At 43.0% G+C, this 144,179-nt stretch overlaps 3 protein-coding genes across 3 annotated transcripts; all 3 read right to left on the bottom strand.

Moving 5' to 3' along the window:
• Positions 1–44,978: 44,978 nt before the first annotated feature.
• On the bottom strand, positions 44,979–66,798 carry LOC148514809 (uncharacterized). Its single transcript, XM_088480935.1, has 2 exons — positions 66,754–66,798; positions 44,979–47,136 (listed from the first exon to the last, which is right to left on the bottom strand). Exon 2 carries the CDS (start codon positions 46,744–46,746, stop codon positions 45,898–45,900), a length of 849 nt encoding a protein of 282 aa, XP_088337061.1. The 5' UTR covers positions 46,747–47,136; positions 66,754–66,798; the 3' UTR covers positions 44,979–45,897.
• A 2,739-nt stretch (positions 66,799–69,537) lies between these two features.
• On the bottom strand, positions 69,538–83,168 carry LOC148514808 (uncharacterized). Its single transcript, XM_088480950.1, has 10 exons — positions 83,138–83,168; positions 79,846–79,914; positions 79,517–79,546; positions 78,173–78,214; positions 77,994–78,038; positions 77,296–77,358; positions 76,990–77,052; positions 76,784–76,837; positions 72,684–72,730; positions 69,538–70,881 (listed from the first exon to the last, which is right to left on the bottom strand). The coding sequence occupies exons 1-10, from the start codon at positions 83,166–83,168 to the stop codon at positions 70,840–70,842; spliced, it is 486 nt and encodes a 161-aa protein (XP_088337076.1). The 3' UTR covers positions 69,538–70,839.
• Positions 83,169–85,111: 1,943 nt separating this feature from the next.
• LOC148514807 (C-type lectin domain family 2 member A-like) lies at positions 85,112–141,359 on the bottom strand. Its single transcript, XM_088480926.1, has 7 exons — positions 141,151–141,359; positions 117,555–117,602; positions 114,419–114,514; positions 111,531–111,590; positions 109,168–109,340; positions 97,820–97,929; positions 85,112–86,102 (listed from the first exon to the last, which is right to left on the bottom strand). The coding sequence occupies exons 1-7, from the start codon at positions 141,167–141,169 to the stop codon at positions 85,943–85,945; spliced, it is 666 nt and encodes a 221-aa protein (XP_088337052.1). The 5' UTR covers positions 141,170–141,359; the 3' UTR covers positions 85,112–85,942.
• Between the last annotated feature and the right edge of the window lie 2,820 nt (positions 141,360–144,179).

Genomic DNA, 144,179 nt, shown 5'->3' with positions numbered 1-144,179 from the left:
AAGCACAGCTGAAATCAGTCTCTATAATATTATACATTTAAAGCTATGAAAAACTTAAAGGCACACACCATCTTGTGACAAGATGGAGTCTTATGTGGATAGCTTAATAACAGATTTATCAATACATAGGCCCCATAATCAGCAAGTCCTGTTCAGCATTAGAAACAAAAAAAGCTTTTGTCCGCCGATGGTATTCTTGTAATTTAGAGAACAGAAACGCATTTCAGCCACTGCTGTGGCCTTTTTCACCAGCTTTTTAACCAGCTTGAAAAAGACCACAGCAGTGGCTGGAACACGGCATTTTTCTCCAAATTACAAGACTACCACTGGCGAACAATAGCTTTCTTTGTTTCTAAGGCTGATTGGGAGTTGCTGATTATATCCCTAAGACTGCCTGTGAGTTTTGAGAAATATGTCCTTCCTTTAAAGTGATTCCAACTGAGGGGAGACAGGAGGGATGTGTGGCCATCGGCTCCCATACAACACACATGGTACCGGCTCAGTGTAAAGGAACTCAGAGCTCCCAACTAGCTGCAGATGGAGCCTGTAAAACCAAGTGCAGTTTGGCGTAGCATGGATTGTTCCCAGACTTCCTGCTCTCCTGCCTCATCCAATATTACATCCTGTTACTGCAGTCTTTTACAGAGCTGGAATCTGAGCAAGGGAGAGAAAACACCTCTAATCAAAGAGGACATGGGGGCTTAAGCCGGGTATCCACTAACTGACTAGTGAAAGACTGAACAATAACGATATCGTTATCATTCAGTCGTTCACTACACTGCAGGGTGCCCACACTGAACGATATGTCATTCAGTGCAAGCACCCTCCCTCATCCCCGAATGATATCATCAGGTTGACCAGCATGTTCGGGCGATGAGCTATATCGTCAATGACCAGCGTGAATGCACATCGCTGGTTGTTGACGATATTTCAGTGCACGATTAATGGCTTACTGAACGATAGCGCTGTCGTTATCGTTCAGTTGTCCATTAGTATCTCCTACATATACAAATATATAAAAAAGGAAATGCAAAGTAGTAGCCAAGACTGCTGGTAAATACAAGTGCAGTAATTGTTTTTTCAGCATATTAAAATCCTATTTCAGTCTGCTAGATTAGACTATCCTTAAAGCTCTAATTAATATGTCCTTTATAGTGCTTATCCAGCCATTGAAAGTGTAAAGTCTTCATTATTGATAGTGCTCTCAAATTACAGGACTTTGGATAAGATGGGTACACACTGACAGATACATTGGCTGCACAGCCGATGGACAGATATTTCTGCAGACATATCTGTCCGTCGCCAGGTGTGTATGGACAGCCGGCAGACCGGCAGCCAAGAGGAGGGGGGGTACGCCCCCAACCCACCCACAGCCGATGGGTCCCGCCCCCCGGGCGCCAGGACCCAAGGGCACAAGCAGATGATGACCGTTCAGTGTGTATGAACGACCATTATCTGCAGATATATCTGTCAGGTGTGCACCCACCATTATTTATCAAGACAATTTACTTGATAATATACAGTATGCAGTGATATATTGTCTGTTATGGACAGCTAGAAGTATGATTTATGCTATTTATTACCATGTTGTTTGCTGTGAACAGTCAGAAGCACAATAAAACTATGAGTATATTACTTTGTATCTAAGTGATAGTTGGTAAAGACTCTATACTATTAATATAATTTTAAAGGTTGAACTCATATGACATTAGGATACTGTTATATATCTATAGATAAATGTATAGATGTGTATGTTTTATGATCGAGTGATTTAAGAAATATAAAAAGTTATTTTTATCACACCAGCGCAGTAATTTATTTTATTTAGTTTGGATGGATTTCGACCGCTTAGGTCCTGAAATGTAAATGAGTATGTGAGTCCATAGTGTGTCTCAGTATTATATCACAATACAATGTTGCCTTTTGGTGTTTTTTCCAGATTTGCAATCAAGAATGTGTCAGGAAATTCTAATGAATCCGAATATGTTTACCTGAGTTATCATAAGGATGTTAAAAGTGGGAAAGATGAACATAAAAAGAAATTTATTTGTACAAAAAGAAGCTGACTTTGAAAAGATGAGTAAGGATGGCTGATATGTTCCACTGTCCACAGGATTCCATGAGCTACATGAGATAACTGTCCTCCTCTTGTGACGAAACTAGTGGACTTTGCACTAAGAATGGTTTATGATCAGAGAACTTCGTACCCTTTTATTTTCCCCAGATCCCCAAGGTCAGAAAGATGAGGGTCCCTGCCATGTAAAACCAAGCTCAGTTTGATGTAGCATATATTGTCCCCAGACTTCCTGCTCTCCTGCCTCATCCAATATTACATCCAGTTACTGCAGTCACTGTACCTTTAACTGGTCGTCATCCAGTACATAACATCTACCAACACCAGGGAATGAGTTGGTGTTTGCTCAGCCCCTCCGGGTGCATCTATCCTAGGTACAGTTTACACTACACTTCCATCCCAGCTTACACTTGTGGAAGGTGCCACCAGACTTGCTCATCAAGGGCCTCCTGGAATGAAATATCGATGTCAGTCTGCAAGAATGGATTTACCCGGAGTTTCAAACTAGTGTTACATCTGGAGATGACTGGATACCTGGTGATCTGCATTTTCCATCCTGATTAGACTCTGAACTGTTGCTGATGGGAAATCTCATTTCTTTACCATGTCACAGGCAGACTGTCTTTAGCTGTGCCCCTGGCTGAACCTGGGCCAGTTCCTCGACCACTGGATGGTGTATTGTTATATTCCTGGTTTTGTTCCATCCCTGAATATCTGCTATTCTGTCGAGAAATGCTGGTGCCGCTCCTAGATTCCAGTGTGGCGCACCTCACATATTACAGGAGAGATTCCGCTATAACAGCTGGATTCTATATCAGTCACAAACTCCCCCCCTCCCCCCAACACACCTCTCGCTATATTTCTTGCCTACTGTACTTTATCTTTCATTTTTATTTCTCTCTTCTCATCTCCACCTTGTATTCCTCTGGTTTGCTGACCTGGTAGTGTGCTAAGGGGGTAGGTGGAGGTACTTGTAATTGTTTATCTTCAGGGTTTTAGGTATACCATAGTTGGTCCAAGTACAGTATACATGGTGGGCAAGGCTTCTTGAATTTGATGTTGCATAGTTTAAGAGGTTGAGGGCCATATTCAGGTAGGAGTGAAAAGATGTTTTTGCCCATTTTTTGGAGATAATTTTGGCTGAAAATGTATCTCCGTATTCAATTCCAGTTAGTTTTCGCCTAAGCAAAAAGTCAATGCACTGAAATAGGCTAAACTTTCTCTCCACAGAATAGCAGGAGAAAAAAAGTGCAAAATCTATATTTTAGGGTGCAGATATTGAGACACTACCCAGAACCCTTTCAAAACCCCCCTCCCCCAACCCCCAAAAGACAATTCACCCAAAAAAAGAAAGAAAAATCCTGGAACACCCCAAAAAACACCTTAGAAATTTAGGGCAAAAATGAAAAAAGTGAGGGTACAACTTCAAAAACTAGTAAAATAAGCTTCTGGGGGTGCTCTAAGAAGGGGCCAAGTGTTTGGGGGATTGCAGGTGCTTGCATGACGGAGGAATTTCACTTTTTCTAAAACATCACTTTACAGCCATAAATATGTGCTGGTACCCATTTTCAAGCACCCCAAATATTATGGGACTATTTATTTTCCCCAAAAAACACTGCTTCATGCCATTCTTCCACACTTTTACCTAGACACTAATAGCAAGCAATTACCACCACTTAAGTACCCTAACTAGTTCAATTAGGGCAAATGCTAAACTACCATAATTATTTCCAAAGTCAGCCCATCTTTTTCTGGGGTACAGAGTGATTCCCCCAATTCAACCTGCAGTTTTCGCCTGGTTCACATTCGTCGGGCCCCGTTTTCGCCTGTATGGTAATTGAATAAGGAGTAAATCGGAAGGGCGCACAAAATGTTTTCGCCTCCAAAACAGGAGAAGGCGGCGAAAAGTTGGGTAGGCGGAATTTTTTCGCCGAGGCCAAACTAATTGAATACGGCCCTTAGTGCGGTTTTTTAGAAGTGATATGTATCACAAAGATTTTGGGTTGATGGTTTGCAAGAAAACTGTCCAGCCTGTTCTGTCTTCCTAGAGCTGACATGGATTAAAGCCAACTGTAACTTAACCCTGAGGCATTTTGTTTATACATAATACAAATCTACACTGATGTGAGGATGTAACTAAAGCTAATATCCTGTTTGTTATGTGACATGCAGCCAATTATATTTATAATACATTATACTTAATTATTTATGCTGGCAAAAGTGGCTACTTCCAGACAGGAGGTGCAGAGATAGTGCCACCGAGATTCACAGCAAATTGCGTTTAATTGAAGAAGATCTCGGGATATGAGAGGGTTGTCTATTCTCCGATGATAATTCCCTGGAATCCGGGAAGCTTGGCAAATCTGTAATGTACAGTTACATGGCTAAGTGGTGCAGAGCCAGATATCACGCCGAGGGGGCGGGGCCATCAACACCAGGAAAAGGCGCACTGCTCAGAGTATCCTTACAACACTCCGGGCGGCTAAACAGAATGCAGACATACTTGCCGAATTTTGGAAAAGCATTTCAGGGAGATTGTGACGCAAACACCTATGAGCGCGGCTGTAAAGTGGGCATGTACTGCTACATCTGAGAGGCGTATCATATAATTGATTTACAGTTACATTTTTTTCTTCCTGTTGATGAAAACACACTGATATTTTCAGACAATGCATGTAGCCATAGGTATCATCATGCTTTATACCCAATGCAGGGACATGATACTAATGATCCCACTTGAATGTTTATATCTGTTTTTTTTTCTATACTGTAGCAATCTCTTAACAGGGGTAAGGTGCAATCAGGGAGATTGCTGGACTCTTGGGAGTCAGAGAGATTGGTACTATTTCAGGGAGTCTCCCTGACAGTCAGGGCTGCCAAGAGCCACATCGGGCCTGGGTGAAAGGGGTGTGACCTAATAGCAGGAGGCGTGGCCACATCCCATTAACAAAGAAAAGGAAAAATACTGTTGCAGCGTCCGCACTGGGGAGGGGGGCGCTGTGAGCCCCCTCAACCCAGCACATATCCAGGGGGGCGTAATCAGGATGATCTGCAGCAGCAAGCAGATTCCCTTTGCAGCCAAGCACACAGCAGTGTATGCTTGGCTGCTCAGCTGACAGGGAGAAGGGAGGAGCAGCATCAGACCCTGGCCCCTCTAGCAAACCTGGGCCCGGGTAACTAGTACCAGCTCCCCCCCCCCACACCTCTCAGTGCCCCTGCTGATAGGGAAAGTTGGCAAGTATCACTGCAGGTTGCGTGCACAGAGCATCTTTTGGACATTCAGGGGTATATTTACTAAAGTGCAGGTTTTTAGAAGTGGAGTTATTGTCCATAGCAACCAATCAGATTCTACTTATCATTTATCTAGCACCTTCTAGAAGATAATTGCTACAATCTGATTGGTTGCTATGAGCACACTTCTACAAACCCGCACTTTAGTGTGGCACTGGTTGCAGGGTGCCTTTCTAGACTTTGCATGTTGATTTAGTACATCTGACAAACAACACAATGGTAAAATATATATATTTTTTTAGGAATACCTTATTGCAGCGTTTTTCAACCACTGAGCGGTTGTCAAGTGTGCTGCGAGGTCAGTGCTGACTTTACTTGTACTGCTGGACCGGGCAGTGCTGAGCTCTTCAGAGAGGCTTAGGTGCGCCCGGGCCATGACCTGTGGAGACCAGGGCCGCCAAAAGCCGTGTGGGGCCCAGGTGACAGGGGGCATAGCCTAATCGCGGGTGGCGTTGCCATGCCCCCTTAGAAAAAAAGAAGACAATTTTTTTGCAGTGCCGCGAACCCTGTGCGCTGGGGAAAGGGGAAGCGATGTGTGCCCCTCAGCCCGGTGTACAGCCAATGGGGGGTGCGATCAGCATGATCACTCCCCCATAGGCATAGGAGACTGCTCCGGCATCCGCGAGCAGTCTCCTAGTGCAGCCCAGCACACAGCAGCATGTGCTGGGCTGCTGTGATGCAAGAGGGAGTGGGAACGTTGCCGGGCCCCTCCAGCAAGCCCGGGCCCGGGTAATTAGTACCCGCCTCCCTGGTGGAGATATATTGCGATGACAAAGGTCAATCCAACCCCCTGCGCATAACCGGCTTGGGTAGAACCAGTTCCCCCTAAATGGCCCAGTACTGGTCCCTCCATGAGATGGTGACCTGGTCCCCCCTTTAAGGTAGTGACCGACTCGCCGTTCCCATAGCAGAAACGCTAATCAAGCCCTGTTGTGCAAAATTTTAGCTGCCGAGGAGCACAGCCTTCCGCCTATTGTTCCTCCCATTTTGGAAGTAAACATAGATGACATTCCAACGATTAAATAAACACATTAAAACGTATATCAAACTCTGTCGGGTGGGTGTGTGGGATCACAAACTAGAAAGAGGCAAATCCCTCCTCTACCAGCCAATATATACCACCTAACATACCCCGCCTACTAAGAACTATCTATTGGCTAAACTACTCCCTGACAACTCAGCAAACCAATCTACAACTAAAACACATCAACCAATCTCTATCCGTTTTGCTCCCATAAAAACCTAGTGGTTATATTCTCTCCAGCTTATGCAAGCAGTCAAGTGTATTAAGTCACCTATAGGTTTTATTATTCACACTTCACTTACTTGAGTAAATAGAACAATGACACAGACACGCCTAACTGTTTATTAATCAATATTCACCCTTTTAAACCAGATAAAATAATGACACAGACAACTGAATAAGTTTGCAATAAGGGAGGTCTCAGCCAAATTTATTAATCAAATTGAATTAATTGAATTATTGATTATTGATTAGCAATGGTGGTGAAAGGCAATGCCCTCAGAAATCCAACCCCCTGCGCATAACCGGCTTGGGTAGAACCAATTCCCCTAAATGGCCCAGTACTGGTCCCTCCATGAGATGGTGACCTGGTCCCCCCCTTTAAGGTAGTGACCGACTCGCCGTTCCCATAGGGGAAATGCTAATCAAACCCTGTTGTGCAAAATTTTAGCTGCCGAGGAGCACAGCCTTCCGCCACGTACGGGTCAAAGACCAAGTACCGCCACCAGAGCTAGCATAACCCCTCCGCCTAACGAAATGAGGTAAGAGCCATGACGAAGAGCTCAAGACCTTTGCCAGTTAAATGCACGCCATCTGGCAAATAAAGTTCCACCTCCTCAAAACAAATACGAGGGTGCTTAATAACACGCCCATCTATACTCAACACAAATCGAGAAACCGCTGCATTAAGCTTGCTTCTGACCCCGTCCAGAGCGGCTCCACCCTGCTCACCTCTCCAAAACCTACGTGGTATCATCTCTGACCAGACCAACAAGACTTGTGGCCAACGATCTGCAATGACCTGAAAATCTCCCGATAGCATTTATTAATTCAATGCCCTTACAGGTTCCTAGGTCATTCCCCCCTAAATGGATCACTAAACAATCTGGGGTCCCCCACTTCTGCTCAGACTGCCACAGTAGATCCAACAAAGCCTTCCACCGCATACCTCTCAGCCCAATCCATCGAGCCTCAAACGGCACTCGAGCGGCCAAAATATGCCTGCTGGCCCAAAAAATATAAGAGTGGCCAATAAACCACACCCGACAAGATCCCCCAAGAACACCTGCAAAAGAAGTATCTAAACATTAGTACTGCGTAAGGAAGCAAACATAACTGTCCAAGGAAGGGGTAACAGGCTGTTTGGGTGACCCAAATGAAGCTGAAAAACACAAAACCTCTTATTTAATTGTGAGGGCAAAATTGAAAAGCACTTCACTCCCCCGTGTTATATACGGCAGGAAGCTTAAGGCGTTGGGTTTCCCAAAAAGCAACTCGCAGGGAGCACTAGGTGCCATGCAACTCCCCTCCCCTAATATATGCCTTATAAGCAGACGATCGCCAATTACCTAATCGTTTAATCTCCACAATAGAAGCTCCAGAAACTGCTGCAAATGTCGCTGCCCCTATACGAAAAGAATGTGTCCCATATAGCTCTAGCAGAAATCCAGTGCAACCAAACATTTCCTAAAAACGCTAGTAAATTGGAAACGAGATAAAGGGGACAGATCTTCATGAACCAACCATTGCACACCCCCTTCTGGACATTGCAACATGAAATTCCTTGCTAAGGTCACTGGACAAATACTGGGATCCTGATATGAAGGGACGGAGATCCTGCAACCCCTCCCCAATTGGTCAGTCTTTGACTTATGAATTTTAACCATAACCAGATCGGACTGTTCGATAACATTTGCGACAAGTAGGCCGGAATCTGTAGATCCCTTACTGGATGCCGCGAGCTCACCCACCCTGAGCGCCCCGAAAAATGCCACAGAAAGAGCTAAACTAAATAAAACCACCTCATAAGACCCAAAAGCAATACCTGACACTGCCATGACTAAATTTTTCAGTAAATTGATGTCTATTGGCCTACGCAAATCACCACCTTGAACCTGCTCCCTTGCCCATCCCCTCATAGCTTTACTAAGAATGAAAGATTTAGTAGGATCACTAAACCCTGAAATCCTAGAAAAATAAGACATCTCTGCCAATGATGTTGACATAGCAGCTCTGGAACGGCCCATCTCATGCCAATCCCACACGAACTCCAACATTAAATCCTGCAACGGCTTACCCCCTTTTGAAGCCAAAAACGCCTGCCAATCCCTCCAAGCCGCAGAATAGAACCTCATTGTACTTGGAGACAAAGCCTTCATCGCTAGTTCTTCCATACCGGCCTGATAACCTGCCAGATATGATCAGGGCAGGTTAAGCCAACTTCCCTAGCCAAAGGCGCTAGAGATCTAAACCTAGGCCAATGAAAACAGGACAGCGCATCTGCTATACCGTTATCAACCCCGGGCACATGCCGAGCCGTGAACTCTATATTCCCTTTTAAGCAAAGCAATACCAAAAGCCTCAATAAATGCAAAGCAGGAGCGCATTCTGTTCTTTGGTTATTGATGGCCTGTACAACGCCCAAATTATTACACAAGAAAACAATACACCGATTACTGAGCCTTGAATTCCAAAGCTCGAACGCCACCACAATCGGAAAAAGTTCCAAAAGTAACATGTTGGCAGTCAAACCTTCAGTTCTCCAAGCGTCAGGCCAAGCCACCGCACACCAATCCCCACCTAGGTAAGCCCCAAAACCTACTGAGCCTGAAGCATCAGTATATAACTGAAGATCGCCATTAGCAACCAATTGAGGCAGCCAAATACGCACCCCATTGAAGGTCTGCAAAAAGGATAACCAAACTCGGAAATCCTCTTTCAACTCCACTGACAAATGTAGCCCTCTCCAACCTACGGCAAAAAACTCTCCCCATTGGTATAACCCTGCAAGCAAAATTCAATAAACCTAACATTGACTGCACTTGTTTCAGAGAAACCTTTTTAGAGGAGACAAAAAACACCAACAACTGCTGTAATCGGCACACTTTATCCTCCGGCAACCTACAAAGACCCAAAACCGTGTCAATCTCGATACCTAAGTAGGATAACCGAGTAGCCGGCCACTCTGTTTTTTCCTTAGCTATGGGAATCCCCATAACCGAAAAAAGTGCTCTAACTGAAAAAAGAAGGTCGCTACAGACTGCGGAATCAGCCGGCGCTACCAAAAAAAAATCATCTAAATAGTGAGCTATGCCCGATTGCCACGTGCCCGCTTGAATGAACTATTGTAAAAACGAAAAAGGAACAAGTTTATGGAACAACCCATCGGCAGACACTTATCCAAGTAATATTGGCCACCTACTTTAAAGCCCAAGTAACGATAAGAATCAGTATGAAGGGGAAGCAGATGAAAGGCTGATTCCACATCCACCTTGGCCATTAACGCCCCCCCCTCCCAAATTCCTGTACAATACTCAGCGCGTCCTCGAAGGATTGATAACTGATGGAACAATCTGCAGGATTGAGCGCGTCGCTTACCGATCCCCCTTACGGGTAAGACAGGTGCTGTATTAACCGGAACTTACCCGGGTCCTTTTTCGGTACCAACCCCAATGGTGACACACACAGACCGTCAAGAGGTGGGAACTGGAAAGGACCCACCATGCGCCCCAACTCTATTTCTTTATTAATTTTAGCCAACACCTCCTCCGGAAAGTCCCTTGCCGATTTAAGATTACCCCTGGCAATAACTATAACTGGTCGAACCAGAGGTAACCGAAAACCCTGTAAAAAACCCTGCAACATAAAGGCCGCCTCGCCCTTCAGAGGATAGCGTCCTAACCAACTCTCCAAAACAGCCCTATTAACAGGAGATCTAGCTATGTTTACCAGATCCTTTTTGCTCTTCTCGACCCGCTGCCTGACCGCTGGGACGACTACAATCTTTGGCAGGATAGCCTCCCCCACATGACATGCAGACATGCTTGTATTTACAACTGGACCCCCTATGACACTGGGCATTGTTGAAGGCGTAACAACGTCCCCTAGCGGGCCCATTAAAGCCCGGCCTGGCCTGAAAGGGCTGCTTACGATTAACTGACCCTTCAGCGACACCCTTCCCTTGCTGAGTAACTTCTAGCCCCACCTCCACATCTTTAAAACCTAAAGATAACAATTTCTGCCCATCTTATTTCTTCCTATACACCTCGTCGTACTGCTGCCACACATTAGCCCTAGCTGATATATACATGCCATGAATCATATGCATTTACTTATATATGTTCCCATTCTCCCCAGGGCAGGTTTCCGCATAACAAGCTGAAAACACTTACATGCCTGACAACCAATTGGCATAACTCCTCCTATTCTCCTCCGCTACTGGTCCATTGGACTTAGCCACATCTAAGGCCTTTTTTGTGTAATGCGTTATGGCAAATAAATCTACGAATTTACCCTTTTTTCACCAACTTTAGACCTTACGCCGCGCAATATAGCTGTATTTGCACAATGTACCATATCCCCCGCAGCATTAGGTAAAGAGCTACTCTTCTCTCTAATCGATTTCTCCCGGCTTTTACCTTTCCCTCTAATCTTTTCCTCTAATCTGCTGAGCAAAATAACGCATAACGCTTCCGAGGTTTCCCTGAAGAGCTGGACGAATCGGTAGAATCACCAGGGAGCGGGCATTATAAAACTAGGCATAGGCGATGCCGCCCCTGCAGGAATCACCGTACGCCACCCATCCCCACTCCGCGCCGAAGAACTGTGCGGATGAAGACCCAGCGGGGAAGGTGACAGCCGCATGCTCAGGCCCTGAAGCGGAGACGCTACGGACAAATCCCTGTGGAGGGCGAAACCCCAGCTTCTGGAGTCCTGGGGGGTCTAAAATGGTGGCTGTGTACACAGGGGCAGGAGAAACACTGGCACCCTGGCTCCTGGGAAAATCTAAAATGGCGGCTGCGAGCACAGGGGTGGGGCTGGGCGCCGGAGCCGAGACTGATCTGCTGAGCGGGGATGACACACGCGAAGCAGGGCCAGGCGTGCCCGCGACGCTAGGCCTGAAAAGTGGAAGATGAGGGGGCTGGTCCCGCTGCAGACCTGGCGCCACTCACGACGCGCTGGGCTGGCGCGGGAGCACGAGTGGGGACAAAACAGGGGCCGTGGCGCACAGGAGCAGCCGCCACTGTTGAAAGTGGGTGAGAAGCCTACATGAGGTGGAGGGGCAGGGGGCATTGCGGCGCGGGCGAGGCATAGTGGCGGGATTGGTGAGCCTGAAGTAGCAGGGCAAATGCACGAACTGTGTGACCGGTGAATGGGGGGGGGGTGCAAGGGGTGAAAGAAACAGTGATAACGGGGAATATGAGCAATATACTAAAGAGGGAATCAGAGAGATGAGACAATGTAGTTGTTGAAAAATTCAGTGATACACTGGGCCTGATTCAGAGCCGCTCGTAAGCGGGCGCTCATTCGCTCTGAGCGATGTTCGCACATCTGTGTATGCGTATGGGTCATAATGCGCATGCGCCAACCAGTCAGCTTGGTCGGAAATCGTGTGCTCGCAAAATAGCGAGTGCCTGCTAATTTGAGTGACAGAATGAGGCGTTTGTGGGTGGTAACAGGGGAAGGTGTTTGAAAACGGGGAGTGGTGATCCGAACGGTCAAAATGGCGTTTAATGGGTGTGCATAATTAACAAAGCAGCGTCATCGGCCACATCACTTGGTTGTCTCTTAGCCTGAACTGTTCGCATGATTGCGATAGGAAAATCCAACCACAAGCACTGCGAGCAGTTCAGACGCCTTTCGATGTACTCGATTAATCTAATAAATAGCGGAGATGACGTATGATGCGAACGGCCAGGGGGCGTCTTTACAAAATAGCGAGCGCATATTTCTCTCGCTCAGACATAGAGGCGTCAACAGACCGCAAAGAGCGAGCACTCTATTTAAATATCCGGCCTCTTTTTCTGAACGAGCGAGCGCAAATAGCGTCCGGCTCTGAATCAGGCCCTGAGTACTTAGCCAGCCTTGGATCACAAACGGGAAAGAGGCAGATCCCTCCTCTACCAGCCAATATATACCACCTAACATACCCCGCCTACTAAGAACTATCTATTGGCTAAACTACTCCCTGACAACACAGCAAACCAATCTACAACTAAAACACATCAACCAATCTCCATCCGTTTTGCTCCCATAAAAACCTGGTGCTTATATTCTCTCCAGCTTATGCAAGCAGTCGAGTGTATTTCACACAAATGTGTATTTTCTTCCTGGCAGAAATTTTTTTAAAAATATATGAACGACAATCACTGGATTGGACTATATTGGGATGATACTAATCATGGCTGGACTTGATAATGATAATCAGGGGTACTATGGCCCTCATTGAGACCAGCTTGCAAGCGCTGAGCGCTCGCAAGCGGGTCGATGTTTAGGGCCTACGCATGCTCTGGAGCTCGCTACCAACGGGGCGGCTGTCGATGTTGATCGACAGCTCGCCCCGTTTGGTGGGCGGGCCGGGGGGATGGCCGACCAAGCGGAGGCGTTCCTTTAGGAACACATGCCATTTGTGGGCGGCCGCACTGACATCAGCAGTGATGTCAATGGGGACCTTCCTGCTCAATCAGAGCAGGAAGCTCCCTGGGGCTTGCGGTTGCCGAGACCAAACCTTAGGGTCTCGTCGCAAGCCCTGATGGTCGCGATGGTCATGACCAGGGCCGCCATCAGGGGGGGACTGCCGGGACAGGAGTCCTGGGCCCGGACCCTGTCAGCACGAGAGAGAGCCCGCGCGGCTCCTACCCAGTGCCGCCTGCTCCTACCACCAGTGCATAGCACGCACTACCCCCCAGTAGTTAAAACTGTAGTGTGGGGTGCTGCTACCGCCTGCCTGCCCACACTACTCGTTTGCCAGCACTTGCTCCAACTCCAACCTGTGAGCCCCCTGCGCTGCACCAATTAAATTCCCCTCTCTGTTCAGTCTGATCAAAATGGGGGCGGAGCCAATGTAGTAAACCCTGCCCCCGTACGTCCGCGATTCGCGTCATCCCGGAGGGGGCGGAGCCTAATGAGGCAAGGTGCCCGCCCCCATTATCAAGCTACTGTTGCTTCAGAAGTGTAAGTTAACAGTATGTATGTGTTTTAGCATGTGTATGTATGTATCTGTATGTTTTTGTGTGTATGTGCTAGTGTGTATATATGTATGTGTCTGTATGTGTTAGTGTGTATGTGCTAGTGTGTACATATGTGTTGGTGTGTATGTATGTTAGTGTATATATATGTGTATGCATGTTAGTGTATATGTGTTGGTGTGTATGTATCTGCTAGTGTGTATATATATATGTGTATGTATGTTAGTGCATATGTGTGAATATTGTATATGTGTATAAACAGTATGTATTTGCCTGTATGTGTTAGTGTGTATGTGCTAGTGTGTACATATGTGTTGGTGTGTATGTATGTTAGTGTGCATATATGTGTATGTATGTTATTGTGTATATACGTGTATGTATGTTATTGTGTATATATTAGGGGTGTGCACCGGCCACTTTTCGTGTTTTATGTTTTGGTTTTGGATCTGGATCTTTCTTCGTGTTTTGGATCTGGATTGGTTTTGCCAAAACCACCCTTCCATGTTTTGGGTTCTGGGTTTTGTGTTTTGGATCAGTATTTTTTTTTTTAAAAAGCATAAAAACAGCTAAAATCACAGAATTTGTGGGTTTTTCTGCTCCTATGCTATTATTAACCTCAATAACCTTCATTTCCACTCATTTCCGGTCTATTCTGAACACCTCACACCTCACAATATTGTTTTTGCACCGAGGTAGCTGGATGACTATGCTAAGCGACACGAGTGGGCGGCACAAACACGTGGCCCATCTAGGAGTGACACTGCAGTGGCAGACAGGATGGCAGTTTGAAAAACTAGGCCCCAAACAGTACATAATGCAAAGAAAAAAAAGAGGTGCAAGATGGAATTGTCCTTGGGCCCTCCCACCCACCCTTATGTTGTATAAATAGGACATGCACACTTAACAAACCAATCATTTCAGCACCAGGGTCTGCCACATGACTGTGGCTGAAATGATTGGTTCGTTTGGGCCCCCACAAAACAAGCTGGCAATTAATGTGTCCCTGCACAAACTGGCTCTACGGAGGCAAGATGTCATCCTCATCCTCCTCATCCACCGATTCCTTGGATAAAACAGGAAAAAGGGATTTAGGTGTCCCTGGACTGCTTACGGTCTTAGCCAAAGTTTCTGAACTTGACAGTAACTTTTTATGAACGCGCTGCAGGTGCCGTATAAGGGAGGATGTTCCTAGGTGGTTAACGTCCCTACCCCTACTTATTTCACCTTTACATATGGTACATATGGCAAGACAGTTGTTGTCCGGATTTGGATAGAAATATTGCCAGACCAAAGAGGTGGAATGTTTGGTCTTCTGCCCAGGCATGACCGTGATGGGCTTTTTCATCCCACGGACAACAACTGTCTCCCCCGGAGCCTGATTTAAACAAACCACATCACCATCAGAATCCTCCTCGCCAACTTCCTCCTCAGAGCCAGCTACACCAGTATCCTCATCCTGTTGTACTTCAACAGTGACATCTTCAATTTGCATATCAGCAAGTGGACTGTGGGTGCTCCTTTCAGCACTTGCAGGGGGCGTGCAAATGGTGGAAAGAGCCACCTCTTCCCGTCCAGTGCTGGGAAGGTCAGGCATCGCAACCGCCACCACACTTTGACTCTCCTTGGGGATTTGTGATATCTTCTTAGAACGCACAGTTCTTCACTGTGCTTTTGCCAGCTTAACTCGTTTGATTTTTTTAGCGGGAGGAGGGCTTCCATCGTCATGTGAAGCTGAACCACTAGTCATGAACATAGGGAAAGACCTTAGCCGTTCCTTGCCACTCCGTGTCGTAAATGGCTTATTGGCAAGTTTACGTTTCTCTTCAGATGATTTAAATGTTTTTTTCAAGGTCATTTTCCTGAACTTTGTCATTTGGGATTCTATGTGCCCTCTACTATGACATTGGGCATCGGCCTTGGCAGACGACGTTGATGGCATGTTATCATCTATGTCATGACTAATGGCAGCAGCTTCAGCACTAGGAGGAAGTGGTTCTTGATCTTTCCCTATTTTATTTTTATCGGAGAAAGTTTGGTCCTCCATTTATGTTATATTGATATATACGTGCGGCTAAGGCGCCCACAAACACAGAAAATAATTTTTTATTTTTGTTGGAGACTAGTGCACTTTGTGGGTTACACCACCCTTTAAGAAATGAGCCAGCCAGCCCTTTACTTATGGGACACAGGCGCATGCTTGGCACTACTTTCTTGATGCACGTGCGGCTACTGCGCACACAATTCACAAACACAGAAAATATTTTTTTATTTGGTTTGGACTGGAGTGTACTTTGGGGGTTACAGCACCCTTTAACGGTCAAGCCAGGCGGCCCTTTACTTATGACACAGGCGCACGCTTGGCACTACTTTGTTGATGCACGTGCGGCTACTGCGTACACAATTCACAAATACAGAAAAAAAAAATTTATTTGGTTTGGAGTGTACTTTGGGGGTTACAGCACCCTTTAACGGTCAAGCCAGCCGGCCCTTTACTTATGACACAGGCGCACGCTTGGCACTACTTTGTTGATGCACGTGCGGCTACTGCACACACAATTCACAAATACAGAAAATATTTTTTTATTTGGTTTGGAGTGTACTTTGGGGGTTACAGCACCCTTTAACGGTCAAGACAGCCCGCCCTTTACTTATGACACAGGCGCACGCTTGGCACTACTTTGATGATGCACGTGCGGCTACTGCGCACACAATTCACAAACACAGAAAATATTTTTTTATTTGGTTTGGAGTGTACTTTGGGGGTTACAGCACCCTTTAATGGTCAAGCCAGCCGGCCCTTTACTTATGACACAGGTGCACGCTTGGCACTACTTTGTTGATGCACATGCGGCTACTGCGCACACAATTCACAAACACTGAAAAAAAAAAAATTATTTGGTTTGGAGTGTACTTTGGGGGTTACAGCACCCTTTAACGGTCATGCCAGCCGGCCCTTTACTTATGACACAGGCGCACGCTTGGCACTACTTTGTTGATGCACGTGCGGCTACTGCGCACACAATTCACAAACACAGAAAAAATATTTTTTTTTTAGCACTTGGGGGTAGCACCCCTGACAGACAGAGCACCCCTGATGGACAGAGCACCCCCTGGACAACACTACAGCACCCCTTTAGGACTGGGACACTGCACAGGACTTTGGAGTGGACACAGCCCCTATGGACAACTGACTGCACAACACAGTCCAGCCAGCCCCTATGGACTTTGAAGTAGTGGACACAGCCCCTATTAACAACAGCAGCACAGCACAACACAGCCAGCCCCTATGGACTTTGAAGTAGTGGACACAGCCCCTATGGACAACAGCAGCACAGCGCAGCACAGCACAACACTACTCTGCACTACACTACACTACACAGCCCAGCCAGCCCTAACTCCCACCCTCCATCTTCACTGTCCACAGCCGAGTGAGAAAATGGCGCCGACGCGGGTACCTTATATAGGATCCAAAACCCGCGAGACTCGGAAGGCGGGATGATGACGTTTTGCCTCGATTTCAGAATCCGAGTCAGGCGGGAAAAGTCGAGCCTGACTCGGATCGGACTCGGATCGGGGGGGCTCGGGGGGGTTCGGATTTCAGAAATCCGAACCCGCTCACCCCTAGTATATATGTGTTGGTGTGTATGTATGTTAGTGTCTATATATGTGTATGTATGTGTGTACATATGTGTTGGTGTGTATGTATATTAGTGTGTATATATGTGAATGTATGTTATTGTGTATATATGTGTATGCATGTTAGTGTATATATGTGTTGGTGTGTATGTATGTTAGTGTGTATATATGTGAATGTGTGTACATATGTGTTGGTGTGTATGCATGTTAGTGTATATGTATGTGTTGGTGTGTATGTATCTGTATGTATGATAGTGCATATGTATGTGGTAGTGTGTGAATACTGTATATGTGTTAGTGTGTGTACACTGTATATGTTAGTCAGTTTATATGTGTATCGATGTGTTAATGTGTGTGGATATTTTTGTTATATATAATATATACATGTTTACTATATACTTTATATATAAACTATAAATGTGTGTGTGTATTTATATATATATATATATATATATATTAGTACCCCTCCCAGAAATCCATAGTTTGCCCCTGCTCTTGTTCAATATACTTTTTTCTCCTTTGGAGTCGGCTCGCAAAACTTCATGACACCATGCTGCTGGAAGAGAGAGGTTAGAGGAGCCGCGGCGCGTGAGGAGCAGCGCCAGCCAGACCTGAAGATGAAGCCAGAAGAAAGGAGCATTCTTCAAGGCGTTAAGGTAAGTCATGATTTATGAGATGTAGCGGGGGAAGGGGGAGCGGCGGAAGAGGGGGCCCAGGGGCCCTGCCTATTTTGGCAGTCCCGGGCCCCACAATTTCTGATGGCAGCCCTGGTCATGACCATTGCGACCATCAACCTGGACAGTCGCTATAGCTGTGGGTGGTAACCCACAGCTTAGCTAGCGACCAGGAGGCCGCACTTAAAAACACAAGTGGCCACCCACATTCAGAGTGAGTGCTTGCTTCTTGCGAGCGCCTCTGAATGAGGGCCTATTTCCCTAGCAGCTTAGCTTCACTAACAATGTTACTGTCTATACTGTACTGTGAGGTTTCCAGTAGCAGAGACTAAACATAGTAGTTATATCATACTTCCCTACTTTCCCATAATCTCATGAATTTGTGGAAGAGTCTCCCAGTCCATAGGTAAGTGGACAAGTCTCCCGCATCCTGGTGCTTTCCGGGTACAGTGGACGGGATGCCAGATGATGCTATTCAGTGTGAATCACGTTATCACAGTCCTGCCCCCTTGAAGTTTACCCAAAATTTGCATCAAACCACCACGATGTACTAAGCCTTGGAGAGAGATAAAGCGAACAGAGATAAAGTACCAACCAATCAGCTCCTGTCACTTTACAGGCTATGTTTGAAAAATGAGAGTTAGGAGCTGGTTAGTTGGTACTTTATCCGTCCACTTTATCGCTCGCCAAAGCTTAGTACATAGACTTCTGACTTGTCAATGTCAGCAAATTTGAATTATGTGGCTATAACAAGTAGAAAGGGTTGCAGCACTGGGTGGGATGAGACTTTACATTTCTGAGACAGGGCAGAGCTGCTGTAATTGTACTTGATGGCCCGATGTGCTTCGATGTTACTGCAAACTTGCTGACAATCAGCTCCAGCCTTCCGGGAGGGAGCTGATTGTCAGCTAACAGCGGGGGGGGGGCAGTCATTGGGGGCGGAGCCAGGGGCGGGCCAGCCAGAAGGTGGTACATTCGGGGTGGAGCCAGGGGCGGAGCCGCATGATCGCGTCATCGTGGCTCCGCCCCTCTTCACAATGCCGTTATTTTCAGCAGTGTGAAGCAGGGGGCGGGGCCGCGATGACGCGATTCAGCGCGAATTGCGTCACCGGCTCCCCCGATGCGGGGGTTTCTAATCTTTTCAGGTGGGAGGACGGGTGGGTCGGAGGCTTCCGGGAGGCTTGCCTGCCTTTCCGGGAGGCCGGGAGCGGCACCCGAAAATCGGGTGGCTCCCGGCCAAATCGGGAGGGTAGGCAAGCCTGTGTTACTGATGTGTATGCAGGACTGTCAGGCATTAGGATGTGAAAAAGCGATAGTGGGTGTCTCTATGCTGGCTGAGCTGTGGCTGATGTTACTGATGTATACACAGGACTGTGAGGTATTACGGATGTGAGATAGCAGTGGTGGGTGTGTATTCTGGCTGAGCTGTGGCTGATGTTACTGATGTATACACAGCACTGCAAGATATTACGGATGTGAGAAAGCAGTAGTCGGTGTCTCTATGCTAGCTGAGCTGTGGCTGATGTTACAGATGTGTACTCAGGACTGCGAGGTATTAGGATGTGAGAAAGCGGTAGTCGGTGTCTCTATGCTGGCTGTGCTGTGGCTGATGTTACAGATGTATACACAGGACTGTGAGATATTACGGATGTGAGAAAGCAGTAGTGGGTGTCTCTATGCTGGCTGAGCTGTGGCTGATGTTACTGATGTATACACAGGACTGTGAGATATTACGGATGTGATATAATAGTAGTGGGTGTCTCTATGCTGGCTGAGCTGTGGCTGATGTTACTGATGTGTATGCAGGACTGCGAGGTATTACGGATGTGAGAAAGCGATAGTGGGTGTCTCTATGCTGGCTGAGCTGTGGCTGATGTTACTGATGTATACACAGGACTGTGAGGTATTACGGATGTGAGATAGCAGTGGTGGGTGTGTATTCTGGCTGAGCTGTGGCTGATGTTACAGATGTATACACAGCACTGCAAGATATTACGGATGTGAGAAAGCGGTAGTCGGTGTCTCTATGCTGGCTGAGCTGTGGCTGATGTTACTGATGTATACACAGCACTGCAAGATATTACGGATGTGAGAAAGCAGTAGTCGGTGTCTCTATGCTAGCTGAGCTGTGGCTGATGTTACAGATGTGTACTCAGGACTGCGAGGTATTAGGATGTGAGAAAGCGGTAGTCGGTGTCTCTATGCTGGCTGTGCTGTGGCTGATGTTACAGATGTATACACAGGACTGTGAGATATTACGGATGTGAGAAAGCGGTAGTCGGTGTCTCTATGCTAGCTGAGCTGTGGCTGATGTTACAGATGTGTACTCAGGACTGCGAGGTATTAGGATGTGAGAAAGCGGTAGTCGGTGTCTCTATGCTGGCTGAGCTGTGGCTGATGTTACTGATGTATACACAGGACTGTGAGATATTACGGATGTGATATAATAGTAGTGGGTGTCTCTATGCTGGCTGAGCTGTGGCTGATGTTACTGATGTGTATGCAGGACTGCGAGGTATTACGGATGTGAGAAAGCAGTAGTGGGTGTGTATGCAGGACTGTGAGATATTACGGATGTGAGATAGCAGTAGTGGGTGTGTATGCTGGCTGAGCTGTGGCTGATGTTACTGATGTATACACAGGACTGTGAGATATTACAGATGTGATATAGTAGTAGTGGGTGTCTCTATGCTGGCTGAGGTGTGGCTGAGGTTAGTGATGTGTATGCAGGGGTTCAAGGTATTACGGATGTGAGAAAGCTGTAGTGGGCGTCTCTATGCTGGCTGAGTGGTTGCAAACATTAGCATATTTTTGTGGCAGAATTGCATGCGATTATGCAGCCACGAACGCAATAACGATCGGTGCTGAATCAGGCCCATTGGACTCCATCATCAGTGCATGCTGCCATATTATGGTCACTGGGAATAATTCATTTTAAACTCAATATAATCCCTAAATATTCATACTTGTTCAGAACCAGTTAAAACTTTAGTGCAAAACGTGGAATTGCAGTTTGCATAGATACAAACCCATCACTGTTACATACTATAATAGGCCTTTAACATTGAGAAACCGTGGGGCTCATTACCCAGTACTGTAGCTGCATCTTTGGATGCAGCTACTGCGCTAAAATATGGTAATAGCGCAGGAGGCGTCTTGTGTAAGTAGAGACCACCTGCCAACTGATGTGATCTACAGATGTGTCCAAGGACGCAGCATCGGATTACTCTGTGTGACCATCCATCATCTGGGTGACCTTCATGTCATTAAGGATGGCCAATGATATTTTCAACGCAGCTGAAGCCAGTGAAGCTGCATGTAAGGACGCAGCACATGTGCAGATCTTCAAACATCGGAGTGGTGCGCAAACCATCGGGACTATGAATCAGGCCCTACATGATCCCTAAATCAGGGGTTTTCAACTCCAGTCCTCAAGGACTGTGATCAGCTCATGTTCTGTGGATTTCTTTAAAATCTTTTTTTGCTGGGTCAGTAATTATCCCATCTGTTTTCACATATAGAAATCCTGAAATATGGCCTGTTGGCATGTACTGCATGTGAGGAGTGGAGTTGAGAACCCCTGCCCTAGACACTTATAGCATAGTACTGTGGTAAGCATGTTCCTGTGACAAAACACTTCAGATGATTTGTACTAGTGCATTGTGCATAGCACTTTGTGGCATTGGAAAGTGAAAATAGTATATGCACTATGCATAGCAGGGCAGTGGCGTCCCACCCCGCATTGTCACCGGGTGCAGAAAGGGGCGATATGTGCGCGGCACAACCGTGCTCCGCTGAAAAGGGGGTGTGGCCTTGTGGGACAGGGCGTGGCCTTGCAGCCGGAATCCCGGTGGTCCCGTTCTTGTTATTGGAGGGGGGTTGCAGGAGGTGCCTTGTTGCAGTGCCGGCTCCCTTACAATGTCAGGAGCTGAGTGCTGCACTTAATGCTACAGTGCAGCACTTGGCTCCTGTCACTGAAGGGGAGTCTACACCTTGGTATCACCCCTCGTCGGGTAACACCCAGGTGCGGACCGCACTCCACTTGTGACGGCACTGTAGCAGGGTGTAAGTTACAGACAAAATAAATAGTGCGTGGGAGGCCAGGAAATTATAAGGTTTCTGTAACATTAAATTGTAACTATAGAATGATATCATTTAGCCCCATAGTTGCATGACAGAGCTCCACAATGCCCCATTTAACCTCTTTGTACCTGATTCTGAGTAGCGAGCAGCTCCGTGTCCCGATGCATCTAGTTAAGTTTAGCATAGTGCGCAGCCACCGTAGCGGACGTGCGCATCATTGTATATCTCCTGCCATTCTGAGTTGGATGGATTTCAAAAACCACAAGAAAAACCTCATCGCCTGTTTTGCACAATCAGTAACCAATGTATGTTTATTTCACACCTGCAGCAGATTTATCAATTGTCAACCTCTAGAAATAAACTAAACTAAATAAAATAAATTACTGTGCTGATGTGATAAAAATAACACTCATATTGTATGTATAAAAAATATTTTTATATTTATTAAATGACTCGATCATAAAACATACACATATAGAAATACATTAAACAGTACTATATCCTAACTTCACATGAGTTCAATCTTTAAAATGATAAATTATATCAATAGTATAGTATAGTATCAGAACTTTCAATTAGATACAAAGTAATATACTCATAATCTAATTATGTTACATTGTATTATTGTGCTTCTGACTGTTCACAGCAAACAACATGGTAATAAAATGCATAACTTATACTTATAGCTGTTCACAACACACAATATATCAATTCATATCAAGGACGTGTTTCTCAAAACTCACAGGCAGTCTTAGGGATATTGGGGCCTATGTATCAAAGCTTGCCGAGAGATAAAATTGTGAGAGAAACGTATTAACCAATCAGCTTCTACCTGTCATTTTTCAAACACAGCCTATAAAATGTAAGTTAGAAGCTGATTGGTTGGTGATTTATATCTCACAATTTTACCTCTCATCAAGCTTTGATACTGATAGATGCTAATGAATCTTCTGTAATTAATCACCAGCCCAAGCTCATTAGTGTATGTCAGGCCCTTGCATTACTGAGATCTCAGGAGACGGAATCAACACAAACATCAGTCTTGGTTTCAAGATGCCTTCTGGCTATATTTGCATGTCGTACAATAATATAAAGCACAGCGTTCTTACTTTTGCAACATATGAAAATATTCACATTATATCTCACTACAGCAGTCATTGTTAGCATTCATTACATTATTATCTGTACACTTTGGAGTGAACTGTTAGAGCGAAAGGAAGGCAAGCACACATACAGTACATATATATATATATACAGTACAGCAGGCTAATCTCCCTATAAGACCCATATCTTATTAAGCAGCTGTAAAGTACTCAAGGATCAGTCTAAACTGTCCTATAACCTTTGCTTTAAATTGCAGTTCATTAGAAATCATCTTAAGTACATCAAATATTTTAATTTGCAACACTAACAAGCAATTTGGCTAAAACCTCTATATAGTGAACATACTATACACTTAGTCTAGATATTGCTACTGCTTCATCTCTGGATATACCACTATATATGCAGTTACTCAGTTTAATACTTGTAATAAAAACTCAAAGTTTTAAAATTAAAATAAATCTTATAACAAAGTAAAGCAAAATATACTTTTCCACAAGCCTTTGTCTGGCTTGGGGCCTAGGTACATGTATCTATTCATAATATCAAATTACTCCAACTCCCCTCAGAAGAAGACTTTGCAATCGGAGGCATATATTCAGGTGTCCGTCCCATGAATTTTCACTGAAATAAATGTTCTCATCAGGATTTGAAATAAACTTTAAAATCTGGGCTCAATAACCTTCCTGGTATATTTCCAAATTATCATCTAATCTCCTGGTTGTAAACAGTGGATACCTGTATCAAGATAAAGGACTGGAATAGAAGAAAACACCTAACTATGTAGTTTAGTCAATTGTCTCTATAAGATTAATACATAATACATCATATCTGCAGTTGACCTTAATCATGATTTTCTTAACACACTGGAGAAAATAATTTCCTTAATTACCTTGGCCATTGTCTTTGTATCTGCCCTCCAATACGCCTACCCTCCTGGCTAGTGACTGATGAGGCTCGTACAAGAGGATATCACATTCAGAACATTTGGGCAGTAGTATAAAATCAATTTGTATCATCTGTAAGGAACACAGAGTCTGGGGTGTACTTTTCAAAGGGGTTGGGACAGTCTTATCCGGATTGTCCAATGCACATATTAGGCATCCTGTTATAAAGGCCTGTGCTGTCTGTGCAAAACCCAGAGCTATCCAGTTACGGTTGGTGATAGCCACCATTGTATCCTTCCCCAAGTGCATCTCACCATATATTATCTGGGTCATAACTGGTTAAAGCGTTTTTGGTAGTCATAAAAGTTGACTTTCCCCCCACTCACCATTTATCTTTAGCTCCTAGCTTTGCTTTTCTCAGCCTCTGGAGCTTGTACCTGGAACTTTGTGAGGGTACTTAAGTCAATCTTGGGGGCGGGATCTACCACATAAGAGATGCCCTTGGGAGTAGTGACTTATGGCAGCAACACATGCGGCTTGTCTACCAGTCTATTGCCTTCAGCTTCGGGTGTAGTCTCTCAAGTGTACCCTCATTTTTATCACTACAAGCCTTTGGGATAACTGGAATGCAGTAGACAGTGCTCTGACGTAGCCAATATATCTTGTGTATGGAACTCCATCTTCAAAAGAAACATTTGAAATGTTAAATAAGTACAATGATTCCTGCTTCATTAGTTCAACACAGTCATGATCAGGAAAATAAAAAGTTTGTATATTTTCAGTGTCCTCCTTGATACTGTCACTATTTACTTGTATATTATCACTATACTCTCCCATCTTTTGAAACCTGTGAAAGCAGGATTCAACCAATGTACCTTTAAGAGTGACATAACTTGTACAACAAAGCTACTTTGTATTTCGTAAGTCTAACAATAGATAAATGCTTTCTTTAAGCTCTACTCAGGATTTTATAACTTCATATGATTGTTCAAGGACCCACTGAGCATGTGAGTTAGACTCATGACAAAACAGTGTAAACGGTTTACTGTAATCTGTTAAAACCAATGCTGATGCATTAATAATATTTAGTTTTACAACATGATAAACTTCAATTTATTCATATGATAATGTAAGGGGATTCTGTTGTATCAATCCCTTATTTGCATTATACAAAAGTTACAATTTATTTACATACAGTATTCATTCCCTACAATATGTAAATAAGCTCAAAAAGGCTTTAGGCTGTTTGGACATCTGCTTTCTGAATCATCACACTAAGCTAAAACTTACAAAGAAAGACAGTGTGATATACGATGTCCTAAAAAATAAATTTGTTGAATGATTGTAAATTATCTTTAAATACTTTATAATTTTGTTTTACTTGTACAGAATACTAAGTAATACTATTGTTTCATGCAAACAATTTTGCTCTGAATCAACACTAAATTGTCCACATATCGTATAATGATTATGGTTGCACTGGCAAACAGCCAATCTTTTAACATTAGAACTTGCTGCACACCGTTGTGGCAGTTTAGACTAAACATACTGCTTCTTTTGTTAGGGACTAAAAAGCAGTAAAGGTGGGTGGTATGCCATTGAACAAGGTGTACACTCAGGCTCCTGCCACCAGCGCCTGGAACCACTCTGCTGCATATGCGTCGACTAGCTGTGGCCACACCACCTGTTTGGTGTCAGCTGTTCCCACCTGATTCCTCGCAATGGAGCAGGCTCTGCATGGTAGCTTGGCAGACCTGTAACCTTCTACCTATTTTTTTACTTGATTTGATCTAAAAGGGTATTGTTTAACTGGCCACACATGTTAGCTTTAAGTTTAATTTAAATGGGCAGTAGCCTCATATCTCTTTTACCCTGTGCCCATAATATATCAGGGACTTTGGCGAACATCTAATTTCAGTATAGACTTTCAGTGTTAACAACATTAATGAGCTAAAGTCACTTCCCCATCTTTGTATGTTATTGTAGCATTTAATGCTGACCATAAATCTGCCTCTAAAAGATTAGGTAGGCAGTCATCTGAGACTATTACACCATTATTTACAATAATCTGCAATGGATTTGTATTTTGTAAATACTGTATTTGACCATCCAGGCCAGTGGCTGGGACTACAGAGGAGGACAAACGTTCTGGTGAGATCATTTGAACTGAATAACATCTTTAGCAGCCCCAGATGGATACAATACATTGCAGGACTCTTTGACTTGTCATATTGAGAGGTAGATGATTCTGAGGGCTATCTTCCTATACTTGTCTATGTTATTAATGTTACCTTCACAATAATTGTTACATTTCAACACTTGTAAACACTTCAATGCTACAATCCAACTTACTCACTGTGGGTAACATACATGTAAATAACAATAGCTTAATAAATCCTTGTACAGGATTAAGGAAGAAGTGGACAGCATTACTTACACTGTCCCCGTAATACTATAACCATACAACACTCATACATATTTATGTAGTATCACTAAAACAAAGGTCAATAGCAAAAAATATAAACACTTTTGCAACAAAACAAAGGCTCATACCAAAAGTAAAAACAATTGTGATTTGCTCGCTGGCCTGTGGAATGTCACTCCTCTCTTTACGGAGAAAAATATCAGTAAGACAAAACTCAGCATACACGGAGATTTTTCACTGAGCCTTTTGTGAACAATTATGTCATACTTTCAAATTTTTGAATATCTCACTAACATCACATTTAAATGGCATTGAACATACATCTTAATTTATGTATTGTGGCCGGAGGGTGACCACACGTGATTAAAATGGCTGCCACAGCACTGAAGATATTAACCCTCATGCCGCGGCATCATTTTTGAAAGGACCTTTAGGAGCAGGGCGCCATGTACTGCGAATGTACAGTATATGTAATGTGTTTGAACATGTCGTATTCAATGTGCTGTGCGCAGTTGTGGAAATTTACTTTTTAAATGTTTAGACTATGCACTTATAAGGAATGTATAAGTTATTTTGTATTAGAGGGCTGTAACATTTAAAAGTCAAATGGTTTTCTCACCTCCTAGTGATATGTTAATTATCCTGATGTAGGGGCCAAACCTTCGTTTAGCACTTTCATTGAGATGCAATGCAGAGGTCTCTGGTGTGTCTCTATGTACAATACCCCTGCAAGTTTGGTAAAAACTATTTGTTTGTGTTTAGGAGCTTCCATTTTGTGTAAGAACTTAGAAGGTGTTAAGACTCCGAAAGCCAAAACTGTTTTAGTCATAGACATGTGAAAAGACGAATGCAATAGAAATTTGCATTATATTTACCTTTTCAGAAACAGTATATGCTAACTCAGTTTGTGTTTAGGAAAATAAATGTTTTTGGGTGGTATCAAGGAAATTGATTTAGTCTATGTAAGACGTATTTATTTATGTTTTGTGAGATAGCCTGATTGGCTAGGAAGAACCCAGGGAAGACTTACCACCTCCTGTGGTAATGTGTATTGGAGTGGCATAAAAGAAGGCTTCGTGCCTGGTAAAATTGTACATCTGTGAAAATCCTTTGTGGAGAAGAACTGCTGTTTTATTTCTGTATGATATTCCCCTTCAGGCGGAATGGACGAGTCTTCTTTAAGACTTTGAGCAATAAACACCATTGCCTTTACTTTGACTACATCTGTACCCTGCGACCAACAGAATTGCACCAAACGCTATTTTGTTCTCCTACTTTTCTGGGTTGGGCCGTCTGAAGTTCAAGCCCTCTGCCAAGCTACCGTGCAGAGCCTGCTCCATTGCAAGGGATCAGGTGGGAACAGCTGACACCAAACAGGAGGTGTGACCGCAGCTAGTCGATGCATATGCAGCAGAGTGGTTCCAGGCGCTGGCGGTAGGAGCCTGAGTGTACCTAAGAAGTGGTTCCAAACACTGATGGTAGAGTTTGGTGGTGGCAGCATCGTTACGCCCACGGTGCAGTGGGTGGAGTCAGTGACAGATGGTCACTGAGGGTAAGCGGGAATCCCTGATACCTCAAGGTCAAGTGGGGATCGAAGACCCAACCTGTGATTGGGAGTCCAGGCTGGAAGCCAATCGGTCACATGTATCTTCTATGTTAACTACTTCTTAAGCTCACTAATTTTCATTTATGGATTTCAACATTTTGTTTACTTTTTTACAAATCATCAGATATTTTCATCACACAATCACTTGTTTGGTCAAACATATTTTCTGTAGTTTGAATACATTGCTTAATCTCAGTGTGAAGTTCTATCTGTATAACTTCACATACTTCAATACTATTTCAAACTTATTAATTTCTGCACTGGCTGCTGTGTGTAAATCAGCACGTGACATCTCAACTTCTTGTGAACACTCACTCCCCCTCCCTTCAGAATTTCTTAAAGGGAGATTGTCAGATCTCAGACACACAATAGCAAAACTCAATAGCAAAACTTCAACATCTGATGCAAAATCAATTTCTTTTAAAAAAAAAAACCTCAACCATTACATTGTATGGGCGTCCCCAAACACGTAGGATTAAACTGAAATATTTTAACACATATCTGAAATCTACCTTTTTGCAATTTTTACATGCACTTATCTTTACATTTAAAATCATAAACAATTTAGCACTTACCACAATTTAATCGAGGATGTTCACATTTCTATGTATTTTTCTTATTCTTATTCTAATTTCTGGTATCTTTTCTGGGTTCAGTATATGATACCTTCAGTTTACAACCTCTACAATTTATAGCACCACAATTCCAAATCATCACATGCTTCACAGTCTATATTGGGACATTGCTACTTAATTTTAGCAATATTCTTTACTGAACAATTTGGACCTACTGTCCTTACAGATGTTTCTTCAAAATAATCCTTAAAGTACATAAAACTGAATTCTTATTCCCTTTCTTGTGACTCTGTCTAACAAGATCTGTTTTAACACTTTTAGCTAATTTAAAGTTTGCCTTCAAGTTTGTTACTCTTTATGCAGGGGCCATATGACTTACGTATCTGTTGTAATTTTAATTGGATCAAATATGCCATTTCCATTCCTTCTGCCACCCCAGGACCTAACTGTACATATAATATCCATGGGGATCTGACAGCTGGACAGATTTTTGCTCTCCGCATTACCCATATCTGTGGGCTTCCTAAACCCAATTCTGTAGTTTTTACCAAACCCTGTTCTGCGGGTTTCACCAAACCCTGTTTTGCGGGTTTCACCAAACTCCGCTCTGTGTGGGTTTACTAAACCCTGCTCCCTTCTGTTACTAAAGTGGGTCTCCTTAGTAGTCCTGGGCACACTATGACCGTACCTTTGGGATATAGATTGATTGGTAAAGTTGTTATAAACAAATCCCATTACTATAGTCTGAAGATAATCTCCATCAATATGGCAACCTACCAACAAACAAAATCTACTTCTATGTATGTTCACTCTGTAAATATAAAGATCACAGGATGTATCAAGGGACAATACTTATGCTAATCAGGGAAACAAATGATCAAACTGTTAAACACAATAACACATTTGTTCATATTCAAATCTATAAGGATTATAATCTGTATTAATTTTTAAAGATTCATTGGACATGTAATTTCATAAAATAAAGCCCAAAACTTAAAAAAAAACAAAAAAAACCCAAGAATCTGAGATACCAGATATCCGTATCTGAAACCCTAAGCAGACACGGGAATTCCCCAAAACAGTGCAGTCCAAGTTGAGTAGAAAACTACTGATCCCGGGATGAAAGTTAGAATCCACTGTTCTGGTCACTCCCGATGTGTCTGCCCACGGATCAGGGATAGAAATCTCGGTACGGGAACCTCCAAGTGATAGATCCTAATCAATCTTCTGTAATTAATCACCAGCCCAAGCTCATTAGTGTATGTCAGACCCTTGCATTACTGAGATCTCAGGAGATGGAAAAAACACAAACATCAGTCTTGGTTTCAAGATTCCCTCTGGCTATATTTGCATGTCGTACAATAATATAAAGCACAGCGTTCTTATTTTTGCAACATATGAAAATATTCACATTATATCTCACTACAGCAGTCATTGTTAGCATTCATTACATTATTATCTGTACACCTGGGAGCGAACTGTTAGCAAGAAAGGGAGGTGAGCACACATAGGCTGACAAACATCTGCACATTTCAAGGTTCTCTAAAACTCAAAGCACAGCTGAAATCAGTCTCTATAATATTATACATTTAAAGCTATGAATAACTTAAAGGCACACACCATCTTGTGACAAGATGGAGTCTTATGTGGATAGCTTAATAACAGATTTATCAATACATAGGCCCCATAATCAGCAAGTCCTGTTCAGCCTTAGAAACAAAGAAAGCTGGTATATACAAGTGCAGTAATTGTTTTTTTTAGTATATTAAAATCCCAGTCTGCTACATTGGACTATCCTTAAAGCTCTAATTACACTCTCAAGGGCTGGATAAGCACTATAAAGGACAAATTAAAATCTTCATTTTTGAAAGTGCTCTCAAATTACAGGACTAAGATGGGTACACACTGACAGATACATTGGCCGATCAATATATCTGCTGCCCGTCGGCCAGTGTGTACCCGCGATATGTAGGTGAACGTGAGCGTTCACCGACATATCGCATTGGCTGTGCTGCACAGCCGATGGACAGATATGTCTGCAGTCCGCCCGCACACACACAGCGGCAGCCGCGAGGATGGGAGTGGGTCAGACCCCCGACCCGCCCACCGACCGATGGGTCCCAGCCGCCGGGACCCAAGGGCACAAGCAGATGATAGCCGTTCAGTGTGTATGAACGACCATCATCTGCAGATATATCTGTCAGGTGTGTACCCACCATTTATCAAGACAATTTACTGATTATGCTCTTGATAATATACAGTATGCAGAGATATATTGTTTGTTATGAACAGCTAGAAGTATAACTTATGCTTTTTTTTACCATGTTGTTTGCTGTGAACAGTCCAAAGCACAATAATACAATGTACTAGAATTAGATTATGAGTATATTACTTTGTATCTAATTGATAGTTGGTACTGATTCTATACTACTGATATAATTTTAAAGGTTGAATTCATATGAAGTTAGGATACTGTTTACAGTACTGTTTAATGTATAGATGTGTATGTTTTATGATCGAGTGATTTAAGAAATATAAAAAGTTATTTTTATCACACCAGCGCTGTAATTTATTTTATTTAGTTTGGATGGATTTCGACAGCTTAGGTCCTGAAATGTAAGTGAGTATGAGAGTCCATAGTCTGTCTCAGTAATGTCTATTCTTACCATTCTATCAACTTATATAATTATTGTGGATGCTAATATCACTAATCTGCATTACACAACTGTCTATTCTGAGCAGCATGAAAGTGTGATGCATTATATCACAATACAATGTTGCCTTTTGTTTTTTTTTCCAGATTTGAAATCAAGAACGTGTCAGGAAATTCTAATGAATCCGAATATGTTTACCTGAGTCATCATAAGGATGTTATAAGTGGGAAAGACAAATATAAGAAGAAATATATTTGTACAAAAGTACCTGACATTTGAAAAGATGAGTGAGGATGGCTGATATGTTCCACTGTCCACAGGATTCCATGAGCTACATGAGATAGCCGTCCTCCTCTTGTGACGAAACTAGTGGACTTTGTACAAAGAATGGTTTATGATCAGAGAACTTCGTACCCTTTTATTTTCCCCAGAGCCCCAAGGTTAGAATGATGAGGGTCCCTGCCATGTAACCCCAAGCGCAGTTTGATGTAGCATAAATTGTCCCCAGACTTCCTGCTCTCCTGCCTCATCCAATATTACATCCTGTTACTGCAGTCACTGTACCTTTAACTGGTCGTCATCCAGTACATATAATCTACCAACACCAGGGAATGAGTTGGTGTTTGCTCAGCCCCTCCGGGTGCATCTATCCTAGGTACAGTCTACACTACACTTCCATCCCAGCTTACACTTGTGGAAGGTGCCACCAGACTTGCTCATCAAGGGCCTCCTGGAATGAAATATCGATGTCAGTCTGCAAGAATGGATTTACCCGGAGTTTCAAACTAGTGTTACATCTGGAGATGACTGGATACCTGGTGATCTGCATTTTCCATCCATGTTGTTCCTGATTAGACTCTGAGCCGTTGCTGATGGGAAATCTCATTTCTTTACCATGGCACAGGCAGACTGTCTTTAGCTGTGCCCCTGGCTGAACCTGGGCCAGTTCCTCGACCACTGGATGGTGTTTTATTATATTCCAGTTTTTGTTCCATCCCTTAATATCTGCTATTCTGTCAAGAAATGCTGGTGCCGGTCCTAGATTCCAGTGTGGTGCACCTCACATATTACAGGAAAGATTCTGCTATAACACCTGGATTCTTTATCAGTCACAAACTCCCCCCTCCCCCCAGCACACACCTCTCGCTATATTTCTTGCCTACTGTACTTTATCTTTAATTTTTATTTCTTTCTTCTCATCTCCACCTTGTATTCCTCAGGTTTGCTGACCTGGTAGTGTGCTAAAGGGGTAGGTGGAGGTACTAGTAATTGTTTACCTACATGGTTTTAGGTATACCATAGTTGGTCCAAGTACAGTATACATGGTGGGCAAGGTTTCTTGAATTTGATCTTGCATAGTTCAAGAGGTTGAGGGCCATATTCAATTAGGAGTGAAAATAAATTTTTGCTAGTTTTTTGGAGATAATTTCTCCTGAAAATTTATCTCTGTATTCAATTCCAGTTAGTTTACGCCTAAGCGAAAAGTCAATGCACTGAAATAGGCTAAGCTTTTTCTCAACAGAATAGCAGGAGAAAAAAAGTGAAAAATCTATATTTTAGGGTGCAGATGTTGAAACACTACCCAGAACCCTTTCTACACCCCCTCTCCCCAAAGGACAATTTACCCAAAAAAAGAAAAAAAATCCCGTAACACCCCAAAAAACGCCTTAGAAATTTAGGGTGAAAATGAAAAAAGTGGGGGGACAACTTCAAAAACTAGTAAAATAAGCTTCTGGGGTGCTCTAAGAAGGGGTCAAGTGTTTTTGGGATTGTAGGTGCTTATATGACGGAGGAATTTCACTTTTCTAAAACTTCACTTTACAGACATAAAAATATGCTAGTAACCATTTTTAATACCCCAAATTTGATGGAACTACTTATTTTCCCCAAAATACACTGCTTTATGCCATTCTTCCACACTTTTACCTACACACTAATAGCAAGCAATTACCACCACTTAAGTACCCTAACTAGTTCAATTAGGGCTAATACTAAACTACCATAATGATTTCCAAAGTCAGCCTACAGAGTGATTCCCAAAATTCAGCCTGCACTTTTCGCCTGGTTCACATTCGTCGGGTCCTGTTTTCACCTGTTTGGTAATTGATTATGGAGTAAATCGGGAGCACGCACAAAAAGTTTTCGCCTCCAAAACAGGCGAATGTGGTGAAATGTCGGGTAGGCGGAACTTTTTCGCCGAGGTGAAACTATTTGAATACGCCCCTTGGTGCGGGTTTTTAGAAGTGGAAATGTTGCCCATAGCATCCAATCAGATTCTAGCTATTATCTTTTAGAAGGTGCTAGATAAAGCAATATTCAAATGAAATAAAATTGAAGTTTTAATTGCGCAAAAAACATCTGCTGCTTCTTATGCTCGTCGAACAAGTGTAACACCACAGCACTTGAATACTGGTAAACAAATAAAGAGATTGACAACTGATTAGATGCGCTCTGTTGTAAAAAATTGGTACTATATGTACCTATTAACCTTACAAGAAGACACCCCTGGTCACAGGGAAACTCCAGTATTGATTATAACGGAAATATTACTTTAATAAACAGTCATGGTACAGGGAAAATATAACATAAAACACAAAAATAGGACCAAGAGAATCAGATAGCTCATACCATTAATGGCCTGTGGTGTGTACAACAGATGGTTTAGAGTCGCCTCACATCCGGATAGCAAGTGAATTGGCTACAAACCACACGGCTTGCCTGGTTAGTAATGAGTCCTTGGTAAACCTGATTCCGTCCAGCAACTCCAGTTATGGTACCCCAAACAACACATTTCGGATAAGATAAATCCTTCTTCAAGCATGGTTACCTTATGTATGACAAGGCCTGTGTTTATTGGCCTTACACAGGAATTTAAAACCTCATGTTCCTCCTGTTTATTCCTGCCATTTGTCCTTCACCACCCAACCGGAAATGGTCACAGCGGAAGTTATATTTGCATTCCACAAGGAGGAGACATGTCGCAATGACTCTCCAAAACCGGAAGTTCCTCAAACAGCGGGAAATGATGTCTTACTGTCTTCTTTGTGCTGAGAGTGGTTTGGCATGATAAATGGGTAACTCCACCCTCCTTTTTCTTCTAGCACTGTACTATGTATTCCCGTGCAGTTTTACCCTACCTATAGGAGGGTGAAGTTTAGATTGAACTCAGGCTTAATTCCAGGTTATTGTGAACAGGAAACATAAAATCAACAAATAGAATAATTAATAAAAAGATATATATGACTTGATTGTCTATATAAATATAGCATAAAAAACCCTCATTAAGAAACATAATTATTAAGTTAAAAACTCAATCTTAAAAATTAATTACAATTTGATTAAAATTTGGATTAAAATTTTTATAACAATAAAATAAATATATTAGGTACAAAACATTTATGAAGTGCTTAGTCTTAATTAATCAAGAAACCATTTCAGCGCAAAATCTGAATTTAATCCTTTCGGGATTAGAGTATCAAGGGTATAGATCCATTTCATTTCTTGTTGAGATCATTTTTAGTCTACCTTATTATATCTCCAATTTTCTTTGATTTGATCTATCCCAATACTTCTTTTTAAATGCGTTTCAGATTTATTATAAACATTTTTAAAATGCTCAGATAGGGGATGTGTGGCCAATCCTTTGCTGATGTTATAGATATGTTCAAAGATTCGGGTTTTAAGATTCCTTGATGTCTTACCTAAATATATATTAGGCAACACATACACTCCAATAAATATATGACATTTCTAGAATGACATGTTATGAAGCTGTTGATTTGGTATTTATTGGGATTTGTTCCTATCTGGAAATGGGTGGTTTTCCTTTCATTATTCCAATTATTTGTTGATCTGCACATAAGGCATGATCCGTATCTATGGAAACCCTTTGTACAGTTGCTGATTGGTTTTGTTTCAACTAGTGCACTTTTAACTAAATGATTTTTTAGATTTTGGGATTTTTGTAAATAAAAACAGGTTTGTCTGGTAAGTGTTGTCATAAGACTGAATCTCCTTTGAGAACTCTCCAGTTCTTGGATATACTCTTCTCCATTTGTCTATAATTTGAACCGTATTCACTTATAAAAGCCCATTCAAATCTTGAGTTGTTATATATTTTTCTCTTTTTCTTTGAGTAGTTGATCTCTCTCTGTCTCATCTATTTTCTCTTTAGCTTTTGTCAAAACAGATTTCGAGTACCCTTTTGAATTGAACCGGGATTCTAATGTTTTAATTTCTTCAACCAGTATTGCTTTTTCCTTGCAGTGCCTTTTAGACATTTATACTGACCCAATGGAATGCTTTCTAGCCACCTATTGTGGTGTTCACTTGTTACCTCTATGTATGAGTTGGAGTCAGTTTCTTTTCTGAACATCTTCGTGCACAATTTATTATCTTTTATATAAATATTATGATCTAAAAATGATATGGAAGTTTTACTTATATTGAAAGTAAAATTAATATTAAAATCATTAAAATTCAGATTTTGTCAGAAAGTATTTAAAAGGTCTACATGCCCTTTCCAAATAAAAATAACATCATCTATAAATCTGAACCAGCACACCAGGTTTGCCCCCGCTTGCCTTGAATGGTTAATTTGATGATGTTCCCAATAGGCCATAAATAAATTAGCATAGCTGGGGGCTAACCTGGTGCCCATTGTGGTTCCTAAAACCTCTAAGTACAAATTCTCATTAAAATAAAAATAATTGTTCTTTAAAATTTATCAGCATTTGTGGATCATTTTTTACAACCTCTTGTAATACAAAATGATTCAAATCTTAAAGACACTGCAGATACCCTGAGAAAACTTGAAAAGATTAAATGGGATGAAAATTGTTCCCTAGTGAGTGCTGATGTGAGCATGCTATACACAATTATCGATTGGGATAAAGGGTTTGAAGCAGTGTCTTTCTTTTTAAATAAGAGTGAATACTCTCAAGCATTGAAACATTTCCTAATAGAGTCCATTTCCTTTATTTTAAAGAACAATTATTTTTATTTTAATGGGAATTTTTACTTACAGATTTTAGGAATCACAATGGGCACCAGGTTTGCCCTAAGCTATGCTAATTTATTTATGGCCTATTGGGAACATCATTAAATTAACCATTTAAGGCAAACGGGGCAAACCTGGTGTGCTGGTTCAGATTTATAGATGATGATGTTTTTTTATTTTTGGAAAGGGCATGTAGACCTTTTAAATACTTTCTGTCAAAATATGAATTTTAATTATTTTAATATTAAGTTTACTTTCAATATAAGTAAAACTTCCATATCATTTTTAGATCTTACTATTTATTTAAAAGATAATAAATTGTGCATGAAGACATTTAGAAAAGAAACTGACTCCAACTCATACATAGAGGTAACAAGCAAACACCACAATAGGTGGCTAGAAAGCATTCCATTGGGTCACTATAAACATCTAAAAATTAATTGCATGGAAAAAGCAATATTGGAGGAAGAAATTAAAACATTAGAATCCCGGTTCAATCCAAAAGGGTACTCAAAAGCTGTTATGACAAAAGCTAAAGAGAAAATAGATGAGACAGAGAGAGAACAACTACTCAAAGAAAAAGAGAAACAAATAAATAACAACTCAAGATTTGAATGGGCTTTTATAAGTGAATACGGTTCAAATTATAGACAAATGGAGAAGAGTATATCCAAGAACTGGAGAGTTCTCAAAGGACACTAAGTCTTAGGACAACAATTACCAGACAAACCTGTTTTTATTTACAAAAAAAGCCCAAAATCTAAAAAATCATTTAGTTAAAAGTGCACTAGTTGAAACAAAACCAATCAGCAACTGTACAAAGGGTTTCCATAGATACGGATCATGCCTTATGTGCAGATCAACAAATAATTGGAATAATGAAAGGAAAACCACCCATTTCCAGATAGGAACAAATCCCAATAAATACCAAATCAACAGCTTCATAACATGTCATTCTAGAAATGTCATATATTTATTGGAGTGTATGTGTTGCCTAATATATATTTAGGTAAGACATCAAGGAATCTTAAAACCCGAATCTTTGAACATATCTATAACATCAGCAAAGGATTGGCCACACATCCCCTATCTGAGCATTTTAAAAATGTTTATAATAAATCTGAAACGCATTTAAAAAGATGTATTGGGATAGATCAAATCAAAGAAAATTGGAGATATAATAAGGTAGACTAAAAATGATCTCAACAAGAAATGAAATGGATCTATACCCTTGATACTCTAATCCCGAAAGGATTAAATTCAGATTTTGAGCTGAAATGGTTTCTTGATTAATTAACACTAAGCACTTTATAAATGTTTTGTACTTAATATATTTCTTTTATTGTTATTAAAATTGTAATCAAATTGTAATTAATTTTTAAGATTGAGTTTTTAATTTATTAATTATGTTTCTTAATGATGGTTTTTATGCTATATTTATATAGACTATCAAGTCATATATATTTTTATTAATTATACTGTATTTGTTGATTTTATTTTTCATGTTCACAATAACCTGGGATTAATCCGGAGTACAATCTAAACTTCACCCTCCTATAGGTAGGGTAAGACTGCACGGGAATACATAGTATGGTTTTAGAAGGAAAAGGAGGGGGCATTTACCCATTTATCAATCCAAACCACTCTCAGTACAAAGAAAAAAGTACAACATCATTTACCCACTGTTCGAGAAATTTCTGGTTTCGGAGAGTCATCGTGACACGTCACTTCCGGTACCAGGCGTCGTGGAACGCAAATACAACTTCCGCTGTTACCATTTCCGGTCGTGCGGTGAAAGGCAAATGGTGGGAATAAACAGGAGGAATATGTGGTTTTAAATTCCTGTGTAAGGCCAATAAATACCGGCCTTGTCATACATAAGAAATCCATGCTTGAAGAAGGATTTATCTTATCCGAAGCACGTTGTGTGGGGTACCATAACTGGAGTTACTGGACGGAATCAGGTTTACCAAGGACTCATTACTAACCAGGCAAGCCTTGTGGTGTGTAGCCAACTCACCTGCAATCTGGATGTGAAGCGACTCTAAACCATCTGTTGCGCACACCACAGGCCATTAATGGTATGAGCCATATGATTCTTTTGGTCCTATATTTTGTCTCTTATATGTTATATTTTCCCTGTATCATGACCGTTTTATTAAAATAATATTTCCCTTATTATCAATACTGGAGTTTCCCTGTGACCAGGGGTGTCATAGGTACAGATAGTACCAATTTTTTACAACAGAGTGCGTCTAATCACTTGACAATCTCTTTAAGGTGCTAGATAAATAAGTAGAATCTGATTGGTTGCTATAGGCAACATCTCCACTTCTAAAAACCTGCTTTTTAATAAATATACCTCTATGTGTGAGAAGACCTGCACCTGTCCACTATAGAAGTAGATAAAGTAAAAACAGTCCTGATAAATTGCAGCCAATAAGTGGTGGAAGGGGATTCAGTAATCCCTCTACACAATTGGTAGAAGAAATGTCACCGGTGTAGCAAGAATAAAAGATGCATAATTATAGCCTCTCTGTTTCTATCTTCTTCTTCCTCTTAATGGAGGCTATTTTCATCTCTACCATGTTTGCACCCACATGCCCATGTGCGACAGCTCCTTGCTGCCCATCTGTGATTCTGCCCCCACCATGTTTAGCTGTTCCTCTGTCTCCTTTTTGTGTATGCCTGTTACTTTATTTCTCCCCCTTTTACATGTTTGACTCCCTTTATCCCCAAATAACAAATAAGCTCTTCCATAATTTACTGTGAGTGATAATCAAGCTTGCCTATTCTATCTATTCTATAATGTATTTTTTGTATTTTTAGATTGTTGTTCTTTGTTTTAATGTGCAGGACGGCCTTCCTTGGACTCACAGTTTGACTATGGACTTCCTATTACTGCTACATCTTGTAGATCTACGTTGGAGGAGCACAGTTTACTTATCTGGAATGTCAGGTGTCTTGGTCATAGAGTTAAGTACTTGCTGGTTCTATTCCAGATTAGAAACTATAACCCAGTCACATCTTGTTTGATTGAGGCTCATCTTTGTGAAGAGAATTTTATGACACATAAGAAGCTATAGGCGGGCCGGGCCGGGCCTAGCACTCAACTCATTACTATTGGGGCTGTCTGTCCAAATGTGTATAGCAAATATGTTTTCCTTCAGCAATTGAACTCCGCCCCTCTTATTATTCTGGCAGTCTATATACAGCCCCTATACAATAGTGGGATATTTTTGAAAAGCAGCCTTCATTATGGGATTATCGCCGGATGTTCCAGTAGTGTGTCTGGGTGATTTAAACAATGTTTTCGTACCATCAGTAGATAGATGGAGAGAATCTACTGCTTTCCTCCCTTCTCAGATGACACTATGTGCAAGGCTTATAGATGAAATGGGTTTAATTTATATATAAATTCTTAGACATGCCCAGAATATAGAGTTTTCCTGCTACTTTGTTGCTTACCATACTACTTGCCCAGAATGTAGTTAATAGACCAGTGGACGCAATGCTGCCGGTCTAAATCCTGACACTATATGCCCAACACAGGATTTAAGATAGACGTAAAAATACTGATGCCTGTCTTAATCCCGACGCTGGATCACTGACCCCCCACCATCCTGATCATTGTGAGCCGGGTAAGTATACTTACTTAGCCCGGGGATGGGGGCATTAGGGCTAGGCAGCCCCCTGGGATACTTACCAACTGGCATCGGGATCTCCTCCTGTCGGGTTTCAACTGTCGGGTTTTGAACCAGCTGAACAGTGGCCGGTATTTTAATCCCATACCTATTTCCCCATCTAGGTTTAATCCTTTCTTCACATACAGATCTGCCCAGCTATTTTGTTGCTCATGGCATGTCGTGAGTCGCGCCACGGACTTGTGGCGTGGCGTGCAGGCCTCTGAGTCGCGCCATGGACTTGTGGAATACCGTGGTATTCTTCAACTAAGGATATGGCACGGCATGTAATACAGTGCTTAACCGCTGGGTGGCAAGTGCTCCACTTTTGTAATTGCATGTAATATAGTGCTTAACCGCTGGGTGGCGAGTGCTCCACTGTACTGAATGTCTATCATATTCACAGCATTTGCATGAACGCACAAACCATACTGTATTTTTAATGTCGCATAATATACTGTACAAATCACTGCACATACTGTATTGTACATACGGTACGGTGCAGTAACTGAATAGTAGAGAAGTTGCCGGAGTTGTTGTCACGGTATAACCGATACTGTAGAATAATTAGATGCACGCACAGCTTTCAATGAGATGGGATGCATTACAGTATGACATTTTTTTTTTATTTTTTTTTTTTAATTAAAAACAGCAGCGGGAGGAGTGCACAAGGATGAGGCCACTCTCTGTGGTTCACTGTACTGTAGCTGTCGTGTGGGCTAGTGGTTAGGTGATCACTTTGGTAGAATCTGGAAAAGAATATACTGTACCGTACTGTATATTTTTTTTTGTCACTGTCTGCTCTGGACACTGTAGTGCCCAGAGAGTGCTCTGTACTGTACTTTATTTCACTGAATAGTGATTTCATACTGTGGCTATGGTGCGCCCAGAAACCGCAAAACGCAAACATGCGACAACGCATATGCGGGTACAAAATAGCATTGCATCCCAAACTGATGACATTGGTGATGCTGCTCCAACCTTGCACACTAAGTACGGTAGTAGTGGGATCTGTAGGAGAGAGAGCTCTCTGTATTACACGGTTGGCGCTATGGTGGCTGCGATGGATTAGAAATGGAGGGGGTTACAATGGGATCTGTGGCACCAAGCCATACACCATGTAGCGCTATGCTATCACTGAGCATGCGCAGTTGGCTGTATTACTGCAGTCGGTACAGTATTGTATTCAGTTGCATTTCCATCTCTGGCGGGCGCATGCCCAGTAGGAGGGTTGCGATGGGATTTCTGGCGCATGCCCAGTGGGCCGAGAGTCTTACACAGTGCATCAGGTCCCTTCCCCCAAAGCAAGCCAAGAGCCTCACATTACCATAATAAAGGAAGCTTTGTTAATCCATTTACTGTAAGCAGTCAGCTCTGCCCTAGTGTCCTGAAAAATGCTACGAATTGTCACCATTGGGAAAGACACCATCCCCCGTCTGCTAGGACAACTAGTGTGCCGCTATGAATGTGCCTGTACTGAATATTCAAAAGTGACGGTGCCCTACAATTTAGCACCACAGAATAGTGATTTCATAACTGCAGGAACTGTTAGTGAAACTACTGTCTAGAATGTGAGACAGGCCTCTGCATCACAAACTGTGCACCCAGAAACTGCAAAACGCTGTGTTTCTCTCTCTCTCTCTCTCTCTCTTAAAACATCTCCAACGTCTTCTCTCTTTTCTGTAACATACTGTACTGTCATTTTTTTCAACAGCATCACCAGAGACCATACCCCCACCCAGCCCCAGCGACAGTTTGCGTAAGTACAGTGCATTGTTCTCTCTCTCTCTTTTCATTCTGTCTCTGTCTCTCTGTCTCTCTCTCTTTCTCTCTTCCTCTCCCCCTCCCTCTCTCTTTTTCTCCCTCTGTCTGTGTTTGTTTTTTGTTGTTATAGAGGCTGTGTTCAAGATTTATGGTGCGTACACACTAGGCGATAAAGTGGACAACTCAGGGAGCATATCGTGTAGTGTGTACGCACCATTACACAGTTTATTTGTTTCCAAATGGTTTTGATGGAAACTGTTCTTTGTCCACAGTCCTAACACCTTCGGCGGCTACAGCAGCACCACCACCACCCCCCACTGGCATCTCCGTGCCGCATAAGTAAAGTACACCACATTGTTTTCTACAGCACTGTATCGCTCTCCTTTTTTACCCTTGTCAGTCTCTCTCTCTCTGTCTTTCTCTCTTCCTCTCCCCCTCCCTCTCTCTTTTTCTCCCTCTGTCTGTGTTTGTTTTTTGTTGTTATAGAGGCTGTGTTCAAGATTTATGGTGCGTACACACTAGGCGATAAAGTGGATGACTCAGGGAGCATATCGTGTAGTGTGTACGCACCATTACACAGTTTATTTGTTTCCAAATGGTTTTGATGGAAACTGTTCTTTGTCCACAGTCCTAACACCTTTGGCGGCTACAGCAGCACCACCACCACCCCCCACTGGCATCTCCGTACCACGTAAGTAAAGTACACCCCATTGTTTTCTACAGCACTGTATCGCTCTCCTTTTTTACCCTTGTCAGTCTCTCTCTCTCTCTCTCTGTCTTTCTCTCTTCCTCTCCCCCTCCCTCTCTCTTTTTCTCCCTCTGTCTGTGTTTGTTTTTTGTTGTTATAGAGGCTGTGTTCAAGATTTATGGTGCGTACACACTAGGCGATAAAGTGGACGACTCAGGGAGCATATCGTGTAGTGTGTACGCACCATTACACAGTTTACTTGTTTCCAAATGGTTTTGATGGAAACTGTTCTTTGTCCACAGTCCTAACACCTTCGGCGGCTACAGCAGCACCACCACCACCCCCCACTGGCATCTCCGTGCCGCGTAAGTAAAGTACACCACATTGTTTTCTACAGCACTGTATCGCTCTCCTTTTTTACCCTTGTCAGTCTCTCTCTCTCTCTCTGTCTTTCTCTCTTCCTCTCTCCCTCCCTCACTCTTTTTCTCCCTCTGTCTGTGTTTGTTTTTTGTTGTTATAGAGGCTGTGTTCAAGATTTATGGTGCGTACACACTAGGCGATAAAGTGGACGACTCAGGGAGCATATCGTGTAGTGTGTACGCACCATTACACAGTTTATTTGTTTCCAAATGGTTTTGATGGAAACTGTTCTTTGTCCACAGTCCTAACACCTTCGGCGGCTACAGCAGCACCACCACCACCCCCCACTGGCATCTCCGTGCCGCGTAAGTAAAGTACACCACATTGTTTTCTACAGCACTGTATCGCTCTCCTTTTTTACCCTTGTCAGTCTCTCTCTCTCTCTCTCTGTCTTTCTCTCTTCCTCTCTCCCTCCCTCTCTCTTTTTCTCCCTCTGTCTGTGTTTGTTTTTTGTTGTTATAGAGGCTCTGTTCAAGATTTATGGTGCGTACACACTAGGCGCTAAAGTGGACGACTCAGGGAGCATATCGTGTAGTGTGTACGGACCATTACAGTTTACTGTATGTGTTTCCAAATGGTTTTGATGGAAACTGTTCTTTGTCCACAGTCATACCACCACCAACGGCGGCACCCCCACCAGCACCAAGTCGTGGCTCCTTTAGGAATTTTAAAACATGGCTTGCTGCCCTGAGTTAGTACCGTGCACTACTGTACATTTTGCTCTCCTTTTTACAGTGCCTCTCTCCTCCTCCTGTACTCCAAATTGTTTCTGTACTTGTGTAACAGGAAAAAAAATTTTTCGCCACAGTGGAAGACCCCTGCCGCACACCCAGCCCCCCACTGGCCAGTTGCCAGAACCTGGGCCAAGCAGGGCTCACAGGCCGTGTAAGTACTGTACCCTACACAACTGTACATTGTCTTCTTCTGTACTGTCTCTCTCCTTTTTTGTTTTCACAGCGTCTCTTTCTCTCTCTTCTGTACTACAAAGATGCATCTCCAACCTCTTTTCCTTACACACTTTGTGTTTTAATTTTTTTTATAAAGGACATCACTCGAAAGGTGGCCATCCACTTAAAGATACCGGTATGACAACCACTGCATGATTAGGACATTGTAATAATGCAGTTGTTTGTCAGTACAGTAAGTGATGAGCCTACTCCGAACAAGCAGTTGTTCAGTGCAGGGTCATCAATCATTTGCAAACGTGCTTTGCAGATACTGTACAGTAATAGTCATTAAATTGTGGGAGGTTACTGTACTGTATCTACACCGCACCAAAAGTATCCCTCTGTCTGCCAGCTTCAGTCAGTATAATCACCTTTGGTGTAGCAATGTTTAAACTGTATAGTACTGTACTTTTCTTGCATTGTACAGTACTGTAGCCATTGTATTGTTCTGTTTGTTTATGTACTGTACAGTACTTTGTTAGGAGCTACAGTAGCCAAACCATTTACAGTAGCACCTTACCAAATAAAGGTAAATACAGCACTGTTAATGTGAATATATTTTTTTCCAATACAGTCTTCAGTCATGGACCCACAGGGAGGCAGGGACCCCAAGGGAGGCAGGGACCACGCCTGACTCGAGGTAGAGTACAGTATTTACGTTAGTGTTGAGATTGTACAATATTGTGTATTAGTGTTGTAATACTGTACCCTTTTTTTTCTCTCCACAGAACAAATTCTTTTTTTTTTAGGCCTGTACAGGCAGATGGCCCACCACTTAGTGGATCTTTTTTTTAATTTTTTGTTAACTTTATTTTTGTTTATTTATGATTTTTATTAAAATTTGTGTTATTTGGTAAAACGTTTTCTGTCTTTACTTGGTGCTGTGGATAAAGTACTGTATACTATATTTACATTTATTGATAGTGTAACAACTAAAAGGTAAGAAAATACAGTACAGTAAGTCACCCATTCCGTACTTTTATTAATTGCACTCCACTCTTAAGGGGTGATTTAATAAAGGCAACAGGGATACTGTACAGTATATGACTGTGTGCGGCAACCCCCATTGGCCGGCGCGCCTCTGGTGATTGAAATCCTGTCAAGTAGTATGATACACCCCTGCATCTGTGTGTTATTGAATTTTTGTACCTTTTTAATGACAGATGCACGTGTTGGGTCTCAGGCGCACTTAAAGACTGAATTACATACAGTACAAACACCAATTGTATAAATTAATGACAATTTTTATTTAACCTACAGTAACAGGCTTTACAGAGGGGGGGGGACTTCTTTAGCTTTCCACCCCTGTATTCCTCTACAGTACCCCGCTTCTTTCTTCTGCCGCTGGCATGTCCTGGAGTTCGAAGCTGGACACGGACATGACTACTGTACAGTACCTAGGAGGAAAGATATGACGTGAGAACAGTCCTTACTCAATGCCGACCGATACGCCCTACTGGACTGAGGACTACACAAAAAGAGTTGGCTTTTAAGTTAAAATCATCACTGGCACTTTTGGCCTCAGATGCAGAGTTTCACCTATACCAGGTGCAGACTCTACCTTGCATCAGAGTGCAAGGTCCACTGTACGCCCTGAAGAAAGGAGGATAGGCAGAGACAAACAGACAGTAAAAGGTATGGTACGGTACATACAGTACTCACCGGAGATACTCTTCTTCTTTGTCCCGCTCAATCCCACACAGAGGTCCCTGTAGGAGAGAGAATATGCCATGCAAGGCCCTTTCCTGCTCTAATAGTGTCACACTAATACTACTGTATCTCACCAGCCTAACAAACTACAATATAAATTAATGTACAGTACAGTTGGCCTCACAGAGGGCCTACCGGTACCTGTTATGGTGGAAGAGGCTTTGAGGGGGGGAACTGCTTTAGCTCTTTTGCTTTCCACCCCTGTAGTCCTCTCCTGTCCTCCGCTTTTCTCTTCACATGGGTCTTCCTCTCTTCAGACCTGTTGGTTTACTGTAGGTTGGTTTAATGTTCCGTTGGCCTCACATAGGGCCTATCTGTTATGGTGGAAGAGGCTTTGAGGGGGGGAACTTCTTTAGCTCTTTTGCTTTCCACCCCTCTAGTCCTCTCCTGTCCTCAGCTTCTTTCTTCTGCCGCTGCCACGTCCAGGACAGCGGCGGCGCCGGGTCTTCCTGTCTTCTGACAAGTCCCTTCAAGTCGTGTTTGTTGATTGCAGATCTGTACTTGTATGCGTGACTGTCCTCCATGCATGTTTCCTTGGCATGCGCCGCACCCCATTCAGCGTGTCCTTTATCCGAGTAAGTTCTTCTTTTCCAATCCTGAATCTTGTCCGGCATCTTGAGAGGATATCTTCTCTTAAATTGTTGGGGATTGGCACTTTCTTCCGACTTCCATCAAAGTTCACCCGCTTCATCCAATTGCAATACAGGTCGTAGGGCACGTGTTCCTGAAATATTGCTTGCGCATATCGATGCATCTCACAATTCACAGCTCTGTAAATTTCATTGTCCTTCTCAACGTTGATCACAGCCAGTGGTATATCCGGTAAGGGTGTTCCAAATACAGTCAGTGGTGCTGGCGTGCTCGACATGACAGGCGTTCCTGGTGAAAGTACAGGCATGCTTGCATTGTTGATCCTTGATTCTTCAACTGACCGTTCAGGCAGGCGATGTGATGCCACTGGTGTACTCTCCCACTGAGGCAGGCTGCATGATGGCACTGGTGTCATGTCCAAGTGCTCTGATGCCACTGTATTGTCCATATGTAGCAAGTGGAAGGATGGGTCAGTCTCCAAGTTGAAATTGTCGTCGTTCTCCTCAGGCTCAAATTCATCCGGTGTGACCATTTCATACTGGATTGCCTGGTCATGTCTCTTCCTGGTACTCTGGGCAGCGGCCTCTTGCCATTCTTCTTTACTTTGCCGGATTGCTTCTTTCATTGCTTCTGCAATGGTGTCCTTCAGCCCTTCCTTCAGCTCTTCTTTCAAGTTGTCAATTTTCGCTTCCAGTTGAACAACTTTTCCGACGAGGTCTCTCACCATCCTGGCACAGCTACATGTGCATGCGTTATCTTCTTGGAATGACAGTTTTCGCCGAGTTGGTGAGCAAGAGGCTCAAAGGTGTCCAATTCTTCTGGCTCATAAATAACTGGTGTTTCCTCCTGGTTCGGTACGTTCATGGGTTGCTCCACGTTCCCTGGTCCATTTTCTCCGATGTCCACTTGCAAAGTGTTGTTCTTCGCCTTTGCATTCTTCCTTGCCTTGACTAGAAGAGGTACCTGTAAATTTTCCTTACCTGTTTTCTTCTTGGAAGGTTTGCTTGTAGACCGTTGTGGGACTAGTGCACTCAGCCTTTTGGTCAGTGGAAGAGGGCAAGATTCGTTTCCGTTGTAAAAACCTTTGCTCTTCACCATGTTGACAGTTCGGTGCACTCTGAAATACACAAGTACAGTATAAAGACACTAAATACAATGTTAAGTAAAATAGTGGAAATACTGTACATGTACTGTATACAGTAAATGTTTACATTACAACACTGTAAACAATTACAGTACTCTTTCTGTCTCCTAAGACTGTGCATGTGTTATACAGTATATACAGGTAAATATAGGAGATTACACAGCGCTAAAATTGTTAAAGCACTAACCACTATTGTGAGATTGTATAGAGGCACAAGATAATAAATATGATAAATACAGGTATATAAAAAACACTCCCTAATTATATAATGTACGGTAAGGTACAGTAGGTGTCAGCTCAACAGTAATAAAATGTGTAAATATCTCAACTGATATACAGTACAGTACTGTAAAGTACAGCGCCAAATTAGCTATTTTTATTACATAAATCAAAACTTAGTGTGTACATGACCATTAAAACCATTAGTCTCAAAGTTAAATGTGCAAACTGGTGCAATAATGCAAACACACGTTAAACACAGCAATATTTCGACTGAAAAAACAAATGGCCGCCGAGCAAAACAAGATGGTGGCGGTCAGTCACAGGAAACTATGAGGGGCAACGGGAGGCTAGGAACGATCGGTATGTGTGTGTGATAGTTACTGGATTCACAAGTAAGACTCTACGGGGATGGGTGAAGGACGGGGCATACCGAGGCAGCGGGACGATAAACACAGCAATATTGCGACTGAAAAAACAAATGGCCGCCGAGCAAAACAAGATGGCGGCGGTCAGTCACGGGAAACTATGAGGGGCAACGGGAGGCTAGGAACGATCGGTATGTGTGTGTGATAGTTACTGGATTCACAAGTAAGACTCTACGGGGATGGGTGAAGGACGGGGCATACCGAGGCAGCGGGACGATAAACACAGCAATATTGCGACTGAAAAAACAAATGGCCGCTGAGCAAAACAAGATGGCGCCGGTCAGTCACGGGAAACTATGAGGGGCAACGGGAGGCTAGGAACGATCGGTATGTGTGTGTGATAGTTACTGGATTCACAAGTAAGCCTCTACGGGGATGGGTGAAGGACGGGGCATACCGAGGCAGCGGGACGATAAACACAGCAATATTGCGACTGAAAAAACAAATGTCCGCCGAGCAAAACAAGATGGCGCCGGTCAGTCACGGGAAACGCAAATCAGCGTCTAACACAGCAAACTGCAAAAACATAGCAAGCTACCGTACTTACAGTACCAGTGAGTTGATACTGTAGGAAACAGCTGTAGAAGCTCACGGTACAGCAACAAAGGTGACTCGGAAGTCAGGCAGAGTTGCAGAGGTAGATCACGGTAATGAGCAGCAACAACAGCGACTTAGAAGTCAGGCAGCGTTGCAGGTAGTAGTACAGTATCTCAAGGGTTCGTACTGTTGATACGTGCCGATGAGACAATCCGAGCAGCAAGTCCGTACAGTTAAGTAGCAGATTCACAGTGTGGATAGCTAGTGCGGTCTGAGACGCTCTCTTATGCTACCAGAGACAAAGAAAACCTTGCTGCCGAAACTCTGCCATGCCATTGGACCACAAGGAAGTGCATATTTCAAATACACCAATCAGCGGCCAGATTTTCTGCGGGAAGGAATTCTTTTGTATCTGGTAGCATAAAAGAGCATCTCAGACCGCACTAGCTATCCACACTGTGAATCTGCTACTTAACTGTACGGACTTGCTGCTCGGATTGTCTCATCGGCACGTATCAACAGTACGAACCCTTGAGATACTGTACTACTACCTGCAACGCTGCCTGACTTCTAAGTCGCTGTTGTTGCTGCTCATTACCGTGATCTACCTCTGCAACTCTGCCTGACTTCCGAGTCACCTTTGTTGCTGTACCGTGAGCTTCTACAGCTGTTTCTTACAGTATCAACCCGCTGGTACTGTAAGTATGGGAGCTTGCTAGGTTCACGGTCATTTTGCAGTTTGCTGTGTTAGACGCTGATTTGCGCAGCGACTTTTCAATGCATATACGGTACCGTTTTGTTTTGCTCGGCGACTATTTTTGTTTCAGTCGCAATATTGCTGTGTTTATTGTCCTGTTTGTCTCCTTCATACAGTACTGTAGATGCATATTTGCGTATTTAGGGGCATACTGTATGAAAGCTTGATGTGAGATTAAATTGGGAAATATATATCACAAATTAGCTGAAAACTATCATTTATTAAACACAGCCTGCAAAATGAAATTTACTAGCTGGTTATACTGTACATGTTATGGCTGATGTACAGTAAGAATGTAATAACCCCGTGTTTAAGATACTGAACATTACATTACTGTATGTACTGTATACTGTACTCAGTCTGTATACTCAGCAACAGTACTGTAACGTATTTCTCTTGTTCTTTACACAGATTTTGTCGTCAAACATAGCAAAAATCAGCAAAGCCATCAGCAAGATAATTGCAAGCATGAAAAAAAGAACACAAAACAACATGACAGATCCATGCCAGGCTGAAAGAGTGTGGTGTTCTTGTTAGTTTACAGACTGTGCGCTATCATGCATTTGAGAGAACGCGGACCAGATATAGATTTCCTTCTAAATGCACATGGTAGGTACTTTACATAAACCTTTTTTTATTACAGTATACTGTATGTTGCTAGATTGGTACTGTATTGTGTTCCAATTTCAACACTAACTGTCCAATAATTGCTATATGCTCTGTATGTGTTCTACCGTAGGAGCGCCAAAAAGATTGTGCACAAATTGACTTGTGAGGATGATGAGCGTACAGCTTTACAAATCAAACGTATTCTAAAAGCAAAATGTGACCTGGACATCTCCTGTTCCAGCATCAAACGGATGCGTAAGGAACTGGGATGGACTTTTGGCCCTACAAGGTACTGTACATACTGTAAAATATATATACTGTATATTAATAATGCACTGATTTTACATGACAGTAAACTAAAACTTGTTTTTATTTCACAGGATAAATCCCATGATAAGGGATGTTAATAAAGTAAAGAGAGTTGAACAAGCACGACGGTGGATGGAGAGTGGAGAGAATTTTAATGACGTCATTTTCACAGATGAAACTTCGGTTTCTCTCGAGAGGTTCTCAAGACTGTCCTTCCGACACCGTGCACATCTCTCACTTAAACCACGTCCGAAGCATCCGTTAAAAGTCCTTGTATGGGGAGGTATATCTCGTTGGGGTGCAGGACCGATCTATATTTTTGAAGGTGCAGTACAGTAATGCTTGTTTTAAAAATGATTTACAGTCCTGTACAGTGTATGCTTGTTACTGACAATTTCTCATCTCTTTAGGCATCATGGATAAGACCTTCTTCCAAGAAAAATAGTAGATTGCTGTATGGTGCCATTTGTGAGAAAATGCTTCCCATCAGGACATCGATTATTCCAGGATAATGATCCCAAACATTCGGCTTCAGCAAAATTCATGGAAGAGAGAGGGATAAATTGGGAACGCACACCACCAGAGTGAGTATTGTCCTATAGTACTGTATTAACTGTTTATTGTACCAAAAAGTATGTACAGTACCAAGCAGTAATTATTCTAGTACACTTTATACTAAAGTACAGTACTGTGACTGAATATTTTTTTTATTTTTACTTACCTGTTGGTCACCGGACATGAATCCCATTGAAATGGTCTGGGCCCAGTTGAAGAGGTTCATCAGGTCTGATGTGAAACCAACAACTAAACAGGAACTTTTGGATGGGATAATGAAGTTTTGGAGAACAGTATTGACACGTGCCCAGTGTAACAATTATATTGATCATCTCCATAGAGTCTTACCAGTTGTCATCGAAAGAAACGGTCAAGCAACTGCTATGTAGCTTATACTGTACTGTATATAATTTGTAATGTGGAGGAGGGGTTTAACTTCCTTGATGTTGCCATTTGTAATGCAGATGTTTCAAGTTTTCAGGTTCCTTTAGTTCATATACACTACAATAGTAGTGGCTGCTTCAACATCCACATCCATAGTTGCAGACATACAGTAGTGGGTGCACCGTGAATTGAGAGACAGGCTTCTACTGTATGGTTAGAGCGGCGGTCCCTTCGACATCAGGATAAGGTGAGATTTTTGGTAATGTTAGTGCTCTGTTATCGTATTCATACAGCTGGTGTTCACCTCCATCTGGGGCACCCAAATACTGTTTTGTTTCATGTATTTTTTTTTTATGTTATATTATGGTGCACTCTGATGCACGGTAGAGTCTGCACCTGGTATAGGTGAAACTCTGAATCTGAGGCCAAAAGTGCCAGTGATGATTTTAAATTAAAAGCCAACTCTTTTTGTGTAGTCCTCGGTCCCCCAGTAGGGCTAAAGAAGTCCCCCGCCTCTGTAAAGCATGTTACTGTAGGTTAAATAAAAATTGTCATTAATTTATACAATTGGTGTTTGTACTGTATGTTTACGTCATTTTGCCAGGCGTGAAATTATCGCTGTATTCAATTTGAAAGCTTTTCTGCCTACTGTAGGCGGGAAGTCAATGCAATGTACAGTAAGACAGTATGTAAAAAAGTTTCGCCTACTGTATGAATAGCAGGTGGAAAAATTTCGTGAATTGGGGTGCAATGTTGCGGGAAGCCTTCAACGTCCCCTAAAGGTACTGTAAACTGCGTAAGTTTTTTTTAAAAAAAAGTTAGAACACACTAAAAATTCACTTTCATTTTGGGGGGTGGAAGAAAAAAAATTGGGGGGAAAAAGTGAAACTTGTAGGGGTAAATTTACTAAGATGGGAGTTCTATTTAAGAAGTTACTGTACTGTATGTTGCCCATAGCATCCAATCAGATTCTACTGTACTTAGCATTTATCTACAGTAGCACCTTCTAGAAGATACTGTACAGTAATACCAGGAATCAGATTGGTTGCTATGGGCAAAATCACTTAATAGCACTACCATCTTAGTACATTTACCCCCTAATATATAAAATGTACTGAGTTTAGTAAAAAAAAAAAAAAGCGCTAAATGGGTATACAGTAGATCTGGGCATGCGCCTGAGATACGATGACGTACAGTATTGTAGGAAACACTCAAGCCAGGTGCAAACTTGGTATTGCAGGCGGCTGTAGTGTAATGGTAAATAATCAAACCAATATATTACGCTGCCTGTACAACCCTTTTGCGGGTTCGAAGCTTGAAAGGTTAGACTTTTTATTTTTTATTAACAAGGTTAGACTTTTTGGTCAAAGTACTGTGGCATAGAAATACCAGAATTTCTGGATAATGTACTGTATTAGTGAAGATTTAAAACAAAATAAAATTACCATATAAAGTATGTACTTTAAAGGTCTCGAACCAGTGGTACAAGAAAATGGTAGATGCAGTAGGGCTAGGCATTAGCCCCCTAGACTACTGCATCTACTGTACTGTAGTTCCTAGAGTCAGGGAATCACTACAATGTCTACCGTATTGTACTTACAACTACAGTTATAAGTACTGTATAATACAGACAACTGGGCATGCGCAGTGCTATGAGACTCAATACGCCACAGTGTAGCGCGCAACAATGCGGTATACTGTATGGCGTACCGTATGGAGCAACAAACTACAGTACTGTAGCTGGGCACATATACAGTACAATAGATTGATTTTTGTAAGGGTTGGATAACAAGACTGAACTACAGTACTATAGTGAACATTAAAAAAATCCATTAAATTATAAAGGTCTCGAACATAAGGAGAGAAGTGTAAGCAAGACGGATCACCTAAGCCCTTGCTCACAAGTCTCTCCTTGTCCTCTACAGTACTTTATGTGACATCTACAGTACCATACGATGACGTACAGTACTCAGGCGTCTGTAGCGTAGAGGTAACAAATCGTACTTCTACATTGCAGACGTCTGTACAACCCGGGTTCGAAACCAGGAAGCTTAATAATGAAGCTTTTCATTATTATTAGACAGTCAAGGTTACACTTTTTATTTTTAATATTATTATTACACAGTCAGTGTAATAATAACACACTTTCACTGTGTGTGAATCATGACCTGGTACTGTACAGTATGATATTCCATACTTTACGCCATGGCGTACAGTACATAGCCATAGCGCTACAAGGGTATGGCTATGGCGCAGCACCACTGGCAATGCATTGCAACCCCGCCACTGGGCACAAGCCAGAGATCCTATTTGTACCGTAACCCATCAGAACTGGCTATAAGTTACCACAACGCAAACTGTGCTGACAGTTGATGCAATTTTGCGGTTTAAACGCCGAGTCAGTTTGTACTAGAGAGACCCCTCTCTTATACACAGTCAACTATCAGTTACTAAACATATTAAATTAATAATGTTACCAAGTCTAAGACAGCATTTTCATTGACGCAAGTTTGCGCTCTGCATCTGCCCTACAAACTGCTGTTAGTCCACTACTGTAGCACCTTATGTACTGTAGTAATGAATTTACTATTGTGTATACTGTGCGGTACTGTAAGTCTCGGACAGTGCAGAATGGCACTAGTGTGAAAATTCAACAGTACTGTTGGCAATACAGACAACTGGGTATGCGCCATAAAATAGCACAACTTAATGTATGGCTTGGCTCCACTGGACATGGGGCACACATTCCATTGTGATTAAAATCCGACCACTGGGCACGCGCAGACATTGACGCAATTTTGCGGTTTAAACGCACAGTCAGTTTGATATACAGAAACCAGTTTCTTTAACAGGGCCCATTGCCACTTGATGGTCATAATAAATAACTATAATGTCCGTGTTCATGTCAGCGCCGGCATTGACGCAAGTTTGCGTTCTAAGGTACAGTACTGTATGTACAATAATAAAAATCCTAGTTTCGCTGTTTGACTCCCGAAGCACTGGGCAGACATGCGCTCCACATGTACTGTATTGAATACTGAATATTTTAAGTGAAGATTTTAAAAATAAATTAAAAAAACATACTGTATTTTCAAGGTCTCAAACCAACGGAACAAGAAGAGAGGAGAAGCAGTGAGACTAGGCATTAGACCGCTAGGCCACGCGCTTCACCCATTAATAGAGTTCTGTAGTTTGTAAAGTCTAATGTCTAAGCTTCTGTCAAACAATCATCGGCCAGTGATACAGAACATACCGTACGGTACATTGGAAAGTGACACCTGGTGGGCAAAATGTTGTATTACACATCATGAAATCACACGCATGCGCTATGTAGTTTAGGAAAAGTGACACCTGGTGGGCAAAATGTTGTATTACACGTAATGACTTTTTTCACTAATAAACTTTCTTTGTGGCGTGACTCATGGCGTGGTGTGTGGCGCGCCATACGTGGCGTGAGAGATAGCGCTGTGATGCCACGTTATAGCTGGGCACATCAGTAGGTTGGCACCCCTGGTCTCTACTGTAGACTGATTACACAGAGGTGTAAGAATAACTAATAAGAATTGTGGTGTTTTTATCCTTACGTATTATATGTCTTTTCTTGGAAGCTGGATCCTCTATTGGAGTACTCCACTTCAATTTTACAATTTTAAATACAGTATATTTTATAGAGGACCTAAGCCCTTAAGTCAAATACAGTAAAATAGAGCAAGAAATATACAGAAATTTGAAAGAGGGAGACATTTGGGACACAGTAATCCTATGATGAATACACTATATTTTGTTTGCAGGGATCTGTATGATATAAACTAGTAAACTTACATATATAAAATCCCCTATATGCACATAAGGGTTTCTTTATGGTGAGGGCAATCTGGAATCTCCACCCCAATAGTGTTACTCCTACAGATGCAAATAAATTAGGGAACTCACATTTATATCTTCCCCTATGTGCACATAAAGATTTCTTTTTTTTTTTCCAACAGATCTCCACTTTGTGTCAGCAAAAAAGTAACTTCTTTGTGTTTTGCAACATAAACAGAAACAAACTTACATTTGTATTATGACAGCGATTCACATAAAGGTTTCTTTTGTGTAATCAGTCCACCCATGTGCTGCTCTAACTTCAGTTGTCACACCCAATGTACATCGGCATGTAGAAAGAAAATATATGAAAAATCTTTGTCGTACATTTGTTATAAAAAACTTTTTTGTATTGGTCCAACATATGGACCCCACACTAAAAAGGTACATATAAAAATACACAATGTTAAAACAAACAAGGAGCTTCATACCTGGCAGGTGGGGAATAGAGGATTAGGCTGCGGTGTCCTCTATTCTCAAGTCCGGCCATATAGAGGATTATGTTGCTCATAGTTGACCTGCTCGAGACAAGCTTTTCACTCTGTCTCAGTCCATTAAAACAACATCAACGTGTTTCGGAGACATACCGTAATGTCCGTTTGCTGGACGATGACGCCTCGACATTGACTAGCTTCCCTTGCTGCCTCGACATTCTTTCCAACTCTCTTGATACAAGTCGTGCCTTGTAGCTGCAATGCCCCCATGACTGGAGCTTGACCCATCAAATTTTCATCTTAACGCACAGCTCTACTTGCTTGGGTCCCCCACCTACGTCTGCTACCAGTCCAGTGTCTAGGATATCTGCAGTTTTTTTGGCAAAATGGTGTTAGGTAATATATGCAGATTTTCTAATTAGCCTATAGAGCAATTATGCATATCAGGGCTGCAGAATATCACTGCAATATAGCATTAGAGACTGATTGACTTCAGCCGGCTAGAGCACTCTTGCTACGGAGGAATCTGATCATGTGATCTAGGAGTGAGGAGGATTTATCCGGTATCAGGAACAGAATAAGAACATCTTGACAAAGGGGACGGACGTCTCCGAAACACGTTGATGTTGTTTTAATGGACTGAGATGGAGTGAAAAACTTGCAGTCAGCAGGACGACTATGAGCGGCATAATACCTCTATATTGCCGGACTTGAGAATGGAGGACACCGCAGCCTAATCCTCTATTCCCCACCTGCAGCAAATGAAGCTCTTTGTTTGTTTAACATTGTGTATTTTTATATGTAGCTTTTTAGTGTGAGGTCCATATCTAGGACCAATACAAAAAAGTTTTTTTTTAACAAATGTATGACAAGGATTTTTCAAACATTTTCTTTCGACATGCCGATGTACATTGGGTGTGAGACAATTGAAGTTTGAGCAGCACCTGGGTGGACTGATTACACAAAAGAAACCTTTATGTGATCGCTGTCATAATACAAATGTAAGTTTGTTCTGTTTATGTTGCAAAACACAAAGAAGTTACTTTTTTGCTGATACAAAGTGGAGATCTGTTGAGAAGAAAAAAGGAAACCTTTATGTGCACATAGGGCAAGATATAAATGTGAGTTCCCTAATTTATTTACATCTGCAGGAGTAACACTATTGGGGTGGAGATTCCAGATTGCCTGCGCCATAAAGAAACCCTTATGTGCATATAGGGGATTTTATATATGTAAGTTTTCTGGTTTAAATCATACAGATCCCTGCAAACAAAATATAGTGTATTCAACACAGGACCACTGTGTCCCAAAGGACGGGATGTAGCCGGCATCCTGGCATGTGGGATGCCGACGTCTAAATACCGGCGCCAAAATCCCTACAGTCGGCATCCCAAAGGTAAGTATCGGGGTGTTAGGGGGAGGTTAGGCTTAGGTAGTGGGGTTAGGGTCAGGCATTAGGGGGAGGGTTAGGGTTAGGCACTGGGGAGGGAGTGTTAGCATTAGGGTGCGGGCAGGGGAAGGTTAGGTTTAGGCACTAGGGGGGAGGTTAGGTTTAGGCACTGGGGGAGGAGGTTAGGTTGAGGCACCAGGGAGGGTGGGTTAGGGTAGGGGTTAGGTTAGGGGTTAGAAAAGTACTCACCGTTACTTGCTATGGGTGTTGGGATTCTGACTGTTAGGATGCCACTGTCAGTATTCTGACCAGCGGCATCCCAACAGCCGGGGGAGTAAAATGTCTTGGTTTATGTTATTTGACTTAAGCACTTAGGTCCTCTATAAGATATATTTTTAATTACATAGAGGATAACTGACTACTCTCCTGCCTCTATCTCATTGGCTCTGCAAGTGGTTAGGGGAATCAAGTTTTGGAAGCTCAACCCATTCTAGGTTACCCTGATGGGGCAGTCTCTGATCAGATCTATCTGTGAGTGGGATATTTTGGCAGACCATTTTGCTGGTGTGATTGCATGGAATGCCTTCAAAGCTTTCCCTAGAGCAATACAAAGTAATGTAATAACACAAATTCTTATTTTCAACAGATGGAATGAGACTGAGAACAACAATGTAGAATTCTTGAGTGTTTATATGTTACTTCCCCATACCATGGAATCCAGAGAATGCTTGTTGATTGCACAGAGATGGCTGTATACTTGTTTGATAACTGTAAATGATGATATTGCCCTTTTCTAGGCATATACTGTATCATAATTCCAGGCAAACATGATGGCAGTTATTAGACCCAGTAGTGGATTTACCGCTATGTTACCAAAGCAGTCGCTTAGGGCCTGGTGGGTCCCAGGGGGACTGCGGTGCAACTAGTGCATAGCACCAGGGCCCGCGACAATGAAGGGGCCCACAGCCGGGCAGTACTAATAATGAGTCAAATTTACTCATTATTAACTGTGGCCATAACGAAGGAGGAGGCTGGTCTGGCCGGAAGAGAGGAGGGGGCCCCTCCCCTTTTTATTCTCTCTCTACCTGTTACTAGACTGCACGACATTCAGCCCCTTCCCCTAAGTCCCCACCCCTTCCTCTCTGTCTTTGCTACAGTCACCCTCCAATCCCTGCCTGATTCCCGAGACCACGCCCCTAACCCTGAGACCCCGACCCTTCCTTTCTAGTCTAGCCCAGTGTCTTTCCTTGAGTTCTTTACTGTGCCTTGGAGCCTAACAGGGACCACATAAATCCTCAGGTAAGTAAATATACCAGTGCCATCTAGGAGGGTGGTATATGTATGCAGTGGGGATGGGTGTATTTGTTCTTTTGTGAGGGGTGGTGTATTAATGTAGTGTGTTGGGGTGGTGTATTAATGTAGTGCGAGTGGGGAGTGTATTCATTTTCTGTGTGTGTAAAGGGTGTATTCATATTATGAGTCGTATTCAATTCTTTTCACACCCACAATACTTTTTTGCAAGCCGGACTTTTTCGCCGACATCGCCAGTTTTGAATGCGGAAAAGTATCGGGCACGTTCCCGCTATTCGCTGTATTCAGTTCTAAAGGACGGAAAAACGCGTCCTAGCAATACTTAAACAGGCGAAAAAGTGTTGGCAGAATTGGGGAAATCAGCCTGACTCCACCCAAAAGATGCAATAACATTGGGGATCAATCCAGATGTTCCCAATTAGCCCTACTGAAGCTATTTGGGATACTAAAGTGTTGTCAATTGCTCCAAAATAGCGTCTTTGCACAAGTGGTGAAGTATAGCATAAAGCAGGTTTTTGTGGAGAAAATAAGTCGTCCTGTAAAATTTGGGGTACTTGAAAATGGGTGTAAGCATAGTTAAAAATCACTAGTCAAGTTTGAAGCAAGGCAAAAAACACACCTTCAGCAAACACCTGCAATCCTCCAAACACCTGACCCATACTTGGGGACCCCCCTGAAATCTGTTTCGCTACTTTTAACACTTGTCCCCCCACTTTGCACTTTTTTGCCCCATTTTCTAAGTAATTTTTTGGAGTGTTCTTATGTTTAAAAAAAAAAATGTTGACACAGTTCAGTGTTGAGGGAATGTACAAAGGACCTGATACAGAGCCGCTCGCTTCTTGTGAGTGCTCGCTCTGAATCAGGGCATGTTTTTTTTCTTTTTTATTCTCTAGGCCACTCGCAAAGCTGTGGGTGTCCACCCACAGTTTGTGCGAGCTGGCAGGAGTCCATAATGATTATCGCTACCATCGAGCTTGCAACTAGACCATGGGGTAGGGTCTCGGCTGCCGCAAGCCCGAGTGGACTCCCTGCTCTAATAGAGCAGGAAGTCCACTACTGACATCACTAGTGATGTCAGTAGGTCCTCCCACAAACGCCAGGTGTTCCTAAGGGAACGCCTGCGTTTGTGCAGCCACCCCCACTACCCACCTACAAAATGGGGCGAGCTGTCACTCACCATCTACACGTTATGTCTTGTAACGAGCCCAGCAGCGACTGAAGATCAGTCGCTCGTCGGGGCTCGCGCATGCGCCATGCACTTACGAGTGGCTCTGAATTAGGCCCAAAGGGTGCAGAGTGGTTTCCTCACCTTTGCACCCCAAAACCGCAATTCTGCACTTTTTTCCGCCTGGTATTCAGAGGCAAATCTTTTTCACCTATTACATTGCATTGGCTTTCCGCATATGCAAAAAGTCTCAGCAATTGAATACGGCGATAAGTTTCCGCCTGGCGAAATGACGTCATCCACGGATTCTGACTTTTCGCACCTTATTGAATACAGCCCTATGTGTTTTATAACTTATATATGGGTCACTGATGTTCTATGTGTTATATGGTGCTCACTGTTATGCTCTCTGCGTTATATGACGTTTATTGCCACGCTTTGTGCATTATATGGCACTCATTGCAATGCTCTCTGCATTATATGGCACTCATTGCAACGCTCTCTGCATTATATGGCACTCATTGCAATGCTCTCTGGATTATATGGCGCTCATTGCAACGCTCTCTCCACTATATGGTACTCTCTACATTATATAAACACTCACTGCCACTCTCTCTGCATTATATGGCACTCACTGCTACTCTCTATGCATTATAAGGCACTCACTGTGACACTCTTTGCATTATATGACACTCACTGCCACTCTCTCTGCATTATATGGTGCTCACTGCAACACTGTCTGCATTATATTGTGCTTACAGCAACACTCTCAACATTATATATAAACTCACTGCCACTCTCTCTGCATTATATGGCTCTCACTGCCACTCTCTCTGCATTATATGGCACTCATTGCCACTCTCTCTGCATTATATGGCACTCACTGCCACTCTCCATGCATTATATGGTACTAACTGCCACTCTCTCTGCATTATATGTCACTCATTGCCACTCTCTCTGCATTATATGGCACTCACTGCCACTCTCTGCATTATATGGCACTCACTGCCACTCTCTCTGCATTATATGGCACTCACTGCCACTCTCTCTGCATTATATGGCACTCACTGCCACTCTCTCTGCATTATATGGTACTCACTGCCACTCTCTCTGCATTATATGGCACTCGCTGCCACTCTCTCTGCATTATATGGCACTCACTGCCACTCTCTCTGCATTATATGGCACTCACTGCCACTCTCTCTGCATTATATGGCACTTACTGCCACTCTCTCTGCATTATATGGCACTCACTGCCACTCTCTCTGCATTATATGTCACTCATTGCCACTCTCTCTGCAATATATGGCACTCACTGCAACTCTATCTGCATTATATGGCACTCACTGCCAATCTCTCTACATTATATGACACTCATTGCCACTCTCTCTGCATTATATGGCACTCACTGCCACTCTCTCTGCATTATATGGCACTCATTGCCGCTCTCTCTGCATTATATGGCACTCACTGCCACTCTGCATTATATGGCACTCACTGCCACTCTCTCTACATTATATGGCTCTCACTGCCACTCTCTGCATTATATGGCACTCAATGCCACTCTATCTGCATTATATGGCACTCATTGCCACGCTCTCTCACAGTGATGTTTGAATTTGGTGCATTTGGTATCGATAAGCCAGTACATTACATTATAGCTTAGTGAAGAAAGTAACAGTGCATAAAATCTGTTTCTTTGAGAGTACAAAAGTTAAGTTGGCTGCACACTTGAATGACCCAGCGATCTTGCCACAGGCCACACAATGACACGATAAATTGTTACAGTATTAATGTTACCGCATTGTACATCGCATCGTCCCCATTTGATGGGCAGCACATCATATGGGAAGATGTGATCACACAATTCATCAATTGATGAATTTGGGGTACACACTATACAATGGTCATCCGCAATCCATCACGGAATGCAAATTTGCCCAATAGTGTAGATCGTATAGTGTACCCAGCTTTTAGCATGAGCCTGGAGTGATGTATTTTTAGTGGTAAATGACCAGACATTAGGGCTACTGCAGAGTTGCTCACTAAAGAATCTTGCAACTTTTCACACTGAGGGCCTGATTCACTACGGATCGCTATTGCGATCGCAGCTGCAAGGTCGGCTGAAAAAATATGCTAATGATTGCAATCGCAATGCCGTCGCAGTGTCTAATTTATGCACGCCCATGCAAAGGTGTTCAAACGGACAGATACGCCTGCGTTTCTCTGACCACTCCCCCTTCACCACCCCCAAATGCTGTCCTGATGTCACTCACTCTGCGATGGCTCTGTAACTCCATTAGTGATTGCAGAGCAATAGCAATGCTAACTTACGCACGTCCACTGCGATGCATACGCATGGGCAGTACACGACAATTGTCCATCTGCGTACACTGTCGCAATAGCGATCCTTGCTGAATCAGGCCCTGAGTATGCTCTGTAACCAGGCTATTGCATCTACAGGCAATTCGTATTCATGTCATTGACCTCCATGTGCAGCTGAATGGTCTTAACTGGGAGGTAATATGAACAGATATTCACATCTAGTACTGCGCGCTTAATGAGAGTCTACTTACGGCTAACTTATGTACAACTGACAGAGCCGTAACTAGACTTTTTGGTGCCCTGTGCCAGAAAGAGCATTGGCGCCCCTCTCATTTTTCAAAGGGACATAATGCACCCAAAAAAGGGCTATGGCTTCATGGGAAAGGGCCAGGGAAGAGATAGGGGAGGCCAGGAGATGCTGGGGATGAAATAAGAGGAAGCTACAAGCAAGAATGATAATAAACAGAAATTTGACAGGCCTAAACAGCGCCCCCTGCCCTGTGCGATGGCACCGGCCGCACTACCCTAGCTACGGCCCTGATAACTGATTCCACCCCTAATTTATTTTATTAATCACCACCAGTTATTTACAGTATATAGTGCACACATATTCTGCAGCACTTTTACAGAGAATATTTTTTTTGTCAGAATCCAATTAACCCATACCTCCCAACATGACCCTCTCCAGGAGGGACACAATACTCTGGTCCTGGACTTCCCTGGTAAGAGGCGGGGCTGCAGCGCAGTTCAAAATTCAAATAGGGGAGCCTCACCAACTGTCATTTCACACACTGCCAAACATCACTGGCTGGGACTCACTGGCAGTTGGTGTGACTCCCCTACTTGATTTTTGGACTGTGCTGCAGCCCCACCCCTGGAGCCGCCACCAATCATAAATTACCTGGGAACCCAGGAGCAGAGCATTGTGTCCCTCCTGGAGAGGGAGGTATGATTAACCTGCCAGTATTATGTTTTTGGATTGTCGGAGGAAATCCACACAAACAAGTGGAAAACATACAAACTCCACATAGATAGCGCCCTGGTGGAAATTCGAAAGCTAAGTCCTCATTGTTGTGAGGTAGTAATGCTAACCTCTACACCTACTGTGTTGCATGAAAATGTCTATGCTTTGAAGGGTCAGCAAGAAAGATCTAGCAAAATAAATAGAATGTGTAATTTACAAATACTGATATGAGCCACAGCGGAGGCTCACCTCTACAATGGGTCCCGGTCACTGCATTGCTTCTTTTACTGACAGCCAGGACACCAGCTCTATGTGCAGCTCAGCAGCTGCATGGAATAATTAATCAGAGGGGCTGGTCTTTTTGGCTGCCTGTTATTAGTGCAGGTTCTTCTTAAAAGGCAGCGAGCTCTACACATTAATGCCGATTATTGCTTATGCTCCTGTGTCCTGGTGTACTTCCTGCGTGCGCCTTGTAGTATCAAGACTTCAGTCTGATTGGAACCCAGGTCCCGCCTCTCAATTTGTGAACTATTATGTTTTTGAAAGCTATCTCTGCTAGTCACAGTAATTGTCCACTTCTGCTGTTGTATTACCATCTACTTGCAAATCTAGTCCCAGCCCTGCTCCGCAGATTAGCCCTGTATGAACTTTTACATCTAGTAGCCTCTGTCCTGCCCAGGGTTTTGTCTTGTTCATACTACTCCCACCCATTATCCTGTGATCACCAGTGTATTGTATAAGTCCCTACTGTCCTGAGTTTTAAGACCTGGCAGCATCCTAAGTACCAATGAGTGGACTCTACTCTAAGGGAACAACGGGCGGCTGTTATAGGCAGAAGTTCTCTGTAGCATGGCTCTAGGGATCTTATACAAATACACTGGTGTTTCATAACATTTACACTATATGTTAATGTTTCTATCGCCTAATTTTAAGGTAGGCAATCAGAAGCAAAGACTGGTTGTAGTTAACCCAATTTGGAAACTGTGAATTTAGGGCACTCTTCTAAGTGAGGTATTTGTATTGGTGCTGTAACTGTCATTTTTTAAGGTACCTTTTACATTAAGAACAATTTCAAGGTCAACCGGTGCAGTAAGCAAGCACTTTGAATGGGAAATCTAACCAGCACATTTTTTTTTTACATAAAAAGCTTTTTGTTTATGGTTTATTTGCATGTGAAATGTAACATTTCAAGGAAAATAATTCAGATCTTTGACGGTGAAGGGATAAAAAAAAAAGATAGAAAAAAAGTTATAATTTTTTTAATAATTAAGTTGAATTTTTTGAATTACTTTCTATAATTATTTTACATTTTTCATGTTTATGTAAGAAAATTAAATCTTAAGCTTTTTAGACATTCTTTTAATATAAGGAGTAAAGATTAGAAATATATAGCAATGATGAGTTCAGAGATTTTTGTTTTCGTTTATTAAAAACGGGCTATTACCTGATTGTGTTACTGATTAAGACCTACAGATGGACCCTGACATGAGGACAGAAGTGTGGTTCCATGCCCTGAAAGCATTGTTTTTTTTATTGCAATGAGTTGCACAGGACCTGGTGGCTCACTCAAGCCAGTCATATCGGACTGCATGGCGTATTGAGGCTAGATGTAGTAGGACACATCTGTACTAGCTTGTTCTAGTCCTGCTTGGCCTGTGTTTGTTTCTAATCTGTCTTGATTCCTACCTTTCTTGTTACCTGTTCCCAGTCCTATTCTCTGTCTAGCCTCCTGTGTTGTCAATGTTCATTTACCACTTTAGCACACTCCTGGCTCACCTAGTCCCACACTATCTCCTTGTATCCGCACTTAAGTCCTGGCGGTATCCAAGTACTGGGTGAACTTACTTCACCCAGGAAAATCGGCTGTTAGAGGTGAAGTCCATCTAGTCACAGCAGGAGTAGCGTGCCTACTAGGTGAGCATAACATTATAATCTACAAAAAATATCAGCTTCTAGTGGTATTTGGACTATGGACCCAGCTCCATCCAATACAGCCCAGGTTCTGGCTAAAGAAATACAGAAGCTCTCTCAAAAAGTCCAAGACTGTTTGGTCCGCCTTGCAGCTCAAGTGGAGGTATCGAAGGTGACTCCAGCAGTGTCATCTGCAGTAGTAGAGCCACAATTACATCTTCTCAATCACGTTTTTATGGTGACTGGAAGTTATTCCGTAATTTCAAGTAGAGCTGTGAGCTACTGTATATTTCATACTCAGACCTCATTCCTCTGGTTTGGAGCAAATAGAATTGGAATAATCATTTCTTTGTTACAATGGGACCCACAGACCTGAGCATCTGTATGTCACACTCCAGCCCTTAAAAACAAAAAACTTTCTTACCTTTCTGGTGTCTGCCCAGGCTAATGCTGAGGTACGCTCACAGTGCACATCGCTCCCGGCTGGTGCTGAGGTCTGTCTGTGCTGCTCCTGCCCCATCCGTTCAGTGTCCTTTCACTGTCACATGCATCTTGTTGGACAACGGTGCTCCCGGTGGCTCTCTCAGGCCTGTTGCTGGGAGACGTGGATGCCGCGCTGCCAATCCATGAAGTCCTCCCATCTGGTTGCTCTGTCATCTCTGCTTCGCCTGGATTGGTTGCTCCTCCTTTTTATGGCCCACTGGAGCATTGCTCTGATGCCGGTGATAGCATCTTACACATGTCTCTGGTTCCATAGTGCTGACATCCCTCCTTGAGTTATCCTAGCGTCTCCTGTCTTGACTGTTGCATTGTTCCAGGTTCTTCTGCAGCGTCTGAGTGAACCCTGGTTACATTGCAGCTTTCTCCATTGCACAGTGTCTCCAGTCATCCAAGCTGCTGTATAACATGACATCAGGTCAGGGGACAACGGGCAGGAGGTTCCCAATGCACTCAGTCAGGTTCTTCCCTCCTCCTCCAGTGAGTGCTGCTGACAAGCGACTGTGGCTCCCGTAGGACGCGTGCCACTCTCTCAGATTTAAAGGGTCAGGCACTGTAATTGGGGGAAACTGATTGGCAGCAGAATTGAACCTTGACCTATAAGAGGAAGTTCCTGGGAGCACGCCATAGTATAGGTTCAAACCTTGCTCCAGCGTACCCTGACTTTGTGCTTTTTGCTACCTGATCCTGACTTTGGCTATTCCTGCGACCTGTTTCTGTCTGATCCCTTGGTACTGCGTTTGGCAATTCCTGGTTTTGACTTCGGCTTCCATGTGACCTGATTCTGCCTTCTCCCTGCTACTTCTCTGTCTGTTTGGTTCTGACCCAGCTTGTCGACTACATCTCACTACATACCAGCAGCTCTTCCAAGCGCACTACCACCTGTACAAGGGAACCTGGACAGAGGGCCGCGACCTGCATGTTGGGAGCAGCTAAGTCCATACCTCTTTGCGGGGTTACCCGGGTGAATACCACCAGCACGTTAGACTCCGCGCCTCTGTTCTGGGTCTTCACCAATCCCGAGTATGGGTCAACATCCAATACCCATCAGTGAGTTGTGACAAATGCAATATCCTGTTCCGGATTCGTTGATGAACCATATGCAGCTCGCTATCAAAATTGATAGGCATCTTAAGGAATGAAAGATGGAGAAGGAATGATTGTTCTCTCTTCCTTCAGTCACTCTCTCTTCTTCTACAATGGACCCCTCTGAGCCTATGCAACATGGGGCTTACGGGTTGTCCCAGGAAGAAAAATTTAGGAGATGCTCCCTAGGTCTCTGTCTATGTTGTGATGAAAAGGGACAACTGGCCTGTTTTTGTCCCAAAAAATCAGGAAAAGGCCAAGCCTAAAGGATGAGGAAGAGTTCATAGAGAGTTTGGTCCTTTATCCAGCTCAGATTCATTTCAACAACAGGATTACTGATATTGCTGCCTTTCTGTATAGTGAAAGGAGAAGCCCATCTAGTCACGACAGGAGTAGCGTGAGCTTACTAGGCAAACATAACAACGCCCTTTATTTTACAATGACCATAAGAAATAAAAGCAGAGACTTCTTGTATTTATCCACATAGTGTATGGAATCTGTAAACTTAGCAAAAGTGATTTCCCTATATGACAGGAAGAATTTATGTAAGTTTGCACATTTCTGTTTTGTATGAAAAGTGTTCTCATCAATGTTAAATTGCAATAAAGGTTTCATTTTTACTTGAGAAGGCTTTGAAAATTTTTTATATATCCAAAGAATTATAGATACACTAAATATCTAAGGAATGGCACTCGGTTACTGGAGCTACTTGCCCCGGTGCTCACCAAAAATAAGTACAGCGCTCGTTGGACTAATATACAGATCAAAACATACTGTACAGCCCATAACTCCAACGTTTATCTATCATCGTGGAACAGGAGAAAATGTACATACAGTATCTTACCTTTTATGCACCTCAAGTAACAATCGGCACAAGTCCAAGCTGGGCCTCCCGTGCGACCTCTGCATCAAAAACCAGAAGTACGTCATAGTCCCCACATCACATTGCCCTGGCAACCCGTAACGCCTGCGGTGTCCCATCACCATTAACAACGTAAAAATGATCTGTCACTACAGCAACAGACTAGCGGCAATACAAGAAAGAAATACGAAAGTACCTATATAAATCTAAATTATATGTAAATATTTATGTATATATTGTAAACTACCTGCCATTAAGGTCAAAGAAAAGCACTGTATCATTAAACAAGCTAAAAATACAATGCATAACGGATAATGTAATTATATCCTATAAAAACATCATAAAGTCAATTTATAATACAAATAAAATAGCAATTCCCAATTAAGTAATTTAATTAAATACAGAATGATGCACAGCAAAAAATAAAAAGCAAAGTAAAAAAGAAAAAAAGATTACTGAAGATTACAAAAAAAACCATTAAAGGTTAATTTGTTGGTACCCCTGGGTTTCACAGAGTGTCCAAATTATCCACTGGGTCTCTAAGCGCAATAACCATTTGCTCCACTCAAATAGTCTTCAGCACTTGATTGAATATAATGTAATCTGAAGATATTTATTTTTAGATGTAAATGACCAAACACTGGTGCTGATTTAATATGCCGTGATATTTAAAAGCTGGCAAATATATATATATATATATATATATATATATATTCATTACCAGTTACTTGTATAATGCACAGATATCCTGCAGCACTTTACAGAGAACATTTCACAGCAGTCCCTGTTCTGAGCTTACAATCTTCATTTCCTGACACATGTGCACACTTGGTGTTAATTTTTGTCAGGAATCAAGTAAGCTACCAGAATATTTTTGGATTGTGGGAGGAAGCCAGAGCAACTGGAGGAAACCAACACAGAGAAAAGGAGAACATACAAACTACACACAGTCAGGGCCATGACGGTAATCAAACCCAAGACCTCAAGCTGGGTACACATTATGCGATATACCACTCATACAGCCGGTAAACAATATATTGCTAAGTGTACAGCCGATATGTCTGTGAACGACATGTGCAGTATGGCAAATGCCAATATATCTTGCAGACCAATATTTCAGTTACAATAATCACCGACAATGACATCACTACCGCTTCCTATGGCCAGGCACGTCGGGCGGTGGATTGGTAAGTGTGTATGCAAACTTCGTTTGTGCAGAAAACTTACCCAATTATTGGATCAGTCAGCCCATCGGGAGGCCGGCTGATCCATCATTTAGGTGTGTACCGAGCTTTAAACTAGGAAGGTAAGTTAATGCATTGCAGTGGTTATCTGAGCTATGAATAAAGCATATACATTACATATGTGACTGAGCAAGGTCATGTCAGATAGCAGGGTATCACTCTCAATAGACGAGTAGATATTTCAGTCTTCAATTTCCATACTGAGGAGACACTGATGGACTCTTTACTGCTATGGGCTAGTTAGTCAGGACAATGGGGTGGGAGCCTACAAGATAACACAGTAACCTTCACCATGAAAGTACCAAATGATGATCATAATTCTGATCTGAGGACTGAGGCTTACATCATGTATCAAAACCACATAATCAACATTTACATAAGCCATACCATGACTGACTTCTCACATGGAGTGTCAAGATGAGATAATGAATGCAAAGGGAAATTGATGGCCAGCCCATGGCGAGAGGTAGTGTAAGTTTATAGAGTTCAGGTCATCAGGTGAATCAATATGTGAAACGTGTACATTGCAAAAGTAAAAAAGAAACATGAACCCACAACTTTCAAAAAGGCAAACAGCCACTTTGAGAAGTCTGTGCTTGTCATCATTCAGCAGAGGGAAAAGGAACTACAGCGCCTAAAGCTACTGCTTAGTGAGGAACTAATTAAAACCGAAACTGCTGCCAAATAGGGAGTTGCTGTACTGAAGGCACGGCCATGGGTGTCCCAGGTATGCACTTTGCTAAAGTTTCTATTTACCTAACAGACAAAGGGCCTATCTTGCTGCTCTGCACATAAGATACAGCCAATGCAGATATTTCTCTAATAGACTTGTAGGCGTCCAACAGAATGAAGCTGATAATATTAGCACTATACACTCCATGCTCTGTCTTCTCCTGCTATTATGGTGGTGGATGGGTGTTACAGAATCCAATAGCAGTTTTCAGTGTGTTTATAACAATTTTTCAATATCATACACTGTAGTTAATTATGGAGACAAGTAGAAGTCCAATTGCTTATGTGATTGATGCAATGTACTGTACATGTAATTGTTACTATACAACATTAAAATATACAGGGGAAGGTATTGTATAGTATATCCTCCCTTTCGTTATCACTGATTCATAATCATTAAGCTTTTTTATTATATTATCATTTACCAGTGATCATGTAACTTAGAGACACAACACAAGAAAAAAGAAGATAGAAGAGCAGTTTCCGGGGTGCACAGGATAAATGATTATTTAAAAGAATAAATTCTTTATTAATATAAATGTAACCCTGGTTAAGGGTTAAAAGCAATATAGTATTAATAAACACATAGTCTAAAGCTATATGTGTACATGGGTTGACAAATTTTATATACAGTATGACATATGTACAGTTGTATATTGAGGTAAAACATGCCTAATTTATTCATTCTTTAAGAAATAGCCTTTAGTAAATGACATGTATATACAATTTATGAAAAAAAAAAAGCATATATGTTTCATGTATTTATATGACAGTTTATGTGGTACTCTTTTCTCTGAGGTAAAAGAATGCCCTTGTGTATGGGATGCACATGCACTGTAGAAGAAGAGGCGGAGTGATCTGGCTGGGAGTTGGTTCCTGTCAGGAAAAGAGGGACTGGTTGGAGAGAGGTATATAACAGCTGTCAGCAGCAGCTGGCGGTTAGTCTGGAGTTCCCTTCCTTGGGTGCTCAACCCCCTTGTGCCTGCCAGGCACATGGGGGTGGAGCTGGAGAAGAAGCCTGTCAGAGAGGGAGCTGTGTGACAGCAACTGCGGCTGACAAGCGGTCAGCATCTCCCAGGGAAAAAGTTAGCAGCAGTGGCTTCTAGAAGCTTTCCCTGGGGGCGAGTGACCGGCAGCGGGCAGCTGGCAGTAAGCATCAGCATGCGCTGATTGGTCAGCTCTAGAAGGCAGAATATGAATTGGAGACAGTGGCGCTGAACAGAATAAGTGTGACGACCCTTCACACAATTACCTAGCTGCACAGCACATATCTTTCCCAGTATAGAGACCTTATTATGCAGCATACGGCTTCACATATATCTATATGAAATAAGGAGTCACAGAGGCAGAGCCTCTCCTATATTTAGAACAGCATCACTTATTTATTAGAGGGCTGAAAGGAGGAGATTGATTAGCTGATTAGGACAGGCACTACACTACTATATTGGGATTTGCAGTGGCATTTATATAGACATTATATAAGCCTTTGCACTAAGCTGCCCAGAGACTATTATGCTACCATTGAAACCCTTTAACTATATGCCAGTCCTACAAAGTACTGCATTACTGCTGATAAGAGAGATACTGTTAGTGTCTGAGCTCTAGTGGATACAATATCACTAAAGAAAGGACAGTATCTGTGCATATTGCAGCTTATCCAATATTTGTAGCGGAATGGAGAAGAGAAAATATATCTATAGGACACAAATCATCTCTCTAGTGCAGCCGGATTAAGAAAACTAAGCTAAGGATGTTCTAATCTATCAGCAATAGACTCTAAAGATGACGCTATAGAAGTACTGATAACCACCTTTTTAATAAAGGATACAGGAGCCTTAGTCAACTAACCAATTCAGACTTTTACAATGGATCAGATATAAGGCCCCCAGTGTGTACCAATGTACTGCAGTGTATATAAGGGACCAATTATACCTAAGTGTTACAGGGTTAGTTGTGTCTCCATATTATACTTATTTTGTTGTATGGCATGCAGAAGTATATGTATGGAAGGTATATTGATATATTCTAGGTTGTGGGGCATATTGTATTGTCCAAATAATTGTTATGTTTCTTAATTGGAATAGATGAACAATTACTTGTGTATGTTGCACCGGTTCACCATTATTGAAAGGACCTGGATGTTAACGAGGAGAGAAGAAAGGTATTTTATTTTCAAAAAGTGTAATTACTGCATATATAATACCAACAGGTTACATAATTACATTGATTGGCTTAACCAAGCAAGCCTGAATAACATAGCTATGGGTTTTCCCAAGTAGGCCCACCCATACAACCAATACTTGGGTGGAGGCACTGATATAACTAAAGGATTTTCAATATTTAGCGGAGGAAATAAGTGGGTACACTAAACCACAAGGAAGTTAGTAACCTGGTGTCACTTTAGAGGGTAAAGGGGGGGTTACATACATTAAATAGATATCATCTTGATCAGTGCTCGAAGTGTGGCGGTATACAACGTTATGGCATACCGTCACTTCGAGCACTAAACAAGTTTTTTTTCAACTTTAAGGCAGAGGGCAGGGGCGTGGCTTCAGCGCTGAGCCGCTACACTGCTCATAGGCTGTCAGTAGCTGCTGTAGCAGGATGACACCACTCAGTTCCCTATAACATATTTGAAAGAAGCCGACTAGGGGCCATATTCAATTAGCGGCGAAAACCCGTTTTCAGCGATAAAGTATCCGAGTGATGTCATGCAAAAAGTTTCCTCCATATTCAATTCCGGAGAGTTTTCACCGGTGCGGTAACTCAATGCAATGGAACCGGCGAAAAAGTTTCGCCTATGAATAGGTGTCAAAAAAAAAGTGCAGAATTTGGGTTTTGGGGTGTAAACTTTGGAAAACCCCCCTGTACCCTTGGGACAGTCAACCAAAGATAAACTGCGTGAAAAAAAGTTTTCAAAAATACTTTAGATCACCCCAAAAAAGTCCACAGTTGGGGGACAAATTTAAAAACTAGCGAAATAGACTCCAGGGGGTCCTCAAGTATGGCCCAGGTGTTTTTAATGCACAACAGAGATAATGAAACCTCCTTTCTAGCGCTGACAATACATTACAGTTGCAGATTCCCTCTGGGGTTTCTCCCAGGTGGATTTTTTATATTTTTTAAAACTTAACTTTAGCAACTTTAAAACATGCTAGCACCCTTTTTCATGTACCCCAAATTTGCTGGGGCTACTTATTTTCTGCTAAAAAAAACTACTATATGCTATTCTTCACCACTTGTGCAAAGACGCTAATTAGCAGCTATTGAGACCATTTAAGTACCCCAAATACCATCAGCAGGCCTATTCGGGGGTATCTATAGTGATCCCCAATGTCAGTGCATCTTTTGGGGGGTGTCAGGCTGATTTCCCCAAAACTGACAGCACTTTCGCCTCTTTGCGTTTTGCAGGGTCCTGTTTTTCACCGATTTCTAATTGAATACGGGGATAAGCGGAGACTAGCGCAATACTTTTTTGCATGGAAAAACAGCGATGTCGGCGAAAAGTCCGGCATGCGAAAAGTACGGGACTTTTTGCGTCTAGGTACGAATATGCGCCTAGGACAGGTATGTTGCCATATTTGAAAAAGTGGAATTTACCAGGCTGAATATATCTACCATCTATCTGAGTAAGAATTTGAGCAAAGGTGATGCTTTCAAAGCATGGAAAGCATTTGTTAGGGAAGTATGGGCTGACCGGTAAGCTACATCTTATTCTGTTTTGTATTTATTCATAATAGAAATTATGTCTCCCCTTATTACTGCCTTAGCGGTCTGCCAGAACAAACATGGGTCATCCTTATGTGCCTGGTTATTAGATGCATATGTAACCCAAGATGTTTCCAACATTGATTTAAATTTAAGAGAGTAGGCAAGCCTTGCCGGAAAACGCCATTGGGAGCAAGGCCCTAATAAAAATGTACTTTGTATACTCACCCAAACCGGAGCATGGTCTGATATAGATATGGGTTCAATAGTTGTATCTAGAACCATAGGAGACAATGAATTGGAAAGATAAAAATCATCAAGTCTGGAAAATGCTGAATAGTATGTACAGTATATTCTAGCTCAGTTGGATGTCTCACTCTCCACATGTCCAGTAGACCTAACTCAGTGGCAATATGGTTTCACCCTATTTTAGGTTGTTTAGGGGAGGAATGAGAGAACGTTTTCCTGTCTAAAACTATGGAGGCGACTAAATTAAAATCGCAGCCTAAAATAATTTTCAAATCTGCAAAAGGGTATAATTTATTAACCAAACCCTGAAAAAACGATTTATCTTAAGCAGTGGGACCATAAACATTACACAGGCAGTATCTAGTACCATCTACTATAGCATCAATAATAACAGCATCCACAAGGGTCTATATCAGTAGAGTGGATAGTATACGGGATACACCAGCGGATTAGTACTACCACACCATGGACCTTGTAGAAATAAGAGGAGGAGTCTAAAACCCGATGATGGAGCAAATTTAGTTTAGCATGTTCAGAGGGGGTCAAATGGGTTTCCTGAAGATCGGTAATATCTGACTTAATTTTATTAAGATATGTCACTATGCGTCTCCTCTGTACAGGGGAGTGGGTCCCCCTAACATTCCACGTACAAAATCTAAGATGAGAGGTCTTAACCTAAAACTAATATTAGATTATTTATGTTGTGAAAAGTTATAACAAATGTAATAATTACCATTGCCAATGGACCAGTAGATAGATAGTGACTACAACAGAAGCGACATGGGTATCTAATACACTTAAAATAACCATCAAGCATTGCAATTTTAACACTTGAAAACATACATATTGCCAATAATCAGATAAAGAAATAAAAGGATGATGAAAATTAAAACATGTAAAGAGACAAATGAAGAAAAAAGTATCATAATGTAAAATATGAGATGTAGCGGTCACAACCATTATGAGAACTGGTAAAACCGAAAATGACTAGCGTAAACTTTAACGTATATCCAAATACTTAGTGTAGTATAGAATCAGCTCAACTGAAATGAGAAACCAAGAAATGGTACCATGTAATAATGGTTAAATGACTAAAACTCTAAGTAGAAATTCAAAATAGCAAACATATCTAATACATTCAGGAAATATAATATAATACCGAATAAGAAAAAAGAAATATAGTATTAGGATGCAGCAGATATCTCAAGTATGAAAAACAAAATCTGATTAATACATCTAGAAAAAGGTGAAGGGAGTCGTCGTGGCATCAGTCATTCTGGTCCATCTCAGAAGACCCGGAGGCTCGTTCCTCCTCATTAAGATAGGCCTGAGCATCCGCTGCCTCTGAAATCTTTAGCTCCCTAAGAGGTCTAGCTGGATAAAAAAGAGCAAATCTAGTTCCTGATTTGATCAATTGAGAGCAAATAGAAGACATATTTCTTTGGGCTCTGGAGACCTCCACTGAGTAATCCTGAAAGAGAAGAATGCGTTCATCGTCCCAATGAATTGGGACCTTTTGACGCGCGGTAGACTATATGAGTTATTTGTGATGAAAATTCAGGCATTTAAATATGACAGCCCTGGGACGGGTGTTGTTGTAGTCCCAGAAGGGGCCCAGATGGTGAGCATGTTCAATTTCCATGGAGTTTAAGTCTGTTGAAATGCTGAGTAATTGTGGAAGGTCTGATTGAAGGAATTTAGTAAGGACAGAACCTTTAACTGTTTCCTCGAGGCCAAGAAGCCGCAGATTGTTGTGTCTAGACCACGGGTGGGGACCCTTTTTTTCTACCGTGGGCCATTTTGATATATATAACATTATTCGCGAGCCCGGTGCAGACCACACCCCCTCCATGTGATGTCACATGGGGCGGGGCCACAATCTCCAGTGGTTACAGCAGGGATTCTCAACCACTGTCCTCAAGGCACACTAACAGTCTAGGTTTTAAGGACAGCCATACTTGAGCACAGGTGTCTTAATTAGTACCTCAGTTATTTTGATTTAACAATCTGCGCTCAGCCATGGATATCACTAAAATGTGGACTGTCCTGAGGACCGAGCTTGGGAAACACTGGGTTACAGCAATGCCTGGAGCATCCTAAAGAAGCTCTGGTGAGCTGTAAGTGCAGCGGTGTGACTGTCTGAAGCTTACAGGCAGCACTGCTGCATAGATTCTGGCACTCTGCTAGCCAGATGAGGCTAGCAGAAAAAAGCTCAGAGGGCCAGACCAAATGATTCCGTGGGCCTTATATGGCCCCCGGGCCTGAAGTTCCCCATCCCTGGTTTAGACCTATTTTCCAAGTAATCTAATTTGGTCAGTAACTGTAACCGAGTGGACGTCATGGAGGAGGCTTGTTTAAATTCTGATAGCTCATGAAAATTAGCTCCAATCCTGTTCTCATTCTCTGACACTTGGTGGGATATAGAGGGCACTTGTGACTTAAGATCAGCTTTTGCCCCATTAAGTTTTCAGCTTGTTTTTGTAGTAGAGGTTCCACAATCTCCCTTATTTCTCTAACAATCTGTGCGTATGAAAGTGGAGCAGGTAAGGACCCTGTGGTAGTATTAGAGTCCGAGGTAGTGAGCACAAGCGGAGGATATGTATCATCTGTATTTTGATCCCCTCGTTTATTGCCTCCTCTGGCCCGTTGCATTTTAGGAGTAGATGGTGGGGCCATAAATTTATCCATATAGAAAATGATGATAGATTTCACCTTTAACAATTGCTTGTAGTCTAGTCAATGTTGCACAGAAATGGCTGTGACCACATTCATTTAAAACTTTACATTTCTACAGAGATGTTCAATGAAAAAGGGAGAGCACCACCTTGTGGGGGAAGCACAATATTAGAGGAGATCTTCAGGAAATAGGTATATAATGTTCCAAGTATAAGGGGTAAATTTACTAAGAATCGTTTTTGTTCAGATTTGTCCCGTTTTTCAACTCAGATAGGATCGATCAAAAACGGACATTTTTTTTCACTGAAAAAATTGGGAATTTACCATTATGCCGGTTTTGACAGAATTGTTTGATTGTATTTGGTCGATCCTGTCCGTTTTGAACCACCGATTTGCCTACCCAACTTTATCTCCCGAACAAGCAGGCTGCACTTATCAGTGAAATATGTGCAGACTGTTTGTTTTTTTTCATATGTGAAGGGTTAATTTTAAAAACATTAAAAAAAGACGTGGGGTCCCCCTCAAAAAGCATAACCAGCCCCGGACTGGTCAGCCAGTCCTAGATCTTAAACTTACGGGGAACAAAATGAGTAGGGCCAGTCCTAGTTTTAAATATAGGGAGAAAAAATGCGTAGGGTTCCCCTATATTTAAAACCAGTACCAGACCCAAACTGACTGGGGTGTAATGCCACAGCACAGAGACCCTTATACCGGGTCTCCAGGGCCAAAGCATACGCACCCCAAGCTGGTCAGGCCAAGCCGGGGATCTCAAGGGTGGTGGGGACCCCCACAAGAAGGGCTGAAGCCCGGGGGTCTTCTCCGCACCCCTGTAACTGTGAGTACATGGGTAATAAAGTGTTAAATAGTAGTAAACTATTGTTTTTTCCAGTGGAACTACAGGTGTCAACATGCTTGCCCTTTGGCACTTGTGGAACTACAAGTGCCAGCAGGCGGCTGGCGCCTGTAACCCCACTGTAAAATAAATAGTTATATAAAGACAGGACTCACACACCAAATATATAGTATAAGTTTGGTCCATGTAGGCATCCAGCATCATCTTAAAATAGAAAAACAGAAAGTCCCACACCACGGGACACGATATGCTCCCTGAGTCGTCCACTTTATCGCCCAGTGTGTACGCACCATAAATCTTGAACAGAGCCTCCATAACAACAAAAACAAACACACACAGAGGGAGAAAAAGAAAGAGGGAGGGGAGGGAGAAAGACAGAGAGAAAAAGAGAGAGAGAGAAAAAGAGAAAGGGAGGGAGAGAAAGACAGAGGGGAGAGAGAAAGAGGGAAAAAGAGAAAGGGAGGGGGGGGGGAGAGGGAGGGAGGGGGAGAGGGAGAGAGAAAGACAGAGAGAGGGAGAGAGACAGAAAAAGATACAGTACTCTACTTACGCGTACAGAGGCCAGGGAGCTGTGGCTCCGGCTGCTCCTGTTTGAATTTTTTGACTGTGTGTTTAAGAAAAAACGATTATACGGTAGAAAAAAATAACACCTCCATACTGTACATAACACCAATACATACACACGAAAAACGAGTGATACAGTAGAAGACAATTTATAGTACTGTATACTGTAGTAGTGTAAGGTACAGTACTTACGCGGGCAAAAACCCAAATTTGGGTCAGTGGGGGACTGGTGCCGAGGCTTTCCTTGTTGCAGAACTGTGGGGGGAAAAAACAGAATGTTCCTGTTATACAAGTACAGTAGAGAAAGAATTACAGTAGGGCCTGATTCACATCCGCGCGCAACCGGGTCGATTGTCCGGAAGTGCGCACGCGAGCCCCGGAGCAAGTGAGATGGGTCTTTGTAGTACGGGAGGGAGAGAGACTGACACTGTGAAAGTAAAAAAAAGGACTGCGATACAGTAGAAGACAATGTACAGTAGTGTATGGTACAGTACTTACACAAAATGGATTGCCTCCTTTTCCAGTCGTCCCTGGGAGGCTGGTGCCCTTCTGTGCCTTGCACTGTGGGAAATAAAAAAAATTGTCATTTTGCATGAAAATATGGAAAAATATCAATAATTCAGCCTGACAGTACTATTACTACTGTATTATTACACTTTAATGACAGTATCCACTTACTGTACAGTGTGGAACATGGGCAATAGACCAGGTACTGTATACAGTATATGAGGCGATATTGTTCGTCACAGTGCCGGCGTTGTCAAGTGTACCCTATGCACACTTGCTGATGCTGGCAGCGAAGAAAGACAAGGGGGTGGGAGGGTTAACAATATCCATAGATTGACCTGCATGTACAGCCCACTGCGGATATAGTTGATGCCTTGGGGGAGCGCGCACACGCATCCTTGGTGATTTACTGCATACAGTACACACTAGATGATATGAACTACACTGTATAATGTACTGTACTGTATCATTGAACAATATTGTTAGCGTTCATCCAAATCGTCTAGTGTGTATGCACCTAAAGACAGGTCACCGAAACAAACTGTACAGTACTGGAAAATAAGAAAAACACAAGGAGAGAAAGAATTAGCGTGTATTGAGAAGAGGTTGGAGATGCATGGAGAGAGAGAGAGAGACAGTAAGTATAAAGTGGTAGAACAATGTAATGTACAGTACACTACTGTACTTACAGATCAGGGCAGGGCTGCTGCCTGCCTCCACGATAAAGCAGTCATCTGTGTGTCAAAGAAAAACAAATGTTGACAAGTCAAAAAATTAATGAAAACACACGAGAGAGAAAAAAAAAGAGAGAAAGACAGAAAGTAAAAAGAGAGAGAGAGAAAGAGAGAGAACAATGTACTGTACTTACACAGACACTCGCTGGGGCTGGCTGGGGGTACGGTCTCTGGAACTGTGGGAAAAAAACATGTAACATGAGAAAGGGAAAAACATGAGAGTGAGAGAAAGAGGGAGAAAGGGAGGGATAGAGAGGAGAGAGAGAGAGAGAGGGCGAGAAAGAAAGAGAGAGAGGGCGAGAAAGAAAGAGAGGGAGGGAGAGAAAGAAAGAGAAAGAAAGAGAGGGAGGGAGAGAAAGAAAGAGAGGGAGGGAGAGAAAGAAAGAGAGAGAAAGAAAGGGAGGGAGAGAAAGAAAGAGAGGGAGGGAGAGAAAGAAAGAGAGGGAGGGAGAGAAAGAAAGAAAGAAAGAAAGAGGGAGGGAGGGAAAGAAAGAGAGGGAGGGAGAGAAAGAAAGAGAGGGAGGGAGAGAAAGAAAGAGGGAGGGAGAGAAAGAAAGAGAGAGGAACAAAGAGAGAGGGACAAAGAGAGAGGGAGAAAGAGAGAGGGAGAAAGAGAGAAATAAAGGAGAGAGAGAGAGAAAGAAAGAAAGATAGAGGGGGAGAGAGGGATAGAGAAAGAAAGGGAGAGAAAGAGAGAAAGGGTGAGAAAGAGACAGAAAGAGAGAGAGGGAGAGAGAGAGAGAGAGAGAGAGAGAGAGAGAGAGAAATAAAGGAGTGGGAGAGAGAAAGAAAGATAGAGGGGGAGAGAGGGATAGAGAAAGGGAGAAAAAGAGACAGAGAAAGAGAGAGAGAGAAAGAGAGAGACAGAGGTAGAGAGAGACAGGAAAAAAGAGACAGGGAAAGAGAGACAGGGAAAGAGAGACGGAGGGAGAAAGAGGGAGGAAGAAAGAGGGAGAGAGAAAGAGGGAGGGAGAAAGAGGGAGGGAGAAAGAGGGAGGGAGAAAGAGGGAGGGAGAAAGAGAGGGAGGGAGAAAGAGAGGGAGGGAGAAAGAGAGGGAGGGAGAAAGAGAGGGAGGGAGAAAGAGAGGGAGGGAGAGAGGGAGGGAGAGAGGGAGGGAGAGAGGGAGGGAGAGAGAGAGGGAGGGAGAAAAAGAGAAAAAAAGAGAGAAAGAGCCAGAAAGAAAAAGCGAGAGAGAGAGAAAAAGAGAGAGAGAGTACTGTAGTGTACTCGCTGGGGCCGGCTGGGGGTACAGTCTCTGGAACTGGGGGGAAAAAAACATGTAAAGAGAGAGAAATAGAGAGAAAAAAAGAGAGGGAGAGAGAGAGAGAGAGAGAAAGGAAGAGAGAAAGAAAGGAAGAGAGAAAGAAAGGAAGAGAGAAAGAAAGGAAGAGAGAAAGAAAGGAAGAGAGAAAGAGAGAGAGGGAGAGAGAAAGAGAGACTAGGGAAATAAAGCAGAGAGATACAGTACTGTACTTACATGGCATGGGGAGGCCACTGGTTGGTGATGCTGTTGAAAAAAATTACAGTATGTTAGAGAAAAGAGGGAGAGAGAGAAAGAAAGAAAGAAAGAAAGAAAGAAAGAAAGAAAGAAAGAAAGAAAGAAAGAAAAAAATACGCTGCTCTCCAGCTCCACAATCACTATATGGAGGTGTTCTACACAAAGAAAAGAATACAGTATTGTACAGTACTCAGTGGGAAAGTAGAGGGTAAACATACTCAACTGTAACATTACTACAATATATACTGTACTGTATTACAGTATTAATACAAAATGTCCTACAGTATAAAACTGTATACAGTACTTACTTGGCTGGGGAGGGGAGTCTGGGTCCTCCTCTTGCCCTGGGGAGGGCTGAGGCACTTCAATGTCGTCAACTAAAATACACAAGGACAGAAACAATTATTGTGTAAGGAGAAGACGTTGGAGATGTTTTTAGAGAGAGAGAGAGAAACAGAGGGAGAGAGAAAGAAAGGGAGAAAGAGAAAAAGAGAGAGAGAGAAACAGAGGGAGACAGAGGGAGACAGGGAGAGAGAGAGATAGAGAAAAAGAAAGAGAAAAACAGGGAGAGCGAAAAAGAGAGAGAGAGAGGAAAATTAAAGCGAGAGAAAGAGAAAAACAGAGAGAGAGAGAGAGCTAAAGAGAAAAAGAGAAAGAGAGAGAGCTAAAGAGAGAAAAACAGAGAGAAAGAGAGAGAGAGCTAAAGAGAGAAAAACAGAGGGAGAGAGGGAGAGAGAGAGAGAGATACAGTACTGTAGGAAAAAATGTGGTGTAGTGTACTTACGCGGCCAGATGAGGCCACTGGGCCCGGGAATATAACCCTGACTTGGTGATACTGTTGAAAAAAAATAATGCTACTATTACAGTAGTACAGAAAAGAGAGACACTGAGAAAGAGAGAGAGGGATAAAGAGAGAGAGAGAGAAAGAGATACCGTAGGTAGAGGGAGACTGACAAGGGAAGAAAAGGAGAGATATACAGTGCTGTAGAAAACAATGTGGTGTACTGTACTTACATGGCATGGGGCTTCCTGCAGCCTCCTCATCAATGACGAGTCTGTGTGTACAGTGTGTACAGTATAAGATAAGAAATATTATACAAAAAAATCAAAAAGGCAGTAGCATGACACTATTGTGTCCATACTGTAACTGTTGTAATCATTACCACTGTCAGGAGGAGGCTGCAGAAGGTGGTGGTGCTGGTGGTCGTGGAGGTAGGACTGTGGAAAAAAAGAACACTGTACTGTCACTTTCCCTCAAAACCATTTTTAAACAAATAAACTGTACAAATCTTGACCAGAGTGTCCATAACACCAAAAACAAACACACAAATGAGAGAGAGAGAGAGAGAGAGAGAGAGAGAGAGAACAGTGTACAGTAGTGTGTACTGTACTTACTCCGAAAATTCAGCCCACTGGGCCCGGCTGCTGCTGGTGGTGGGGGTAGTGGCAGTGGTGGTGGCGGCGGTGGTGGTGGCGCTGCCGGGGCAGAGGGTGCTGCTTGCACTGTGGGGAAAGATACATGTCGTCATTAAGGAGCATTTGAAAACAAGAGTTCAGACCTCTATTCCAAATTGGAGAGGGATTACGGTACAGTACTGTAGATGGCCTTAGGGAATTAGCTATTGATTAAAATACAAACCAATACAGTATACTGTAGTACAAAAACTACTGCAGTCTGTGAAGCTGGCATTGGGCCCAAAATAAAACAGTATGGTACTGTACTGTACTGTATATAAAAAAATATACAGTCCAGTAAAGTACTGTATGACCAAGTGGTGCAACGTCACACATAGGCTATGTGGGTGGCACTGTCGCCACCCCATGAGCTGTACAAGATGGCACATGCGCATGACACTGGAGCCCGAACCCAGCGGAGGACCTCGCTGAGGACTTTGCGAGACCTCGCCGGAGGGGTAAGTACGGTATTAATAAATACAGTACCAGTGGAATTTTCGTTTGTATCACAGTGATACCAAACGAAAATTCCCCCTGGTATTTCCCTTTGTTTGAAAATGGGGCACAGAGTGAGAAGTGATAAGATACTAGCCAATCAGCTCCCAAATTTCATTTTTCAAACACAGCCTGTGAGATGACAGTTGGGAGCTGATTGGAGACCCCTGAATCTGTCCATGACGTACAGTAATAATGTCAGACTTAAAGGGGGCAAGCCCAGCACAGACAAATAGTGTGTACAGTACTGTAGGTTAACATAGATTTGGTCGACAGACATTAGAATGGTGGTTCAATCAACTTGCCTTTTGTTACTGTAGGTTTATTAATCAAACAAGCCATGTCGACCAATAGTATGTAACCCTTTAGTCCATGTACAGTACTGTAGATTTAATCAGCCTGTCAATCAAATGTCTGCCAGTCATGTCAGTATGTGGTAACAACTGTCAGTCATCGTCAGATACTGTAGTATCCAACACCCTACAGTGCAGTGTACAGTAATGTAGAGTATGTCAGAGTCGTGCATTGTACTGTATTCGTTATTGTACAGTATACTGTAATTCATGTGATTATACAGCAATGCTGTACTTACTTCGAATTATTCGCCTCCGAATTCGCTCTAGACGAGGCCTGTCCCTCCTAAGAAGGTCACTCCACCTGCGCTGGAGTGAGCGTACTCTGCGGCGCACGCCATATAGGCTATATATTTCCTGGCTCGCACTTCTGTAGGCGAGCACTTTGTCTTGGTTTGTGGCAAACGCTTGGTCCCGCCACTTCACCAAGACAAAGAGCTCGCCGGACGAGTAGCGTCTTGCCCTCATAGCAGCCATTTTCACTAGCCAGTGACGCACGTCGTACATCGCACGATGCACGTCGACACTAATTCACTCGTTACGGCAGGCGTCTGTGGTGCACTGTAATGTAGTCATAACCATAGTGGCAAAGTAGTGTGGGCATCACAGGATTGAAAAGTTTCTAAAGTCATGAAATCACTATCACTACATTGTCACAAGTTTGTGGTGTAATGCTATACATAGCACCGTCAGCCCTGTCTCTCATTCTATACAGTAGATTCACTACCAGTTTCTGCAGTTATGAAATCATTATTCTGTGGTGCTAAATTCAACGGCACCATCAGTTTTTAATATACAGTACAGGCACATTCATAGCGGCACACTAGTTGTCCTAGCAGACGGGGGATGGTGTCCTTGGCAATGGTGACAATTCGTAGCATTTTTCAGGACAATAGGGCAGAGCTGACTGCTTACAGTAAATGGATTAACAAAGCTTCCTTTATTATTATGGTAATGAGAGGCACTTGCTTGCTTTGGGGGAAGGAACCTGATGCGCACTGTGTATGACTCTCGGCCCACTGGGCATGCGCCAGGAATCCCATCGCAACCCTCCTACTGGGCATGCGCCCGCCAGAGATGGAAATTCAACAGCATACAGTACTGTACCGACTGCAGTAATACAGCCAACTGCGCATGCTCAGTGATAGCATAGCGCTACATGGCGTATGGCTTGGTGCCACAGATCCCATTGTACCCCCCTCCATTTCTAATCCATCACAGATGGCTGACAGCCACCATAGCGCCAACCGTGTAATACAGAGAGCTCTCTCTCATACAGATCCCACTACTACCGTACTTCGAGTGCAAAGTTGGAGCAGCATCACCATTGTCATAAGTTTGCGATGCAACGCTATTTTGCGCTTCAAACACACAGTCAGCTTTGAACACAGAGCGCTCTCTCAGTCAGAAACCACTCTCACAGTCCAAGAGACGTAGCCATAGTGTGTAAGGCTGAGACCTCATCTACATTGTCGCATGTTTGCGTTTTGGGCGCACAGTTTGTGATACAGAGCCCTGTCTCTCATTCTATACATTGAAATACAGAGCCCTCTCTTGGCACTACAGATCCCATTGTAACCCCTCCACTGGGCATGCGCATGAAATCCCATTGCAACCCCTCGAAGCAGACAGCCACCACAGCGCAGACATTGACGAAAGTTTTGCACTATTAAAATGCACAGTTTGTAATGTCTTACTTTTTAAGCAGCCTTTTAAACAACACTACAGTATTACAGTACAGTACAATCAAAAAAAATATACGGTATGGTATATTCTTTTCCAGGGATCGAACCCGGGACCATAATTCTACCAAAGTGATCACCTAACCACTAGCCCACACGACAGCTACAGTGAACTGCACAGAGCGGCCTCATCCTTGTGCACTCCTCCCGCTGCGGTTTTCAATAAAAAAAAAAAAAAATTGTCATACTGTAATTCATCCCATCTCAGTGAAAGCTGTGCGTGCATCTAATTAATCTACAGTATCGGTTATACCGTGACAACTCGGGCAACTTCTCTACTATTCAGTTACTGCACCGTACCGTATGTACAATACAGTATGTGCAGTGATTTGCATCCTGTTATAAGATCTTACTTTACGGTACAGTACTGTACTGTATGTACATTATGTGACATTAAAAATACAGTATGGGTTGTGCGTACATGCAAATGCTGTGAATGTGATATCCATCCAATTTACTGTAAGTTTAACAGTATGGCATTCAGTACAAGGCATTCAATACAAATTACAACAGTGGAGCACTCGCCACCCAGCGGTTAAGCACTGTATTACATGCCGTAGCATATCCTTCGGTGAAGAATACCACGGTATGCCACAAGTCCATGGCACGACTCAGAGGCCTGCATGCCACGCCATGAGCAACAAAATAGCTGGGCAGATCTGTAGTATAGTAAGTCACAGATCCCGCATGCAATTGTGCGGCGTCCGGCAGCACTCAAGGCGTTCTTTATTATTTTTAATATTTCGCCATACATTCATATCATATTTTAAAAGATACCAAAGAATAAATATTTTTAATAATTCAGAAATCAAAATACAATTACTTAATCCATGATTGTGCATTGCATCTTATTCTTTTCTTTTTGTTGATATAACATTATATTGTACTTATATAAGATGATCCAGTAGCACCTCCAGATATAAAAGATATCAGATGAGTCTGAATAAATAGATTAAAACGGAGCTTTATGAGACAGAATCTTTAATTTAATTTAAAAAAATTCTGAATATAAAAAAATAATTATTTACAAATAATATTATCAGTGCGGCATCATTATAGTCCTTCTAATAAACCTAAACACAGAATGCATTTATGTTTTATAAACACCTTATACACACAGTCTGCAGGTCATTATATACATCTCATGTACACAGCCTGAAGGTTATTTTATACAATATTTTTAATAATTTGTTCTTTAAACAAAGTTTGTGTAAATTGAAACAACAGAAAGCAAAGGTTTGGAATGACTATGAAATACCGTCGGCCCTGTGGCCGACAGTTCTAATCCCGTCAGTGCCTGGCCAACAAAAGCAGATATCCCGGCAGCGGAAGCCCGACATCGCTGGAAATCCTGATCGTCCGTAGGTAAGTATCTACTAACCTAACCCCCCTAACCCTCCTTAGGGGTGCCTAACCCTAACCTCCCCCCCAAGTGCCTAACCCTAACCACCCCCTTCCCCGCTGCCTAAACCTAAGTCCCCCGGGGGGGTGCCTAACCCTAAATCCCCCCGGGGGTGCCTAACCCTAACCCTCCCTCCCCTAGCCTAACCCTAAATCCCCCCAGGGTGGCCTAAACCTAACCCTCCCCCCCCGCGCGGCTGTCCGCTCGCGGCACCCAGCACCACTACGATCAGGATGCCGGTCTCCCGGTGTCGGGGAAATGCCGGGCGTCTACAAGATGGTCGGATATGAACTGTGTTTGCAAAAGACGATAGCGCTGTAAACCCAGAAAGCTGCTCAGAAATTATTACCAGTTATTTATATAGCGCACACATATTCCACAGCGCTTTACAGAGAATATCTTACCATTCACATCAGTCCCTGCCCCAGTGGAGCTTCCAATCTATATTCCCTACCACATGCTCACACACACACACATACACACTAAGGGTAATTTTTGTTGGGACCCAATTAACCTACCAGTATATTTTTGGAGTGTTTTGGTGGAAACCGGAGTACCCGGAGGAAACCCACGCAAGCACAGGGAGAATATACAAACTCTGCACAGGTAGGGCCGTGGTGGGAATCGAACCCACGACCTCAGTGCTGTGAGGCAGTAACGCTAACCATTACACCGTCTGTTCCCCGCACCATTCTTCATCTCTCATCTGCAGAGCATGTGACTTTGGCGAGTAGTGCATGTCTAAAAATGACCAATCTTGATAGCTCAGTGCACAAAAATCTCATTAAATGGGATGTTGTCTGCTTGCGTTACTGCGCACACACGAGCGGCGCACAATAAAACCCTTCTGTTTTAGAACAAGGCTTGCTCTGTAGCAAATGTTCTATTTATCAAGTGATACAAGCATGAAACGGCAATGTGGGTAAGAGACCGCATCCATTCTCCAGGTCAGTGAACATTAGTTCTTATCAGTCTCTCTCAGGTTCATCCCAAAGAAACTGCTTCTGCTACAAATCCATTTTTTTTTATAGATTTCGTTCCCACTTTTAACACCCTCATGATTCAGGAAAACGTATTCGGATTCATCATGCTTTCCTGACATGCTCTGGATTGGAAATCTGGAGAAAAAAAAAAACACAAAGACAATATAGTGCAGTGAGATCATACATCCAGCTGTTACAGTCTTATTCAGGACATTCTGTACTTTTCTGTAATGCAGCTTACAGTAGTTTTATCCCCTGTTATTGTATACCTTAATAAAGTACTGACATTACCGAGACAGCGAGATGTTGGACTCACATTTCATTTTAGGTCAATTAGTGTTTGTTGGTTAGTTTTATATTTTCTTGTTCTTATACAATAGGAACATCAGAGATCTGGTGTTCTACTGACGTCGGTGGACATTTGACAAGAAGTTAAAATTATTATAAGTGTATCTAATGCCAGGGACGCATCAGAGCGCTGTGTATCGAGGGCGATGGCACAACCGATAGGACGAGATGTCGGTCGACCGTACATGCACATGTCGTGGGCTATATCCTTTGTGGCCGCGTTTCGCTGTATGCGGTCAGCAGATGGAATGACCTCAATAACGGCGGGCAGGAACGTGCGGTAGTGCGTACACATCAGATGATGTACAAGATATTTTGTCCAATCGCGGGGATTGGAGCAACATGTCATCTGATGTGTACCCGACCTAAAAAGGTGACCAGATATGTTTACACTGCATGTAATTGTATACATATTCAATAGTTCTGTTCTAACAAGGATCGTTACTTCAATATTTGGACCATTATGTCTAAACAAGGCTTTCCAGACCCCATCAGATTGATACTGTCCTATTGCCACTAATGACCCTTCTCAGACACAGATGTGTTCTCAAAAACCCTGCTGCTCAAGTCGCGTCACAAAGCCCCCCTCAGTGCACCAGGTCCCGGGCGACTCGGCTAAAAAGGTGCATCTGACTCACATAAGTGTAACAAATGGCAGTGACTAAGCTACTTTGCTATATTACTCTGATCAATTCAATGTGTGACATTTGTATATCAGTGTACTACTGAGCCTGAATCTGTATAGGAAATGCTTCTATGCGGCCTCTGCTTTCCCAAATTCCAGGTTTAGCTGTGCTTCATCTGCGACTTTGTATTTATTTATAACCAAATTTCCTGTGCTGTTGAATCCCTGCCCAGCGTTTGTAGTGCACTGTGAGTGGTGATTCGCTGCATCTATGATGTGAATAGGATCCAGTACAATGTGCTACAACTCTCGGAGGATCTCAGATGTCGTAGAGACGCTAGATGCATGAGGACACATCTGTATATCAAAGTTATCTCAAATGCACACAGGTATCTATATATCTGTCTATGTTCCAGTCTTTTGTGTGGCATCTCTCAGAGATACACACAGGTATTGTAATTAGGGGTGAGAGAACAGGTGCGATATTGTAGATACAGTACTATACAATTACTGGTCCCCATCCCATCTGTTTCTGGTCACATTTGCACTATTCATGCATCTCTCTATAAACAGATGGTCCCAGCTAGTTTGCTGCTTATAGTGCAGTGATTCGCGCCATGTGTGGTGCGGGACACCTTTCCGCGATCAGGAACATCCAATAGCAGCTCCATTCAATCCTATGGAGACGCACTCCCGCGAACGGGGACACGCAAGTGCATCTCCATATAGGTTTGAATGGAGATGCACTCCCGCGATTGCGGTGCATATCGCGATTCGCAGACACGTTTGTGCTGTGATACGCAACAAACTAGCTGGGCCCATCTGTACTTCAATTATCTATATATTAGTGCACTCTCCCCCTTCTTTATTTACCTGCCAAAAAAAAACACAAGAAAGACTGCGGTGGACAAGGTGTCCCCTCTGTCTCTCCAGCCAGCCCCTTTTTGTTTATACCACCTCTAGCCAATCACAGACTAGCTGGGGGCGGAGTCTAAAACTCCTTTACAGTCAATTGAAATAGAATACGGGGATATCCGGGGACTTCTTCCAGTGATGTCAGCAAAAACCAGAGCATTCTCAAAATTTTTTTAGAACACCATAACTGTAATACTAAACATATTAAACAGATGGTGGGCCTCAAAAAAGTGGAGGGACACTGGCGTACAAAGGGTACTGAATCATTTTTAGCAAAAGCTGAAATGAAGTTAATTTATGAGATGCAAACATTGGAACCAACGGGGGTTAATAATGAATTCGAATTGAAATGATTTTTATTCATGTTTACGACCACACCGTTAAGGCAATTTATGAGGTTCAGATTGCCGGCCCTGAGAGGTGAACTGTATGGAATTTTATGAATTTATTCGGCATTTTAGTGTTTTTGATGGATTTATGTGATTTAAGTAAATATATGGAATTTTTAATCTTTTTAAATTATGATGGATTTTTATGGGGTTCTTTTTATATACTCAGTCTTAAATGTTAGTCCTTTATTGTAGCTGTTCTCCTTTAAGTATGTTATTATCGCTATTATCAAATTTGTGAACCAAAGAGGTCATAATTAATTTATTTTTTCTGATATGCACTTTAACTATAGATTGGAATGCATGTGAGCCGTAACTGGAAGTGTCACATGTAGACTTCCGCGTGTAAGATCTGGAGATCCAGTGGAGACTGCTTGTTTGCGTTCCACAGTACGGTGTATCGTAACAGGAAGCGACAGACTTCAATTTACAGTTTCACGATCGAGGTACATAGAATTATTATTCCCCGCGATAAATAGTAGCAGTAAGTACGCTCCACTGCCAGTTAAGGGGAAGGAGGGACCCATTTCTCCAGGTCATCTTTTCAGTGGGGGAGCGTTTGAATGAACACCACCAGGAAGCGGAAGTGACGTTAGTCACCATTTATTTTCTATAATTTTTTTATTTTTATTATTCTTCATTTTTAGTTGGATTACGATTTCTACTTACCATTGATAAATATGAAATAAATTATAATCCCTGTGGGAGTAGGTTGATTCATTATGTTTAGAGAATTGACTGTAAAGGAAGTTTAGACTCCGCCCCCAGCTAGTCCATGATTGGCTAGAGGAGGTATAAATAGGTTTATCCACCATGTATCCTAACACAGTTGAAACACGTAGGTGGGACAGGACAACTGCTACCTTAAGGGGACCCTAGAAGGCTTTTTCCATCTGGAGCCTGGGAGGTGTTGTACCCGGGACTTAATCCTTCATGCATTCCACATGCCTTTACTTAAGGGCCTTTCTGGTACAAATTAATTTCTATTGGTGGAACTTATAAGCTTTTTAATGTTTTATATGTGCAATAAATAAATAATAGTTTTACACTATGGGAAGCATCCCTTTCTGATTTTCTTTGAGGTTTAAACAACGCTGTAACCTTAAATCAGAGAGATTCCCCGGGAGGATTGAAGACTGTCTTGAAAGAAGATAAAAAGGATTTGTGTAGTGTCTTTTAGACTTTATACCCCTACAGTGGGAGCGCTTACTCACATACTTTCTTTTTTAACGTTCCTTGTGATATCCTTTGTGATTGAGCTGCACCTGTACTTTAGCGCAGAGAGTATTTTTTCATTATTCCATCTAAAACTGCCACCTGCATCACTCCGCCGATCAGCAAGGCACAGGCAGCAGTTATAGATGGATTTATCTCCTATCGCCTGCCCTGCTCTCTGTGCCCTACTTACAGCTGATATTCAGAGGCCAATGACTCCATTGCCTCTGGGAATTCTGCCACTGCCTCCTAGATAGGCAAAATATGAAAAAAAAAATATTTACAGGATGTGTGAAAAAAAAATAGACAGTAATTTAAAAATTGTTGCGGCATCACTAAAGCTACTTTATGTTCAGGGTGTCCATAATTTGATGAGGGTTGGTACTGAAAGCTCTGACTATATAAAGGTTATAGCCTGTGCTTTGGTCTATGTAGTAATTCCCAGAGAGGTTATTTCTCTAATGGTGATAGGCAGATATACTGCTGGTGGGTCTGCAAACAGACAGTTTCCACTAGTCCTATTAATACTGTAGTATTTCCAGTGTGTTCTGGATAATTGACATATGAAAGGGGTCATTCAGACCCACTCGTGAGCGGCAGTACGCTCGCAAGCGGGTCGATGTTCCCCACTGCGCATGCGCACGACGGAGGGAGCTCCGTCATGCGCATGCGCGAGACCCAACGAGCGATGGTCTTTCCATCGCTCGGGGTCTCGTACCAAAGGGGGCGTGCTGTCGATGTTGATTGACAGCACACCCTTTGGTGGGCGTGCCGGGGGCGTGCCTGCCAGATGGAGGCGTTCCCATGGTAACGCCTACCGTGTGGAGCCAGCCCCACTGACATCACTAGTGATGTCAGTGGGAGTGATTTTGGCTCTGATAGAGCCAAAATCACTCCAGGGCTTGCGGCTGGGAGACCCTACCGCAGGGTCTCCTTCGCAAGTCCGATGGTCACGATGGTCAAGACCATCACGACCATCTTTTAGGACGCTCGTATATGCTGTGGGTTGTGACCCACAGCTATACGAGCGTCCAGGAGGACGCTCCATTTTAATGGAGGAGAGCCCTGATTCAGAGCGAGCGCTCTGGTCAGAGCGTTCGGCTCTGAATCAGGCCCTAAGTTCATATAAAATTAGAGCTATGGTAGACTTCCCTTGATAACTTCTTTTCTTTGAGGTCCATAGGGTACTCATGAATACCATGGGGTAATATGGTTGGAGAGATCCAGCCACCAAACAGTTAAAGCATTTAGCTCCCAGGATGCCTCAGGTCCTCATCTATCCCGCCCCAAGCCACAGGCCTTCAGTTTTGTGAACAAGCTTTAAGGCAGGAGAAGGAAGAGCAATCATACACAAGAAACACTCTTACACAAGATTAGGGAATCCGTGACCGAAACAAAAAATTACCCACGCAGCCAGGTGCGTCAGGATGGGTGCCCTGTGAACCCTATGGACCTTGACGAAAAGAAGTTATCGAGGTAAGTCTACCATAACTCTAATTTTCTTCTTCAGGGTCCATAGGGTTCCACAGGGATACCATGGGAATGTCCTAAAGCAGTTCCCCTAAGTGTGGGGGATGCCCCTGAGCAGCAAGGAGAACTCATCGTCCAAAGGAAGCATCTTGAGAGGCAAAAGTATCAAAGGTGTAGAATCTAAGAAAAGTGTGAACAGAAGACCACGTGGCTGCCTTGCACAATTGTTCAGCAGAGGCACCAAAACTAAATACCCACGATGGCCCTACAGACAGAGTAGAATGTGCCGTCACTGTGTTTGGGACAGGGAGATCAGCCTGTGTGTACACCTGAAAGATAGTTAGGTTCTGCTTGTAAGCTGCCTATCGTTGTTTGCAAAAACCATATAATACAAAAAGAGCATCTGAATTTGTACGCTCCACATAGATACAGTGAGCATGAACTACATCCAGGGAGGCTTCACCTACAGAAAGCCTAAAAAGCTGGAACTACAATTTCTTCATTTACATGAAAATGGAACAGTACGAAGAACAACTCTATCCTGGTGAAAGATCAAAAATGATGAGCACTGCTAAATCAGAGACTCTGTGTGCAGAAGAGATAGCGAGGAGAAAAAGTGTTTTCACTGTCAATCATTTCAAGTCTACAGAGTAAGAGGTTCAAATAGGAGAGCTTGTAGCCCCTTAAGAACCACAGACAACTCCCACGGTGGGACAAAAGGAGGCTGAACTCGCAGAACTCCCTGAAAACAAATTCTAACATCTGGTAAAGAAGCAATCTTTTTTCTGGAACCAGACTGACCGCGCAGAAACCTGCACTCTCAAAGTGGCCAGGCGGAAACCAAAGTCTAATCCAGCCTGGAGAAAAGCCAGTACCCGAGAAACCCTAAACAGTTTAGGGTCATACTTTCTGTGGGAACACCATTGACCAAAGGAATGCCAAACTCTAATAGTTGTGGGCAGAGGAAGGCTGTCATGCCCTAAGCATCGTTTCAATTACATAACTGGAGAAACGTTTTGCTCTTAAGATGGAAGATTCAAGAGCCAGACGAGGTAAGTCCGGATGGCGACAGAGACCCTGCATTAGCAGATCCTGCTATAGAGGAAGAGGATACGGACTGCCCATGGATAGATTCTGTATGTCGGTGAACCAATGACGTCTGGGCCAAGCCGAAGCCACCAGTATTATTGTTCCGCCTTCCTGCTTGAATTTCCTGTGAACACTTGGGAGGAGCGAAATTGGAGGAAAGAGACATGCCAACTTGAAGTCCAATTTAACTGCCAGTGCATCCACGATGGCTGCTGATGGGTCTCTGGCGTGTATGTCCTGGCGACTTAGGAAGTCTGCTTCTCATTTGAGGAGTCCTGGTATGAATATTGCCAAATGGCATTTTGCCCAAATCAGAACCTTCGTCACTTCCCTCATAGCTGCACGACTTTGCGTGCCTCCCTGAAGATTGAGATAGGCTACTATAGTCGTGTTGTCGGACTGGATCTGGATGTGCCTGCCCTGGAGCAGGTCCAGTGCCATGATAAGTGCTTTGTATACTGCTCACAGTTCCAGAATGTTTTAATATTGGCGAATGACTTTCCTGCTTTTTCCATCTTCCCAGAAAGGTGTGATGACCTTTCACTGCCCCCAGCGAAGACTGGCATCCGTTGTGACCAGCACACAATTTGGAATCCAGAATTGGTGGCCTTTGTCCAGATGATCCTTTTTCAGCCACCACAGAAGGGATCGACAAACCTCTGTAGTGAGAAGGATCTTCTGGGACCTTATTAGATGATGCTGTTTATTTATTAACAGTTTCTTATATAGCGCAGCATATTCCTTTGCGCTTTAAAATTTAAATCAATATTAATAGAACAAGACTGGGTTGTAAAAGACAGACATAAAGGTAAGAGGGCCCTGCTCGCAAGCTTCCAATCTATAGGGAAATAGGTGTTAATACACAAGGATAGGTGCTACATTTTGCAAATTGATCCAGCCCAATTGCAGATGTTCTTGGTGAGCTGTATGATCCAGTCACACTGAAAAATTGGATTAGGGTTAGGAGGATGTGAAATTGAAGAGAGAGAAAATGTGATGTGTATACTATAAGAAGTTAGTTAGATAGGAAAGCTATAAAAGGTTATGTGGGCAGTTCTGGAATCTGATAAGCTTGTCTGAAGGGGTGAGTTTTCAGAGAACGCTTGAATGTTTGGAAACTAGTGGAAAGTCTTATTGTGCATGGGAGGGCATTCCACAGGGTGGGTGCAGCCCGAAAAAAAAGCCTGTAACCTTGCATGGGAACAAGTAATGCGTAAGAAGGAGAGACGCAGATCTTGTGCAGAGCGGATATGTCAGGTTGGAAGATATTTTGAGATGAGTTACGAGATGTAGATTGGTGTGGTTTGGTTAATAGCTTTGTGTGTGAATGTTAGTATTTTATATTGAATATGGTAGAAGACCGGCAGCCAGTGGAGGGACTGACAGAGTGGATCAGCAGACACTGAACATTTGGCGAGAAATATCAGCCTCTCAGCTGCATTCAAAATGGATTGTAGCGGCAAGAGTTTATTTTTGGGAAGACCAGTAAGGAGACTATTGCAATAGTCAATGTGGGAAATACTGTACATTCCACCTGGAGAAAATAAATTTTTGCAGAGGTCTGGAGTGGAACTGAGCATACCCCACCATGTTGAAGGTGGATATCATTGATCCCTGATCCCAGGACCTGCATCGTTGAAAGAATGGATACCCTTCACTTGCGTACTCGCAATGATAGGGCTCCAATATTGTCCTCTGGCAGATACACCCTTTGTGCCTGAGAATCCAGAAGTGCTCCCAGATGTACCGTCTGCTGTGGTGGAGAAAGAGATGATTTCTGCCAACTGATGACCCAGCCGTTCTTCTTTTGTTAGACTATGGTCAGTTGAAGATGATGTTGTAAAACAATTGGAGTTTGTGCTATTATCAGAAGGTCATCCAGATATGGTAATAATCTGACTCCGTGATGCCTGAAATAGGCAGTCATGACTGCCATTATTTTGGTAAATACCTGGGGAGCCGTTGATTGGTCAATGGGCAGTGCCTGAAATTGGTAATGTTGCTGAAGGACAGCAAACCGTAAAAATTGTTGGTGAAATGGCATAATAGGTACATGCAGATACACATCCTGAATGTCCAGGGAAACCATAAAATCCCCAGGCACAATTGCCAAAATAATTGACCGGAGAGTTTCCATACGAAACTTGGGTACATGGATAAACTTGCTGAGGGTGTTTAGATTTAGAATAGGGCGATGAGCCTCATTAGGTTTCTGAACCAAAAATAGATTGGAATAATAACCCCTTCCTTGTTGTAACACAGGAACCAGGATTATTAGCACTGCCTGCAGCAGGGAGTGCTAAGAGACCAGTTCTTGGACCCAGGCATCTGTTGTTTGACGCCAGTAATCCTCAAACTGAAGAAGCCGTCCTCCCACCCTGGGATCCCCAGGAGGAGGCCCGCCACATCAGGCTGAGGGTTTGTCGACCGGCTTAGAAGCTGGAAGTCTTGCCGGCCCAGACCTCTTAGTTTGATGCCTGGTTGTCCTGCGAAAACTAGATGGCTTGGAGAAAGACTGTTCCTTTGCTCACCCCTGAGGACGGAAGGACCGAAAAGAAACCTGCCTAGACTTTACTGTAGCCGTAGATTGCCAACCTGCTGCCTTTAAAGCCGCCAGAGTAGCTATTATCTTATCTAACTCTGCTCCAAAAATTACCTTTCCATAGAAAGGCATAACTTCCAGAGCCTTCTTTGATCCTGTATCAGCTTTCCAGGATCTTAACCAAAGTACCTTGCATGCCTCTATTGAAGCTGCTGATGCCTTAGAAGCTAAAATTCCAGCTACTGTTGCTCTTCCCAGGTAGGAAGCTGCTTCTCGTATGTGGGAGACATACATCATCTGTTCTCTGGTAGCATCTGGTAGAGTGTCTTCCATTCTTCAACAGCTTTGGCTACCTTGCAAGACATGCTTAAATTTTTATATCTGTAGAATCCTTCAGAGAAAATGCTGACGGAATAGACAATGTAGCTTTTCTCACTAAGTGCGTCACATGAGCATCCACAGTAGGCGGTACCTCCCACTTCGTACATTCAGAAGCAGGGAATGGATACAACCAGGTTAATCTTTTATTCACATAAAACTGTTTATCCAGGTTACCCCATGCCTCTTCCATAAGCTCAGTGAGCTGTTCAGATATAGGAAACTCCATATCAGCCACCTTTCGGTGGGTTTTAAGCCTTCTTACTAGGGGTTGGTTCATCATCCTGAATATCTAGGATTGATTTAACTGCCCTCACCAAAGAAGGAATATCCACTATGGACAGATGATCCTCCTCCCCCGAGCTGGACCCTGGTGAAGAACCCTGCACATCATCTGATTCCTCTATTGATGCACCTGAATCCATATGTTGAGCAGACTGATAAAAAGATAACTTGCGCTTAGGTGCCTTAGTAACTACCAGTCTGCTTTCAACATTCGATGGTGCCATACTCTGACTAGAGTGGCAATAAACATCCTTCCAGGCAGGATGCTTAGGAGGTGCAAACATGGCATGCTGTGAACACTTCATCCAAGGAGGTAGTGCGGGAGCAGCCATATTATCCACAAACTGCTTCATTACCTGAGACAAAGAGGACACCCAAGATGGCTTTTGTACAGAGACAGGTAAACTGGACTGGTGAGGTGGCTTTTTATAACAGACAACAAACAAACCATCCTTTACATCCTGGGGGACAAATAGGCCATACAGGTTTACATGCAACCAGCACAGTGGCCTCCACGTCCTGTTTCCCTTTACCTTTTGACATGTTCAAAATAAAGGCAACAATTGCAATGCTATGTGAAAAACCCTAATTATCCAGCATGATGTAGTTACTCCTCCCAGGGACGTAATAAAACAGAGGTCATACCGTATACCCGAGGCAAAGCGGGCAGTGGTTAAACAGGAAGTAGAGGAAATGCTGCGCCAAGGGGTCATTGAGGAATCAAATAGCGAATGGCATAATCCCATAGTTTTAGTGCCTAAGCCTTCAGGGGCTTTATTTAATTTGCAAAAATCATTGCAGAATCTTAAAGTGTCTCAGTTGGATTCCTACCCTATGCCCTCGGTGAATGAACTAGTGGAGAATTTAGCAAACAGCCAGTATCTCACCACCCTAGATGTGACAAAAGGATATTGGCAGATTCCTTTAACTGAGACTTCTAAAACTAAAACAGCCTTCTCTACCTCAGATAATTTGTTTCAGTATAAAATGCTGCCGTTTGGTTTGCATGGGGCTCCAGCTACCTTCCAGAGGGTTATGAACATGTTGCTGCGACCTCACACGGAATATACAGCTGCATATCTAGATGACAGTCATCTTTATCCCCAACTGGGAGTCACACCTACCAAGAGCAGAAACAGTGTTGCAATCTTTATGGGCACATGGGTTTACTGCTAATCCTGAGAAGTGTGCCATTGGAATGGTGGAGGCAAAATATTTGGGATATATTGTAGGCAGAGGGCAGGTAAAACCTCAGCCCAGTAAGGTGGAGGCGGTTCTCACATGGCCTATACCCAAATGTAAATCCCAGCTCAGAACATTCCTTGGCCTAGTGGGTCACTACCGCAGACTCATTCATGATTTTGCCACTAGGGCAGCACCATTAACTGAGTGTCTTAAAAAACAGTCCCCAGACAAGATAGTATGGTCTAGAGCAGCAGAAGCTGCACGGCAGGATTTAAGGTGCGCCTTGTGTGCAGAACCTGTTTTACTTTAAAAAGCAGTTTATATTGCAGACAGATGCCTCAGGTACAGTATTAGGAGCAGTCATTTCCCAAGTGGTAGAAGGGGGAAGAGAAACCCATCCTCTACCTCAGCCGGAAATTGCTGCCCAGGGAGCGCAAGTGCTCCACTGTGGAGCAAGAGTGCTTGGCAATCAAATGGGCAGTAGACGCGTTAAATTATTATTTGTTGGGGCGGGAATTTTTTTGGGTTACAGATCATGCCCCATTACAGTGGATGCACATGAGGCAAGCTCATGTAACCCGCTTGTTTTTGTCTTTGCAGCCATTTAAGTTTGAGGTGTAGCATCATCTGTAGAAACAGCACCTCAATGCTGATGCCCTTTCCAGAAGGCTTGTTGTGCCTGATCCTCCAAGCAACCCTATGGTGAATCTGGAGGAGGAAGAGGGTGAGGAAGATGAGCTTTGGGAAAGGGTAGAGAGTTGTGTACCCGGATGGATGGCACAAGTAGATGTGGGCGAGGCAGATGGCTCACCTGAAAGTTTCTTAGCTTCATGGTTGAAGCTAAGAGAGGAGGAGTGTGACAGGGTCAGCATAGTTCCACATGAAGTGAATGTGGAATGTCCAGATCTCCCAGGTTTGGAAGAGCAAAGGCATTATATATGTGAAATGGTCAGTTCAGATGTTGCCTCAATCAGAGTCTGGAAGGCAGCTGGTTACAGATACCTGTGTGAGACTGGTTTAAGAAATGCAGAGACACTAGGAAACTGCTCCTGAGGGTGAGGTAGTCACCCAGGTTATAGGCCCGGGGGTGATTAGTGTTAGGGGTCCTGGACCTGTGAGTCCACTGAAGAAAGATATTGCTGTTTGGCCCACTTTGTGTAACATCTTGCCTGTGAAACTGCCATACCCTGTGTACCTGCCTGTGTGAGCAATAAATATATAAACATATAAACATACATACATACATACATACATACATACCTTTCTAACTTTATTCGTTTTATTATGGTCTTTATTTCGTACATTTATAACTTTAAATAGATAAAATTGTTAATGAAGCTTACTTGCACTTACTATAGTCACTATAAATTATTATTACCAATGTTAAATATTACAATCAGAGAACACTTACAGGTGCTCAGTGTATAATGTTCCGTTAGTCCAGGTCCAGCCATTATTAGTGATGTTCCATCTTAGACCAATCCAGTGATTGTCTTTGCCCTTAAATCTGTTCAAGAACCGCTGTCAGGAATAAAAGATATTATGGGTGAATACCAACTGCTCACAAACACATAACGCAGTAATGTAACATGAGATGGCACGGGAGGCCTTCGGGTTTGTAACTACTCACAAACACATAACGCAGTAATGTAACATGAGATGGCACGGGAGGCCTTCGGGTTTGTAACTACTCACAAATGCATAACGCAGTAATGTAACATGAGATGGCACGGGAGGCCTTCAGGTTTGTAACTGAACACACAGGGCCTCATTTACAGTTAGGAGCAAGTCCGGCTGGAAGATGTAGGGAAGATGTAGTTTAGCACATTGGCAAAGCTGCTTTACACTGCAGAGGTTAAATCTGAAATGTGCAAACTGAGGGCCTGATTTGGAAGTTAAGGTGTTTGCTATCTGATCTCCGTATCACAATATTAAAATTAAGTCTCTCAATATGTGTTTATGGTACAAGCACCCAGTGGCGGTCCTAGGTGCGGGCTAATAGGGCCATCGCCCGGAGCGCCGACACCTAGAGTGCGCCACCGAGTCCCCCCCCCCCCCCACCGGAAAAAAAAAACCAGAAGGGCAAAAAAAAAAAAAAAATGCGCCGGTCCCAGCCCACCCCCCAGCCACCGCCGCCGCCGGGAGGCTGCATTTGCCGGGCGCCCGCTGATATTTGTTATCAGCAGGCACCCGGCTCCTTCCCTGCAGCGGCAGCTGAAAGCCGGAGCTCACTCCTGAGCTCCGGCTTCCGACAGAGAGAGAGTACTATGGGAGGGACGTCATGATGTCTCCCCATAGATCCGAGGAGCCGCGGTCGGACCAGATGGCAGCGGCTGCGGAAGCAGGAGCGCGGCTAAAGGTAAGTATTGTGGTTTTTTTACAGTCGGAAGCACCAGCACTGGGGGGCATTACTACTGGGGGACGACTAAAGGGGGCATTACTACTAGTGGGCACAACTACAGGGGGCATTATTTCTGGGGGCACTACTACTGTGGACATTACTACAGTGGGCTATACTATAGGTGGCAGTACTACTGGGGAGCATTACTAATGGGGAGCATTACTAATGGGGGAACTACAATAAGGGACATTACTACTGTGGGCACTACTATAGGGGGCATTACTAATTGGGGAATTACTACTGTGGAGCTTTACTACTGGAGGAACTACTATAGGGGGCATTACCACTGGGGGTACTACTAATGGGGGCACTGCATGGGGCTCACCACTACTGGGGCCATTGTATAAGGGGCACTACTATTGTGGGCATTGTATTAGGGACACTACTACTGTGGGCCTTGTGTATAAAGATACACAAATTTTGGCATTATGTAAAAGGGGCACCACTTTGTGTCATAATAACATAAGGGACTACTGTGTGGTGTAATTTGAATTGGGGATAATGTATTATAAAAGGTAATTACTGTGTGTGGCACAATGTATTATACAGGTTATTACTGCATATAGCATAATGTGTTATACAGGGCATTACTGTGTGTCGCATAATGTGTTGTAAAGGGCATTACTGCGTGTGGTATAATGTGTTATAAAGGGCATTACTGCGTGTGGCATAGTGTGTTGTAAAGGGCATTACTGCGTGTGGCATAATGTGTTATAAAGGGCATTACTGCGTGTGGTATAATGTGTAATACAGGGCATTACTGCGTGTGGCATAATGTGAAATACAGGGCATTACTGCGTGTGGCATAATGTGTAATACAGGGCATTACTGCGTGTGGCATAATGTGTAATACAGGGCATTACTGCGTGTAGCATAATGTGTTATAAAGGGCATTACTGCATGTGGCATAATGTGTTATAAAGGGCATTACTGCGTGTGGCATAATGTTATGTTATCTAAAAAACAGTTCTCTTTTTTTTGGGGGGGGGGTTGGGGGGGGGGCGCAACTGGGAACTTTCACCCTGAGCTCCACAATATCTAGAACCGGCCCTGCAAGCACCCATTATAATCCATGCAGACAATAATAAATAAGAATTTAATTGCAAACCTTGCATCGCAATATGATTTGTCCAACTGCAATTTACACCCTTAAGCTAGATTTGCTCCTAGTTACAGGTACATGCGGTGAGAGCCTCCTGCCCGGCTTGTCATTCCCTCTTAACTGTATTAATGTTATAATGTACATCAGTTCACGGTTTCTTATATTACTTGGCACATTGGGGTCCTCAGAACAATATATTATATACAGTATACACTAATAGGCACCAGAGATACTGTTACACCACCTCCTGGCAGAACCCTTCATTATCTGATACTGGTTGGCCATAATTCACAGGAAGTCAGCTGAAGGCAAAGGAGGTGTATTTAAATGTATTGTGAGAATAAGGGGGATCCTATTGTTTGACATTGTGTCCAAGCAGACTTCCTGATGCTAAGCACTGTGGGTGAGCTAGTGACTAGGGCCATCTTAGCAGCGCTGTAAATAATTCACAGGCATAAAAATGTAAACAGTCAATAAAAACACTTTTAGATTTATCGGTACTTTCAACAAATTAAATATTTAAACATATAAAAAAACATGAGAACAGACTGCACCTCCCTCTTCTCTTCTCCAGCTTGCAGTGCAGTTCCTGCTCTGCACAGAAGCTGTGATTAAAGCATGGGAATACCCCCTGAGAAGAAAAAAAAAAGTCTTGGAGGGGGAAGTGCCTTCTGTGCCTCCCCCTCCCCCCCTCCCCCCTTAATCCATCTGTATGGCTGTTAGGGGGTTATAATAGAGGGCAGCTCCCCTGTAAGATAGGCTGTTTTCTGATTCAGACAGTTCTGACAATAGGTTAGAGCACCTGTTGGGCTAACACTAACCCAGCCACTAGTGCCTAACCCCTAACCCTAAAACTAACCCTGATACTTACCTGCCGAGATCGCAGGTGCCGGGACGCTGGTGCCAGCGTTCTCACCACTGTCGGGATTCCGACACCGGCGTTCTGTGTGCTGGGATACAAACTACGTCCTGGACAATTGATGTGACGTTTACATTTTTCCAGCATAGACATGGAATGTTGTATCAGTGGTTTTAATAAAGACATTGGTGGTAGATTTACTAAGTTTGCCCATATAAACCAATCAGATTCTAGCTAACATTTCTCTATTGCATCCTAGAAAAAACAACTCCACTTGTCTGTTTTAGAAGCTTTAGTACATGTAACCCATGATGTTTTATAATACTGCTAATATAGATTTTATTTATCAAATATCAGGAGTCAGATGAAGCTCAGATAACATAAGTCTAATCTGACAAATAAACTCAGATCTCACCGACACTCCATGGGGTAAATGTACTCAGAATCGGGGGCGTGACCTGACTGCAGAGCTGAGTAGCTGCGTTTTTAGTGAGCTCCCACCACACCGGCTATTAAAACCCCCTTTCCACTCTGGATAGGGTCACCAACGTCTCCTAAAACACACTCCCCAACCCACTGTGTCCAGCGGACCCACTTGCAGGGGCAGCTACAGCTCCGGAGGACCACTCAGGGCTCCTGGAGTTTTGGGGCCTGTCTCGCGCCAGTAGCCGCGGCCTCAATTACAGGTACTGCCCGCCCGACCGCCGCAACCCTCACAGTGTAGCAGAGCTCTGAGGAGATCCCTCCCGCTGGCCCCACAGCTTACAGGGGACTCTGGGTGCCCACTGCTACCCGCCGCTGCTTACCACACTAGCTGAAAGACCGGCAGTACTAGCCGGCGGGCACGCTGCTGCGGCACCATTCTCTCCCCTCGGCTGGCTAGTCACATGACACAGGCTATAATAAACATCAGTGTCCCACACTGCTCCATATTAAGCCACATTTAAAGGGACTTAGACCTGAGTCACCTCTGCCTCCTTGCTAACATACCCAGCTGGCTGAAGCACTTCTAAAAAAAGGCAGGAGGGGGACTTCCTGTATAAACATACTGAACATCCCCACACCGTAGACCCTAGCCTCACAATTCATTGTTGAATCAGCCTGATTTACTGCTCACAGATCTATAACTCAGCCTATCATATTCCTACTCTGTTTATAAAAAGCATTTTGGATATTGCTTATTTGTATTACTAAAGTTTTTCAATGTTATATACTGGGCTTTGAGCACCCTCCAGTGGCCATCTGTGGACTTACAACTAACTGCACCAAGCTATATTACACCTCAGTTCTGCAACCAAATACCTGTTCCTATTAAAATGATCAACACATTCTAAACTCTGACCTACAAGTGACTCGGAGATCCTATCTGTATTCTGGGGTCTGTTATCATAATCCCCTTATCTTTAACCAAATAACCGGAGTTATACACCCTCGCAACTAACTTCCGATGCCTCTGGCCTAAATAATTCATTTTCCCCTCATATTCTATTGAAACGTCATGTCAAAGAAATCGCAAGAACTCTGCTACTCCTAAAACTATTATCTTACGGACATGGGAAAAACTGGCTCTCTTGCACGCCATTCACCAATCTCTGACCCTATTTCGGACCAGGATGATAACCCACAACCAGACTCTGCTCTTTCTTCCAAAGATATTATTGCAATCATTACTAAAACTATACAATCAGAAATGAGGACGTTGTTGACAGAATTCAGGTCTGAACTAGCGGACCTTGGCTCTCGAACAGATACCCTTGAACAAGAAATGGACGAGGCCTGTCAATATCAAAATGTGGTGGAACAAGAGATCACCGACTTACGTACAGAGTTGGACACTTATAGAGATCATCTTGAAGACTTAGAAAACCGAAATCAACAAAATAATATCCACACCCGCAATATTACTGAGAGTACAACAACAGAGTCTCTTCCTGAATTTCTAGAGGGTCTGTTTCTTCACCTGATCCCAGGTACACCCAAAGATCTATTACATCTAGACAGGGCCCACAGGGCACTACGCCCAAAACCACCTTCGTCACAACCGCCGCAAGATGTTATTATATGCTTCCACTATTACAAAACGAAGGAGCGGATAATGCTAGCGGTCTCAGGAATCCCCACAATCTCATTTTCCGGCACCCATCTACAAATATTTCAGGATCTAGCTCCATCCAGATTAAAGCAGAAACGTGACTTTCTTAATGTCACCAAGACTCTGCGCAATCATTCCATCAAATATAAATGGGTTTTCCCCTCCAACTTCAAGTTACCAGAAATGGAGGTTCATATATAGTCAAGACTTCCACACAGGGATATGAACTTCTTCAAACCTTTGGATTCATCGACGATCTGCCTGAGTCAATTCGCAAACAGATCCCCTCACAACAACAGAACCCAGTTGCTCCAGCTCCTGAATGGTCTACCACTTGAATGACTTTCCATTTCATCCAGTGACACCATACACATGATTATGCGGTTTTGTTATCTGATGGTTTACCTTAGATAGATACAATCTCTAAAGATTTCAAGAATATAAATATAATATTCTAGATCTACTAGTTAATTCTTTACCAGTTTATTAATATATTTAAGCCTATTCTAATAAATTGACTGATATGTTCAGAATATAGTTATTTTTGATATTTAAGTATACAAGACTCATAAGCTATATATCTTAATATATTATTATCAAAGTAACGTGGTGTCACTACATCTTACTATTTATTAACAGTTAAATGTTTAATCTTATATTTGTTAATATCAAACCATTTGATCAACCATGATCTCCAACCACACGGTCACAGTTTCCTATTTTTTAAAAAATTTTATTTCTTATACCTAATGTATTTTATATCTCTATATTGTGTGTATTATTTTTTAAAGGTACACCCTCACCAAAAGGGGGATCTCCATATTCCTCCTCTCCTGTATTGTCCTTCTCCTTATGTAGGCCTAGGTCTACTCTCCACTACTACTTTTGTAGTTTTTTCCCTTCTTTTTTTACTCCATTTTCTCTACTCTCTTCCCCTTTTGATTGCCAGCCAGTGTATTCGTCATTCTTGCTACTAAACTATTCTTATATATACCCACCATGAAACAAGGTCCTTACACTTAATATAAATGGGCTCAATTTCCCCACTAAACGAGCCATGGCCATCCAATATTTTAGTCGCCTCAAACCTGCAATTACGTTGTAAGAGACCCACTTCCGTGCACCCCACCCCTCTATAACATGTAAACTTTATCCCCAAGTTTACTACTCAAACATTACATCTAAACGTAGGGGTACCGATATTATGATACACAAGGATCTTCCAATAGTGATTCACGATACTGTTGTTGATGGTCAGGGTCGCTTCCTTATAGTAACTGGCCTTTACAACCAAACCCTGATCACTTTGGCCTTGGTCTATGCGCCCGCTATGCAGCAGGGTTCCCCACTTGCTACTTTTTTCAACCATATATCCCGACAACCAAAAGGTCTCACTATCATTGGAGGAGACCTTGATATTACATTAAACCCTTCCCTAGACAGATCCCGTCCAGGCTTGGTGTATACCCCAATCTAAACTCTTTAAATCCTTCCAATCACAAATATCTCTACATGGTCTCTATGACGCTTGGTGAACATTATATTCATCTTCCAGGGGCTATACACATTATTCCCCGCCTCATGATCTTTATACACGCATTGACTATTTCGTAGTTGACCGAAATACTACACAGAGACTCATTGGGGCTCAGACTGTCCCAGTTTCTTGGACGGACCACATGGCTATCGAACTAGAAATTGACACACGTAGTACTCCCCTACCTCGCAGTTGGAGACTAAACGAATCCCTTCTCCTCCAAAAAAACTCACATTACTGAAATTTATTCAGCCATAAGAGTGTATCTTGAACACAATCTTACCGCAGACATATCACCTTCCATTCTCTGGGAAGCACACAAGTCTACCTTACGCGGCCTACTTATTAGTCTCGCTTCAGCTCAAAGGAAGACAGAAGTTAAACGCATTTCAGAACTAGAATGAACTTTATCCTCTTTAACCCTCCTACATCAGAAATATCCTAAAAAAGGCACTAACTTGAAAATATTAGCGATAAAAGGTCAATTGTCACAGATACTTTCTAAGAAAGCGTCCAATGTGGACTCTTCAAAAGTTCTATGAAAAATCGAATAAAGCTGATGCATTATTGGCCCGACAGCTTAGAACTAAGCATACGCGTAATCGCATTTTTTCACTGAATTGTTTGGATGGTTCCACCACTTACGATCCACAAACCATGGCTAAACAATTCTGCAAATATTATACTTCTCTCTATAATCCCCCCTCTATTAAAAATTACCCCCAAAGACACAATTAAAATTAATCAATTTTTAACGTCGTGTTCCCTACCTAAACTAACTCACAAACATTCCCTCCTTAAATGCGCCCATCTCCAACGAAGAAATTATAGCCGCCATACGACAGCTCCGTAGATCGGCCGCTCCTGGTCCAAATGGCCTCACAGCCCTCTACTATAAAAAATTTACGGAACCTCTACTTCCAATGCTACATTTACTTTTTAACTCATTATTAGAGGGTAAGACACTCGATGAGGCCACCACCAGGGCCAATATAATTGTTATCCCTAAACTGGATCGTGACCCCTTGGAGATGAAAAAAAAAAAAAAAAAAATTACAGGCCAATCTCCCTCTTAAATGTAGATCTGAAGCTTTTTGCAAAAATCTTGGCCAATAGACTGGCCCTTATCATGCCACATCTGGTCCATCCTGATCAGGTGGGCTTAATTTCTAATAGACAAGCTTCAGATAACACCAGTCGTCTAATCAATTTAATTCATCTTGCTCAACACAGATCAGAACCGACCCTGGTGGTGGCCCTTGATGGAGAAAAGGCTTTTGACAGAGTGGCTTGGCCTTTCATCCAACAAACTCTTACTACTATGGGATTCAAAGGGGCTTTCTCTAATGGACCAACTTCTCTTTACCATAATCCCGCAGCCTCTGTATGCATAAATGGCCTATTCTCTGACCCATTTCTTATCCGAAACTGTACTAGACAGGGATGCCCCTTGTCCCTACTCCTTTTTGCGCTTGTGATGGAACCCCTAGCTGAATCAGACTTAATAAAAGTGTCTCTGGTGTTACTGTTGGTAGCACAGACCACAAAATTGCTCTCTATGCAGATGATGTAATCCTGACACTAACTAACCCCCATTCTTCTTTACCACACTTATTTGCTGAAATTGAGACTTATGATCAGCTGTCAAACTTTAAAATTAATTCAGACGAAACTGAAATGCTAGATATTCGGATTCCTCCAGCCTCCCTGCGACTACTGCAGTCTATATTCCCCTCCCGATGGCAACCAGACAAATTGAAATATTTGGGCATTTACCTAGCCAAGAAATATTCTACCCCCTACGCTGCTAACTTTCCAAGACTATTAGCTACTGTCGCTTCGGATCTCTCCACTTGGGGAAAACTAATGATTTTATGGATAGGCCGTATGGCAGCGGTCAAAATGAATATCCTACCCCGACTTTTATACCTTTGGCAGTCTTTACCGATCCACATTCCCCTTAAAATATAAAAAAAAAACCTTCAAATTAAGATAACGCATTTTATATGGGCAGGTCGCAGACCACAAGTGAGGATGCGCATACTGCAAAAACATGGCTCGCAGAGAGGCTTAGGCGTTCCAGATTTGGTTAAATATTTTAGAGTGACTCAGCTATCAACATGTATCTGACTGACTGAAAAATGGGGACAGGTATTGAAGCTCATGTTCTTCAGACATATTCCCCTTATAGCCTTCTATGGTGCACCCCTGTTAACCATCCGAACACAATCTCCATACTTCCCACAGTCCGATTAACTCTCTCTATATGGGACCTTTGTACACGGTTATATCAACTTCGCTCCCTCCAGCCGCTCTTAAGTCCATTATGGAATAATCCAGATTTTGACCCAGGTATAACTCATCCATTATTTCAGCATTGGACTAAATCCAACGTTCTCTTTTTCCATTGGATATAGCACCTCTATGTTACTTCCCGGAAGTCTCCGATTTACAATCTCCATACTCCCTTCCACACAAAGCATTTTATCAGTTTTTACAAATCCGTAATTTTTTCCAATAGCTCAAAAAAAATCACCCTCTCCTATAAATAAAACCTATAAAGAATCACTATGCCAACATCACCGCACCACCAAAGGCTTAATCTCTACAATCTATCAAATTCTTCTTTCCCATAATCAGCCTATAAAAGAGCCTCATGAATTGGCTTGGGAAACTGATACAGTAGAGACTGACTCCCGAGGATAGAAATCAGATCTGAAATCTGTAATAGTTCAATCTCAGTTAGAATGAAGGAAATCTGGTATCTAATCCCCTCCCACCTACATTCCATATATCCAACGACTACCTCGATGTGTTGGAGATTGTGCGGACAGCGTGGAACCCCTGCTGCATATCTGGTGGTCATGCCCTCACATTCAGCAATACTGGAAAACTACTCATAAATTGATTAGAGAAGTTGTAGATGTCCAAATACCTTTTACCCCACTACTTACCCTGCTTTCTCGTCCTATTCAAAACACCACCCGACCTGTACAAAAACTCATTAAGCATATTTTGAACACGGCCAAATGCCAAGTAGCAGCTTGCTGGAAATCATCTACACCCCCCTCCGTAATAGCTACCATCAATGCAACCTGGATCACATATAAAATGGAGCGAATATCCTCTATCTTACATGATACTCCACAGATCATTTCATTAAAGTATGGTCTCCATGGACTTCCCACTTTAACGCTGAACCCCCTCTGACTACAATCTAAAAAAAAAAAAACCTCTTGAAGCTATATATAGTGTGATATTGAAATGCGCTGGCTGGCATCACTCCTACCTCCTATCTTCTACTTTCTTATTTCTTACCCGTTAACGTCTTCGTCCTTTTTGTCAACTCTCCCCTTCCCCTTATTTTTTTATTTTCTCTCCCTTATTTTTTTTTTTTTTCTGATTCTTAGACTATTGATGATGTAATGATCTGATGTATTACAACTATAGTCACTATTTGTCAAAATTCAGAGACCATTTATAATGTTACATTTACTGTTTTATTGTATATGTGAAACATTTTCCTTAATAAACAGAATTTACAAAAAAAAAAAAATTTTACTAAGAATCGAGATTGGTCGAGATGCCAATCTCAGGAGATTTTAGGCATGATTTTCAACTCGCAAATTTACTAAAGGCAAAGTTGTGTGCGTTAGAGAGATTTCTCTCTTCTCACTCGTAAAACTCAGGTGAGATAGCAAACTCGAAATCAACTCACCATCGGGCAACTCAGAAGTAATTTTCACCTAAAATATACAGCTCGCAAATTTACCAAGAATCGAGATGACAAGCTCGGGTGAGATGCCTGCAAACTCCAAATTGAAGTTTTAAACACTTACCCCCAGAGCTGCGAGTTTGGCTGAAACATACACAAATCATAGTGATTTGTGTATGTTTCTGCCAGTAAATAGTTTAAATAGGGGATATTTTTTTTTTTAAATGACAGAGTCTCCACCCCAAAGCCTAACCAGCCCCGGACTTGCCAGCCAGTCCTGGTACCTAAAATTACGGGGAACAAAATGAGTAGGGTTCCACTGTAATTTAGGAACCAGCACCAGTCTGCAGGGCCAGTCCTGGTTTTAAATATAGGGGGGAAAAAATTGCGTAGGGGACCCCCTATAATTAAAACCAGCACTGGACCCTTTCTAACAGGGGGCTGATTGCACAGCCAGGGGAGCCCTTTCACCGGGTCCCCCAGCCACATCAGTCCTGACCGCTAGTCAGCCCAGGCCAAGGATCCCTGGGGAGTTGGGGACCCCCCCAATAAAAGGGCACCCCTGGCCTAGGCTGATAGACCGGGCTAATCCCGCCACCCTAGGGCGGTGGGTTGATAGTGTATGTAAAAAAATCGATTTAACAACATTGTCTTTACAGTATAACTACAGGTCCCAGCAAGCCTCCCCGCATGCTTGGAGAACCACAATCACCAGCATGCGGGGAATTAAGGGCCCGCTGGTACCTGTAGTCCACCTGTAAAGAAATGTGTAAAAATATACACAACACACACCGTGAAAGTACAGTTTTATTACATACATACATACACACATACACACATACTCACCTACATTACCAGGAGTGGTCTCCTTGTCCAAAAAACTAAACTCGACCATTCTCGATTCTTAGTAAATTTACCCCCATGTCTGTGTTGGTGAGATACAATCCTAGATGCTGCCAGACTTACTCTAACCACCATTAGAAGCCCAATTACCAGTGCAACTAATGCATTTATTACCAACACACCTCATACCAGAACCCCTGTCACACTCACCAGTTCAGTCTCATCATCAATATGTACCAAGGATGCATTATGTGAGGCACAGAAGCTCTGGCTGTTGGTCCATGTATCACGGTCTTCAGAGAAATAGTAACATTTACCCCTGTACCAGATACAATCATCCTCACATGGTGCAGACTTCAGTATGGAGGTTTCTGGTGATTGTGCTGTAAGCAGATAAATACCAACATAGAATCAGCTTTTGTCATCCATTAATGTTTGGAAAAATGCATTTTATTGTCTGTTGTTTTGCAACGTTACATTGAAGGATCACAGATAATAATTCTACCATTGTGTTCTTTATAACATGTAATAAACCGACATGTGGAGTCTGTATGAGTGAGCCTGCGCTGAATGTAATGGATCAACCCAGATGTGGTCTCACTGTACCAGTGATTCTCACTGACTGACCTGGGGTAGTCTGACTATTATCACTAGGAAGCTGCTGACTAACATAGGGGAGGTCATGTACAGGCCAGGGGCAGGGCTGGCAGCTCCGTATCCTGCGAGTACAGAGGTGTGAGATTGGGGGCAGGTTGCACCGATATATAAATAGGTAACACAGTCAGGATCACATGCGATGGTCAGAGAAAGCTTTGTCAATACACAGGGAATCAGGTTGAATAACAAGGAACTTTAACAGATCATACAAAACCTGTTGTTTAGGTACCAGGTAAGGAGCTGAGCAGGTTTAAATAGAGGTTCAAGTGGCACCACAAGCATGAGCACACGTCTCAGGGTACACAGACTGTAAATCAGGAGCACCCACAAAGCTAGTCCATATTCCTATGTGCGCTCCTATAGACCATGCCTGCACATGAGTGCACACAAGATGCAAAGTGAATCAGAACAGGGCACCTGGGTACCAGGTCAGCACAATCTAAAAGACAGTGCCCATTCTTTAGGGTGGGCAAGTGCAGGCAGAGGGCAGGACTGGCAGCTCTGTTTCTGGTCAGTTTGAAGTTGGCTTTTGTACAACCACCTACCTCACCTTACAGCAAAGCCTACAGCCGCGTATCCACTAGCCGATATTTTGAGCGACTGAACGATAACGATATTGTTATTGTTCAATCATTATATCGGCCAGTGGATATGCCGTCAATGACCAGCGCATCGTCCGTACCTGCTGTCCAACCTAACGATTTCGTCAGGTTGTGCAGGTTCGGGGATGAGGGAGGGAGACGGCACTGAATGAAACCGTGAATGATATCGTTCAGTGTCATTAAGGACATTGAGCACATCACTGCCAGTGACACCCTACACAATATTGCTCATTGAGAGATATTGTGTAGTGGATATGCACCTTAAGGATAACTTCCCCATACTAATCTTCATGTACAACCTCCTATTTTTCCTGCACACCCTCCAATCTTCTGGCCTTCATGATAGTTCTCTCCTGGTTAATTCAACATCTACTTCAGCGTTTCAACCTCAGGCCCATCCTCCCATCCGTTGTGGTCTCATATTGGTCCGTTCTCAGCTTTTCTCATCCTCTCCTCTTCACTCTGTGACCCAATTTGCTCATTCAGCACATCTTCTGTATGCTGGTGGCATCCAAATGTAACTCTCCTCCTGTCACCTCTCCCCTTTCTATACTATTTTATGTAACTAGCACTCTGCAATATTCACATGGATGCCCCCATTACTATCTAAACTAGAAATTAAAAGAAGCTTCCTTCCAAGGTCCTCACTTCCTAACAAATCAACACCAAAGTTTAATAAGTCCCCCAAATCTGCTGGATGGGTTAGGAGGCATGTTCATATGACAGCCTGGAGCCCTCTGTGAGGTGACTTGTATCTAGAAAACAGAGACAACCACATACATCACCTTTAATAGTCGTACCATGTCTGTCTTAATTTCTGGTCCCTTGATCTTGGCTCTGTCCTGATTTCTGCCTGTCCTGACCGTTTGCCTTAATGTTGATTACTGAAGTCTGCTGCCTGCCCTGACCACTTGCCAGGATAGGAATTCTGCCACTTGCTGCCTTGCTTGACTTTGGGCTGAAGTCTTAGGGGCAACAAATAACAGGCAAAAAGGTAGTGGTTGGCGCGGCACACATCAGCCAAAATACCAACTGATGTGTGAAGCGCCACCCACTTTCTTTTTGTCTGTATGTTCCTTGTGGGGCAGATGTACTAAGCTCTAGAAAGTGATAAAGTGGAGAGTGATAAACGACCAACCAAGCAGCTCCTGTCATTTTTCAAACAGCCTGTGACATGACAGTTAGGAGCTGAGTGGTTGGTGGTTTATCACTCTCCACTTTATCACTTTCTAGAGCTTAGTACATCTCCCTTGCTGTGAGAGAAGTGGCACAAGATAAAATATACTACTACAACCATGTGTACATTTAACTTACATGATGAAGTGTCTGTCACGGACTTCAAGTCACCATCTCCATTACTGCATGACTGGTTACCTGGAACCCAAGGAAGAATACAGGTAAATGACGCAAAATTGCACCATATGACGCTGGAGTTTTTGGTATAAGTGGAAACTTTTGTATCTGGAACAAACAATGTTGCACTGTAAGGGGAGCAAATACACTTATTGTTTTTGCATGCAGGGTAAATACCGGATGCTGTTGCATATAGCCCACACATGCTGGGCAGCTTTGTTACACAGCAATTTAGATTTGATTTAAGACATGCTTCTCTTAAATCTATATCTCCCCTACCTGCAGCACGATGTGGTTTTGCCAAGATGTACAATTGCTGCTCTTTTTACTTTGCTCCAAACTCTAACTAGAAAAGTCACGTTCTCCCCTAAGAGAAGACATTACTATGATTATGTTTTTTAGGAAATTATAATAGATTTATAATTTGGGCCCTTATCTAACATGGATTAAATAAAGGTATTAGCTTTATGTAATTTTTATTTAGAATTACCAATTATTATAATCTGTCCATCATTAACTGAGCCTATTAATGAAGATTGAATCTTGTGTTTTTAGATTGGTGATAGCTGAAATGGCTATACAGTATATTACTATAAAGTTGTATGTACAGTAAGTTTTAACCTTTTTTTAAAAAATAAAATGAAACATTTTTAATCTATGCGACTGATTCACTACTGATTGCAACTGTGATTAGGCACGCATTCGTACGATCGTTGCGATTTGTACATGCATCGCAGTGTGCGTGCGCGAACTAGCCAGAGATTACGCAGAGCCGTCGCAGAGTGATTGACAGGAAGTGCCATTTGTGGGTGGTTATCAGCAAAATGCGGGCATGCCAGGGCTTTTGAATGCCGTTGCAGAGGCGTGCATAAATTAGCCACTGTGATGCCATACGCAGCTCCAGCTACAACAGTGTGTGATCAGCTCGCAGTTTCTGAGTAAGCTCATACCTTGCAAAAAAAAATAAAGCAAACAGATATATAAACTGCGCACCTTTCCTGAGTGACTAAGGTCTCAAAACTCACATGGATAAACACATTATAAATAAAAAAAACATCAGAAATAAAAACAAAATAATAATTAATAAAGAGAAAAATTTAAAGAAATAGATAAAAATGGATACTCTGTTTGAATAATAGGATTCAATGTTCCAATTGACTGCACCACAGGGATTAAAGTAATGTGAATGTCTCATAACACCCAAGTCCAATAAAAGGCAATGTAGCAGTCTCAGCCATCAATCAACGTTTGACATCCTACTTGTGTAAATAAAGTTTGTAAAAGGCAGGTCTGTCCGGCTGTGTTGAAATATATACAATTTTGGAAAGGTGATAATACGGGATCGGTATGACATAGGTCCGGCGGTTCAAATCCCGACTCCGGAAGCCCGGCACCACTGAAAATCCCGATTGGTAAGTAACTATCCCTAACCCTCTTTCCCCCCCCCCAACCCTCCCTTAGGGGTGCCTAACCCTAACCTCCCCCCCTAGTGCCTAACCATAACCCCACCCCCCTAATTGCCTACACCTAACCCCCCCTTCCCGCAGTCTAAACCTAAGTCTCCCGGGGGGTTGCCTAACCATAACCTCCCCCCTGGGAATGCCAAACCCTAACCCCCCCTTCACCTAGCCTAGCCCCAAGTCCCCCCCGGGAGCCCCTAACCTAACCCTCCCCCCCACGTCTTTCCATCGTTCGGCATGCCAGGCGTCAGGCTCCCGGCGTAGGGATAATGATAGGTGTTGGTATTTCAACGCCTATCATTCGTCCCCTGTCGGGATTGCAGTCAGGAAGCTGGCGGTCGACATTTCAACCGTCGGCTTCCTGACTGCATACCAATAATACCGGGGAGTTATGGGATGTGATGGTAACAGAACAAAATATGTGTCTCTGGATATCACCCCTTCCTTTAAAGGTTGATCTAACAGTTGTTTGAGTTCCCTGTAAAATTTTGGTACTTACCACACGCGGAATAGGTAAAATGTAATTTAACCCTCGCCGGGATTCAGTAGTCTGGAAGCCGGCGGTTGGCATTCCGTCCGCCGGCTTCATAAATATATACCACACACACAGACTTAAAGATAGATTCCTAGAATATTAACAAATGTCTAGACCATTCTGTAGCTAGACATCTTGTGGAGGAACACGATGGCAATATACAATTCTTGTCTATTATAGAGATAGAACTAGTTGAAAAGAACAAGAGGGGGGTCGGTCGACAGATATAACAAGTTGTGCCTGAGGGAAGCGTTTTGGAAACCATGTAAGTTTTGAGACCTTAATTACTCAGGAAAGGTGCGCAGTTTATATATCTGTTTGCTTTGATCTTTGGAAAGGTACTGCACAACCTCTCCTATTAAACAGCTGCACCTGTTCCTTGTAGTGCTTTGATTAGCGCCAGACTTGGTCTAGTTTTATGATTTTACAAGGTCTGACCTTGTATAAGTGTGCGTGAGGCTCCGATGTTACCGATGCTTTCACAGACTTACTACGTATTACGTATGTCAGTAAGGGAGAGTGGGCGTCCTTATGTTTTGCTAAGACTGCATTTCGATCGCAGATATTAGCATACCTTCGCAGTGAGACTGCGTGCAGAATCGCAGCCGCAATTGCAATCTGTAGTGAATCAGGACCTAAATTTGGAGCAATGACGGATCTCTGCACCTTAGCAAACCTTAATGATATCACCTATATAGAAGTTTAGTATAAATAAAATATATTACTGTATCCCAGCATTCATAATACAGTATGCAACCTGCTAATCTGCCAGGCGGTTCTGTCTATGTATTGCAGATTATGGTGTCCAAGTGCTCATTTGATTTAAGGAGAGTTTCTAAGAGATCTGTGCTTACCTGTCCTGGGGAGAACAACAGTTATAGTGATCAGTACAACTAACGGAACAGCCACCAGACATATAACAAGGATCAGGACCAGAGATTTCCAGGATTCTAAAATGGATTGGATATAAAATAAAATAGAAGGCAACATAAAGCATAAATAATTACATCAGTAAGAAACAGAAGCACTTTTAAGTCAATCACTTGTAAAATAAAATGATGAAAATTATTAACCTGAAAATAATTTATTTGTACAAAGTAAAATGCATCCAATCCAATGGGGGGGGACCAGCAACCCAGTGACCTGTGGTTGGGGCAGAATGGCCAGAGGCCGGTAGACCATTGCATTCATCGCCCTTAGCGGTCATTAGACCTGTGGGTGTTAACCCACAGCCTAACGACCGACATGGAGGCGGCCGTTCAGGATGCAAGCGGCCGCCCTGTTTCTGAGCGACCGCTTGCATCCTACGACCGCCTCTGAATGAGGCCCAAAATGTGTAGGGGTCCCCTGTATATTAAGAACCAGCACAGGGCTTTGCAGAGCCAGTGCTGGTTATGGAAAAACAGAGGACAAAACTAGTAAGTGTCCCCTGTAAATTCCATAACCAGCACTGGACTCTTTCTAGCAGGGGGTAATGCCACAGCCAGGGAACACGTTTCCCCGGCCAAAGCATTACCCCTGACCGCTAGTCAGCCCAGGCAAGGGGTCCCTGGGGAGTTGGGGACCCCCCCTCAATAAAGGGGTCCCCCTCTCCAGGGCACCCCAGGCCTAGACTGATAGCCCGGGGCTATCCCCGGCACCCTAGGGCGGTGAGTACCGGGTTGATAGTGTTTTAGTTTAGTGTAAAATAGTGGTTAAAATATTGTCTTTAGTTGTGGTACTACACGTCTCAGCAAACCTCTCCCATGTGGTGGTATTTGGAGAACCATAAATACCAGCATGCAGGGCATTACTCAAAAAAACACAACACACACCGTGAATGTAAAAGTTTATTCTAAAATACCTGGACATGTACTCACCTAGTATCCGTAGTAATCCATAGGGGTACCTATAAAAAAAAACAAAAATCCATACTCACCTCTCCTATACGTAGGACATGTCCTCTTCATTCTAAGTAGGCATCCAAGGGGTTAAAATAATAAAAACGTGCATTACCGAAACCATGCCGGACTTAGTAAAGTTGTGTGTGCTCCAGTCATTGTATGAGCTGCCAGCCAATCAGCGGGCGTCTCCGTCGGAGCTGCTTGCTGATTGGCTGTGTGCTGTCTTCCCCATAGACTTCCATGCAGAGAATTCTACATTGAAGTCTATGGTGGGAACCGCGACATTGTATCTACTGATGTAACCACAAGGTTCACCTCAATTAATCTTGCGAGTATGGATTTTTTTTATAGGTACGTCCTATGGATTACTACGGATACTAGGTGAGTATGCAGGTATGTTAGAATAAACTCTTACATTCACGTTGTGTGTTTTTTTTTTTTTACGTATTTCTTTGGCTGTGGAACTACAAGTACCAGCGGGCCCGTAATGCCCCGCATGCTAGTATTGGCGGTTCTCCAAATACCACCATGCGGGGGAGGCTTGTGGGACGTGTAGTACCACAACTAAAGACAATATTTTAACCACTAGTTTACAATACACTAAAACACTATCAACCCGGCACCCACCGCCCTAGGGTGCCGTGGATAGTCCCGGGCTATCAGTCTATGCCTGGGTTGCCCTGGAGAGGGGGACCCCTTTATTGGGGGGTCCCAACCCCCCAGGGGATCCTTTGCCTGGGCTGACTAGCGGTCAGGGGTAATGCTTTGGCCGGGGAAAGGTTTTCCCTGACTGTGGCATTAGCCCCCACCCACCCGCTAGAAAGAGTCTGGTGCTGGTAATGGAATTTACAAGGGACCCCTACTTGTTTTGTCCCCTGTTTTTCCTTAACCAGCACTGGCTCTGCAAAGCCCTGTGCTGGTTCTTTTAATACAGGGGACCCCTATGCATTTTATTCCCTGTATTTTTAGAACCAGGACAGGCTATATAAAGCCCGGGGCTGGTTATGGTTTTGGGGAGGGACTGCAAGTCATTTTTTTGGTAAAACACACCAAGAAGTCATCACGGATCTCACTGATCTGTGATGGCTTCTGTATAACTCGCACCTTTTAATGCTAGTCGCATTAAATAGGTGTCAGTTTACATAGCGAAAAACTCGCAAATGTAGTAGCCTCGAGCTGAAAAGTTTGCGGGCTAATGAATTTGCAAGTCACAGCACAAACTCGCACCTCTAAAAAATGCGAGAAGGTGCGAGTTTGTACTGTTACTAAAACGGACACACTATTACATTTGGCCCAATATATGTTGAGTAAACCAGCGCTAAGATGGTTGAAATTCCAAAGCATGGCAAGCGAAGCGAGCCAGTGAGGGTACACATTGGATCCCATGTTCTGAACTTGAGCTAAACTTGCTCCTCCCCCTTCCATCACAGGTCACATGGTTGTGACATCAGAGGTCCTTCGTCTACTTGACTTTAGGCTTAACCAATCATTCAGAGCTGATCAGGGGCAGCTGGAATATTTCCTGGAGTGTGATGTCACAGAGAGACTCAGGGGCTCAGTGAGTGTGCTCCTGCCAGTACCTGAGATGTCAGCTCTCACTAAGGCCCCCATTTACTACAATCCGCATTTCAAATGGGGTTGTAGTGTGATCATTTCACCTAAATTCGCAGCAAGATTTTTGTAATTATCACAAGAATATATTAACACTCTCAAGCAGGGACAGAACTTGCGAAAAAGCGCTGTCCCGGCGAATCATCACCGCGCCATTCTCAGTGTATTTTTCAGAAAAAAAAAAAGTGAGTGTCTCCACGCATGCACCGCCGCTGGCTAGCGCTTTCCCCCTCCCGGTTTTCACATTATTTTAGTAAAAAAAAGATTAATAAATAGAGCCCTAATACCCATGAATATTTATACTCGCTCAGAACAAGGCTAACCTCATACTGACATATACAGTAGTAAGGTGAACATGGGAGAAATACCACTAACACACAGTAAAACAAACAAACATACATATGTTTAATTGTGTGTTGTCTGTGTAATGTGTACAGAGGACAGGTGAGCTGCAGGTAAGGCTACTATATAATTTGATATTTCATCTTATTATTACCTGGATGAGGCTTGAGTACTGTTTTCTCTGTTAGGGAATTTGAAGACTCTGCAAAGAAAGAAAAATCACATTTATTAAGTAATCGTGATATAGACAGAGATTCTTTCTGCCTTTATCAGGAGTTCAAAGCTCGTTATGAATGTGTAACCGGTTATATAACTGGTTTGGCAGATTATGGAATAGGTCAAAGCTCTATTTATCATCAACTTTTATATACTTATTCATTAAACTAATTAATTAAAGATTGTGAGCGTGCAGGCAGGGCCCTCATACCTATGTTGGTGCATACACACAGTCAGATTTTCCTTCAGATCTAGTGTTCTCCCCAGGCTGTTCTCTGCGGACGCATCACCCAGCAGAAACAGCCTACCGCCCGGCACTTTCCCCCGCCAACCCCCGCTGTGGAACGCTGGCCTCTGAAGTGACCGGAGGCTAAAGAAGCCTCCGATCGCTTCAGAGGCAAGCGTTCCCAGTGATGCTGTGCGTGGGTGACGTAAGGAGCCTGCCCGCGGCGTGAGGAGCCTACCCCGCGCACCTGCTGGATCTAGTTAGATCCAGTCAGCGCGAGGCAACGGGAGCGCGAGCAGCCAGCAAGTAAAGGCGAGTGCTGGGGCCAGAACCAGTCTGGGGGTAATGCCTAAGTATTAACTATTTAAGTCTGGGGACACTGCATAAGGGACCAGTCTGGGGGCACTTCTTCAGCCAGGGGGCACTGCATAAGGGCAATGCTAAACTACAGGGGGCACTGCATAATGGGCACTTTTGACTGAGAGCCAGTGGCGGAGCAGCCTGAGACCTGTCGGGCTGGATTGGTAAGGGAGATATCCCTTTTCCCGGCGCTCGCATAATTGCGAAGGCCCCTACCCGGCTACGTTTGGATGCCACCCGGCTGGAAAAAATTTCTGGGGAGAACACCGAGATCTGTACAAAATCGTTCATATCTGACATGTTTGTCAGATGAACGATGAATGATGCGCTTTCCCGCTTATCAGATAACGATATCTGACAGCTGATGTGTTTGCAGTCAGATTTCATTCATTTTAATACAGGCAAAAATCATTCAATCGTTCATCTGACCGTGTGTATGCACCATATGTCTGTCTGTTATTACCAAAGTTTATACTATTAATGTTGTGTCCAATTGTAAAGCGCAAGAGAATATGTTGCGCTATATAAGAAACTGTTAATAAATAATTAATAGAGAATGTAAAATCCCCGGGCTGCCAAGGCCAAGTCTAATCATCACTCAGCACAGAGTGCAAACCTGCAAAATGTGAGTCCCACAGAGCCCCGTCGTTGAAATGAGGGTACCCACTGATTTGTTTTAACAAATTATAAAGATTGTTTTTTTATATGAATTAAAGCTTTCTAGACACACAGTCCCCCCCCCCCTATTGCTTTAAAAAAAACAAAGTGCACCTAGTTTGTAAAATGGGATTACCCTTTCCAACTATGGTGCCCATTTTTAGAAGAAAGAAAACCATAGCACTGCAATCCAGTGACATGGTCTATGAAACTGTGATTATAGATCGATAAAGAGAAACACACACACACACACACACACACACAGATGGGTTGGGTATGAAATCCCAGCTGTCGGGATGTAAAAGGTCAGAATACCGACAGCGGCATCCCGACAGCCAGAATCCCGACACCAATTGGAAGTAACAGTAAATTTCTCCCTAACCCCTAACCCTAACCTCCCCCTAGTGCCTAACCCTAACCCCGCTACCTAACTCTATCCTCCCCCTAACACCCTGATACTTGCCTTCGGTATGCCGGTGGTCAGGATACTGATGCCGGGATCCCAACCGGTCGAGATTTCGGCACTGGTATTCAGACCATCGGCATCCCGCACGCCAGGAACCTGACTACATCCTATCACACATATATAGGTTGGGGGATGTCTAAACACAGAATGCATTTATGTCTCATATACACAAAGGCCGAAGGTAATATTGTTTATCATTTTGTGCATCAAACAAAGTTTGTGTATACATTAAACCATCAGAAAGCAAAGGTATCACTATTTCGGTCGCACTTAAAACTAGGGATGAGCGGTTCAGATTCCACAGAATCCAAACCGCTCCGAACGTTGGGGATCAGAGTCCACCCGAGCCATGGCTCGGATGTTCCCGCTGGCTCGAATCCTACTGCGAGGCCGAACGTCATCCTCCTTACGTTGGATCCTCACAAGAGGGTCGGATTCTCGCGAGAAGCCAGAGTGTTCACCTCTACATAAGGCGCCGAGACCGGGACTAGGCGCCATTGCACTTCCAGGCTCCACCCTGCTCTGCTGATATTCTATGGGACAAATGGCTGTGCTGGCAAAGCGACTGTATAGGGGGCACACTGCACGCTAATGTATGCTGCACTATACTCTGCTGATTAAAGTGTCGAGACTGTGTGCTGTGTGTACATAAAAAAAAAAAGTTTAAAGAGAAAAAAATATATATATATTTTTTTTTTGATGCTATACCCCCACTGTGTATACAGGCACCGTGACGCCTTAGCACCTGATTCAGACCCGGACGCCAAGAAGCGTTCTCTCGTAGCTGGCAGATTTTCGCATTCTGCCATGCGTCGCATGCGTCGTAGTGCGAGTGCGCAAACCAGTTCGAAGGATCAAGAAGCGTTCGCTCGCCCAGCATAGACAGCCCAGCAGAGTGAGTGACAGGAGAGGCCGTTTGTGGGTGGTAACGGGCTGGTTACTAGAAACGGGGGAGTGGAGGTGTGAACGCAGATGGGCCTGAGCGTCTTAACGCTGTTTCAGAGGCGTGCATAATTAACAGGCAGCATCAACGTACACGTCACCTGGTTGAATTTTGCATTGAACTGCTCGCAGTGCTAGCGGTAGGGTATAGTCAACCTCAAGCACTGCGTTTGTTTCCGATGGTACTCGATGTACCGATGGTTACATACACTTCCTGGGGATGACGTGCACAAGTGGGTATCTTAAGACAGGCTGGTGGGTGTCTACATAAACAAAGTGATCGCACGCCAAGACATAGTGGGCGTGCTTATGCCTTGCTGTGCGATCGCCTGTCTTGCTGGGTGTGTGCCGAATTTGCATATGCTGGGAGCGAGCAGGTCTGAATCGGGCCCTTAGCCCTCTGTGTATACAAGCACCGTGACTCCGTGGGCCTTAGCCCTCTGTGTATACAAGCACTGTGACTCCGTGGGCCTTAGCCCTCTGTGTATACAAGCACCCTGACTCCGTGGGCCTTAGCCCTCTGTGTATACAAGCACCCTGACTCCGTGGGCCTTAGCCCTCTGTGTATACAAGCACCGTGACTCCATGGGCCTTAACCCTCTGTGTATACATTAAATGCACCGTGACTCAGTGAACCTTAGCCCTCTGTGTATACATTACAAGCACCGTGACTACTTGGGCCTTAGGCGGCTCATACACGGTAAGATTTTTTAGACGATGTGCACGATTTCGATCGATCGCAACGATCAATCGTGTACATCGTGTGTGGTTTGGCATGCTGTACGACGGCGATGCGCATCTCCGCCGTCGTACATCGGCATCATAGATCTCATGGAAAAACCGTAAGATATGCGATCCGTCATGCTGTTAAATAGGTAACTGAAGCATCTTGTAAGATGCATCGTTTACCATTCACAGCAGCATGTGATGCATCGGGCTGAATTTGAAAACGTACTGAGGTGTTGTACGTTTTCAAATCACCCCGTGTATGGCCCGAATAAGCCATCTGTGTATACAAGCACCGTGACTGCTTGGTCCTTAGCCCTCTGTATACAAGCACTGTGACTTCTTGGGCATAAGCCCTCTGTGTATACAAGCACCGTGACTCTGAGGGCCTTAGCCCTCTCTGTATACAAGCACTGTGACTCCATGGGCCTTAGCCCTCTCTGTATACAAGCACTGCGACTCCATGGGCCTTAGCCCTCTCTGTATACAAGCACTGTGACTCCATGGGCCATAGCCCTCTCTGTATACAAGCACTGTGACTCCATGGGCCTTAGCCCTCTCTGTATACAAGCACTGTGACTCCATGGGCCTTAGGCCTCTGTGTATAAAAGCACCGTGACTCCGTGGGCCGTAGACCTTTGTGTATACAAGCACTGTGACTTCTTGGGCTTTAGCCCTCTGTATATAAGCACTGTGACTTCTTGGGCATAAGCTCTCTGTGTGGGAGGGCCCAAGAAAAATTCCATCTTGCACTGCCTTTCATTTCTGCCACTGCTGTGTGGCAATGTTTCATAGATGTGCATTAAATTGTGGTGTCTGTGCTGCTGCTCTGTCGCTTAGTAACCAGTCAACTCACTGCAACCTTTGGCCAATAATGGTGAACACAATATTATAAGCTGTGAGGTGGTCTAAATTGACTGTAAATGACTGGAAATTAATGTTATTGAGGCTAATAATACTCTAGGAACAAAAAAAAAAAGCCCAAATTATTTGATTTTAGATTTTTTGACAATTTTTGTAAAAAATCCAACTCCAAATCCAAAACCAGTCACGGCAGATTTGGCAAACCCAAATCCGGACGACGAATCAGAGCCAAATCCAAATTCAGCAAAAATGGTCCGGCGCACATCCCTACTTAAAACACTTTGGATTTTGGATATTCGCATAATGGAGACACAACATGCGACTGCGGTCAGTGCGTATATCTCCATCCCGTAATACTGATCTCTGTCTTTCTCTATATTTTGTTTAAAAATATCTCATATATTCTCTGCGCTCTCAGTACCCTGATTTCTGTTTCTCCTCAGCAATCTCAGTTGTGGCTAGAAGATCACGAGTTCATCTTCATTCTTATCATACTTGCCTATCCTCCTGAAATGGCTGGGACGCTCCCGAAAATCTGATGGTGCTCCCAGCCAACCAGGAAGGTGGATAAGACTCCCAGAGACTGGCACCATCCAGCCATTGCTGCCCACTTCCCCAATGAAGTGGATGGCACAGACGGCCGACATACTAATCGCAGCATTGCATTGCGGGGGGCGGGACTATGATAATGTCATCATGTTGCCATGCCAGCAACCACCCTACTTGCCAAGTAAGCTTATAACAAGCGGAATTGGGCTTGTTTTTTTTGCAAGTCGCTTGTTGCTTGTTTTTGGGCTTGTTTTTTTAAAGGGTGCTTGTTTTTGGGCTTGATTTTTTTGTCGGGATTGTCGAGGCACCCTGGAGGTAAGTGTGTGTGTTTTGCACTGGTAGTGACTGAGGGAGGGGGGAAGGTTGTGTCTGGGGAATAGAGGGCAGTAGACAGGGTGAAGTTGGAGGGGGCAGGCAAGAAGGAGAGGTAAACTAGATGATAGAAATGAAGCAGGTACATGGGGGAGAGTGAAAATTACTGAGGCTGTTAAAAAAAAGAGGGGATAATGGAATTAGACAGGTGACAGGAATGAAGGAGGTAAGGAAGAGGGGTGAGACAAATGCGGAGAAGTGTCAGGTAAAGGAAAGGTCTGTACACACTAGACGATATGTCGCCTGATCCTGCTGATTGGGCCGACATATCGTCCACATCGGCCAGTGTGTACCCACTATGCGTGATCCTGCGCACTCCCGCGGGTCGTCCCGTCGGCCTGCATGTAGGGCCGATGGAACAACCCAGATGCCGACGCCGGCATAGTGGATGGAGCTGGTGCCCGACATATCGGGCATTCGGTCCCCACATCGTGCAGTATGTATCGATCGCCCGATATATATAGCGTGGTCGGGTGTCGCATCGCTGGACACACACATTGGCAAGTGTGTACCCAGCTGAAGACTGGCAAGGCAATGAGGTATGAAAAGAGGGAGGAGGTAAAAATAAGGATGCTGATGTAGAAGCAATATAGGCAGATAAGGCTGTGCACACACTAACATATTTAGGTTAGAGAAGAGGGGGAATAAGGGAAGTTAGGCAGGTAGAGAGTGAGGACAAACAGACACCCCCATAAACTGGTCTTTTTTATACGAGGCTGAAGTTGGCTTCTTATTCATTTCTTATTCACTTCTTAATTCTTATTCACTTCTTATTCAAGCTCCAGCTTCTTATTCAGAAATTGTACATTAAAATATTTAAATAAAGTTAGATCACTAAACTAATGCTATGTAAACAAAGAATTATGTCCCTTACACAGTCTACAATTATTATTTTTCTGGCACATTAAGGATTTGGGCATGAAAAGGGCAGTAAACGGGCACAGGCTCCAGAATTTGTAATTTTGAACGTGAAGCTGTAGTTGTGCAGGGGTTAACTAGCTTCGGTCATCAAATGTTACACTTGGATCCCACAGAGGGTGATCTGGTACATATAACCCACTTGCCATTTGCTTTGACCAAGAAGGTTTTGGGTATGAATAGGGCAGTAAAGCGGGCACTGGCTCCATAATTTGTCATTTTGAATAAGTATGTGTAGTTGTGCAGGGTTAACTATCCTTGGTCAATAAATTTGACTCTTGGAACCCACAGAGGGGGTCAGGTACACATGACTCACTTGCCATTTCCCTTCACCAACAAGGATTTTGGTATAATTAATTTTGGCAATGGACAAATGATCCGGATCTCGGTACCTGCAGATAAACACAAAACAACAGCCACCTACACGGCTTCACTATACTGACTTCTTTCTTTAGTGTTTACCACACACACTGGCATCACAAGGGGGGTACGGGCAGGGCCGGTTCTAGACATTGTGGAGCTTAGGGCCAACTTTTAGTTGCCAACTTTTTTTTAGAAGACGTTCCTCAGCTTGCACTGAAAGCGCATGCGCTTCCGGAAAGGGGGTGTGTCCTTGCGGATCACCCCCAATTCATCACACTGTAGGGCGTGCCCAGCACTTACGAAGGTGCTGGTCTTCCCCTCAAGCTCTCCCCTCGTGGCGATTAATTGCCATGTGCAGTAATCCCCTTTATAACACATAATTCCACACACAGTAATGCCCTTTATAAACACATTATGCCACATGCAGTAAAGCCCTGTATAACACATTATGCCACATGCAGTAATGGCATTTATAACACATTATGCCACATGCAGTAATGCCCTGTTTAACACATTATGCCACACGCAGTAAGAATTTGTATAACACATTATGCCACACGCAGTAATGCCCTGTATAATACATTATGTCACACGCAGTAATGCCCTGTATAATACATTGTGCCACACACTTATGCCCTCTATAATACAGTATCCCCAATTCAAATTACGCCACACATTAGTCCCTTATTCATGTTATGACACACAGAGGTGCCCCTTTTACACAATGCTCAAATTAGTGCCCCTTATACACAAGGTCCACAGTACTGAGTAGTAGTGCCCCTAATACAATGCCCACAGTAGTGGTGCCCCTTATAGAATGCTCACAGCAGTGGTGTCTCTTACACAATGGCCCCAGTATTGGTGCTCCCCATGCAGTGCCCTCAGTAGTACCCAGTGTTAATGCCCCCATTGGTAAAGTACCCTATAGTAGTGCCTCCATTGGTAATGCCCCCAATAGTGGTGCCCCCTATAGTAGTGCCCACATTAGTAGTGCCCCCAGTAATAATGCCCCCTGTAGTAGTGCCCACAGTAGGAATGCCCCCTATAGTAGTGCCCACAGTTGTAATGCCCCCATTAGTGCCCCCTATAGTAGTGCCCCCAGTAGTAATGCCCCCTTATAGACATGCCCCCAGTAGTAATGCCCCCTTATAGACATGCCCCCAGTAGTAATGCCCCATGTCTCCCTTCTGAAAAATAAAACATACAAACATAATACTTACCTTAGGCCCCGCTCCTGCGTCCGCTGCTGTCTGGTCCGACCGCGGCTCCACCACAGATCTATGGGAGAGATGTCACGACGTCCCTCCCATAGTGCTCTCTGCTGGAGCCGGAGCTCAGGAGTGAGCTCCGGTTCCACGGTTCTATGGGAGAGACTTCATGACGTTAGGACGTCCCTCCCATAGTGCTCTATGCGGGAGCCGGAGCTCTGGAGTGAGCTTCGACTGTCGCTGCAGAGAGGAAGCCGGGTGCCCGCTGATAACAAATATCAACGCGGGGGTGACTGGCGCTGGGTTTTTTTTTATTTTTCTTTTGGGATTTTTATTTTTGCACTCCTGGGGAATCAGTGGTGCCCTCTAGGGGCCGGCGCTCTGGGCGACTGCCCTGTTAGCCCGCCCCTAGAACCGCCACTGGGGGCGGGCCGCACTGGGTGACACCATCCGAAGGGTTTGACACCAAAATAGCAGAGCTGCTCTTCTATTTTGGTGTCACCCCGTCGGATGGTGTCACCGTGATGCCAGGACGCGGAGAGAGGCAGGGAGAGAATGTGGGCTGCCCCAACAGCTGCAGGAGCACTGGGGAAGCACACTGTGTGACGAGAATGGGAGGCGGTAACGCACCCAAGATCGGCTCACATAAGGGGTGTCGCTTCACGGGCGAGGTCACGCCCCTTCCTGCGAAGCCACACCCTTCCGGGAGCACACGCCTATGGCGCGCAGGAGGACTCAGAGCATCCGCACCAGGTGACACCAAGGTAGGTGATGCCTCTGACCACACACACCAACTTGACTACTCATACATACATCAGCACCCTGCCAACAGCAATACAGGGTGGATGTAGTGCACTCCATATCACCATGCTACACCTATGCTCCCCAACAATGCATCTACACCAATAATGCAATAATTGTTACAGGACAAGGCAATAATGCAGTTACAAAACATTACCATAATCACAAACAGGTACCTTACTACAGCCTACCTTTTAATGGAGGCCTGATTGTAGTAGCTGAGATGACGAGGTAATAAGGTTACAAACCTCAATACATTGTTATCAAATCAGAACAACAGTACTACAGGGCTTAATCATCTTCTGCTGCCTCCGGCCTAGTGCCTGCCTTCTAGGGGATCAATGACACCTAACAATGGGTTAATGATGTGGATCCCAAATTAACCCTAAAGGGCCTAATGCCCCTTATACCTTGTGGGACTAGTGCCCTCTCTGGCTCAAGCTTATTGTCCGCCTAACAAAGACTGTCCCTGCTGGCCATGGGCCTAATGCCTGACAATTAAGATAGCATGCAATTGAATGAAAATACAATACAATTAGATTTACCAGTCCAGTAGTCTTTGGCTGAACTAAGCCTAGTTCATCCACAATTACTATGTGTTCTTCACCCGAGGTGGGTCGACTCCCACGATCTCAGTGCTTCCTGTAGTCTTCACCTTGAGCTGGCAAACTCCCACTGCCACGGCAGTCTTCACCCAGGTAGCAGTGACCAAGGTCCAGGGGAATAACTATGGTGTTTGGCACCCAGGCAAGATGAGAAGTTGGCACCTCACTTATTTATGTGACCTGGGCCTATTGCCCATGGTCAATTATAGCCTTAGGAGCACGGGCCTAATGCCCGCCTATTTGTGCCACAGGCTTAAGGCCTCATGACCCTTACGTGCCTACTGCCTAACAATCTGATGGTCTAGGGAGGGGTTAATGATGGTAAGGCCTCAAAGAGGGTCTACCTGTCGGGTGGGAGAGGATGCAGTGAGGATCTTCATTCGCTCTTTTACTTCCCAACCATTGCAGTACTCTCTGGTCCTCAGCCGCATTTTCTGTCGCTGGCCCATTCTGGCCAGTAGCGGCGCTGTCAGAGCTCTTCTCTATTGAGCCCAGTGTCTCCTAGCGTCTTCTGCAGCCGCTGGAGCTCTTCTCTTTTGAGCCCGGTGTCTTCTGGACTCTTCCACGGCCGCTGGAGCTCTTCACCCATTTCCGCCAAATTGACTCTTCCTCCCAGAGACATCTGACGCTAGATGCCACGGGCGTAGCCAGCCATGATGCAGCTTACAATGAATGGCTCACTGTGGCCGATTTCTATTGGCTGCCGGTGCACGCCGTGATTGGCTCAGATTGTCAAAATTGTCACCACTGTGATTGGCTCAAATTCAAATTGTCACCCCTCTTCAATGGCCGGCGGTCAATGAGCTGCACTCAGCTATTAACTGGCGCCACATGTCAGCCGCTGCTGGGCCTTGACCAGCAATGAAAACAGACATACTGGGCCTGATTCAGAGCCGGACACTCTGACCAGAGCGCTCGCTCTGAATCAGGGCCCTCCTACCTAACATTGGAGCGGCCTCCTGGATGCTCGCATAGCTGTGGGTTACCACCCACAGCTTATGCGAGCGTCCATGATGATGGTCGCGATGGTCAAGACCATCGCGACCATTGGGCTTGCGACGAGACCCTGCGGTAGGGTCTCGCTGCCGCAAGCCCAGGAATGATTTTGGCTCTATCAGAGCCAAAATCACTCCCTTTGACATCACTAGTGATGTCAGTGGGGCCGGACCCAGACGGTAGGCGTTCCCATGGGAACGCCTCCGTCTGGCAGCCATGCCCCCGGCACGCCCACTCACCATCGACAGCACGCCCCCTTTGGTGCGAGACCCCGAGCTCCCTCCGTCGTGCGCATGCGCCCTTAGGCTCCATCGGACACTTATGTGTCCTGCTGGGAATACATCTCACCGGACTGCAGGACTAAGGCGCTGGGATCAAGCATTTGGTCACAGCACTGGCAGTGGCTTAACTAGGGTATATGGAGCCCAGGACAAGTTTAAAAATGGACCCCCCCTATGTGCGTGTGACAAAAAATGGGCGTGGACACTTAAAAATGGGGAGTGTCAACATGACACACATCCCTATCTCGTCACTCTGAACATTTCTTTCCATTCCATATGCACCTTAATGCAGTGCCCCTTATACAGTCCCACCTCTGCAGTGCCCCCAGTAGTGGTCCCTCTTATGCAGGCCCCCAGTAGTACCCCTTATACAGTACCCCAAGTATACAATGTCCCCAGTAGTGATCCCTCTTATGCAGGCCCTTAGTAGTGCCCCTTATACAGTACCCCTAGTAGTGGTCCCCCTTATGCAGTCACCCATTAGTTCCCATTATATGGTGCCCCCAGTAGTGATCCCCCATATGCAGTGCCCCTTACACAGTTCCCCCTGTCGTAGTCCTTCTTATGCAGCCCGCCATTAGTTCCCCTTATACTGTGCCCCCAGTAGTGGTCCCCCTTATGCAGATCACAGTAGTGGTCCCACTTATGCAGGCCCTTAGTAGTGATCCCCCTATCCAGTAATAGTCCCCAGTACAGCCCCCTCGATGCAGAGCCCCCAATAGTAGTTACCTCCATATGTTAGTAGTAGTCCCTAGTAGAGGTCACCTCCTCCCCTGATGCAGTACCCCCATTAGACAAACACACAAGCAAAAAAAAATAAAAAAACTAACTTGAATCCCCGCTCCTGCTCACGCCGCCGTCCACACCACCGCAGTCCTCCTGGGCTGGTGCACTATGCATTATGGGAGAGACGTCATGACATCTCTCCCATAACCCACTACAGGAGCTGGAAGGCGGAGCTCATGAGTGAGCTCCAGCCCAGCTCTTGCAGTGGGCGCAGCAGCAGACAATGAGAGTCTGTCTGACTCTCATTGGCTGCTGTAAATGCACTGGTGGCTCTATGGGCTATCCTGAGCCCGCCTCCCACCCTTCACCTGGCGCTATTAGGTAAGCGCTCAGGGGGAGAGAAGGGGCGCGGCTGTGCAGCACAGGACAGTGCTGGGCGCAGGGAAGCCTAGCGCCGGTCCTGAGTAAATGCTGACCGCACTCAGGAGCTCACTCAGAGCCACTCGCGAGCGCACAGCGATCGCAAGCAGCTCGATGTTTGCGTATGCACTGCGTCCAGCAGGTGCATGTGCGAGACCAGCTGAGCGACTGAAGGTCAGTTGCTACGTGGCTCACAACAAGACGGGACGGCTGTCGATGTTGATTGACAGCTCACCCTGTTTTGTGGGCAGACAAACGCATGCGTTGGCACGTCTGGCATTTTTAGGAGGGGTTACTGACATCAGATGTCAGTAGTGGACTTCCTGCTCTATTAGAGCAGGAAGTACACTCGGGCTTGCGGCAGCTAGACCCTACCCCAAGGTCTCGTCGCAAGCCCGACGGTCATGATAATTATGACTGTCTCCAGTCCGCTCGCACAAGCTGTGGATGGTCACCCACAGCTTTGCAAGCGCCGGAGATAAAAAAAAAAAAACACTTGCCCACATGCAGAGCGAGTGGCCGCCAGCAGCGACCAACTCTGAATGAGGACACCACGCTAAGTGTATCTCCCTGCTATAGTGTTACCCCCTCCTCCCTATAACCAGCCTTGTGCTGGATAATGTGATGGCAGGAGGACACCACGCTAAGTGTGTCTCCCTGCTATAGTGTTACCCCCTTCCTCCCTATAACCAACCTAGTGCTGGTCATCAGAAGAAAAGGTGAACCCCACACAGATTTTTTTTCCTGTATTCCAATACCAGACCATGCTCAGAGGTTTAGGGAAAGACCCCAATTGTCAAATTTGTTGACCAACGCTATTTAACCCTTGAAAAACTACAGGTAATTATTCAAAATTAAGAAACCTGGTGCATGTGCCCACATTACTGCCCTATTTATGCCCAAATCCTTGCTGGTCAAGGCAAATGGCAAGTGGGTTATATGTACTAGACCACCCTCTGTGGGTTTCAAGTGTAACATTTGATGACCGAAGCTAGTTAACCCCTGCACAACTACAGCTTCTTATTCAAAATTACAAATTCTGGAGCCTGTGCCCGTTTACTGCCCTATTCATGCCAAAATCCTTGTTGGTCAAGACAAATGACAAGTGGGTCATATGTTTACAAAAAAGACAAGAAAAAGGTATTGTCTCTTTGTTGGTGCACATAGAGGATAATTGTATATAAAATATAACTTTTATTAAATAAATTATTTAAAAAATGTTTCGCCTTATTAGTGAAATATTCCAAGAAAAAAATATATAATAAAAACATTGAAACAAACGTGTGTCATCAATTGATATTAAATTATTAATAATTCATTTGTCTCTGTGTCCCTTTCAGTTATGTTTCTGAGTAAAGATTCTATTAAATGTTGTTGTCTCCAGTGTCATTAATCATAACATATATTTATATAGTTGAAATCAATTAGCCCTTCATGTACTAACCACAATTGTAGTTAGATATACTGGGCCTGATTCAGACCCACTCGCGAGCGGCTGTCCGCTCGCAAGTGGGTCGATGTTATGGACTGAGCATGCGCATGACGGAGGGAGCTCCGTCGTGCGCATGCGCCAGACGCGACGAGCGAAGGAAAGTCCTTCGCTCGTTGTGTCCGATCAAAGGGGGCGTGCTGTCAATGTTGATTGACAGCACGCCCCCTTTGGTGGGCGTGCCGGGGGCGTGCCTCCCTGACGGGGGAACGCCTCCCGTCAAAAGCCGGCCCACTGACATCACTAGTGATGTCAGTGCCAGTTGGAGTGATTTTGGCTCTGATAGAGCCAAAATCACTCCGGAGCTTGCGGTTGAAAACCTCAACCGCAGGCTCCGGCTCGCAATTTCGATGGTCACGATGGTCTCGACCATCGCGGCCATCACAATGCACGTTCGTATAGCCTGTGGGTGGTGACCCACAGCTATACGAGCGTCCAGGAGGACGCTCCATTTTCATGGAGCCCGGCCCTCATTCAGAGCGTGCGCTCTGCTCAGAGCGTACGGCTCTGAATGAGGGCCACTGTGTTGAAACTAAACCAAGATATAAATTCCAATGGTGATATTATGCTGCCATCTATTGGTTATGGTATGCCATTACACCATTAGCTGTTAAATGTAGAAAAGAAACCAGGTTAATTTAATGGGTGCTATATTATGCACAATGGGCCTGATTCAGAGCCGTTCGCTATTTGTGGTCGCTCGTTTAAAAACAAGGGGTGGCTATTCAAATGATCCGTACGCACATTGCAGTCTGTTCACACCTCTAAGTCTGAACGAGCGTGCAAAACATACGCTCGTTTATTTGTTAAAAACGCCCCCTGGCCGCTCGCATCCTACGTCATGTCCGCTATTTATTAGATTAATCGAGTACATCGACCAGCGTATGAACTGCTCGCTATTCTTGTGGTTGGTGTTTGCTACCACAAATTTGCGAGCAGTTCTGGCTATAAAATAACCCAGTGACGTGGTCAATGACGCTGCTGTTTTAAATATGCACACCCATAAAACGCCCGTTTTGACCTTTAAGCACGCCTGCGTTCGGATCTCCACTCCCCATTTTCAAGCACCTTCCCCTGTTACCACCCACATACGCCTCATTCTGTCACTCAAAATAGCAGGCCCTCGCTATATTGCGTACCAACGATTTTCGGCCGCACTGACTGGTTCGCGCATGCGTACTAAAAACCGTACGCATGCGCAGATGTGCAAACATCGCTCGGAACGAGCGTACTGCCGCTAACGAGCGGCTCTGAATGAGGGCCAATGTCCTCTATGAGGGCCACCTATTTGTATTCATAAATATAATATTGTCACATGGGAACATGTATCCAGTTCCTGATACAAATCTTTGTGTCGCCTATTGGGTTAAGAAATAAACAATCAACTGCAGCAATCAAATAAATTAATAGGATTGATAGTCTCTAAGAAGAGTTATATTGAGAAGTGTTAATAATATATCAATGAAAAAGCATTAACATTTGTGCTAAATGGTGTACATCGCATATTAAACCTCAATTTATATGATAAGTATGTTATACCTCTGTTGTAGTGTTTCCCATAAGGGTTATAAAGATTATATTTATATTATATTAACTCCTCTTATGGGACTGCAAAATGCATTAATGAGTTATAATGCTAATTCAAATGATATATAGACTATCTGTGATTCAAAGGAAGCTGTAATAACTAGTATATAACATAATCAGCTTGATTAATAAGGATTGTATCTTACAGCTCCCCCTATTGGGTTCTATTGAATTGCATCACATTTAGCTCATTGAAATTACTTATTATAGCTCCCCCTATTGGATTACATCACACTTTGCTGATAGAATTGATTTATTACAGCTCCCCCTATTGGATTACATCACACTTTGCTGATAGAATTGATTTATTACAGCTCCCCCTATTGGATTGCATCATAATTTACTGATAGAAATGTTATAATATTTGAAACTAATTAATATGCGGACATCTTAATGCCCTGGTTGATATTAATGCTTAACCCAAATATAAGGGTTCCCTTGTATAGCTATAGGGTTTATTCGTGCAGTATGGTACTGTATTTGGTTTATGCTCAGAATGTGGCACCCCCTGTTGGTTTTAATTATACCTAATAAAATACAGTGCTATTGTTGTAGCTCCCTCTATAGGGCTGCAAACTTGGTTTAATAAACTGTTACTCACTCAGACTAACATTACTGAGTGTTTAATGTGGGTTCCTCATGCCCAGCTGCAAGGTTTAATCACAAGTAGTAGTATTGGAGTAGATTATATATATTCCCACTATTTACTCAGAGTAACACTATAACATAGTCTGAGTACTAGGAAAGCATGTTAGTGCATGCCATTTTCTTCACTGTGATAATCACATTTGCTTATACACACAGTGGAGGCAGTGCTTTCAATTGCTATTAACACAGCATAGGATTATCAGCAGCAGGAGCTACAGAATGCCAATAAACTGTTACTCACTCAGACTAACATTACTGAGTGTCTAATGTGGGTTCCTCATGCAAGGTTTAATCACAAGTAGTAGTATTGAAGTAGATTATATATATTCACACTATGTACTCTGAGTAACAATATAACATAGTCTGAGTACTAGAAAAGCATGTTAGTGCATGCCATTTTCTTCACTGTGATAATCCCATTTGCTTATACACACAGTGGAGGCAGTGCTTTCAAGTGCTAATAACACAACATAGGACACTATCAGCAGCAGGAGCTGCAAAAAACCGACGTACGTTTCACAAAAGTTATGTTTTTTCAATGCAACCCGATTGCCTTATCCAGTGAGGCTTTATTCCAGTCAGGAGCCAATCAAAATGCAGTATTAAGGTCACATGGTCCGCTGGACCAATCAGCAGCCAGCTTAGTATTAGCCTCAGCAAGTGTGCTGCTGAGCCAATCAGGAGATCGCTTATGTATCAAAGCAGTGTAGCTTTTATCCCTGTTCTCCATTATTAAAGGGACTGACCAATCCTGAACCAGAATCCAGAACACACCCATCAGATGTAAACAGCTCCACGATCTTACTATTCTTAATATCCATATTATAAATAGACTTATCCGCCACATCACAAAATTCATTATTAGATTCATTAAAACCATAGGAAATAAAACAGATGAGTGTATAGATTATGCAGGTTATTAATAATGCCTAGCAATTAGATTACAGTATAGAAGCTATAAATTGTAGGATATTTTTATGATTGCAAATCATATTCAGTGTCATATCCATTAACAGGTATATAACAATCTATGTGTCTATTATCTATATTAAAAAGTGTCAAATATTAAATATATGTACATTTTTGTTTGTGTTTATTATTGAATTATTATAAGCTATTAAAAATAATAATTAGTGGGTATGGAGTGAAAGTAGATGATTGTGAAAAAAGGTTCAGTAACGTGTGAAAGAAATAATTGAATATGTTAGAAAATAAGACGTGATTAAAAATTATTTGCATGTGTTAGTGATGAGGATAAGTATGTGTAAATTTACACTTAGGTGATAAGTGTTGTGATAATGAATACGTATGGATCATGTACATATATTATCCTGTGTAGTTAGTGAAAAAGTATGGTGAACAAATACATAAAAATAAAAATGTGCAATAAAGTGATAAAATAAATCATGAATAAAAAACAAATTATCATTATATGATCCTGATAATAATTCTCATTATCAATAATAAAAAATCATATTAACTACTGGTATATAAATTCAAAGGTTTATCCTAATAATTATTAGTCCGTCATAAGTGATAGAAATGCAGCTTTATTAAGTGCACTCATGATGTTATCAAAATTCCCTATTGTGACATCAAATATGTGTATAGCCTTATTACAAAAAATGTTATATAGAATGATCATGGAGCGTGATCCTTCTGAGGACGTAATAAGAGATATAAAAATATAGAATGCATTCTAAAAAGACTTAATTTATAAAAAAGGAGAGTAACTGATACTCTCATTTAATCCAAAAGGATGCAGACTGTTCATCAGGAAGATCATTTTTGTTTCAAATTTGAATAATTCCCTGTCAATGTCTCCACCTCTGATGTTTAGTTGTATTTGTTTCATACCAAATGCTTTAAGATCTTTGGGATTACCGTCATGACATTGTAAATAGTGATTCGCTACTGATGTTAAAGGTTTAAATCTGGCCTTATCTCGTTTTGTGTTTCTTATATTGCCTATATGTTCAAGCAATCTCACTTTTAGTGGCCTCTTGGTTTTACCAATATAAAGTAGCCCACAAGGGCACTCTAATTGGTAGACCACACCAGCTGTGTTACAGTTAATATAACTGTCAATAATCCATTTTTTATTATAATGATCTTCAAAGTATTTTCTGTAGATCATAAATTGGCAGGCTCTACATTGCTTACAGCTATAGAAGCCCTTGACAGGGTAACATGATTTTTTCATAGAGGATAGATGGCTTTGTACCAAGCGATCTTTCAAATTTGGTGAGCGTTTCCAACTTGTTTGTACATTTGTAGGGAGAATACTCCTCAAATCATGATCCGTCTGTAAGACCGACCAGTGCTTTTGTAAAATGGCATTGATCTTCCGCCATTCATTATTAAAAGTCCCAATAAATCTTACCGGCTCTTCCTTAACTGTTTTGATTTTGGGAATTAATAAAGAATCTCTTGTGTATTTTTTTACATTGTGTTTGGCATTCTTAATGATCATGTTACTATATCCCCTCTGTTTGAGTCTTGTACACAGTTGCTGTTCTCTTTCCTGATAAATCATATCATCTGAACAATTACGTTTGGTTCGCAATAGTTCTCCTTTGGGAATTGCTCTAATAGTAGATGGTAAGTGCACACTGTTGGAATGTAATATACTATTGGTGGCCATTTGTTTACGAAAAATATCCGTAGAAATCTGACCATCCACTTCTATCTTGATCTTTAAATCCAAGAAATTCACAGTTTCTGGGCTAATCTCTCCTGAAAGTTTTAGATTAAAATTGTTGTTATTCAAAATCATTATAAACTCTTCAAGGAGATCCTTGGTACCCTCCCAAAGTATTAATATGTCATCTATGTACCTTAAGTACAGAAGGATGCAGTCAGTATATTTTTCATATTCCTCTTTAAAAACATGTTCTTTCTCCCACCACCCCAGGTAGAGGTTGGCATAAGTGGGGGCACAAGCTGTCCCCATTGCCGTCCCTCTAACCTGGAGGTAGAATGTCTCATCACATGTAAAATAGTTTTTGGTTAATATAAATTCTAATAGTGAGAGCAAAAAGGAGTTTGTTTCGTAGTGTCTACCCATGTCCAGGAAATATTTGACTGCCTGGATTCCTCTAATGTGACTGATACTAGTATACAGACTCTCTACATCGTATGTTGCCAATAGAGTCCCAGGATTAACTACTAGATCTTGTAACTTGTTGAGGACATCCATCGTATCCCTTACGTACGAAGGTAATGTAAGTACAAAGTGACATAAAACTTGATCCACATATATGCTTGCCTTTTCTGTTAAACTACCCACACTGGAGACTATAGGTCTTCCTGGTGGGGTAGTGTCATTTTTATTAATTTTAGGAAGCAAATATAATGTGGGAACTTTGGGATTATCTGTTTTAAGAAAATCTAGATCTTTTTTATTGATCACACCATCTGTGTATGCTTTAGTAATCAGGTTAGTGTACATTACTTGAAATTCCACAGTTGGATTGAATGTTAATATTTTATAGCACTGTTGGTCTCCAAGCTGTTTTCGTAATTCTTCAAGATACATTGTACGGGGCCAAAGAACAATGTTGCCCCCTTTATCAGAGGGCTTAATAATTGTGTCTTTCCACTGTAATATTTGTTGTAAGGCAAGTATTTCATTGTCAGACAGATTATCTCCTTGAGGTTTAGATGGTTTGGTAAAGAGAATATCTAAGTCTCTGGACACTAAGTCCTGAAAGACCTTAACTGGGGGACATATTTTATAGTCCGGGAAGAAAGATGATTTCGGTTTAATTTTGGAGGCATCAAATGGTATTAGTTTTTGTCGGTCAGTGTCTTCACTCTCCATCTCTAAATCTTCCAATATTTGTAGGATTTGATTATCCTCCATTGATAATGTAGGTTTGGGTTCATGACTTAGGGTTTGTAAGATATTATTTTGTTGCATACAAAAAAATTTTTTAAGAGAATCTTTCTCGTAAAGAGATGAAGATCTTTTTGACACTCAAACCTATTTGGTTTTTGTGTGGGGGAAAAAGATAATCCCTTACTCAATAGGGTAATTTGATCATTTGTAAGGGTTCTGTTGGTAAGATTAATAATCCTAAATTGATCATTGTTTATTTCCTGTATCTGTGAAATTCTCTGGGATCTTCCCTCCATCCACGTGTCTCTCTTTTTCTTCTTACTCCTCCTCCCCTTGCCCCTTCTGATCTTTGGTTTTCCATCCCTAAACCTGTTCTGATGTCTTTCAGACTGCCATCTAAAAAACCTTGCTTATTCCAGTCTCTCCCAAATAAATTTGAGGGTTCTTCTCCTTCTGAGGATTCTGCTTCGGAAGTTGTATATTGTGTTGGATTGGGTTTCTTTTGACGTGCGTAATTCCTCCATCTATATAACTTATCTTCTGCAAAATCTTGCTTGTCTCTATGGAATTTACGACGTTTCCTGTCAATAATACCCTGCTCAAAGTAATCTCTCTCTTTCTTATATTTATTGTATAAAAATTTAAATTTGTCTAAAGACTCATATTTCTTTAATTTATCACTCAGAGTGGAAATGTCATTGGCATACTGATTAAGTAGAATCTCATCATGTTTAATTAGTATTTTAATTAGATCTTTAGAGCATTGTGTCAATGTTGTCTCCCATGGTCAGTCCCTTTAATAATGGAGAACAGGGATAAAAACTACACTGCTTTGATACATAAGCGACCTCCTGATTGGCTCAGCAGCACACTTGCTGAGGCTAATACTAAGCTGGCTGCTGATTGGTCCAGCGGACCATGTGACCTTAATACTGTGTTTTGATTGGCTCCTGACTGGAATAAAGCCTCACTGGATAAGGCAATCGGGTTGCATTGAAAAAACATAACTTTTGTGAAACGTACGTCGGTTTTTTGCAGCTCCTGCTGCTGATAGTGTCCTATGTTGTGTTATTAGCACTTGAAAGCACTGCCTCCACTGTGTGTATAAGAAAATGGGATTATCACAGTGAAGAAAATGGCATGCACTAACATGCTTTCCTAGTACTCAGACTATGTTATATTGTTACTCAGAGTACATAGTGTGAATATATATAATCTACTTCAATACTACTACTTATGATTAAACCTTGCATGATGAACCCACATTAGACACTCAGTAATGTTAGTCTGAGTGAGTAACAGTTTATTGGCATTCTGTAGCTCCTGCTGCTGATAATCCTATGCTGTGTTAATAGCAATTGAAAGCACTGCCTCCACTGTGTGTATAAGCAAATGTGATTATCACAGTGAAGAAAATGGCATGCACTAACATGCTTTCCTAGTACTCAGACTATGTTATAGTATTACTCTGAGCAAGTAGTGTGAATATATATAATCTACTCCAATACTACTACTTGTGATTAAACCTTGCAGCTGGGCATGAGGAACCCACATTAGACACTCAGTAATGTTAGTCTGAGTGAGTAACAGTTTATTAAACAATTTTGCAGCCCTATAGAGGGAGCTACAACAATAGCACTGTATTGTATTAGGTATAATTAAAACCAACAGGGGGTGCCACATTCTGAGCATAAACCAAATACAGTACCATACTGCACGAATAAACCCTATAGCTATACAAGGGAATCCTTATATTTGGGTTAAGCATTAATATCAACCAGGGCATTAAGATGTCCGCATATTAATTAGTTTCAAATATTATAACATTTCTATCAGTAAATTATGATGCAATCCAATAGGGGGAGCTGTAATAAATCAATTCTATCAGCAAAGTGTGATGTAATCCAATAGGGGGAGCTATAATAAGTAATTTCAATCAGCTAAATGTGATGCAATTCAATAGAACCCAATAGGGGGAGCTGTAAGATACAATCCTTATTAATCAAGCTGATTATGTTATATACTAGTTATTACAGCTTCCTTTGAATCACTGATAGTCTATATATCATTTGAATTAGCATTATAACTCATTAATGCATTTTGCAGCCCCATAAGAGGAGTTAATATAATATAAATATAATCTTTATAACCCTTATGGGAAACACTACAACAGAGGTATAACATACTTATATAAATTGAGGTTTAATATGCGATGTACACCATTTAGCACAAATGTTAATGCTTTTTCATTGATATATTATTAACACTTCTCAATATAACATTTCTTAGAGACTATCAAACCTATTAATTTATATGATTGCTGCAGTTGATTGTTTATTTCTTAACCCAATAGGGGACACTAAGATTTGTATCAGGAACTGGATACATGTTCCCATGTGGCAATATTCCATGAATACAAATAGGTGGCCCTCATAGAGGACATTGTGCATAATATAGCACCCATTAAATCAACCTGGTTTCTTTTCTACATTTAACAGCTAATGGTGTAATGGCATACCATAACCAATAGATGGCAGCATAATATCACCAATGGAATTTATATCTTGGTTTAGTTTCAACACAGTATATCTAACTACATTTGTGGGTAGTACATGCAGGGCTAATTGATTTCAACTATATAAATATATGTTATGATTAATGACACTGGAGACAACAACATTTAATAGAATCTTTACTCAGAAACATAACTGAAAGGGACACAGAGACAAATGAATTATTAATAATTTAATATCAATTGATGACACACATTTGTTTCAATGTTTTTATTATATATTTTTTTCTTGGAATATTTCACTAATAAGGCAAAACATTTTTTAAATAATTTATTTAATAAAAGTTATATTTTATATACAATTATCCTCTATGTGCGCCAACAAAGAGACAACACCCTTTTCTTCTCTTTCTTGTAAACTCATATTTATTGTCGTTGGCAGCACCCCCATAGAATGATTTCATATGTACCACAAATTGTCTAATTGGGGCCATTACACAAGTATATATATATACCTTCTTAAACCTAAACCTAGTGCAGAAGTGCTTCCCCAGCCCCCTATCCCTAATTTAATAAAGTGGGTCATATGTACCAGACCACCCTCTGTGGGTTTCAAGTGTAACATTTGATGACCGAAGCTAGTTAACCCCTGCACAACTACAGCTTCTTATTCAAAATGACAAAATGTGGTGCCTGTGCCCGCTTTACTGCCCTTTACATGCCCAAATCCTTATTGTGCCAGGAAAATAATAATTGTAGATTGTGTAGGGGACATAATTCTTTGTTTACATAGTGTTAGTTTAGTGATCTAACTTTATTTAAATATTTAAATGTAACATTTTCTGAATAAGAAGCTGGAGCTTGAATAAGAAGTGAATAAGAAGTGAATAAGAAGTGAATAAGAAGTGAATAAGAAGCCAACTTCAGCGTCGTCTTTTTTATTGGGTTTTTAGGATTGGTTTGAGCTTGTTTTGCACATAGGTTGCTTGTTTTCCATTTCAGAGTTGGCAACACTGGCAACCACTGTCCCTGCAAGTTCCCCATTATTCAGATCCTTAATAATCACAGCAGTGCCACAATTATTAAAACATAGGCCCCTAAAACCCCAATGCAACAGAGATCTGCAGATCTAAAACAGAACATAAAAACAGTATATACACTACATCTTAATAACTCACGTACAATATTACAAAATGATCATAGTCAAAAGGATAATATTCAGGAGCAGGACAAAGCCCCAGTTCTCTTGCAGAACTCCTCATCTTATTCGCTGTACACTAGTTACCCAATGAAATGAATGTATAAATGATTATATTGGTAGGAATAGCTGCCATGTCTATTATCCCTTTGCTCTGGCACCATCACACGGACATAATGCAGCGGTGCTAGATGAATATACAGTATGTACATGTCTGGGCTAGACACACACACAGCCGAGATCAGACTACAGGAGATGGACACATTCTTCTGTGTTCCTGTCCCCATCGCATGAGAACATCCATCGATGTTACTATCACAGCTCAACGTAACACGACAATAGGGCAACATTGTATACACCAGTGATTTTCAACCTTTTCAACTCGAGGCACACTACACCAGATTTTAAAATTGCCAAGGCACACCATCCGGTAATACGGCATGTGTGACCAATAAAAAAAAACATAAATATTGACTCCCACATAAAAATATCAACACATATTGGCCTCCACAGGAACAAAACACACTACATTGGCCTCCACAAGAATAAAACACACTACATTGGCCTCCTCAGGAATAAAACACATTACAGTAGTAGTGCGGTGAGCTGTCCGCTGCGGCACACTTGACTACTGCCCACGGCACACTAGTGTGCCACGGCACAGTGGTTGAAAAACACTGGTATACACTGTAAGCCAGAGACCGGCAGCAGAAAGTATACAGTCCTAGAGAAGTCGTCTATGAAGTTCATGGTATGAATGTATATACAGTAATACTGACCTGTGTCTGAATCATGCATGATTTCTCCCCTGCTGTCTGGCAGAGTTACAGCAAGTAGCAGTGTCTGTAAGAAGGAAAGTCACTGTGTATGGAGTTATAGAAGCTCTCTCCCTGCCTGCTGGAGACTCCAGACGCCCTTCGTGCCACACACAGCCCTAGCCCGGCACCTACTGATCCCGCAGGCAGCAGAGCCAGAGACTAGGGTAACTATCCGGCGTCAGCCGGCAGAGACTGCACCCAGCCAGCTGGCCAGAGCAGTGGGATTTGTAGTTTTTTCTTGTAAAGATAAACTACAAATCCCATGAGTCATTGCGTCGTTTGAAAAGATGGCCGCCGCTGGAGCAACCCCAGCATGTGGATAGGGAGAATATTGACAGGGAATGAGATAAATCCCCTTCTGTTTGTGTTCCATACTGACAGGACTGGGACTGAGTGGTACACATTACAGACCACTTAGAACTTGAAGAGGGAGGGACCCTCTGCCATCGGTTAGGACCATCCAGTGGCTGACCCAAGGGAGGGGGAGGTCAATACTGTATGTGTATTTCAAATACCATTGGTGATGGTAAAATAAATAATAAAAGGCTCCTGTTTTAAAATATGCTATACGTTTTTTGGGGGTTTTTTTTTGCATGTATGTATGTGTGTTTCTCATGTATATATATATGTATGTGTTATGTATAAATATGTGTGTGATGTATGTTATGTGTACATACCTCCCAACTGTCCCGCATTCAGCGGGACAGTCCAGTTTTTTGGGGTCTGTCCCGCCCGCGGGCCGCAGTGTCCCGCGGTGGGGAGGGAGTTGGGAGAAGCATACACGCTGCTCTGCTATGCAGAGCAGCGTGTATGCAGAGCGTGAATAGATGCTGTGCACATGCGCACAGCATCTATTCACAGCACGGGGGGGAAGCCCGGGGGCAGCCCAGCATCCCAGAGATGCTGGGTACGCCCCTTGGTGATGTAAACGGGGCGTGCTGATAGGCCACGCCCCTTTTCGGGCACGTGGGGGTCCCTATTTGCAGCCTGCAAATGTTGGGAGGTATGTGTATATGTATGTATGTGTGTGTTATGTATATATGTATGTTTTATATATATATATGTGTGTGTGTTATGTGTATATATATATAAGTGTGTGTTATGTATGTGTGTGCATATTATGTGTATATATATATGTGTGTGTATTATATATATATATGTGTGATGTATGTGCTATGTATGTTTATACATATATATATATGTGTGTGTGTTATGTATATGTGTGTGTGTTATGTATGTGTGTGTGTATATATATAAATGTGTGTGTGTGTTATGTATAAATGTGTGTGTGGGTGTTATGTGAGTGTGTGTGTATATTATGAATATATGTATGTGTGTGTGTGCTAGGTATATTTGTGTGTTATGTATATATATATATATATATATATATATCCAGTATATATATATATATATATATATATATGTGTGTGTTATGTGTATATAAGTGTGTGTTTTATATGTATATATGTGTGTCTTATGTATAAATATGTGTGTGTGTGATGTATGTTATGTATATATATATGTGTGTGTGTATGTATATATGTATGTTATGTATATATATATATATATATATATATATATATATACGACTCTGCAAAGTGTGGCACTCCACGCAATAAACACACAGGAGACGGCTTGTAGAAAACAGTTAACATTTCAATGCATCAGCATTTTCGTCAGAACAAATTCGCAGTGTAGAAAACATACCTTATATACATAAGCATAATCACCCAGTGATAATCAGCATGCTTGCTAAGGCGCGACTGCACGCCCAAACTCCAGCAGCTCCCTAATGACGTCATCACGTCGCTCCATGAGTGACACATTCCCATAACCATAGCAACACAGTAACAAAATACACAGACTGAACATACAACAAACAAACAATGCTGCACCATACATTTTGCAATGATGTTAACAACATTAGATACATTAGCACTCAACAAAGTGTAGAAGCGCTACATATATTTTGCCTACTCACATCTATAACGGCACATATCATGCCCAAAGACGCTGGCTATATCAATAGATATCGAAACCTATGATATAGATCCAGCCCACTCACATGTATCTATTCCATCAATTCTACAGGAATGAACTTAAGCCAAGTTGCTCATTAAGCCCTCTGGGTGCCATAGTACCCAGGCGGTGTATCCACCTAGTCTCACGCTGCATTAACAATCTACTTCTATTACCACCCCTAGGTAGGGGGGGAACGTGATCAATCATACGATACTTAAGCACGGACAAAGCATGTCTAGCACTGGCAAAATGCCTTGCAACAGGCTGATCACTTCTACCTCCATTGATTGCCATTCTAATGGCACTTCTATGCACAGCCATGCGTTCCTTGAATGCTCGCTCGGTCTTACCAATATATGAAAGACCGCACGGGCATATAATTTGATAGACTACATATTGTGAATTGCATGTCAGTTTATGCCTAATGGTATATCTAAAGCCCGAGTGAGGATGGTAAAAACTGTCACCAGGGATCATGTATCTGCAAGTAGTGCACGTACATCTAAAGCATCCTAGTTTACCATCAGACCTATTATCTGCCATGGGAACAGGGCTCGATATATCTGCTTTAACAAGGATATCTTTAAGACTACGTCCACATCTATAACACGACATAATGCGCGTGTCATTTAATTTCAAATCATGGTCAGTTTGCATTATATGCCATAACTTTTTAGATGTTTTGTTAACATAATGACTGTTGCAATTATATTGGTTAACCCATGGTACACATTCAGATTTATTAGTGCGCTGACCTTGTGCCAAAATTGCATTTCTATCAAGATTAAGTACCCTCTGTTTGGTTGTTTCCAACTCTATAGGGTCATAGCCCCTAGCAATAAAGTTACGTATCATATCATCCATCACCACTACAACCAATTGTGGGTCAGTTGTAATACGTTTAATCCTCATCAATTGGGAATAGGGTAGCCCCTTCACTAGCGGCCTAGGATGACAGCTATCAAACC

The sequence above is a fragment of the Taudactylus pleione genome, unplaced genomic scaffold, assembly GCF_031769625.1.
Source record: "Taudactylus pleione unplaced genomic scaffold, aTauple2 ptg000258l, whole genome shotgun sequence".
NCBI classification, from domain to species: domain Eukaryota; kingdom Metazoa; phylum Chordata; class Amphibia; order Anura; family Myobatrachidae; genus Taudactylus; species Taudactylus pleione.
Note: the sequence above shows the minus strand (reverse complement) of the source record. Positions and strands in the feature narration are given on the sequence as shown.

Excerpts from the sequence above, each read along its gene's own strand:
- LOC148514808 (XM_088480950.1), bottom strand. The coding sequence starts at position 83,168 with ATGGTGATGCTGCTCCAACTTTGCACTCGAA. Across the intron at positions 79,915-83,137 it reads GCTCCAACTTTGCACTCGAA|TTGACGACATTGAAGTGCCT; the intron begins GTACGGTAGTAG and ends TGTGTATTTTAG. Across the intron at positions 70,882-72,683 it reads CAGACCATGCTCCGGTTTGG|GTCCTTTCAATAATGGTGAA; the intron begins GTGAGTATACAA and ends GTTAACATCCAG.
- LOC148514809 (XM_088480935.1), bottom strand. The coding sequence starts at position 46,746 with ATGGTGAGAGACCTCGTCGGAAAAGTTGTTCAACTGGAAGCGAAAATT.
- LOC148514807 (XM_088480926.1), bottom strand. Across the intron at positions 111,591-114,418 it reads TGTTGTTCTCCCCAGGACAG|GTAACCAGTCATGCAGTAAT; the intron begins GTAAGCACAGAT and ends CTTGGGTTCCAG. Across the intron at positions 109,341-111,530 it reads CGTGACAGACACTTCATCAT|CACAATCACCAGAAACCTCC; the intron begins GTAAGTTAAATG and ends ATCTGCTTACAG.